We start from the raw sequence: 144,179 nt of genomic DNA on the forward strand, positions 1-144,179 counted from the left end.
TGTCTGTATATAGATCCTCTTTTCTACATTGCCCCTGCCGTTGAAGCAGAGAGCTATGCGTTGAAAGTGAAGTATCAGACTTTCTCCCCTGCCGTGGAAGCAGAGAACTATGCTGCCTATGCATTGAAAGTGAAGTATCAGACTTTCTCCCCTGCCATTCCTGTGGTTTTGGAAGGGTTGTTCCTCTGGTTAAAGCCCCATGTAAATTTTAATTGTACAAGCTCACCCAGCGGCCATCTGGAAATCCTAGTGGAGGGGGCCCCAAATTTATAGTAAAAGTCCTAATTTAATTCATCTTCTCCTCGGATACCCAACCTGACCTGATCCCATACTTGTGGAGATCCGGATGAGGTATCCTGATCTTGTTCTTCCATCCTTATTTGTTGTTTCTGGGGGGAATTCTCATGGGGAAAAGTCAAGTGGGATCAGGCTAGTTCTTAGCACCGCAATCCCAGTGGGGAAAGAGGATCCAAAAATCTCACCACGCTGCTGAAGTCCAAAAATACTTCAAAAGTTAAACTGGATACATCTTCAGCTCTCAATGTCTCTCGCAGCAGGATCCCTCACTGGTACTTGCCCACCTAGGGTTTAGAGTAGGCTCACAGGGCTTTGGTCCCCTGAAGAAAGCCCTTTTGCCCCAAAGGGTTTTCATGCTTAAAAATATGTCTGTAAATTACTAGGAGAAGGACCCTCTAGCAGGGAGCGCATGATGAGGTATCACTTCTAAATGAAACACCATTTGGATGAAGCTGGGAGGCCTCACCAGAGTGTAAAACATAAACATTCTTACTCTTCAAAGGCTTCCTCAAACTGATCCAAAAGTGTCCTAAAATGGCTGGGCTAAATAGTGTTCAGGTTTCCAATCCAGACCCTCCAGGTGGGAGGGACAGAGGGGTATGGATGGCTTCTTAGTAGATCAGTGACATCTGGTGACCAAACCGGGGGGGGGGGGGGGGGGGGGGGGGGGATTGCCACATAACGTATATGTATGTATGAATCACTCTAATGTACCATGAAAAAATAACCTTAGGGCTGGAGGAAAATGTCACAAATCATTATTTTCCAGGTAGACAAGGCAAAGCCATTGCCATCCCTGGGAGTGAGTAACAAGAAATAAATCTACTTGTTGGAATATGCCAGGTGCTTGTGACCCATAGTGGTCACTGTTGGAGAAAGGATGCTGGGCTCAGTGGATCTTGGTCTAACCCAGCATGGCATTTCTTATGTTCTAGAGCACAGAAAATTATATAAAAAGGGGGCTTTACATATTTGCCATAGAAGGTTTATTTGAAAGTAATACTGATGTAAGATGTTTCTGTACCATTCATAGAAGAAGACATGGAGAAAAATACCAGAATCTGCTACTACTGCTCTTTATCATTTCTTAAGTACTACTACACAAATGCAGTGCTGTACAGATTCACATAAGAAGCAGTCCTTGATCCATGGAGCTTACAGTCTAGTCAAGACAAACACATATGACAGACAAGAGTGTATAGGAAGAGTATATATGTTGTAGAGAAGTGGTTATTTGAAAGCTGCTTCAAAAAGGTGAGCTTTTAGATTGAATTTGAATACATCCAGAGAGGCAGCATAATGTACCCGCTCAGGAAGTCTATTCCACACTTGCAGCACAGAACAGTGTAAAGCATGGCGTCAAGAGTTGGCAGTGGAGGAGAAGGGCACATATAAGAATGAGTTGCCTGACGAATGGCATTCACGAGAAAGGGCGTACAGAGAGAGAAGATAGGTAACGAAGACCTATAGAGTCAATGCATTTGTAGCAGAGAGCCAATGTAGTGATCTGAGAAGAGGGGCTACATGGTCATAGTGAAGATGAAAGAAAGTCATGCAACTAAAGGTTTTATAGATTGCAATGGAGAAAGATGGTTCAATGGCAGGCCCACAGAGACCAAGTTGCAGTAGTCTAGGCGGGGGATGATAAGATAGTAAATAAGTGTTTTGGAAGTATGCTCAGAAAGGAAGGAATGGAATTTAGTGATGATATAGACAAAGAATCAACATGCTTTAGCAATGTTTTGGGGTGTGTGTGTGTGTGTGTGTGTGAGGTGTGTAGAGAAGGAGAGCGAGGCATCTAAGATGATCCCAACTGGGAGGATGAGAGTGTCATCCTCAGATACAGAAAAAGAGGGAATAGGGAAAGTGGATTTGGGTTGTAGGAAACAAGAAGTTCTATCTTGGCCATGTTAAGTTTAAAGTAACCATAGAACATCCAGGCGACAATGTCAGATAAGCAGGCTGAAATTTACGATTGGATTCTTGGTTAAATTTCTGGTGTAGAGAAACCATGGGAGGATGTTAGAGTTCTGAGAGAAGAAGCATAGAGAGAGAGAGAAGAGGACCCAGGACAGAGCCTTGAGGACCACCAACCAATATTGGAATAGCAGTGGAGGAAGACCTACCGGAGTATACAGTAAAAGTATGAATCACGAATGAGCATTCTTGTGCTTGCCCTCATTCCCCCATGTCCTTGGCCTTCAGTCTGAACTGTGAGGCTAGAACAGTGCTCAGGTTTGTATTAAGAGGAAGAAGAGTAGTAGAAATCCATCCATCACACAAATGATACAGTAACATTTGGGAGCTGGTAATCCTTTATCTTGTTCTGAGTGAAATATGGATGAGTATCTCCTGCTAGTTTATGTTTTTTTGTCATGTACCTTTACTATAGATTCTTGTAAATCAATAACTATAGTCCCTGTGCCTTTCCATGACATTTATAAGCATATTTCTGCATGATGTATCTCCATTCCTGAAACCCAATAAAGAAACTGAACTGAAAAAAAGATAGTTTTGAAAATTAATACATTTGTAGCTCTTCTTTGACAATATTCCAAACATCCCCTGAGCACTACTAGTCCATTACAGATGCTAGCTATCAAACTTGACTTATTTGCTAGAAATAAATAAAAACAGTTTTATAGGTTCTGACTGAGGTTAGCATGGGTCTGGCACTACACAGCACATCTGCATAAATAGGTTACATTTAATTTAAAGATTTTTTTTTCAGCCACAGTTCTGATATATTAAATTATATCACCTGCTGAGATCCAGAGACACACAGTATAGTATTAAAAAAATATATTGGTTACTTTAGTTAAAAATAAAGCTGTATAAGCATTTGCAATAGACTTGCCATAGCTATGTAAAAATTCAGGAATTTAACTTGAAGACATTTTTAATAGGCCTCCTCTACCCTGACTAGTTGTCAGTTCGTTAAGAGCAGTAAACATAGCTTGCATAGGCAAATCCACGAGCAAAGTCAATTGCAGCTTTACTCTGAATGTCATTGTTCCTTGTTTTGACTTTAAAAGCGGCGTGTGGGCACACATGTGAGCGCATTCGTCATTCCACGCCCAGGGTCACAGCCACTTTATAACATACACGCATGTATGCACGCATGTTATTAAATAGCCTGACCGCGTGCACTTGTGCGCTCAGTTTTAGGTGGACACACACGTGCATGCAAACGCCACTTCTGCTATATAAGTGGGGGGATTTAAAAGGCACACGTGCCAGTTTTCCCAGTTCGTTCCCACTTTGACAAGTTAAGAGATAAACTAGGGGGGGTTGAGAAGTCTTATTAGTCTCCCTTTCCCCATTAGTTCCAACCTTTAAAACCCCACTGATCTGCCTAGATTTTTCAGTTTTATATGTCATCTACAGCAGAAGTAACGTTTCACGGCACGGGACCCTGGGGCATGCCAGGATGCAGAAGTACACGCAAATTTCATGTTAAAATCCCGAAACACCCATGCCCTGCCCAGACCACACCCATTCCCTGCTTCTTTTTGGAAACTTCATTTGTGCATGCAGCGGCAAGTACACGCATATCCAGGTGGCTTTTAAGATCCGCTCGGAGCGTGCCGGACTAACGTATTCAAGCATCCCGTAATTTCAGCACGTGTTGGGCTTTTAAAAGTCACCTTTTAGGCATTAAAAAGAGCAAAAACAATTTCTTAATTTTAGATGACCTGCTTATTGCTTCCACAAACTCACCCCTAGATTCATCTGTTGTGCCCGTCGGTCGCAGGCGGCTGCGACCTTTGCTGCTCACCTCTTTTTGCCCTGCAGCTCCAATTCTGGCAAAGATGGCCACCACTGCCTCTGCAGGCCGACCTCCCTCACGTTCCCGGGGCGGCGTGGGCGATCCCGTTAGCCATCTTGAATCTGGTATGACTTAGGGGAACGTGCAAGCGCCTGCCGTCTTATCCACGTCATGGCGGAAACCTCGGGGGAGTCCCCTCCGCATGACGTCACCTGCATACGTGTATTTAAGCCTACCAGACCTTCCTACCTATAAGTTAGCAAGGATTCTGTCTTGCTTAATTCTGCTACTCAGAGACGCTTTGCCTCGCTGTTCCTGCATTCCAGACTGAGTGACTCAGGTACCTGCTCCTCGGGGGCCTTGCTCCGAGAGCTTTATCTGCCTGTCTCACCTTCTCCAGCCTAAGTGAGCACCTCTCGCTGCTACTACGGACGGACCTTCCAGTGTTCCCGTACATCGGGTCTCCACTGCGACTACGACGGTAGCTCTTCTGCTACACTTCGGAGTGAGTACAAGATCTGCTCTACTCTCCTTTCTTCACGCTGTGTGGATCCTCGGGTTATCCTGCTCTGCAGACCACTACCGGATCCACGCTGTCTTGTGCCTACTCCCAATACCAGCCTCCAGCCCACCCTGCAGACTACTACCGGAGATACCTCGCACAAGAACTACCAGGAGGAAGTATTCCTCGGGTTACCCCGCTCTGCGGACCACTACCGTAGAATCCATCTAAAGGTCTTTCTACTCTGGACTGTGTTTACAAACCCGCTGCTCGGGTTACTTTCTGCTGTATAATAAAACCTCTTGTCTCTTTTGTCCATCACTGCTGTGACCCCGCCTGTCGTGGTGAGTCCCCTCCCTGTGGGTGGAGTCAGCCCTCACCACGACCCAAGGGCCCACAATCAAGCTCAAGTATAACATCATCAAATTGCTTTAAATATAGTAGGAATAGCAATTATGATAATAAAAAGGGTGTGATTAGGCAAATTGTACAGTTATCACAGAATATATATTATTATAGATTATAATGTATGAGAGACAGAGCACCTCTGTATAGAGTCAATATGACAGGGGCACTTTAAATTCAGGGAGGGTTTGGGGAGGGAGGTTTTACATACACAGTCAGAGAAATTAACTGCAAATTTGACATGACTGATGAATTTCTGTCATTTGAATCAATGAAAGGTACCAACAAGAGTAGTTGATTTGTACAATGCAGTCTCTAGCTAGCTTCAAACCACATTCTATGCAAGCAGACCCTCATATCCATTAACTCCTCCCACTTACATACTAAATGTAAACTTTGCATACTAAGGGCTCTAATGCATTTTGATGAATGACCCAGTTTGACACTTAGAAAAAAAGTAATTTGGAACAATAGAAAAGCAGCCTTTATGGATAAAAGAATCTTTATGTTCTTTTAAATTTAAATCTTTATTTACATTTGTTTTTTATTTAGTTATGTAAACCGTTTTGATTAAACACTGTTTGTAAAGACGGTATACAAACACTTTTAAATAAAAATAAATAAATAAAGTATGATCTTCATTGGGCCATCAGAAAATCCATTGGTTTTCACATTGGTTCATGAGATCTATTTTTTAAGAAATGGGGGTAATGTGGTTGCCGTGTTAGTCCACTTTGATATGTGGAAATACAGATTAATAAATATGAGTGTAAACTTCCTTTTTTTTCATTTCTTTTTTTATTTTTCATCTCTCCCGTTTTAGGAAAACTTTAAAGACATTTATTTTTACAGGCATACTCCGCTTTTAACTACTGATGTGTTACTGTTTTTGGGCTTTATGATTTGACCCACCTAGGGTACTTAATTTTATATTTGTTATTCAGACTTTATTTGACTGGGGAGAGTGGAAAGATGTTTTATTTCTGTTGTTTTTTCTGAAATGGTGAGGTCTTTTGTGTTTTTTGTTAGTAAATTAACAATACAAATCAAAGAAATGCAATATCAACCCACATACACACTCTTTACTTAAGAAAACGGTGGGAAATATCCATAGAAAGTTAAAATTGTCATGTGGAGTGCCATAAATCCACCATCTTAGACAGTGTTTTAGACAATGCCTATGTCGTTAAAACGAAAGTCTGTCAGCCTTGCCCTTTCTGGCAACTCCTTGATGGCAATCTTTAGATAACAAATAGAAACCTTATTTATCACTGCCAATTTTCCTCCGTCAAAAAATTGCCTTTCTGGGCCCCACAAAATTCATCTTCCTGCATCAGCACCTAAAATGTAAGCAAATCATCACATACACATATAACACGTTTGTCCTCAAGAAAGACTTTCAAACTCTTCTTAATCTGCCCCTTCATACCACCAGTCTACCATGATTCAATAGATTTTGTAAAACATACTCTTGGGACAGAGAAATCAGAACCAATGTATTGTAAGCTATGTGCTGCTCCCTAATCTCAGACTAACCCTGTTCACAAGAACTAAACAGATTTAAAAAAAAAAAAAATTGCAATGTGCAATATTTCCAAGTTTCTTCGCTCAAGTTCAACTTAACCCTTGAAAATTAAATAAATAAATAAAACAGAAAATAAAAGGAGCTGTCGGGAGGCCCACTTTCCCATCCCCTTCCCAACCATACACAAATAGTAATCTACGGATCTTATCAAAAGGGCCAGATCATCTCCACTGAGGAAAATTCATTCTAGGAGTTATGAGAAGGAACGCTGCATTATTGCTGCCTATCTCTAATGCTGAAAGAACATTGCCTGTGTGAGAGAGATTACCTACCTGGAAATCAGCTGGGATTTAACATTAAACTGTTACACAGTGAAGATATGTCAGAAAAGATTGTATGAGAACTCAAGAAGGTTAAAAGTGAGGTTGCCAGCCGACACCTCTACACCCTTGTGACATTATTCAGACAAATAAAAGCCCTTGGTTCTTTCAGGCAAAAGAAGGAATTGTATGCGATACCTTTAGTGACTGTGCACTCTAGAAAAAGGGAGTTTCTACAGACCCTGACTTTCCAGTTACAATAGAAGATAACAAAAAAAAAAAAAACCCAACTAAACTGTTAGGAAAAAATTGTGAAATATGAAAAAGTGAATTGTCTACTTGTAGAGCCATTGTTTTCAACTCTGTTCCCTGAGACTCATAAACTGATCTGTTTTTCAAGATTATCAAATATGCTGATCATCCTGGCTCTTAGAATTAAGTATGTAGGTTAGTGATTTCCATGCCTAATTTTTTGTTTCAGTTTTGTATGCCTTCTTGCTTTGTTATCCTGGAGAGTAGATTCATTTTATTTAGATTTTTTGTGATACTGATGCCACTAAATGTGCACTAGTCCTGAATTTTTATGGGGCTACATATTTACACAGATTTATTCTGTACAGTGAAAGTTTAAAAGTGCAAAAGTGCAGGGTTATCAGTTGTGGTCTGGGCAAGCCTGGGCAAAGGATGCTGGTGGGAGCACACTTTGGGATAGCCCTTCCTCTAAGGGGATGTTCAGAGTGTTTTGGGTTTTTTTGTTTTTTTTTTAATAAAGGTTAAAAATGTATCCTATTTCCTAAATTAGGAAAATTCCAGATAGAGTTCTAGGACAGCTCCATTAACTGTGTGCATTGTGTGTGAGTGGCAAGCATGAAGTCGGACCAATGATTCAAGCTTTGTGACTGGTGTAAATCTGTGTGTGTGGCCTGCGAAAGGGGCCGGTCACTCAGGCCTGGCACAACAAAGGGTGTATACCGTGCAATTCGACGGGGCAGCATTCCTGGGGGGGGACGGTGGGCCGGCGGCAGCAGGAGAGGCTAACCCGCCAGCGGCTGAAGAAGGAGAGAGGCTGCAGGCTGCTGGCGCTCAACCTGCCAGCGGTCAGGAAAGGAGAAGCCCATCTTCCGTTTATGTGCGTGCTTGCGTGTGCTCGCGCATGGCTTCCACTCCACCCTCCTAGCAGGAAGATTGGTTGACCATGGTAGAGCCCATCCCACTATGGCCCAAAGACAGCAGGAGGCCCGCATGGCCACGGTGGAGCCACTGCCATTAGCAATGGTTACATGGAATAGACTTAGTTTTTGGGTACTTGCCAGGTTCTTATGGCCTGGATTGGCCATTGTTGGAAACAGGATGCTGGGCTTGATGGACCCTTGGTCTGACCCAGTATGGCATTTTCTTATGTTCTTATGGCCCGAAGACAACAGGAGACCATGTGTGTATGTGTGTGAGCTTGTCTGAGTGTGTGAGTGAAGGCATATGTGTGCATGTATCTGTGTGAGAGCCTATATGTGTGTATGTGTCTGAGTGAGGGCCTATGTGTGTGTTTGTTTGTGTGAGAGCCTGTGTGTCTGTGAATGTGTCTGTGTGAGAGCTAATGTGTTTGTGTATGTTTGTGTGCCTGTGAGAGAGCCTACGAGTCACATATAGGTTCTCACAGGCATGCGCACACACATACACAAAATGTATCTGTGAGGGTGAGGGAGAGGGAGCCTGTGTATGAGGGAGTGTGTGAGAGAATGAAGGTGTTTATTTATTTATTTATTTATGAACTTTTCTTAACCGACATTCGTGAACACATCATGCCGGTGTACAATAAACAGAAAGGAGGAAAATTACAATCAACAGGGGAGGGGGAGGTGGGGCAGGCAAGAAATTGCAGGGGAGGAGAGGGGGTTTGGAAAAAGGAAGGAGATGGAAGGCAGTATAGATTGAAAATATAGGAACTGCATACAACTATATACAAAGGAGTTATATACATCTACATACATCTTATGTGGTACTATATATATCTGTAAGCATAATCTCAGTCAAGGTTGGTAACACCAGTGTAATTATTTCGGGAGTGGAAAGCAGGGGAAGGTGGACATGGGAGGAGCTCAAGATGAGCGAAGGCATAAGGGGTGGAAAAAGTGGGATAGGGGAGGGGCTCGAGGTGAGCGAGAGAGGCAAAAGGGGTGGAAAAAGGAAGGCCGAAAAAAGGGTGATCGGAATAAGAGAGGCAGTCTATGTTTGGTTCACATCAGGGTAGGCCTGCTTGAAGAGCCATGTCTTGACTCCTTTCTTAAAGTTGTGTAGGGATGGCTCTAGACTGAGGAAGGTAGGGAGTGAATTCCAGAGGGTGGATTCCAGAGGTGTTGTTATGCACGTACGTGAGAAAGAAGATAACATTTGTGCAGCCCTTTATTCCCCAATCCATGACAATCTCAGGATGACTGGAAATCCATGACAATCCCAGGGTGACTGGAAATCAGATCCCAGGTATGGAGAGCAGGAGATTTTTTAATCCTTATTAGTTTTAATTATTGGGTGTAATTTGATGATTCTGTTCTTTTGAAATATTTACTTTTTGGGGGGGGGAGAATAGAACATTTTTTAATTATTGGATTTTTTATTCATCAGATGTTTTGGAATATTTTATTGGTGTTTGGGAAATTTTCAATATTCTATTCTTTAACTGGTTTGAAAACTATTATGATTGTTTTATATTTCTTGATTTTATTTAATGTTTTATGAAGAATGGTAATACTTCTGTTTTTCCATTGTTGCTCTGCATGTAGAGGTTGGCTTGTTGTAAGCTCCAGTTCAGTTCTTCTCAGCACGTTTCTGTTTATACTTTCTGATCTCTTCATTCTGTATTTGGTCAGGATCCCTCTGTGTTCTGCATATGTGACCGAAGTGAGGTATTTTGCTGGCATGTAATTTCTGTGTAGGGATCTATACCAGCCTGGTTTCCTAAGTAGAGCTTTTATTGGTGTTCTAGGGCCTGGTGTAATATGTGCAATGCTGCCTTTTCATAGATAACGTTGGTAGGGTTGTTTTGGTGTGGGAGGTGTACGATATTGTAATGGTAATTTTGTTTATTCATGGCTTTCTGAGGGCCACGCTCACACCCAGCATGCACTACAGAAAGTCTAATTCCATAGGAGCTCCAAGTGTCTTTTTTGCAGAATTTCCAGGTTGGTACCATAGCAGTGCATGTAAATATAATGTGCATGCTGTAAGTGATATTATTGCCTCAGAAGACTGTACTTTTGAATGTTCTTTTTCATGTAAATTTGTTATAATTGCATAATTTAATTTTGAGTTTCTGTAAAAGGTGTGTGTGTGTGGGGGGGGGGGGGGGGGGGGGGGGGTGGCATGTGTGCAAGGCTGTAAGGTTTGCCTAGGGTACTTTATATCGTTTCCTATCCATGGGTTCAGGGGGGCGCAGTTTTTAGAAATATAGGGCCAGATTTTAAAAAGGTTACGTGAGTAAATTCGGAGGATTGTATACAAGTCTCTTGTGTTCCAAAAATAAGTAACTTTATTGCAGAGGTTACTCCCAACGCACACAAGGCCCGGCTCACCTGAGTTTGCTCACTTTTTCCCCACAGAAGGCCCATGCAAATCCACTCCACACTCCTTACTTCTTTTCTCAGTCTCTTTCTTTCTCACTTATGAACCCAAGGGGGCCTGGATAGTTGTCTTTTTCTGACACAGAAATCTCAAATTGTTACTCGCTCTTCAGCGGCTGTTAGGATTTCAGACACTTCCCTTCTGGAGCACCCATGAAGACAGTGCACCCCACTCCCTACCCCCCCGGTCCTTTGGAGCAGGTGCAGCCTTTCCCCTAGGCCCAGCCAACTCCTCGCCCCCCCCCCCCCAATAAGTTGAATTTTTTATAAATGTGTCTTCATGTAGTTTGGCCTTGCAACAACCCTGAAATATACACAGTAGGTGAATTTCATTCTGTAGCTCTTTTCTTTTCTTGGCTGATGATGAACACAGAGTCAGAACATCAGTGGTTTCATTTCCTTCCATCAGATCACTGTAAAAACTGCATGTTCTCCACTGACATCAGCCCAACATTTTTTGTAGTCCCTGTAACCCTTTTCAAAGTATAATTTCACCATAGTTTTATACATTTATGCACTAATAAGATCTTGTTTTAGTCTTCACCTAAGGAAAATAATGCCACCAGTGTAATGCAACAGTCTAATTCCTGCTAACTGGGTGGTAGATGTTTTGTAGAGTATCTTAGCCACAGGTGGTATATGCTGTTGAAGTGATTCATTAATTAACTCTTCTTGTTCTAGAATAGTTAATAAGAATTGAATTGCTTAGCAATATAGGGAGATGTTTAACTGCTGTGGACAAACTGCACAGTTAGGCTCTGTTACCCATGAGACTTGCATCGCGTGTCAATGGAATATTATTGAATGTCACTAACAATGCCCAAACCAGGGCTTTGAGAAGCTTTCCAAAGAAGATTGATTATATGTTTCAGATTAAAGGAAACCGGGGAGGGGGGGCAATCATTCACCAAGAACAGTTGATGGGCTTTCTTCTTCCTGAGCTGGTATGATTGTAGAAAAAGGTATTGACAACACTGTGCTCCAACAAGCCAAACGCAAATCTTGCCGACCAGCTGCTTTTAATGAACACTTGGGGATTTTGTCAGAAATTAAACCTTCTTGCACCTTCTGATGAGTCAATGCATACTAAACTCGCATGTTTTCATATCCCACTGCATCTGTTAGCTCTGGTAATAAGCCAAGGTCAGCAGTCTAAGATGGAGATCTTGACATTACTTCATTAAATTTCACATTAGACTGAAATTTGGTGCACATTTTCCAACAGTTGTGTAAAATAAATATACTCTGGAGGCGCATTGAGACAGAGAGAGGGAAGTGAATAAACAGAGTAGACCATTACAACTAACCTGCAAATTTGTTTAGGCATCTGCTGCTGCTGACAGCCACAGGGAATTCCATCACTTTGCAGCTCCGGTCACTGTGAGCCACCAAAAGGATTGGTTTTTGGATAAACTATGCAATCTAATCCAGTTAACAGAACAAATCCTCATGTCATGGATATTCACTGCACCCAAAACCATATCTGTTGATTGTTCATGAGGACAATGGCCAGGGAACCAGAATCCCTACTGTACAGCACATGAAGCTGCCTATAGATATCCTACAGATTTCTGTGGAGATCTGTGCATTTATAACGGTCTTCACTGTAGCTTTGACAGGTTCAACAGGAGGATATAACATCTGGTGTAGGGGGATTGCAGCTCTGGTTACTGAGGGTCTCAAACAGGCCTGAAAATGTTCCTATCCAGACAAGTTTCACTAAATGGCTAAATGTAGCCACTCAAATTGTGAATGAGGCCAGGGTGGGGTTAAGTCAGGTGGAGAAAGTTAGGTGGCTAGCACTTATTCACAGCATTGGCTTCCTAACTTGGCAGGCCAAATCTAGGTGCTGCAATTACAGGACTACATCTGATTGGTCAACCTCCCCCTAAGGGTGAGACCGCACCTTGAATACTGTGTACAATTCTGGTCGCCGCATCTCAAAAAAGATATAATTGCGATGGAGAAGGTACAGAGAAGGGCTACCAAAATGATAAGGGGAATGGAACAACTCCCCTATGAGGAAAGACTAAAGAGGTTAGGACTTTTCAGCTTGGAGAAGAGACGACTGAGGGGGGATATGATAGAGGTGTTTAAAATCATGAGAGGTCTAGAACGGGTAGATGTGAATCGGTTATTTACTCTTTCGGATAGTAGAAGGACTAGGGGACACTCCATGAAGTTAGCATGGGGCACATTTAAAACTAATCGGAGAAAGTTCTTTTTTACTCAACGCACAATTAGACTCTGGAATTTGTTGCCAGAGAATGTGGTTCGTGCAGTTAGTATAGCTGTGTTTAAAAAAGGATTGGATAAGTTCTTGGAGGAGAAGTCCATTACCTGCTATTAAGTTCACTTAGAGAATAGCCACTGCCATTAGCAATGGTTACATGGAATAGACTTAGTTTTTGGGTACTTGCCAGGTTCTTATGGCCTGGATTGGCCACTGTTGGAAACAGGATGCTGGGCTTGATGGACCCTTGGTCTGACCCAGTATGGCATTTTCTTATGTTCTTATGTTCTTAAGGTATTTAAAAAAAATATACTACCAAATGGTGGTTCCCCCATTCCTCAAGCCTGCCTTCCCAATTTTATAAAATCAGTGTCAGCTGACAGATCTCTCAAGCTCATCTGCCTGATCTGAAATACAAATGCCCAGCATGCATGCCCCCTCCCTCATCTGTGAAACTTACTTTAAATAGCTGTGCTAAATCTAATATGTTACATTTTGACCAGCAAGATTTAACTAGCTATAAACCTAGTTGGTTATGTTCACCTGAAAAATGTCTTACAGATAACTAAAATTCCATATTTTGTTTATCCTGAAACCAAAACTGTTTTGTGTCCCTTGAGGACCAGAGTTGGCCATCACTGGCCTCAAATGGCAAAGAAGCTGGTGACACCTTATAGTCTACTGATTTACTGAAACATGAGTTTTTGAGGATAAGATTCTACTTTATCAGATGCAAAAAGGAGAAAGGGGCTTTGTCTGACATAATTCACCAATATGTGGCATTATCATATTCACAGGGCCTCTTCCTAAGGGGCAGGATATGAAATAGTGAGTGAGCACCGCTTCCCAGTCCCCAGCCCTCCTCATTACTATTCCTCTTCCCATCACCCATCACCCATCACCCCTCACCTTCACCATAACCTAACAAAGGTTCTTCCAGTATATGCCAAGTCTCAAATTACTTGTAGGGGTGTACAGCACCATATTTTGGTGCTACAGACTGGTATGTGCTTTTTTTTTGTTTTAGCACACGCTGAATCCACTTAGTGCATGTTAAATTTATTTATTTATTTTGACTTTTTATATACCGATATTCCTATAAAGAATATAGATCACACCGGTTTACAATGGAACAGAACTTTTGCTGGGAGGCGATACATTAAACAATGAACATTAGCGAATTGTAACATTCAAAAACATTTGGAAACAAGGAACCATAACAAACCATAACAAACCGAGAGCAAAATATAAAACTGTGGATAAATAAAATAAAATAAATAAAATGAAATAAATAAAAATACTTGATTTAAAACTAGGATGGGTCCTGGGGGGGGCTGTGAAGAGATAAATGATTTTAGAACACACTAAATTGTCTTGTGATTAGAATAGTGGTCTTGTGATTACTAGAATGAGCATGTAAAGAAATGTGAAAAAAATTGCCCAAGAAATTAGCTTACGTTTATTTTACCATTCACTTTCCATGTGACCTTGGGCAAAATAAGTTATTTCCTTGTATCTCTAATTATTGAGGTCTAGGGTACTAATAATAACAGTTTGAACATTTATTCCTTTGACTCTTTTCTCTATGAGAAAATGTATCTAGTTCACAAACCAAAAATGTACTTCCAAACAAGACTGCATGCTTCTCAAAAGGTTTGGCTGCTAAGTATATTGGGGCAGATTTTAAAAGCCCTGCACGCGTAAATCCAGTCAGATTTACGCGTGCAGGGGACTTGCGCGCCGGCACGCCTATGAGGCATAGGCCGCCGGTGTGCGCAAAGCCCCGGGATGCGCGTAAGTCCTGTGGCTTTGCTTGGGGGGGCGTGTCGGGGGCGTTCAGGGGACGGGGCTGTGGGTGTGGTGCCAGCCCGGGGGCATTCCGGGGCGTGGCCAAGGCCTCCGAACCAGCCCCTGGTCCGGGGAAGGGTGCGCCAGCAGCCGGCCGGCACGCGCAAGTTACATCTGCCTCAGGCAGGCGTAACTTTCTGAACAAAGGTAGGGGGGGATTTAGTTAGGGGCTGGGGGCTGGGTTAGATAGGGGAAGGTGGGGGGGCCGGAAAAAAGTTCCCTCCGAGGCCGCTTCGATTTCGGAGCGGCTTCAGAGGGAACAGAGGCAGGCTGCTCGGCACGCGAGGGTTGCACAATTGTGCACCCCCCTGCGTGCGGCAGCGTGCACATGTCATTAAATCGGGCGTAGATTTGTTTGCGCCGGGTTGCGCGAACAAATCTACGCCCGCGCATAACTTTAAAAATCTACCCCATTATTTGCAGGAAAAGTACTGCATAGATCTAAAATAATCTTATATTAAAAATTATCAAACATAAGGATTTACTAATGTGACTAATACATCACACAATAAAAGGTAGATTTTAAAAGCACTGGGGTAGATTTTCAAAGGGTTACGCGCGTTTAAAAACCCTCCTGCGCAAGCGCCGAGCCTATTCTCCATAGGCTCGGTGGTGCTCGCAAGCCCGGGATGCGCATATGTCCCGAGGCTTTGAAAAAGGGGCGGGAAGAGGGCAGGGGCGTGGGTGGGGTGCAGGTCCAGGGGCGGTCCGGGGGCGGGACCGAGGTCTCCGAGCCTCGGAGGGAACGGGGAAAGCCATTGGGGCTCGCCTAGGGCTCGGCACGCACAAGGTGCACAAGTGTGCACCCCCTTGCGCGTGCCAACTCCGGATTTTATAACATGCGCGCGGTAGTGCGGGCATGTTATAAAATCGGGTGTACATTTATGCGCGCCGGGTAGCGCTCACAAATGCACCCCGTGCTTGCTGGTTTAAAAATCTGCCCCTCTGTGTGTATCTTGCCGGGTGCAAAGTACTCTCCATGTGTACAAGCCTGGAGCTGTATGCACATACATATGTGTGCCACTCCTTGATGGGCCAAGAGAACATGAGAAAGAGAGACTTTTTATAGGGTGTAGCCTGATACTCTATATATGGACCATTGTAAAGTGGCACTGATTCGGGGTGAATTTTCAGGAGGTGGGTTGGGGTTAGGGGGTTGTTGTTACAGATACATTCAGAGGTATCCATTGTAAAATTGACCTCATTAAAGAATTTTTGACCTTCTAAGTGATGAAAAGGAGTTGATTTGTTCACTTGGTCTCTGCTAGCTGCATTGTACAATTTTACAGTGCTCGCATGAACTAGACTGCTGCACCAACCCGACAGCAGTCCAAGGGCTCACTGTCTAGAAGCATGACAGTGCAACACCATATTTTGGTGCTATGAACTTGGGATGTGCTTTCATTTCTTTCAATTTCATTCTTTTAGTGCATTCTAAAGTCATTTTAATATGTGTTAAAAGTTTTAGCATGCACTAAATTGTTAATGCATGTATAATGGCCTTCTGGGTACATTATCATTAAGGCCTGGGTGGATTTCTTTCAGCTAGTGTAGAAAAAGTTGGTAAATGGGGGGAGGCACCATTCTTAGACAGCCCCTCCCTTTGAATTAGGTAAGGGTCTGGGTAAGGGAGTAAAAGCTGCTTTCTCCTGAGAGCTCTGGGTTCAGTGAAACTTTGGTTTGGAGTTTTGGCCTTCATTGGATTTTGGGCCTATCCATGACTCCGATACCACCTGCCTGTAGTTTTTGGGCAAGGTCGGGTGCTGGGTGGTTTTCTGTGTTGTTTTGGGCTTTTGGCTGATTTTTACTTTGTAAAAAGCCTGCAAGACCCATGGGTGTTGCCTAGGTAGAGGGCACGGGAACTCTGCTATCTCAGTGAGGATAGAGGAATGGTGGTGACCTGTTGCAGAAACCTTCTGGTGATTTTTGGATTGTTTGGGAAAATATTTTCGGTTAACAGTTCTGGGAGGAAGCATTTTGCTGCCCCTGCCCTGGAAAAAGCAACATTAAGAGCTTTGTCTTCCAATGGGGATCTCTTCCATCTTGGAATTTGTGAAAGAGAGAGTGGACAGTGGAGAGAAGAACCATGAGTAATACCAACTTGACAACTGTTGAGGCACCCAACTTGGAGTCTTCAGTCTCTGGGGAGAAAGGAATTTAAACTCCATCTCACCCTACTCCATCTCACCCCCTATTACATAAACCCCCATGTGAATTGTTAGATTGATATCCTGGTATGAACGCCTTTATGTCTGCTGATTCTGTACTGTGCACTTTCATGTATATAGTTCTAGTTATAATTATTATAATCAGCATCTACCCATTGATGCTTGTTATATCTAAGGGCTCCTCCCAAAGATTATTTATATGTTACTGAGTTCACCATGTTTATCTGTTATTTGTAAGGGCAATGCCCAAAGTTTTGTGTTCACTGTGAACCGATACGATGTGCGAACGGATATCGGTATATAAGAAATGTTAAATAAAATAATAAATAAAATAAAACCCTTTGTGCAGAGATGGTGTTTTATCCTTTTTACCAGTGTTGGAGGGGTTTTCCTGCCCAAACAAGGATACTCTGCACACCTGGGGCCCTTATTTAATCCAAGCTCTGGAAGGTGAGAATCTCAGTCTTGGTAGTAGAGATCCATACATAGAGTTACCTGAAATTTACTGTGGTGCTGAGTACTGTGTTAACTGTGCAATTATTGCAACTTATTTAAGTATTTTATTCTGGACACTAAACCAAGTCCTCCAGCATTTTATTGGCACTAATAGCACCCACAGTGAGGAAAGAAAACATACCTCCCAAGGAAGAGTAATCTAAAGGCTGTATCTCACAGACTAGTTCCATCCACCGACAAAGGACTCAGGCCCTGGGGAAAGAGACAGGACAAGAACTAGCCTGTGAGATCCAGCCCCTAAGAGACAACAAATTATTTTATGGCCCTATTGATGTGCAGCCAGGAGCCAGGGATGGAGTTACAATGCAAACAAATATTTGCCACATGCTAAATGAAATGAAAAAAAGCAAAACAAAACAAAACAGAAAAATTAAAACAAAACAAAACTAAATGAAATAGTTTTTCCCTACTAAAGATCCCCTCGGTAGCATTTCAATCAAAGAGGGCAATGTACTAAGGTTCACTTAGTTTCACGGAAAAGTTGGGATGTGGGGACTTTTCGCATGTATCTTTTCTACTGTGATTCATATGCAAATGAGCCCATACATTTCTTATGGGCAACTCTGCAAATAACTTCATTTCCTTGCACAAACTGGCCAATGAAGGCCTTTTCACATGCATTTTAGTGCTACAACCATAATTAACTAGCCTCTTTGCATGATTTTGCATTGCAGCAACTCAAGAATTTTGAATTTCTATACGATTTCACAAGAGTGAGCTTACATGTGTGAGTTTACTACATTCAAGGGTCCATTTTGTAATGTTTTCACAAAGAGATCCTACACGCACAAATATATGCAAAAAGCCTGAAACACTAGCATTTCTTTGTATTTCATGGAATTTTGTGCCTATTTACGTGCATAGCTCCCTGTCTGTGAATGCATTTGTACCTTAGTACATTGGCTCAAAGTGACTTCTTCAGCCAGATTTGGTCATTGTATCTCATTAATCATAAGTACAGTTTAATTAGATAAATAATAAATCTACAGAAGAGACATGGATTCTGTAGCTTATCCTTATGGCTTAAAGTTTTGTTGATCTACAGAAGGAGGTGATGCTTTAACGGAATGTCTCTCTATATCTCAGTTTTCAGTATTTGCAAGAGCATGTTGACTCGAAGCCTAGGGTTTTTTTCTTTAATCAAGATAAATAATAAATCTCTTTTAATTGGTGGACTTCATAAGCTGTTATCAGCTGCTACATAATTATTTAGAGAAATTACTTCTCAATTTTGGCTCAGTCTGTTCTCCAGGGGAAATTATTTTAATGGGAGATCTTAACATCAATTAAAGGTGAGCTATGAAAATAAAATTAAATGGAGGGTGTATTATCCCTTTCCAGTTAGATAATGTAGATCACTTCTTTTGACCTTATTTAAAAGAAATGTGATGTTACGGATGGACAAATAAAAGCAAATATTGTACCTAATGATCTCGTATGTAATAGAATTCATTAATACTGTATATCCTCAAAGTATATTTGAGTTAGATACCTGTAAATTTAATGTAACCCCATCCCCGGGTGCAGATTGCACTCCAATTGGGCCATTAAAGGATTTATAAGTTCTTTGGGGCAGGAACACAGGCTAGCTGTTCAACCTCCCTTCCTTCCCAGGAGGTAGACTCTTTCGACTGGGGGATGAAAGAGGTCACCTTGGTTCCCGGTATGGGGTGACTAACTCTCCCTGTGGGTTAGGGAAACTCTGATACTCTGTGTGCTATGCGCTGAATGCCAAAATAACCAAAGGAGCCACTGTGTTAGTGTCCAAATAAATCTCTACTGTTGCAAATGGTTGTAAGATGGTACAATACTGATCCACAGCACCACTAAATATGCATTTTACAAGAGTTTTCTCAATATGTGCAGGAAAGTGTGTTGCCAATATTCGGGGAACTACTACCCTGTAAAGTTTTGGACAAATAGAGTCCCAGGTGGGCAGGGTGTCTTTTGGATGGGCAGAACACCCCTTCCAGATGGGCAGAATACTAAGCTGCTGCACAGAGTTAAAGTTCTCTCTGCCCCCAGGGCTGAAGAATCATCAGATGGGTGGCCTTTGAATGGTAGCTTTACCGTCACTCACTGTTAGATGATGCAAACCTTCTTTGCTCTTATGCAGTCCTTGTTCTTTCCTTTGAATCCCTGATGGGAGGGATCCCTTGGAGCCGGATTCTCAGGGTTCCTAATGGGAAGGAAGGGCAGTCAGAGCTTCCAACCTGGATCTTGAAATTAGGCTTACAAAAGTGAAGATAACTCTGGGGTGGCTCACAACAGGACACTGGCAGCCCCTTCCTCACTAAGGCAATGGGGGGCAGGGTCTTCCCTAACCTTCCCAGGCCCAGGGTTCCCCCATGCCCTGAGCCCAGGAGCTGAGCAGGCTCCAGCAATGCCCCTACACTCAAAAAGGTAAAGGTCCAACAGAGGGATCTCCCATCGGACAGGTTGTATACTGGCTGGGCAGAAACCCTCCCAGCCCTGGCCAGGAACACCAAACAGGGCTTGCTTGGTCGAAACTGGCTGGGGCTGTAAAACAACAAAAAGCTTAACACTCTTTACCTCTGAACTCTGTTCCAACTCCAAGGACTGCCTCCTCAGCTGTAGATGGAGAGCTGTTATATACTGTTATAAGAGTGATGGCGATTCCAGACTTTGCAGAAGGAGGGACTGTATTTGAATGGATCCTTCCCACTAAACAACCTGCACTAGCTAGCAAACACCTGACACCCAGGCCTTAATGGTAACAGAACAAAGGGTCTAACTCTCCCCCCAGTTATTCAAATCTGGACAAGGGCGGAGACTCTTGCACAGATTTTCACAAGTGTGCACAACTAAACAAACTTTATTGCATTGTAATCACCTTAATAAAATACACACCATTTTCCCCCCAAAACCCCCTGTATTCCCAAAACAGGAGACAGGAAACAGATCAGGAGAGCAAGGCAGCAGTTCTGACTGGGTGGAGCCCCAAACCCTAACAGGCCCTACACCTGCACTGCCCACACCAAGGGTATGCAGCCACCTGTTTGGATGACATTGTGATCTACAGCCATGACTGGAAGACACAGTCATCTTCAGGCTGTACTAACCAGTCTGAAGAAAGCAGGGCTGAAGGTTGAGCCTAAGAAGTGCTTGCTGGGTGGGCAAGAGGTCCAGTATCTTAGCCACACCCTGGGGAAAGGAAAAGTCCATCCACAGACCATGAAGATCGAGGTGATCAGTCAGGTGCCACATTCACAAACAAAGGTGAAAGTGAGAGAGTTCTTGGGCTTTACAGGATATTACAGAAGATTAATTCCTAACTATTCAGAAAAGACAGTCTCTCACAAGGCCATTGGTAAAAAAAGCACCAGAGAAGGTCCAGTGGTCAGAGGAAGCAGAGAAGATCTTCAAGGCCCTGAAGGAAGTAATATGCTCTGAACAGGTCCTGCTAAGTCTGGACATCACCAAACTCTTCTTTGTGCAAACCATTGCCTCAGAGGTCAGCTTGGGAGCCATCTTAGCCCAGAAGAAGAATGGGCAAGAATATCCTGCGGCATACATAAGAACATAAGAACAAAAGAAATTGCCATGCTGGGTCAGACCAAGGGTACATCAAGCCCAGCATCCTGTTTCCAACAGAGGCCAAACCAGGCCACAAGAACCTGGCAATTACCCAAACACCAAGAAGATCCCATGCTACTGATGCAATTAATAGCAGTGGCTACTCCCTAAGTAAACTGGATTAATAGCAGTTAATGGACTTCTCCTCCAAGAACAAATCCAAACCTTTTTTCAACCCAGCTACACTAACTGCACTAACCACATTCTCTGGCAACAAATTCCAGAGCTTAATTTTGCGTTGAGTGAAAACGAATTTTCTCTGATTGATCTTAAATGTGCTACTTGCTAACTTCATGGAATGCCCCCTAGTCCTTCTATTATCCAAAAGTGTAAATAACCGATTCACATCTACTCGTTCAAGACCTCTCATGATCTTAAAGACCTCTATCATATCCCCCCTCAGCCGTCTCTTCTCCAAGCTGAACAGCCCTAACCTCTTCAGCCTTTCCACATAAGGGAGCTGTTCCATCCCCTTTATCATTTTGGTTGCCCTTCTCTGTACCTTCTCCATTGCAACTATATCTTTTTTGAGATGCGGCGACGAGAATTGTACACAGTATTCAAGGTGCGGTCTCATCATGGAGGGATACAGAGGCATTATGACATTTTCCATTTTATTAACCATTCCCTTCCCAATAATTTCTAACATTCTGTTTGATTTTTTGACTGCTGCAGCACACTGATTCGATGATTTCAAAGTATTATCCACTATGATGCCTAGATCTTTTTCCTGGGTGGTAGTTCCTAATATGGAACCTAACATCTTGTAACTACAGCAATGGTTATTTTTCCGTATATGCAACACCTTGCACTTGTCCACATTAAATCTAATTTGCCATTTGGATGCCCAATCTTCCAGTCTTGCAAGGTCCTCCTGTAATGTATCACTATCAGCTTGTGATTTAACTACTTTGAATAATTTTGTATCGTCCGCAAATTTGCTAACCTCACTCGTCGTATTCCTTTCCGGATCATTTATATATATAATGAAAAGCACCGGTCCAATTACAGATCCCTGAGGCACTCCACTAAATATGGCAAACAATAACTAGTTATATAAAGTAATATTTGCTGCAGAAAGTAATTGAAAATGTATTTTACTAATAAAATATTATATACTTTATTAAATCTGTGACTTTAATAATTGCTGACGTTATCTACAATTAAATTTTTATATAATAGAGAGAAGACCTCAGTAGTGCAAGAGATCTGAATTTTCAGAAGCTTCTTATTGGCCAATTGTTTCAATTACTGGTCTTATTCTCTCTAATTTTTGAATTTTAATAAAATATCTTAAATGCTTTACTTGACTAATTCTGCACTCTAAACCTTAGTAGGCTGCTTCTACACTCTAATTTTTAATTATTAATTTTTTTATTTTTTATTTTTAATTTAATTTAATTTTAATAAAATGCCTAGAACATAATGTGTACCCGGTTCACAGTGATTTGGTTCAGTTCATCTGACACCCTTGAAAACCATCTCCGGAACTGGTATCTCCCCAACATCCTCATTAGTAAACATGGAAGCAAAGAATTCATTTAATCTTTCTGCAATGGCCTTATCTTCCCTAAGAGCCCCCTTAACCCTTCGGTCATCTAATGGCCCAACCAACTCCTTCACAGGTTTCTTGCTTTGGATATATTTAAAAACGTTTTTATTATGAGTTTTTGCCTCTATGGTCAACTTCATTTCAAATTCTCTCCTCGCCTTTCTTAGCAATGTTTTACACTTAACTTGACAATGCTTATGTTTTATCCTATTTTCTTCAGATGGATCTTTCTTCCAATTTTTGAAGGATGTTTTTTGGCTAAAATAGCCTCTTTTACCTCACCTTTCAACCATGATGTTAATCATTTTGCCTTCCTTCCACCTTTCTTAATGCGTGGAATACAGCTGGACTGCTCCTCTAGGATTGTATTTTTAAACAATGTCCATGCCTGTTGAACAATTTTAACCTTTGCAGCTGCACCTTTCAGTTTTTTTCTAACTATTTTCCTCATTTTATCAAAGTTTCCCTTTTGAAAGTTTAGTGTTAGAGCTGTAGATTTGCTTATTGTCCCCCTTCCAGTTATTGCCACGTGGCTCCATCACTGTTACCTCTCTCACCAAATCCTGCGTTCCACTAAGAATTAAATCTAAAATAGCTCCCTCTTGTTGGTTCCTGAACCAATTGCTCCATGAAGCAGTCATTTATTACATCCAGGAACTTTATGTCTCTAGCAGGTCCTGATGTTACATTTACCCAGTCAATATTGGGATAATCGGAATCTACAAAGTCAAAAGTGCAAGTAGAAGAATAAGGTTCCATTCAAGAATATAAGATACTTTATTAATCCAAAGTTCATAAATCTCTTACTTAATACGGCAACTCCATACAGTTAGCAGCAAGAAGAAGTAGGAAGTCCCCCGACACGGTCCCGTGTTTCGCGGAGGCTGCATCGGGGGGGACCAACAAAACGTTTATTCACGTCTGAAATATAATATAAAGTAATAAAGAACGGAACACAAAACTGCCATATAGTGTATATAAACAAGTGTATACATACCTCTTAAGGTTTCACAGGAGCGCAATCGCCCTCAATGTTACAGACATTTAAATGATCAAAAAAGGCGCGAAAGGAAACTATCGCGAGATGCTGTGATTGGTGGGCTGACACCTGGAGGACAAGCCTCCGATCAGAATGTTAATAAAACTGATACCACTCGATATCTTTATTTAAACCAGAAGGGGCAACTGTTTGAAGGGTGTATATCCATCGTTGCTCCTTCCGACCCAGCATGCTAGCAAAATCCCCTCCCCGCAAGGGGGGAGAGATCACCTCCAATACCGAGAAGGAAAGAGCATCGATGGAATGTGCCATATCAAGCCAGTGAGACACCAGAGGCTCATCAACTCTGGATAATCTTATATTGGAGCAATGTTCTATGATACGTGTTTTAACCATCCGGGTAGTCTTGCCCACGTATAATAATGAACAGGGGCACCAAATGACATAGATAACCCCCTTGGTACAGCAATTCGATTGGAAATTGAGTTTAAAAATCTGTCCAGTCAATGGGTGTATGAATGTGGATCGGGGCGATGTGTGTTTACACATCGTGCAGTGGCCGCAGGGCTGGTGATGTCCATCCAGCCGAGGTGGTGACTGCACGGGCAAGGCAGTGTGCACCAGTCGGTCTCGTAGGTTCGCAGCCCGTTTAAAAGTGAACCGTGGGGGGCCATGCATTAGGGTGTTCAAAGACAGGGCTGACCAATGACGTTTAATCATGGAAGCTACAGCCCTTCCCACCGTAGAGAATGGAAGGATACAATTGTGCGAAATGTCATCCGAACGGGTGGGCAGTGTAAAAAGCCACTCCCTATGTGTGTACAATGCTCGCTTAAAAGCTTTCTTGATGACCCGCATAGGGTAACCCCTTTCAAAAAACCGGTTAATCATACCCTGTGATTGGGACAAAAATTCTTGTCTAGTGGAACACAGACGTCGGAGCCTTAAAAATTGCCCCGTGGGGATATTATCCCGAAGTGTCCTAGGGTGAAAACTATTATAAGCAAGCAGGGTGTTCCGGTCAGTTGATTTGCGAAAGAGTGACGTCTCGAAATGATCCTCCACCCATCTGACAGAGATGTCAAGAAAGGATATACAAGTGGGATGGATACAATGATTGAATTGGATGTGGGGATTAATCATATTTACCCAGTCCAAAAACATGAAGAACTGTATGTCAGTCCCTGTCCAGACAATAAAAATGTCATCAATATAGCGTAGCCATACATGGATGAATTGAGACCATTCAGAAAAATAGATATTTGATGTTTCATAGTCATCCATGTATAGGCACGCTAGGCTCGGGGCCATAGTGGCACCCATTGCGGTCCCCTTGATCTGCTGGTATATTGTATCCTGAAATTGAAAAAAGTTTTTAGTAAGGGCTAGTTCAGCCAATTGAATCAAAAATGATGTAGAGACTCTCTGAGGGGGGGGGGCGAGTATTCAAATATTTTTCAGTTACTACTAGAGCATCATGCTGGGGAATATTTGAATACAGGGACACCACATCCAATGTGATAAGAGAGATCGTGGACTGTGGGGTTGGCAAACCTGAAAGAATGGTCATGAAGTGAGAAGAATCCCTAACAAAGGATTTAATAGATGGAACCAATGGGCGTAGGAATATGTCCACAAACTGTGATAAGGGCTCTAATAAAGAGCCGATACCAGAGACAATCGGTCGTCCCGGGGGTTTGTTTAGGGATTTATGTATTTTTGGAAGTACATAAAATAAGGGCATCACCGGATGGGTAGAAATCAAAAATTTAGCTTCTTTACCCGTAATTATATGAGCCTCTAATGCTGACTGGACAATGAAATTAATCTCTCGACTCAACGCCTCTGTGGGGTCTGATGGGAGGGGGACATAGAATGTGGTGTCTTGAAGTTGTCTTAAAACTTCTACTTCATAGTCGGCTCTGTCCAACACCACAGTCCCTCCCCCTTTGTCCGCGGGCTTAATAACTATAGAGCGGTCTCGAGCCAAAACATTAAGGGCATTACTCTCATCCTTAGTCAAATTGTATCTTATATACTGGCGTTGTGAACAGATCGAGGTTACATCATGGCATACTAATCGTTCAAACGCTCCCAAGGAGACATCTCCAACCCCCGGGGGAGTCCATTTAGACTTAATCTGCACCACAGATAAATCAGAGGATGGAGGAAAGTCCTCAAAAAATAATTTCAATTTGAGTGTCCGAAAAAATCTATGTAGATGCACCAGTATGTCAAATACATCGCTCTTCTGGGTAGGAACAAATGAGAGGCCATGGTGTAACACAGATAGCTCACAAGGCGAAAGTTCACGTGTAGAAAGGTTGAATACAGTATCTTGCTCTATTGCCAGGGATCCGCCTGAGTCCGAGGGGGGCGGGATGACCGTGGCTGTTGAATGTGTTGTGGCAGAGGGGCCGTTCGCTGTCGAAGTTGACGTGTATCCTGCTTGGGCTGAGGCTGGCCCGAGTCTAAAAAAGATGCAGCTATTGAGGAGTATCTGGAGGAGGCAGAGGACGGCTGCGGCGGAACCAGGTTGCCTGGAGTAATTATAGAAGCTGATGCGGGCCGTGCGGTATCTCCAGCCAAGGCCCCTCGGGCGCGACGGTTCTGTCCCCGAGTGCGAGGCGCACGAAGTTCTTCCCCTGCAGAGTCTCCCGAGGAAGAGCTGTCGGCAAACGCAACTTTCTTGGATGGCTTTTGTGCCATCCATTTGTATACGTATCCGGTTTGGTAATCGCCCGCGTCTCTTTGGAATTTGCTATATTTAACCGCTTTAAGGTCAGATCGGAATTTCTGTAAATTCTCCTGGAACTCTCCAAATTGTAAATCAAACTGTTCTACCGAACAGGATTTTTTGATAGAGTCCAGATTGACTGAAAATTCTTCTTGAAGGAGAGTGTGAACTTCTTTATTAGTTTCTATGATCAAAACCATAAGGTCCAGAGAGCACTTGTTTAAGATCTGGTTCCAGCGGTTGACAAAAGCTGGGTTATCCGCATGCAGTCTCGGTTCTTTCTGAATCCGAAGCCCTCTTGGGATTCGGCGGACACGGCAATACTCAATCAAAGTGGCAGAGTGCAACTCTGCCCGAGTGAGACGTTTTTGAATGTTAATAACTTCTGACCATGATATGGGAGGCACAGGGTCTGAGCCCTCGTCTGAGAAAAACAAAGTGTCAGTGAGTACCGCATTCACAGCATCTTCAGTATAACTAAAGGTATACTCCTCTGAGGCAGCCATTAAAGCTTCAATCGTGCGGCACAATCCGGAGATAAACAGAAGCAACCTTGCACATAAACAAGTCCACAAAGTCAAAAGTGCAAGTAGAAGAATAAGGTTCCATTCAAGAATATAAGATACTTTATTAATCCAAAGTTCATAAATCTCTTACTTAATACGGCAACTCCATACAGTTAGCAGCAAGAAGAAGTAGGAAGTCCCCCGACACGGTCCCGTGTTTCGCGGAGGCTGCATCGGGAGGGACCAACAAAACGTTTATTCACGTCTGAAATATAATATAAAGTAATAAAGAACGGAACACAAAACTGCCATATAGTGTATATAAACAAGTGTATACATACCTCTTAAGGTTTCACAGGAGCGCAATCGCCCTCAATGTTACAGACATTTAAATGATCAATCGGAATCTCCCATTATTATTGCACTGCCAAATTGGTTAGCTGCCCTGATTTCTCTTAGCATTTCATCATCTGTCTGACCATTTTGTCCAGGTGGACAGTAGGATACTCCTATCACTATACTCTTATTTATTTATTTATTTTTAATTTTTCTATACCGAAGTTCCTGTACGAATACAGATTACACCGCTTTACATGATAACAACAAAATTCGCTTAGGAGCGTTACATATAACAAATAACATATAAAATATAACAGAGAGCAACATAACTAAGGAGGCATACAAATATGAAAAGAATTTTAAACTTAATATATAAAGCAGAACATATCTTAATATAAACATGATATATAGTATAAACTTAATTTATAGTAAGCAGAACATATATCGTATCAATTAACTTCTCGTAAATATGTATCGGTGGAAAGCTATGGAAGGGTGGGTGGGAAACAAAGTGTGAGCCAATTACGGTGGGAAGAGAGGGGGAATAAACAGTCGGAGGTATCCAGAACTAAGAGACTATAAAGGCTGGAATCTGGATTATGAGAAGAATAGCATTAGGAGTCCGGGAAGGCTAAGCTAAATAGCCATGTTTTAAGTCTTTTTTTGAAGGAAGATGGACATTGTTCTTGCCTGAGGTCTGGTGGCAATGTGTTCCATTGATGAGGTCCTGCTGTCGAGAGGGCCCTCTTTCTTAGGGTTGATTTTGCTTGTGGGGCAAACAGGGTGTCTTTATAGGCGCTTCTAATGGGTCTGGATGAGGTGTGAGGTGTGAATTGAATGGTGGTGTCGATGGATGTGAGGTTGTGTTTAGCTTTATGGATAATCGTGAGGACTTTGAAGAGGATTCTGAACTTGACGGGAAGCCAGTGGAGGTGCTGAAGAACGGGGGTGATATGATCTCTTTTTTTGGTGTTGGTGAGGATCCTGGCGGCTGAATTTTGGACCATTTGAAGAGGTTTTATGGTGTTAGCTGGGAGTCCGAGCAGGAGGGAGTTGCAATAGTCCAGTTTTGAGAGGATGATGGATTGCAATACCAGTCTAAAATCTTGGAGGTGAAGAAGAGGTTTTAAATTTCTGAGAACTTGTAATTTGAAGAAACAATCTTTCGCTGTGGTGTACACGAAGTTCTTTAGGTTAAACTGATTATCTAGGATCACGCCTAGATCTCTGACGAAAGGAGATGGTTTGATCATTGAGTTGACCGAATGAGTTGGGGATGGTGATGTTGGGGGTTTGTTGAGGATTTCCTTTGAGATGATCAGAATCTCGGTTTTGTCACTATTTAGGACCAGGTTGAGTGTAGCAAGTAGTTGGTTAATTTCTTGGAGGCAAGTGGTCCAGTGGCTCAATGTTTTTTGAAGAGAGTTATTGATCGGGATGAGGATTTGGACATCATCCGCGTAGAGGTAGTGGGAAAGTTTTAGTCTAGTGAGTAGGTGGCAGAGTGGTATAAGGTATATGTTGAAGAGTGTTGGAGAAAGGGAAGATCCTTGAGGGACACCTTGGTTGGAGCGAACAGGGGGAGATTCTTTATTGTTGATCCTGACTTTGTAGTATCTATTGCATAGGAAGGATCTGAACCAGTCATGGGCAGGGCCTTTGACGCCTATGTTAGTTAGTTGTTCCAACAGGATGTTATGGTTCACGGTGTTAAAGGTGGCGGACAGATCAAGGAGAGCGAGAAGATATGTTTGTCCTTTTTCCAAATTTAGTAGTATAGTGTCTGCTAGTGAAATGAGTAGGGTTTCAGTACTGCGTGTATTACGAAATCCGTGTTGCGAGGGGGAGAGAATGTTATGCTCCTCAAGATAATCTGATAGCTGTTGACTATTTTTTCCATGATTTTTGCTATCATGGGAAGGTTGGCTATTGGACGGAAACTCGACGGTTCTGTAGGAGGTAGGTTTGGTTTTTTTAAAATAGATTTGAGAATAGCGAGCTTAAGAGGGTATGGTACTGATCCTTGGGATAGGGAGAGGTTAATGATGTCTGAGACTGGCTTGGAGATGGTATTTGGGATGTTGAAGAGCAGGTTAGGTGGTATCGGGTCCAAAGGATGTGAAGATGGTTTCAGTTTTTTGAGGATATTTTCTACTTCCAGTGATGAAGTTGGTTCGAACGCATCGATCATGGAGTTCAGTTTTGGTAAAGGGCATGATTAGGCATTCCATGGTGGGTGTGCAACGTGGCGGTTAGGTTGATGATTTTTTCCTCGAAGAATTGTGCAAGTTCCGTGGCTTTGTTGAGTGCAAGGTCATCTGGGATGGTAGGGGGAACTGGCTTAGAGAGTGCCGAGACATATGCGAAGAGAGCTTTAGTGTCGTAGATGAAATGGTGGATCTTCTTTGCAAAGAAGTCTTTCTTCATTTTGAGGATGGAGATTCTGTAAGCGTTAAGAAGGGATTTGTAGGCAGCTAGTGTGGAGGAGGATGGATTTTTTCGCCAAGTGTTTTCTTTTCTCCTTAGGTCTTGTTTGAGGGCCTTTAGGTCTGGGGTGTACCATGGTTTTCTGTTCTGGGAGGCAGGGGAAATGACTTTGGTAGAGGTAGGGCAGACTTGATCAGCTACTTTGCTGGTGATGTTGGTCCATGAAGTGATGGCTGTGTCAGCATCTGAGAGGTTGAGGGTAGTTAATTCCTTTAAAAGATGGTGGTTGAGGTGGTCGGAGGAGCAGGGTTTTCTAAATTGTATAGTAGTTTTGGGGAAGGATACGTGAGGGTGTTCTTTGATCTTCATAGATGTAGAGATGATTCAGTGGTCCGACCATGGGACTGGAGTGCTGTTAGGCGTGGATGAGATTGAGAGGCCGTCATTGATGAATATAAGGTCAAGAGTGTGGCCTGCTGAGTGTGTAGGACCGGTAACTATTTGTGAGAAGCCTAGGTAACTAAGTGAAGATAGTAGTGTTTCGCAGTTGTTAGACTGTGGGGAGGCATCTACATGTAGATTAAAATCTCCTAGAATGATAGCTGGTTTGTTTGCGTTGATGTGGTTCGAAATAAGTTCGATAATGGGAGAGGGGTTAGATTCTAGGATTCCTGGCGGAGCGTAGATAAGGCAGATTTGGAGGTGAGGTGATTTGAAAAGAGCCGCTTCAATTTTGTTGGTGGAGTTAGAAAGATGCAAGGTGAGGCCTAATCCTTTCTTGGCCGCAAATAAAAGACCACCACCTCTTTTCTTTAGTCTGGGTATGGAGAAGATGTCGTAAAGATTAGTGGGAAGTTCGTTTGTGATGACTATGTCCGTGGGTTTTAGCCATGTTTCTGTGATGGCACAGATGTCTGGACTGACTTCAACGAGGTAGTCATTGAGGATGTGTGATTTTTTGGTGAGAGATTGGGCATTGAAAAGAGATAGTGTGAAGAGTGAGAGACCCAAAAGCTGTGTGACTGGCGAAATCAAAATTGGTATAAGTCTCTGTTGTCGGGTGGAGGGAGTGTCGAATATTGTGGCCTGGTTTTTCCTGTTTTTCAGGTGGTATTTGATAGTTGGGATGATGGAGGTTCGCATTTTTTTTAAGATGAGGGGAATCTCCAGTTGAGACGTGGAGTAGATGATGGGTAGGTGATGAGAAGGGGTGATGGTAGCTTCCAGATAGGAGTCAGTCTACAGTTGAACCCGAGGTAGGTGGGGAGATTGCGCTGTTAGAGCACTGTGTGAGAAGAGTGGATAGGGGCTGCACGAAGGGGCTGGCCCCTTTGTCGCGCTCCTTCGGCGCGCGACGCCGAGGGGAGCGGTTGGGATTTAAATCCCCCGCTTACCTCGTCTGCTGACGTGATTTCAAGCCTATCCCTGATAGGCTGCTTCGTTGGGGGAGGAGCACCGGGACGAGCTGCGTGGCCGGAGCTGGAGCCCCGGAGGTGAGTGCTGTTGAATTTAATTAGGCCTTGCCCCGACGGGCTTCAGCGCCGGCTGCGCAGGCCTGCAGCTGGGGTCCGGGTCCGGGTCGGGTGGCGCAGTTGCGGCGGTCGCGGCGTGAATGGTGGACGGAGGAGTGGCTGGGATTTAGATCCCCCGCGTACCTCGTCTGCTGACGTGATTTCAAGCCTATCCCTGATAGGCTGCTTCGTTGGGGGAGGAGCGCCGGGACGAGCCGCGTGGCCGGAGCTGGAGCCCCGGAGGTGAGTGCTGTTGAATTTAATTAGGCCAAGGATTTCTACCCATGTAGATTCTACTGAGCATTTAGTCTCTTGTATGATCTTTATCCTGTTGGACTCTATACCCTCCCAGACATAAAGTGCCACACCCCCACCAAGTTGATCCTCCCTATCATTGCAATATAATTTCTACCCTGATATAGCACTGTCCAATTGGTTATCCTCCTTCCACCAAGTTTCTGTGATGCCAATTATGTCAATCTCATAATTTACTGCTATACACTCTAACTCTCCCATCTTACTTCTTAGACTTCTGGTGTTGGCATACAAAGTGTGTTTTTTGTTTGTATTAACAACCTGATTTTCAGTTGTTAGGGATAATTTGGAAATCATTAGCTTTGGTGATTTTTTATATATAGGCATGGACTACGTTTGCTTTTACTGGAACCTCTCTGTTGGGATGCCCTAACTCTCCTGTTTCATTAGTATCCTTCAAGGATACAGTTTTCGAACCATGCACTGCTGAGTGACTCCCGGCTTTCTCCCTTGTTCTAGTTTAAAAGCTGCTCTATCTCCTTTTGAAAGTTAGTTAAGGTGGAGCCCATCCTTTTGGAAAAGTCTCCCCCTTCCCCAAACATTTCCCCAGTTCCTTACAAAACTGAATCCCTCTTCCCTGCACCATCGTCTCATCCACGCATTGAAACTCTGGAGCTCTGCCTGCCTCTGGTGACCTGCACGTGGAACAGGAAGCATTTCAGAGAATGCCACCCTGGAGGTTCTGGATTTCAGCTTTCTACCTAAAATCCTTAATTTGGCTTCCAAAACCTCTCTCCCACATTTTTCTATGTCATTGGTGCCCACATGTACTACGACAGCCGGCTCCTCTCCAGCACTGTCTATAATCCTATCTATAAGCCGGAAGCTGATGCCATGCGAGACTTTAGAGACCTTAGAGGCCTTATGGTACTACCTGATGGGGCAAATGTTCACGCTCATAATGGACCATCAACCACGCCTATGGATCAATAGGAATAAGGAGTCCAATGCAAGAGTGATGAGATGGTTCCTGGCCCTGCAGCCTTTCAACTATAAAATCTGATACAGGGCAGGAAAAGAAAATGTGAATGCAGATTTCCCGTCAAAAGAGGTGTCCCTTGTATAGGCAGGCACTCATCCCGGCAAGGCTGAGCTGAGGGGGAGGGTATGCGAGGGAGTATGGAAAACTCCCTCAGACTACCTTAAAGGACTGGGCACAGCAATCTTGCCCGATCCTCCTTAAGCTTGAGACCCAGAGGGAATCCAGGGTATAAGATCTGAGCACCTAGAAGGGTTAGAGGGACCCCAGGAAGCTGACGGAGTTCCTGCATATGCAAAGACCTGCTATGGTTGGATAAGAGTATTTGCTTAAAGAAATCTTTACAGACTTTAAAGACTGTGCGTTATGTCTCCCCTCCAGCAGATGGAGTCAGAGAGAAAACTGAAAGCACCTCCCAGATATACTGGTGCGCCACCTGCCGTCCTTCAGTATAATGGATAACCAAGCAGAAGAAGAAGAGAACTCCTCCGCACACTTAGCCAAATAACCATGGCAACTGTCTAGATCAAGTAGTAAGGTAGGTAAAAAACAGTAACCTCGTGCAGAAAAGGCAAAGCGCAAACAATGCAAACACCAATAGAACGCAATGCGCAAAACGAAGAGAACAATAAATCTGCAGCCCCTAAGGCATTCCTTCCCCAAACGAGAAAGAAGGAAAAATTTCACTTACCTTGTGCAAAGCAGAATTGTGATAGAAATGGGAGTCGAGCGGATTCTCCTACACACAATATAGGGCGGGCGTCTGGACTGATCCTTGGTACTACAGGAACGAAAATTATCAGGTAAGAAACATAATTTTCCTTTCCCTGTACGTACCAGGATCGGTCCAGACTGCTGGGATGTACCCAAGCCGCTTTAAATGGGATGGGACCCCGAGAGTCTCGCTCGAATTACACTACTGCCAAAAGAATCAGCCGACGGCCCACGAACATCCACCCGATAATGACGAGCAAAAGTATGTAATGACTTCCAAGTGGCTGCCCTGCAGATCTCCTGGCTAGAAACCAGAGGATTCTCTGCCCAGGAAGACGCCTGAGAACGCAGAGAGTGGGCCTTAAGGCCGTCCGGAACGGGCTTACCACAACCAATGTACGTGGACGCGATCGAGCTCTTCAGCCAACGGGCAATAGTGGTCTTGGAGGCCTGTAGTCCCTTTTTTGTGGCCCCTGCCACAAGACAAACAGGTGATCCGACCGTCTGAAGGCATTGGTGACCTCCAAATAGTGCAAGAGCATGCGACGAACATCCAAACGCTTCAACTCGGACCCGTGAGAAGACTTCAGCTCCGCCTCCGAGAAGGATGGTAAATCTACAGACTGATTAACGTGAAAAGCCGACACAACTTTAGGCAAGAACGAAGGAACCGTACGTAACGACACCCCGGAGTCAGAAATGCGCAAGAACGGCTCTCTACACGAGAGCGGCTGCAGTTCCGATAAGCGACGGGCAGAAGCGATGGCCACTAAGAACAATGTCTTGAGGGTGAGATCCTTTAAGGAGGCTCGCCTCAGCGGCTCAAAGGGCGCGACGGTGAGGCCCTTGAGTACCAAATTCAAGCTCCAGGAAGGACAAAGGGCTCTGAGAGGAGGACGTAAGTTTCGAACACCGCGCAAGAATCTGGCCACGTCCGGATGACATGCGAGAGAGGATCCTTCAATCTTTCCTCTCAAACAACCCAGAGCCGCCACCTGGACTCTCAGAGAACTGTAAGCTAAACCCTTCTTTAGACCATCCGGTAGAAAAGTAAGGATATCCGCTATCACTGCACGACGAGGCTCAACGTGGGCGGTCGCGCACCAGGAGTCAAATACTTTCCACACCCCGGCATAAGCAAGTGTGGTAGAAGGTCTCCGCGCACGAAGCAAGGTAGAAATAACCGGTTCCGAATAACCTTTCTTTCTCAACCGCCTCCGTTCATAAGCCAAGCCGCCAGACAAAAGCGATCCGCCAGATCGAAAAATACTGGTCCTTGACAAAGAAGGTTCGGAAGGTGGCACAACCGTAAGGGCCCGTCCCTGGCGAGATTGACTAGGTCCGCAAACCATGGTCTTCTTGGCCACTCGGGAGCCACTAGAATCACTGGACCTTGATGGGATTCTAGACGTCTTAACACCTTGCCGACTAAGGGCCAGGGGGGAAACACATAGAGTAGGGTGTGACAAGGCCATGGAATCGCTAGCGCGTCCGCCCCCTCCGATCCGTGTTCTCGCCTCCGGCTGAAGAAACGCGCTGCCTTGGCGTTTAGCCGGGTTGCCATCAGGTCTAGTCGCGGCACTCCCCATCGCCGGGTGATGAGACTCATTGCCTGGTCCGAGAGCTCCCACTCCCCGGGATCCAAGTACTGACGACTGAGATAATCCGCTTGGACGTTGTCTACGCCTGCGATGCGAGTAGCCGCGATGCGAGCCAGGTAGCGTTCCGCCCAGGTCATTAACAAGGACGCTTCGACCGCCACCTGCTGACTTTTCGTGCCGCCCTGGCGATTGATATACGCTACCGTGGTTGCGTTGTCTGTCAGGACTCGAACTGCCCGACCCCGTACCATCGGCAGAAGCTGACGCAAGGCTAGGCGTACCGCCCTGGTTTCCAGACGATTGATGGACCAAGAAGCTTGACGAGGGGTCCACGACCCTTGCACCGCTCGCGATTGACAGACTGCTCCCCAGCCGGTCAGACTGGCATCCGTCGTCACTATGACCCAAGGGGGGGGCTCGAGGTCCACTCCTTGTAAAAGATTGTCCGGGACCAACCACCACGCTAAGCTGGACCGCGCTCGGATTTCTGGTCCCAGCGAGAAAGAAGAGCCCTTTGCAACGGCCGCATGTGAGCAAAAGCCCAGGGCACCATCTCCAGAGTAGACACCATATGTCCAATGACTTGCAAATAATCCCAGGCCGTGGGCAACATGAGATCCAGAAGTCTCTGTACCTGAAACATCAGATGCTCCATTCCCTGCCGAGTCAGGAATACCTTGCCTACCAAGGTATCGAAACATGCTCCCAAGAATTCCAACCGTTGACTCGGGAGCAGCTGGCTCTTTGCAAAGTTGACCACCCAGCCTAGCGACTGCAGTTGCTGTATCACCAGCTGGACTGCCCGGTTGCACTCGCTCTCCGATTTCACCCGGATGAGCCAATCGTCCAGGTAGGGATGCACCAATATTCCTTGACGTCGCAGGAAGGCCGCGACTACCACAAGCACTTTGGTAAACACCCTCGGAGCCGTTGCTAGGCTGAATGGAAGGGCGCAAAACTGGTAGTGTTCGCCCAACACCATGAATCTCAGAAATCTCTGATGACGTTCCCGGATTCCGATGTGGAGATATGCCTCGGCTAAATCCAAAGAAGCCCAAAAATTCTCCCTTGTGGACGGCCGCAATAACAGACCTTAGAGTTTCCATGCGAAACCGGGGAACGCGCAAGGCCTTGTTTACTCGCCTCAAATCCAGGATAGGACGGAACGTACCTTCCTTCTTTGGGACTAGGAAGTAAATGGAATAGCGGCCCGTCCTTACCTCGTCCGAGGAAACGGGCAGCACTGCTCCTAGGGCCCGTAAGTGATTTACCGTTTGGGCTATAACCAGTTGCTTTTCTCGAGGCCCGCAAGGAGATATCATAAAAAAGTCCCGGAGGGGCCGAGCAAAGTCCAACTCGTAACCGTAACGCACCCCGTCGAGGACCCCTTGATCTGACGTGATTTTGACCCACTCCTCCCAAAACAGGGACAAACGACCTCCGATTCGGGGGAAGGAGGAATGGGCCAGCGCGCCTTCATTGGGGAGGTTTCCCGGCGGACGGTTGCTGGGAGGCTCCCAATCGCTGCGGCCGCCTGCCGCGAAAGGACGAAGACCAAGGAGACCACGACTGCGACCTCGGGCCCTGCTGTTTCTGCGAAAAAGAACCACCCCTTCCGGAGCGAAATCTGCGCTGCCCCCGGAACCGGGATCGCGCATTCCCAAAAGGACGAAACTGACGGGGCTTGTCCTCCGGCAATTTATATACCCTATTATCCCCCAGGTCTTTGATGAGTTGGTCCAATTCCTCACCAAACAATAACTTCCCCTTGAAGGGGAAGGCGGCTAGACGCGACTTAGACGAGGCATCCGCCGACCAACGTCGAAGCCAAAGTAATCGGCGAGCAGCGACCGCTGAGGACATAGTACGGGCAGAGGTTCGTAACAAATCATACAAGGCGTCCGCTGTGTAAGCGACCGCCGCCTCCACGCAGTTGGCCTGCTCCGCCTCGGCAGGCGGGAGCTCCTGTGTGGTAAGCAACTGCTGAACCCAGCGGAGAGTGGCTCTCTGCACCATACTGCTGCAAGCTGCTGCTCGGACTCCCAGGGCCGCTACTTCAAACATGCGCTTCAGGAGAACCTCTAACTTTCTGTCCTGAAGATCCTTCAACGCTACGCCTCCCGTGACCGGAATGGTAGTATGCTTTACCACAGCGGTGACCGCCGAATCTACGGCAGGAACCTTAAAAATTTCCAAAGACTGTGAGGGCAGAGGGTACAACTTATGCATTGCCCTGCTAACACGCAGGGATGCCTCTGGAACCTCCCATTCTTTAGATACCAGCTGTACAACTTTAGGATGTAAAGGAAAAGTTTGCGGGGGGGGGGCCCTCAAACCTGCCATTGCTACGTCCCCCGTAGAAGTATCTGTGTCTTGCTGCGGGGCGGGAATCTCTAACTCCTTTAACACATGCTGGATGAGAAAATTAAGCTCATCCTTGCCAAACAGACGTAAAATTTCGGGGTCATCTCCCTCGAGAGCCTCCTGTGGGTCCGAGACCCCTGTCCCCGCAGCCTCCGGGGATCCCTGGTCGACATCAAGTCCTCCCGGATCACTCGTACCCCCTAAAGATATATTGCCGGCTCCTACTGAAGCCCCCGCCTTTCCAGGAACGGCTCCTAATGAAGCCCCCGCTTTTCCAGGAACCCCCGCTATGCCTGCGCTAGGGGACACCCTAGGAACCTTAGCGGGAGGGGGCTCCTCCGGCTCCCAGCCTGCCTCCGCCTCCAAAAATGCCTGATGCATTAAAAGAACAAATTTGGAGGAAAAAGGAACCCTTCGTTTAGAGGAACCCGAAGGGGGAGGGGCTGGAGGACCATTCAGGTCCGATCCACAACGCGGGCTTAAAGCAGGCGGCGAGAGAGGAGAGGAACCCTCATCCTCCGAGTCCAAGTCAGCCGGCTGCCGCGTGTCCAAAATGGCCGCCGGCTCCCTAGCACAGGGAGGCGGAGCCGACGACCACGTGGCAGCCAGTCTCCCCTGCCGTGCCGAAGAAGACGCCACAGTACCGCTGCGGGCAGCGCTCGGCCCCCGGGAGGGTCCCTCGCCCCCGGGGATACAACGGGAGCAGAGACCCTCCCTGGAGAGTCGCGCCCCCGCCCAGCCACAGGCCGTGCAGGCCGAAGACCGCGGCATTTGAAAGCAGGAAGAAAAAAACCCCAAAGGTAAGGACTCCTAAGAAGTAATAAAAGCGCGCCAAATCGCCGGGTGAACAACAAGCCACCCCCTCCGGAGTCCCTGGTATGCGCGGCAGGCTAGGGCTTTCAATTAGAGCACTGCCTGCCGCCAGCAGGACTTACGTGTCTTTTTTTTTTTTTTTTTTAAAGGAGCCCTCTTCAGTTAATGAAAAACTGGCAGAAACACCCCAGAAACGGGAGGGGGGGGGGGGGGGTGACCGGCCCACCGGTAAACTCCCCCCCAGGACCAAGGGACCCTAATCCGGGTAAAAGAGGGAGAGCTGGGCCCTCCACGCCTGCCTTAACTCAATAGCCAAAGAATTAAACTTGCCACAGAAAATTCAGACACTAAATATTTTTTTTTTTTTTTTAAACTAGAGAGAATCAAAAATCCCCAGCATTGATCTAGACAGTGCAGACAACCTAGTCAGACAAAAAGAAGAATACACCTGATATTAAATTTAGTCAGGACAGGACCGCAGGTTATGCCTCTCGATCTGCTGGAGTCAGAGGAAATACTGAGGGCTAGCAGGTGGCACACCAGTATATCTGGGGGGTGCGTTCAGTTTTCTCTCTGACTCCATCTGCTGGAGGGGAGGCATAACCCAGCAGTCTGGACTGATCCTGGTACGTACAGGGAATAAGAAACCTATCTGGTTCTTAAAGAAGGTAGCTGATAAAATAAAAGCAAAGGAACAGCGTTCAAGAAACATAAAGGATCCCAAAAAGAGGAACACATGGAAGAATATATGATGAAACTGAGGAAGACTAACAGGTCGATACAGTAAGGCCGCGGTAGAAACAGTGCGGCAGTGTCAGGCGCACCCTTCCTCCCCGCACGCACAGTTCTCTTCATTAAGTCCCCGATACTCTCTTCTAATCGCATGCAAATGCATGCCGCGGCTGTGAAGCGATAGGGAAGGGTTATGCCCGCGCAACCCATTTTACTGTATAGGCGCTTAATACAGCGCCTGTACAGTAACCTGGGTGCGCTGGTACCTGTCATTTCAAATGACATTTGGAATGACAGGCACCAGGAGGAGGGAAGCGGCGAAGCGACTTACTTCTTGCTGTGTCTCTCCTTCTCCCGGAGCAGGGCGCGAAAGCAGCCTTGCTCCGGGAGGAGGTGGGACACAGCGGCGAAGCAAAAAAAAAACCCAAAGGCGCGTGTTCGATCGGGCAGGTGGGCGCGTGTTCGATCGGACGGGTAGGCGGCAGCAGCGGTGGCAGAGAAGAAAAAAAAAACCAAAAGCAATTTTGTTTTTTTTTTTCAAAAAGCGACAATTTTGTTTTTTTCCAAAAGCGACTTACTTTTGGGATCTGTCAAGATCCCAAAAGTAAGTCGCAAAAGTAACTTACTTTTCTGAAGCCAACAGGAACAAGATCGTAGCTCCTCCCGATGAAGACGAAGATGGCCGCCTGCACGGGAAAGCGTGCAATTGGCCGCTGAAGACGTGACGTCACGACGTTTGGCGTCTTCAGCGGCCAATTGCACGCTTTCCCCCGTGCAGGCGGCCATCTTCGTCTTCGTCGGGGGGAGCTACGATCCTGCTGATGGCTTCAGATCCCGGGGGGCGGGTGGGCGCGTGTCCGGTTCCCGCCGCTGCTTGGATGGGTGGGCGCATGTCCGGCTGGATGAATGCCCGTGCGATTTTGGCGCTCATGGCATGAGCGCCAAAATCGCACGGGCATTCATTCCGGCGGGGGCCGGGCGTTCATCCAGGCAGAGGGAGCCGGAGGTTGTTCGCCGTCGGCTCCCTCTGCCTGGATGAATGCCCGTGCGATTTTGGCGCTCATGGCATGAGCGCCAAATCGCACGGGCATCCATTCCGGCGGGGGCCGTGCATTCATCCAGGCAGAGGGAACCGTGGGCCGTTTTCGCCACCGGTTCCCTCTGCCTGGATGAATGGCCGTGCGATTTTGGCGCTCATGGCATGAGCGCCAAAATTGCACGGGCATCAATTCCGCTGCTGCCCCCGGATCCCGGACGCCGCTTTTTTTGCTTCTTTGCTGCCCCCCCCCCTGCTGCCGCTGCTGCCCCCGGATCCCACTGCCCCCCCGCTGCCGCTGCTGCCCCCAGATCCCGCTGCCCCCCCCCCCCCCCGCTGCCGCTGCCGCTTACCCGCGAAATTGGGAGGAAGGGAGAAGGGACTACCGTAGCAGGCCCGAGCCTTGTTACTTTTTCGGTTTTTTTTGTTTTTTTTTTTTGCTTCGGGAGGAGGGGACCGGACGGGGCTGCAGGAGACCGGACGGGGCTGCAGGAGACCGGACTGGGGCTACACCGGACGGCTGGACCGGGGACCAGGGCAGGTAAGCAATGTTTTTTACACTACACTACACTAACTCCTACTAGGGGAGGCGGTAAACTAGCACGTTAAGGCCGCGGCAGAACAGCGGGTTACTGAGGAGATAATATCAGCGCCCGTTACAGTATCGGAGGGGAATAGCTAATTCCTTCATTATACAGCTTTTTCGTTCATTTACATGCTGGGTGCGGAAAGGGTTATGTGTTTATTTTAGGAAGCGCTAAGGACGCGTGAAACTGGAGACTGTATTGCTGGACCGCCTTACTCGTCTGTATTGTGCGCTCCCAGCACGTTACAGACGGGGAATCTTTAACTGAACGTTACTGTATCGACCTGTAAGAAAGTAATCAGGAAAGCAAGAAGTCAGGCAGAAGAAAGGATTGCCAAAGAGGTAAAGTGAGGTGACAAAGCATTTTTCAGATACATCAGAGAAAGAAGAAAGGGCTGAAGAGGTATAGTGAAATTGAAAGGTGAAAAGGATCAATGTGTGGAGAGAGAGATGAAGAAATGGCAGAAATATTAAACAAATACTTCAGTTCGGTGTTCACTAAAGAAGACCCTGGAGAAGGACCGTCTCTAGTCAACAAGAAAGTGGATGGGGTAGAGTAGATGAAAAAAGTTTACAGAAGAGAATGTATGGGAAGAGCTTAGAAAACTGAAAGTGGACAAATCCATGGGGCCTGATGAAGTTCTTCCCAGGATACTGAGGGAAGAGATGTGCTGGCGGGTCCACTGCATGACCTGTTCAATAGATCCCTGGAAACAGGAATGGTGCCGAATAACTGGAGAAGAGCAATGGTCATCCTGCTTCACAAGAGTGGGAGCAGAGAGGAGGCCAGAAATTACAGGCCGGTTAGCCTCACCTTGGAGGTGGGAAAATTAATGGAGTCTCTGCTGAAGGAAAGAATAGTGAACTATCTACCGTCTGGAGGATTGCCAGTCCCGAGGCAGCATGGACTCACCAGGGAAAGGTCCTGTCAGATAAATCTGATTGATTTTTTTTCATTGGTGATTAAAGAATTTGGTGGGGTGGAGGGGAATTAGGGCTGGAGGGTACTGGAAGCCAATAGTAACAGGTGGGAGAGAGAAAAAGGGAAAAAAATGGATAAAGTATGTAGCTTGCTGGGCAGACTGGATGGGCCGTTTGGTCTTCTTCTGCAGTCATTTCTATGTTTCTATGTAAGAATTGGATCGAGGAAGAGATCGATGTCATCTACTTAGATTTCAGCAAAACCTTTGATACGGTCCCGCATAGCAGACTTGTGAATAAAATGAGAAGCTTGGGAGTGAGTGCCAAGGTGATGGCATGGAGTACAAACTGGTTGATTAATAGAGGACAGCACGTGATGGTAAATGGAACCTACTCTGGTTTTAAGCGAAGTGCCACAAGGATAGGTGTTTTTGATCGGTCCTGTTCAATATCTTTGTGAGCAACAATGCGGAAGGGATAGAAGGTAAATTTTGTCTTTATGCGAATGATACTAAGATCTGCAACAGAGTGGACACGCCGGAAGGAGTAGAGAGAATGAGATGTGATTTAAGGAAGCTTGAACAGTGGTCAAAGATATGGCAGCTGGGATTCAATGCCAAGAAATGCATAATCATGTATTTGGGGTGTGGTAATCCAAAGGAGTTGTATGTGATGGGCTGTTGTGCACGGAGCAAGAGAGGGACCTTAGGGTGATAGTTTCTAGTGATCTAAAGACGGCAAAGCAATGTTACAAGGCAATAGCTAAAGCCAAAAGAATGCTGGGCTGCTTAGAAAGAGGAATAACCAGTAAGAAAAAGGAAGTGATAATCTCCTTGCACAGGTCCTTGGTGAGGCCTCACCTGGAGTATTGTGTTCAGTTCTAGAGACCATATCTCAAAAGGGACAGACTGAATGGAGGTGGTCCAGAGAAGGGTGACAAAAATGGTGGAGGGTTTCCATCAAATGACATTTATTTATTTATTTAAATGTTTTTTTTTTTATACCGGTATTCATAGGTATATCATATCGGTTTACAATAGAACATGGGGGAAGAACAAGGGAGAACAGGGGAACAAGGGGAGGGGAAAAGGAGCCTGGGAAAGGGGGGGACAATAAATACAGTGTGATGAGGGAAAGTAACTGTTAAGCAAGAGGGTAACTTATATATACGAGGTGTAAGGTACATGATTAACACAAAAGGTGAATCAATATAACTGGGAGGCGGTATCTTAATATACACAGGGGATAGGGTAGAGGACTGAATCAAAGTAAAAGGGAGGCCTGGGAAAAAAAATATACACAAGGAATATGGAGCAAAGGTAGGTGGAATGGCAGTGTGGATATGTGTCATAAGATTAGTGAGGAGGAGAATATTGGGATACATGAGGTGTCAAGTACAGGAATAAACTAAGAACAGGGAGAGGGAGAAGGGGGGAGGGGGAGAAGAGCTCTATTCTTGGTAGAGCTCTTATGAGTTGCCTTATACTTGTGATGCAACTCTAACATTGCTCTCTGCTTCAACAGCAAGAGGAAACGGGGAACTAGACTCAGACAGAAACCAATAAGGGCCCTAACTTTGACAGTTTGGGAAACTAAGTATGGGGGTGACTTGTATGGCGTGGCAGATGCTACCATTATGGGGGAGACCTGTATGGTGCAGCTGTTGCTACCATAAGCTTGCTGGGCAGACTGGATGGACCGTTTGGTCCTTTTCTGCAGTCATTTCTATGTTTCTATGTTTGAATAATCCCAGCATTTATGCAGCTAAATTTTAGCCAAATAAGTCCTTATCAAACAAAAATTTTTTTAGTCAGATAAAGTCAGGGCATTTGGGAGAGCTCCAGAGTGGAGCTGAGACAGCCGAATAACTTATTCATCTGACTCCAATATTTGAAGTTAGCCCAATAAGTTATTCATCTATATCAAGAGATGGGCCCAAGAAGGTGTAAAGTTAGGCAGAAATCACAGAAAAGAAAAGAAAGCTCCCGAGCAAACTTCATGCCTCAATCGCCAATTCCACTGAAAAGAATGCTAGTTCTGCCAGCCAATCCCCAAGCTCCCCAAAATAAGTATTTCAAGTTGCGAAGCTTTAGGCCTGAAAAGCCTTTAGCTCCCATCTTCTCCTCGTTCTCCCAAACATCCAAAAAACAATTAATGTCAGGCCCACAACAATTTGTTGCCCTCCCACCACCCCTGCCAAGTCAACACTGCACCCCCCTTCCATCCTACCGCATACCTCCAACCCTTTATTAGCTGTAGGGAGCTTGGAACTTTCATACAGTTCCCAGTGTGTCGAACATTGCTCTGACAGCAACACAGAAGTGGAACTCCAATGCAGGTATTCTGCTTTCAAAGAATATGCATATGATCATTCTTATCAAAAGTTCCCGAATGAATTCAACCAATCCTAGGACTTCTTACAGGTTCAATGAACTAATTTGAAAATTTTGAGGTTTTTTTGTATTCCATCTTTAAGAACATAAGAACATAAGAAAATGCCATACTGGGTCAGACCAAGGGTCCATCAAGCCCAGCATCCTGTTTCCAACAGTGGCCAATCCAGGCCATGAGAACCTGGCAATTACCCAAAAACTAAGTCTATTCCATGTTACCATTGCTAATGGCAGTGGCTATTCTCTAAGTGAACTTAATAGCAGGTAATGGACTTTTCCTCCAAGAACTTATCCAATCCTTTTTTAAAACACAGCTATACTAACTGCACTAACCACATCTTCTGGCAACAAATTCCAGAGTTTAATTGTGCATTGAGTAAAAAAGAACTTTCTCCGATTAGTTTTAAATGTGCCCCATGCTAACTTCATGGAGTGCCCCCTAGTCTTTCTACTATCCGAAAGAGTAAAGAACCGATTCACATCTACCCGTTCTAGACCTCTCATGATTTTAAACACCTCTATCATAACCCCCCTCAGTCGTCTCTTCTCCAAGCTGAAAACTCCTAACCTCTTTAGTCTTTCCTCATAGGGGAGCTGTTCCATTCCCCTTATCATTTTGGTAGCCCTTCGCTGTACCTTCTCCATCGCAATTATATCTTTTTTGAGATGCGGCGATCAGAATTATACACAGTATTCAAGGCGCGGTCTCACAATGGAGCGATACAGAGGCATTATGACATTTTCCGTTTTATTCACCATTCCCTTTCTAATAATTCCCAACATTCTGTTTGCTTTTTTGACTGCCGCAGCACACTGTACCGACGATTTCAATGTGTTATCCACTATGACACCTAGATCTCTTTCTTGGGTTGTAGCACCTAATATGGAACCCAACATTATGTAATTATAGCATGGGTTATTTTTCCCTATATGCATCACCTTGCACTTATCCACATTAAATTTCATCTGCAATTTGGATGCCCAATTTTCCAGTCTCACAAGGTCTTCCTGCAATTTATCACAATATGCTTGTGATTTAACTACTCTGAACAATTTTGTGTCATCTGCAAATTTGATTATCTCACTCGTCGTATCTCTTTCCAGATCATTTATAAATATATTGAAAAGTAAGGGTCCCAATACAGATCCCTGAGGCACTCCACTGTCCACTCCCTTCCACTGAGAAAATTGCCCATTTAATCCTACTCTCTGTTTCCTGTCTTTTAGCCAGTTTGCAATCCACGAAAGGACATCGCCACCTATCCCATGACTTTTTACTTTTCCTAGAAGTCTCTCATGAGGAACTTTGTCAAACGCCTTCTATAAATCCAAGTACACTACATCTACCGGTTCACCTTTATCCACATGCCTATTAACTCCTTCAAAAAAGTGAAGCAGATTTGTGAGGCAAGACTTGCCTTGGGTAAAGCCATGCTGACTTTGTTCCATTAAACCATGTCTTTCTATATGTTCTGTGATTTTGATGTTTAGAACACTTTCCACTATTTTTCCTGGCACTGGTCAGGCTAACCGGTCTATAGTTTCCCGGATCGCCCCTGGAGCCCTTTTTAAATATTGGGGTTACATTTGCTATCCTCCAGTCTTTCAGACATTTCAAAGTAGATTACTTTTTGCTATCCTCCAGTCTTTCAGACATTTCAAAGTAGATTACTTTCAGGCACTGTAGGGATTCCGTATTTCTAGAGGGCTTACAATCAGGTGAATTTTCAAAAGGTTACTCGTGCAAAAAAGACCATTTGCGTATGTATACTGGCAAAACACATGCAATGGTAATTTTAAAATGGAGGCATATAAACATGTACATAGTCATAAAAGCATACTTTTAAGCACGTAAAAAATTAGCATGCTGTGTCGAGGGCGTGACAAAAGGAATATGCTTAGTGACGTATTTTAAAAGCGCCTAATGCACATACGTACGTGCACTTATGCATGTGTATTTATTTCAGCTCATCTTCGCGTACCCTTGAATACTTGCCGTTCAGTTCTCTTTCGGCAATCGGTCGCATGGCTCCTCTGGGTGAGTGGACACTAGTGTAGGCCTCAGAGTGTGAGGGAGTGTCTCAGGGCCAGACAAGGACCATTGGGAAAGTGTTAGTTATAGGGGGTGCATCAAGGATAGACTGTGTGTGTGTGGGGGGGGGGGATTACACAATGTTCATTGGATAGATAAGGCCTTGCTGCTTGCTTGGATTTGAGGAACAGATAGAGGGAAAACAGAGGCTTAAAGTTTTATAAAGAAGAGTATCAATGTTAGTTCCAGCAACATATAAGGATTAGCTAGGTTGTACTGGAAACTCCCTTTTCAAGATGACTTTACTGACCCTGAGGAGGGAGAGAGAGAGAGCAGAGGAGGAGGTACCCCTTACTCAGGATATAAAGGACTCGGATACATTTTATGGGTCTCTCAGAGGAGCAAATAATGTGCAGGTTCGGGTTCAACAAAGAAACTATACATTACCTATGCCAGCAGTTAGAGGGGTGATCTGGAACCAAACACTCGAAGGGGCCATGCTTTGCCAGTACATATCACAGTCACAACAGCCCTTGAATTTTTTGCCACTGGCACCTTCCAAACATGTCTAGTGTCACGGCTGTCATCAACCAATCTGCCACCTCTATGTGGATAGAGCAGGTCCTGGATGCTTTGCTCAAGAGAACACATAAATATATATCTTTCCCTAAGAGAATGCTTCAACAATAAGATACAAAGCATGATTTCTATCAAATAGCACATTTTCCCTCTATCTTGGGAGCTATCGATTGCACTCATGTCCCTATGAGGGCACCAGGGGAAGATGAGGCCACCTACCACAACCACAAGGGCTTTCACTCCCTCAATATGCAGGTGGTGTGCGACACCAAGGGCATCTTCCTGTATGTAGTACCCCAGTTTCCAGGATCCACTCATGACCACTCATGATCCACTCATGACCCTTGTTTTATGTAACTGCTTTTCTGCACTTTTGTTAAATGGTAAAGTTTCACCCCTGTTTCTTGTGAACCAGCATGATGGGACCACCGTCTTGAATGTTGGTATATAAAAAACTTAAATAAATAAATAAATAAAATAAATGATGCCTACATCATCTCACAGTCAGGAATACATGACTACTTCCAGAAACAACATATCACCGGAGGCTGGCTTCTAGATAGGTTTGTACATGTCACTACCAGCATCCTGCTACTAACTTCCCATCTTTTGAACCTTGTCCAGTGAGTTGCGCACTGGCCAATCACAATGCATGTATATAACTCTGGTCTTCTCTATTTTCTTCCCTAAAGGTGACAGAGGCTATCCACTTAAAATCTGGCTCATGATCCCTATGGCAACACCATTGAGTGCAGCAGAAACTCAATAAATAGAGCCCACAGGAAGATCAGGGCAGTCATAGAGAGAACCTCTGGCCTACTCAAAACACATTTCCGCTATCTAGACAGATCAGGGGGATGCCTTTTCTACAACCCACCTAAAGTGAGATATTTCTAGCCTGCTGTATGCTACATAACCTGACCAAAAGAAGCCAGTTACCTCCTCAAGACAGACTGGAGCAGAATGTGAATGAAGAGGAGGAGGAAGAGGAGCTAACTCAGGAACAATTACAGGAGTCAAAACAGGATATACATGAAAGGTGAGGTGAAAGAGGCTATTTTAGCAACAAAAACATCCTTCAAAAATTGGAAGAAGGATCCATCTGAAGAAAATTGGATAAAACATAAGCATTGTCAACTTAAGTGTAAAACATTGATAAGACAGGCGAAGAAAGAATTTGAAATGAAAACATTTTTAAATATATCCAAAGCAAGAAACCTGTGAGGGAGTCAGTTGGACCATTAGATGACTGAGGGGTTAAAGGGGCTCTTAGGGAAGATAAGGCCATTGCAGAAAGACTAAATGAATTCTTTGCTTCAGTGTTTACTAATGAAGATGTTGGGGAGATACCAGTTCCGGAGATGGTTTTCAGGGGTGATGAGTCAGATGAACTGAACGAAATCACTGTGAACCTGGAAGATGTAGTAGGCTAGATTGATAAACTAAAGAGTAGCAATCACCTGGACCAGATGATATGCATCCTAGGGTACTGAAGGAACTCAAAAATGAAATTTCTGATCTATTAGTTAAAATTTGTAACCTATCATTAAAATCATCCATTGTACCTGAAGACTGGAGGGTGGCCAATGTAACCCCAATATTTAAAAAAGGCTCCAGGGGCGATCTGGGTAACTATAGACCAGTGAGCCTGACTTCAGTGCCGGGAAAAATAGTGGAAACTATTCTCAAGATCAAAATCGTAGAGCATATAGAAAGACATATAGGATGCATATCATCTGGTCCAGGTGATTTGCTACTCTTTAGTTTATCAATCTAGCCTACTACATCTTCCAGGTTCACAGTGATTTCGTTCAGTTCATCTGACTCATCACCCCTGAAAACCATCTCCGGAACTGGTATCTCCCCAACATCTTCATTAGTAAACACTGAAGCAAAGAATTCATTTAGTCTTTCTGCAATGGCCTTATCTTCCCTAAGAGCCCCTTTAACCCCTCAGTCATCTAATGGTCCAACTGACTCCCTCACAGGTTTCTTGCTTTGGATATATTTAAAAATGTTTTCATTTCAAATTGTTGAAGCACTCAATGGTGCACAGTCAACATGGATTTACCCAAGGGAAGTCTCGCCTAACAAACCAGCTTCATTTTTTTGAAGGAGTTAATAAACGTGGATAAAGGTGAACCGGTAGATGTAGTGTATTTGGATTTTCAGAAGGCGTTTGACAAAGTCCCTCATGAGAGGCTTCTATGAAAACTAAAAAGCCATGGGATAGGAGGCGATGTCCTTTCATTGATAACAAACCGGTTAAAAGACAGGAAACAGAGAGTAGGATTAAATGGTCAATTTTCTCAGTGGAAAAGAGTAAACAGTGGAGTGCCTCAGGGATCTGTACTTGGATCGGTGCTTTTCAATATATATATATAAATGATCTGGAATACGACGAGTGAGGTTATCAAATTTGCGGATGATACAAAATTATTCAGAGTAGTTAAATCACAAGCAGACTGTGAAACCATTACAGGAGGACCTTGCAGGACTGGAAGATTGGGCATCCAAATGGCAGATGAAATTGAATATGGACAAGTGCAAGGTGTTGCATATAGAGAAAAATAACCCTTGCTGTAGTTACACGATGTTAGGTTCCTTATTAGGAGCTACCACTCAGGAAAAAGATTTAGGCATCATAGTGGATAATACTTTAAAATCGTCGGCTCAGTGTGCTGCCTCTATATCGCTCCATGGTGAGACCGCACCTTGAATACTGTGTACAATTCTGGTCGACGAATCTCAAAAAAGATATAGTTGCGATGGAGAAGGTACAGAGAAGGGCAACCAAAATGATAAGGGGGATGGAAAAGCTCCCCTATGAGGAAAGGCTGAAGAGGTTAGAGGTCTTTAAGATCATGAGAGGTCTTGAATGAGTAGATGTGACTCGGTTATATACACTTTCGAATAATAGAAGAACTAGGGGGCATTCCATGAAGTTAGCAAGTAGCACATTTAAGACTAATTGGAGAAAATTCTTTTTCACTCAACGTACAATAAAGCTCTGGAATTTGTTGCCAGAGGATGTGGTTAGTGCAATTAGTGTAGCTGGGTTCAAAAAAGGTTTGGATAAGTGTTATAGACCTGGTCCCTAGAGGGGAGGAGTTAGCAATATGTTATAGATCTGCTCCCCCAGAGGGGAGGAGTTAGTAATCTTTTATGAATCTGGCTGCTGGATACTCCTGTAGAAGGAGGAGTTAACAATCTGTTAGCGATCACCCCGCCTGGGAAGCGGAGTTAGCACTCTTTTACGGATCTTGCTAAGGAGTAGCAATCTGTTAGTGCTCTGCTCTTCCAGAGGGAAGGAGTAGCAGCTGTTATGCTTTGTTCCTGTAGAAAGATGAACCAGCAACCTGTATGATTCCCACGGGGAGATAGCTATCTGATATGGATCAGCTTCCACAGAGAGAGGAGTAATGGTCTGATGTGGGTTGGCTCCCACAGAGTGGTAGATGAATAATACCGCTCTATTAGTCTAGGAAGTAACAGTAGAAATAGTGAATCCCTGGGCCGATGGCAGATGACAGCACCATCAAGTGGAGATCTTGAGAGGGACCAACGGCTTGGCTAGAGTATTGAGACAAACACAGATAGTTCTTTATTAGACTAGAAGTAGAACCACCAGAGGTGGCAGCAGTGAGTTGATATGAGAGGTCTAGAACGAATAGATGTGAATCGGTTATTTACTCTTTCGGATAGTAGAAAGACTAGGGGGCACTCCATGAAGTTAGCATGGGGCACATTTAAAACTAATCGGAGAAAGTTCTTTTTTACTCAACGCACAATTAAACTCTGGAATTTGTTGCCAGAGAATGTGGTTAGTGCAGTTAGTATAGCGGTGTTTAAAAAAGGATTGGATAAGTTCTTGGAGGAGAAGTGCATTACCTGCTTTAAGTTCACTTAGAGAATAGCCACTCCAGTAGCAATGGTAACATGGAATAGACAGTTTTTGGGTACTTGCCAGGTTCTTATGGCCTGGATTGGCCACTGTTGGAAACAGGATGCTGGGTTTGATGGACCCTTGGTCTAACCCAGTATGGCATGTTCTTATGCTCAGCAGGGCTGAAGTCCCTCTGATACTGGAACTACGAACTCTGGGTTGCTGAGCTGTAAGGAGAGACTATAGGTAGTGATTAAACAGGGTATGCTGGGCATAACCAGTGGTAGATGGTACATTCACAATTGTAGATCTCTGTAGTGTCTTCTTTATGCAACAGAGAGTCTTCAGTATACAGAACAGGAGCCGCAGGCGAGTACTGGTTTCTATAGGCAGTCTGAAATAGAACTCACAATAACTGTGTATGGGGTGGCTTCTGGAATACAAGAGAGGCTAGGAGAGATTTAGGAACATAGGCCCTCGTGGAGCGAGTACCAGTTCCTATCTGTTAATCTGTAATAGTAATCCCTAAGATATAGGTATGCGATATCTTCTGAGGAAGAAGAGAGTATGAGAAAGAAATTAGGAACATAGGCCCTCGTGAGCGAGTACCGATTCCTATCTTAAATCTGCAATGGTAACTCATGATCTCCGTACCTGCGATAATGTCTTAGACTGAAGGGAGCCTGAGATTAGGAACAATGGCCCTCATGAAGCGAATACTGGTTCCTTTCTGTAATAGGACTCACTGTGTTCACGTCTGTGATCTCCTCCAGGCAATAGGAGTCTTCTGAGTCTTCGGGAACGTAGGCCCTCGAGGAGCGAGTACCGGATCCCATCCAACAATCTGAAATTAAGAAATAGAGAGAACAGAGCCCCCGAGGAGCGGGTACTCCTAGTAAGTTTGAAAAGGCCGAGCAGTGGAGAAGAATTCCCCTTGCTGACTCGGAACGTAGTTGCAAGAAGCGTGGACTGCCGAAGCAAGTCCCGTTGGAGTTCCTTGCTAACTCGCTTGTAGTTAGCAAACAAAGACCTTTTAAATTGAAAATGGATGACGTCATTACGGGGCGACGCCCCTGGGTTCCTGCCCTTGCTGGTACAAAGTCTTGAGCACACTCACGCGCGCGCCCTTACGTCATCAGGAACATGGCAGATCCGTAGCGTCAGGCCAGCCCGGGGATATCAGGACCAAGAGGCGGGGAGAAGCCGTGGCTGCATCTGTCCATCTGAGCCGAAGGGAGTCGCCACAAAGGTAGAGAGGGTGGAGCAAGGGCAGGAATAGGCACGAACGCAACAATTAGTTCTTGGAGGAGAAGTCCATTAACTGCTATTAATAGGGATGTGCAGAGGGACACCATACGTTGCATTCGGAATTCGTATTCGTTGGGGGACAGATACATTGCATTCGGCAAGGGGGGCCTCAATACGTTAATGCGTTCATTCTTATTTGTTTCCCAGCTAAAATTGAATTAACTACAACCCCCCACCCTCCTGACCCCCCCTCCAAGACTTACCAAAACTCCCTGGTGGTCCAGCGGGGAGTCCGGGAGCCATCTCCTACACTTCGTCCTCGGCTACCGGAGCCATCCATTGCTCCTACCATGTGACAGGGGCCGACCAATGGCACCGGTAGCCCCTGTGACATAGTAAGGACAAAGGCTATCAGCGCCATTTTGAATACCGGCAGCTGAGTGCAGGAGTGCAGGAGATGGCTCCTGGACCCCCCGCTGGACCAACCACTGGACCACCAGGGAGTTTTGGTAAGTCTTGGGGGAGTCAGGAGGGGGGGGGGGTGTTTAAATTCGCTCCTTTAGATGGCTGAATAATTCGGCGAAGATTTGTTGTATTCGTGGGGAATCGCGATGCGTTTCGCTTCCCCTCGAATACAACGAATATGGCCCTATACGTTGCAGATTACCAATACGTTATAAACGAATGCACACCCCTAGCTATTAATCAAGTTGACTTAGGGAATAGCCACTTCTATTAATTGCATCAGTAGCATGGGATCTTCTTAGTGTTTGGGTAATTGCAGGTTCTTGTGGCCTAGTTTGGCTTCTGTTGGAAACAGGATGCTGGGCTTGATGGACCCTTGGTCTGACCCAGCATGGCAATTTCTTATGTTCTTAAGGGCCGGGCCTGGAGGCGTGTTCTGGGCGGGGACGCATTGATCACTGTCCTGGAGCCTCACGTGCGCCGGCCGTCTGTCAGCGCGTGCAACTTACTTCAGGTTGGGCCCAGCATGGCAATTTCTTATGTTCTTAAAGGAACACTCTTATACTCAGACATTTTAGATGCTGATTGTGCAATTATTTACATTAACTGCAAGATGTGAAGAACATTAAAGGGGGGGCACTAAGCAATATTAAAATTAGGGGGGGTCATGTTAGCCGATAAACTCGGAGTTAGTTTTTACCGGCGAACGGTAGTCACGAAAATCAGTGCCGGGTTTATTGGTTTTCCTGGCTGTCCACCGAGTTTATCGGCATCGGTTTTCGTGATGGATCCAACTGTCAATTTTTTTTTTTACTTTTATTTCTTTTATTTTTCATCTTTTTTTTGATGCGCACAGCTATTAACGCATGCTCCTGGCAGGCGTTAATAGATGACAGTTAAATGTGCGTCTGACACGCACATTTTTTTTTTGCATCGGGAGTGAATGCCTAATAGCCTCATTCACATGCATTTGCATGTGATGAGCGCTATTACATTCACTCCGCGTTGGACGCGTGTTGAATATGTGCTAATCCCCTTATTGCATTAGGGGGTGGATTACTGCCTATTCTACCTGTGTCCGACTGCAGGTTAACAGTGCGCTTGGCTCAGCACACCGTATTGCATTGGCCCCAATGTGGCTAAAAGTAGGTGAGTTGTTCCAATATGCAAACACTTTTAGCAGCATTGAGCTTGGTTTAGAAAAGTTTTGGACAAGTTCTTGGAAGAAACCATTATTAAGGTAGACTTGGGGAAATCCACTGCTTATCCCTGAGATAAGCAGCATGGAATCTATCGACCTTTTAGGATCCTGTCAGGTTCTTGTGACCTGGCTTGGTCACTGTTGGAAACAGAATAGTGGATTTGATGGATCTCTGGTCTGACCCAGTATGGCAAATCTTATGTTCTTGAGGCTATTTTCAAACACTTTTTACCCATGTAAATGAATGAAAATTGCAGTCAGGGAGGATCATTTTCAAAGGGGTATCTGCAAGTAAAGTATTGCTTCTCCCACAAAAATGAACATTTAGAAAACTGTGCAAACAACATGTATGTAAGATTGCATGCATGTATGTATACATGCTGTTCCACGTATTTTTACATGCATGGGGAGAAGTATTTCAAGGGGTGGAATCTGGACAGGATTGCGACTTACATGCATTCTTTTTCATTTAAATGGATATGCACATAAATTCTCTCAGAAAAAACTACGTGCACCAAAGAGCAAGTATAATCGTGTGTGTATAGTTTGCTGGATCATTTACAAAGCAATCTTAAAAATTAGTGTAATGTATTTGTATTTTTGTTGGCGAACTCATGCATGATGTTACAAAAGTGCCCCTAAATTGTCATTTGCCATGAAGTGTAGCATAAAATTCCAAATGGGTGGTTATTCATATAATCCTTTCAAATATATGTGCAGTTAAACCCACTTAGACCAGGATAATGATAAAACAAAAGAATTTATATAGAATCCCTCCACATCATCTATGCACCACAACTTGATAAAGCTGTGTGAAGCTGGGGAAGAGTATCAAGATTATTAATTGCAATAAACCAAGGAACATCCATCATAAGTACTTGAATGTGTATAACTGCTCAGCCAGCAATGCATATTGAGTATGTGCAGAATCACAGGTAACTTAGTAACTAATGTGTCAGATCAAGTTATGGGTATTTTAACATGATTTAAGAAGTCAATAGTGGAACCACAGCCTTTCAGGAAAATGCATGTTGAGTATCCCTTGGCAAGATACAGCAGGCATTGCCCTAAACTGTTAAGGAGAAAGCTACTGAATGGTATTTCCAAAGCACAATTTCAGTTCCACTTTTTATCCTCATATTTCATTTTATCAAATGCCTTTCTTTATATCATGGCTAAAGTGAATTTGTAATCATTCAATTATCTTCATGCTAAATTAATATATTAAAATGTTCAAACAATCGTTCCAGTAATTAAGCAGACAGATATTAGAGAAAATGAAGGCATTTTAGTTCTGCTATCTGGAATCTGCTCACCTTTAACCTTTTCTCGCTGCTACTCAGCCGGTTGTAAAGATGATTGGGTAATTGGATGTTTCATGTTCTCATAGAATCATCAAAGCAAGAGAAGAACAAGTTGGCCAAAAGTTAGTAATGAACCGTGATGTGCGGCTTTGCTAATTAGATGTCTTTTTCTCCCTTCCCCTTTGTTAAAATTTAAAAATCATTGCCTACAGAAATCTTCAGGGTCATTCCATAGCCCTAGCAGATTCTTGAAGCATGTGTATTTGTGTGTATGTAGTACTGTGCTTAATTATAGCACAAAGAATTTTGAAAAACCTTTGATATATGATGTGATCTGGCAATGGATATGAATTTTACTGTGCTGTGCCTGAGAAATGATGCACTCTTGTAGTGATCACTGGCTGGCTGTAGTGAAAATGATCAGCAATGGGGGGAAATATATCATAGATAGATTATATCATAGATACTAAGGGTAATTTTAAAAGAAGTACATGTATAAATGTAACATACTATCATAGCAGTTTTAAAAAGCCATTTACCTGCTTAAGGTGCACGTACATGAGTAAATCCTATGGACAATTCAATGGCATATATTGTAGCAATTTTCAAAAGCCCACTTACACAGGTAAAGTGCATCTACACGTGCAAAGCCCAATTTTAAGTGTGTAAATGTTTTTTTAAACTCAGGCTCTTATTGGGTAAATTCACTAAATTACTTGCTAAGAAAATGTTAATGTGCATGCAAATTTTTTAGCGTGCATGGTAAAATTGCAGTTAACTTGCTATTCACAAAGATAATGATACATATAGCATAAGATCTCTTAAGAAAAGGGTCAAAAATGTTCAACTGAGAAGTCGTATCAACTGCATGGCATGCTATTTGCTATCTGTGCTATTTTGTACATAAGAACATAAGAAAATGCCATACTGGGTCAGACCAAGGGTCCATCACGCCCAGTATCCTGTTTCCAACAGTGGCCAATCCACGCCATAAGAACCTGGCAAGTACCCAAAAACTAAGTCTATTCCATGTTACCATTGCTAATGGCAGTGGCTATTCTCTAAGTGAACTTAATAGCAGGTAATGGACTTCTCCTCCAAGATCTTATCCAATCCTTTTTTAAACACCGCTATACTAACTGCACTAAACACATCCTCTGGCAACAAATTCCAGAGTTTAATTGTGCACTGAGTAAAAAAGAACTTTCTCCGATTAGTTTTAAATGTGCCCCATGCTAACTTCATGGAGTGCCCCCTAGTCTTCCTACTATCCGAAAGAGTAAATAACTGATTCACATCTACCCATTCTAGACCTCTTATAATTTTAAACATCTCTCATATCCCCCCTCAGCCGTCTCTTCTCCAAGCTGAAAAGTCCTAACCTCTTTAGTCTTTCCTCATAGGGAAGTTGTTCCATTCCCCTTATCATTTTGGTAGCCCTTCTCTGTACCTTCTCCATCGCAATTATATCTTTTTTGAGATGCGGTGACCAGAATTGTACACAGTCTTCAAGGTGCAGTCTCACCATGGAGCGATACACAGGCATTATGACATTTTCCGTTTTATTCACCATTCCCTTTCTAATAATTCCCAACATTCTGTTTGCTTTTTTGACTGCTGCAGCACACTGAACCGACGATTTCAATGTGTTATCCACTATGACACCTAGATCTCTTTCTTGGGTTGTAGCACCTAATATGGAACCCAACATTGTGTAATTATAGCATGGGTTATTTTTCCCTATATTCATCACCTTGCACTTATCCACATTAAATTTCATCTGTCATTTGGATGCCCAATTTTCCAGTCTCACAAGGTCTTCCTGCAATTTATCACAATCTGCTTGTGATTTAACATGTGCAATGTTGCTTTTCTCTGTTCCTCTCTCTCCCTTCAAATATATTTAAAAAGAGGGCTAGCACCTATTGTCCTGTTAGGCAACCAGTAGTTTATGGACAACACATAATAATTTAGATTTTTAGCCAGCTTTTCTAAAAAATACTCAAGGTGGCTTACATCATTATTAGTAATTCAGATAATAAAAATTCCCCATTTCCAAGAGCTTACAATCTAAGGGGTAGATTTTATAATGTGCGTGCACTTACCAGCACGCACACATGGACACGCCGATTTTATAACATGCGCACACTGGTGTGCGCATGTTATAAAATCTGTGGGCCGTGCGCACATGTGTGCCAGATTTTATACTCCGCGCTCGTATGTGCGGGCGGCGCACACAAGGGGGGGGACTTTCGTACTTTCCGTGCAGCAATGCATTCCGGTCTTCTCTAGTTCCCTCCCAGTCTGCTTCTATTAAGGAGCAGACTGGGAGGGAACTTCCCTACCCCCCCCCCCCCACCTATACTCCCTCCCTCTTCCCCTCTCCTCCCCATCCTGTAAACCTTTCCTATTTTTTTTTTATTTTATAACTTAATTCAGCTCCTAAGTTGTGCATGCTGGCTGGCTGCCGGCGTGCGAGTCTTTGGAATAGCGATCAATGGCGCTGTCCCAGCCCGCCCCCACCCAGCACACCCCCCCCCCCCCCCCCCGGCCTGCCCTTTTGAAAAGGCCTGACATTTATGCGCGTAGCCTGGCCCCTTTGAAAATTCGCCCGGCACGCGCAAAGCCTGGCCACGTACGTAAATCCCGGGATTTACTCGTGTGGGCCTTTTAAATTCTACCCTTAAGATGATAACTTTCAAACAACTCCACACTGTCCCATACGCTGTATATATGGCCACTACTACAACAATGTATAACCTGTGGGGTAGATTTTCAAACCAGCGCACGGGCATACATGTGTGCACGCTACCCGGTGCGCACACATATACGCTCGATTTTATAACTTGCGAAATCGGAGCGGCCTGGAAGGGGACTTCCCTTCCCCGTAACCTAACCTTCCCACCCCTTCCCCTAACTTTCCCTCCCCCCCAAAAATTGATGGCAGGCAAATGTCCGCTGTGTCAGAGGCCTCTGGCCCCGCCCCCAGACCGCCCCCTTTTTGCAAGCCCCGGGACTTACACGTGTCCCGGGGCTTTATGCGCGTCGCCGTGCCTTTGAAAATAGGCCCGGCGCACATAACCTTTTGAAAATCTGTATTAGGTACACACATTATAAAATATGCATATTTCTGCCTCCAACATACGCACAAATACCTGCAATGCATTGAAAGTTCTGACTTTTCCTACCTATTTTACGCACGTATATTTTACATGTGAAAAAATGTACCTTGCTCACGTAAGACCTTGAGTTGCATGCGGAAGTTGGTATATTTTAAAACATGCATGAGTAATTGAAATCACCAGTTTATCAATATCTCTCCCAGTTCATCCAGTCCTCCAGATCACCAAGATCCTCCTAATTCTTCATCCTGAACTCCCCTCCCCAGTTCAGCCAGACCTCCCACTTAACCAATAGCAGACAACAGACAAGTCTGATATCAAGTGTGCAAGACAATTAGTTCTAAAATTGCGCAAATATATTGCCAAATGTACTCGCGCAAGTCTCTTAGAAAATATAAACTTATACATTTAATTCTTAGCCTTGCCTCAGAATGCTTCCAGTCTCCGTGTATAAATATGCAATCAAAGCTGAAAATACACATGTATTTTTGATGTAATTAAATCAGGATGCACATCAGTACAAGCTACTTGTGTGCATATATGCTAATTTTACACATGTAACTCCTTTGAAAATTCACCTTCAAGTGGGTCCTTGAGGCAACAAGAGATACTTGCCCAAGGTCACAAGGGGAATTGGCTTCCCTGGTTCTCAGCCCATTGCCCTACTAGATCACTCCTTCTCAGTCTGCAAAGTCTTTCCAAAATGAGATGTGTTTTGCAAACCCATCAATTGTTCATGGACAATGCAAGAAAAAATTTGTGAACAAGCAATAACCCATTTGGGATTTTAATGATTGTGCAAAGATATACTGTTAAAGATACATATTGTATGATAATTGGGGGGAGGAAATATATATATATATATATATATATATTTTTTTTTTATTTTTTTTTTTAATTTTTTTTTTTTTGTAAATCACTATGAACTTACCAGAAATGTGATAAATAATATTAAATATAATAGAGCATGTGGGGGCTTCATGATGTTTAACTGCTGAAGGATTGTGTCTTTTGCACCTTCTGCCTGTCGGTGACTGGCAAGGCTCACCAAAGCCATGTTTTCCTTGAAGACTGATAGCTAATATTTTATGTTGCCTTTTACACACATTTGTTTCTCTGTTTCTTTTCTGCTGGCTATAAATTCTGCAGCAGTGTTGCTATGCTTTCTCACATACAAGTGTTTTGTTTTCAAAAAAATAATGTATTTGTTTTTATTGAGAGGCTTGGGTATTTATTTATTTATTTGGGAACTTTATATACCGTGGTTCCAAAAGAAGATCACAACAGTTTACAAAGTCAGCATTCATATTCTAGGTCCCTGCTTACACATAGGGACCTTCATTTTCGGCTTTTATTGCTCCTTTTTTTCACAGGAATTTATCAGGGTTTAATATGACAAGAGCAAAAACAGGAGAAAATCAGTTGACAAAAATGACTCCTGATTTTTCTGGGTAAATACAGAAGCCAGGACACTAGAACATCATTAAGCAGATTCTCCTGCTCACCCACTCAGCAGCATCCTCCTCCCCTGCCTAGCAGGCACCCACTCCCACACTGCAACATTTACTGGTGGTGGCTCCAGCTTTTTCTCTCTCTCTGCTTCAGCAGCAGCTTCCTGAGGATCCCCAGGTCTGCAGCACTGCACGTCTGCTTTTGTGCAGGGCCAAGGAGCCTGCCGAAAAGTGCTTCTGGTGGGCAGGGCCTGCTTGAAATGCATTCATGGCACCAGGCACTTTGGCTGCTTGGGGGGTGAGGAGGTGGGAGTTGAAACCCGGCATGGGCGGCACTGGAGGGCGAGCGCTTTCACTGGTGGGGAAGGCGGGGCTTGGAAAGCAACACGCGCTTTCACCTGCACTGGCTTCCCGCAGTGACTGGTGCATCTGCAGTTCTGTAGCAGCTTTTTGGTTGGCCTAAAATTAGGGTGAATATCGGTTTGAACCACTATCTCCTTTGGAAATATCCAGGAATTTATGAGTAAAAATTGGTTTCAACTGAAAAAGAAGGACCCTACTTACACATCACCCCTTCCCTCAGAGGTGATTGAGGGTAGGGAGGAGAGGGATGTGAATGGACGTTTTCTTCCCTCTCATTACTTTCACATCTCTCTCATACTGTCCTCAGGGGTTCAGGAACCCGTCACCTGCTGTGTAGGGCTGTGCACAGAAAAATGATTTCATTTTGGGATTTTTTTATTTTGCGTTTCTTTTTTTTTTGTTGTTGTTTGTTTATTCCATTTTGTTTTCATTTACCCAAAGCAAAATAAACGAAAAAGCAGAACTGAATAAATGTACCCCCCTCACCCTCCCACTGCCACCATGAGTCTTCCAGAGGCCAGAGGATTTCCAAATTGCCCTGCCCACTGTTCCAGATTCTGCTGAACAAGATCAGGGTAGCAGCCTTGGGTTGATCAGTGGCCATTGTGGAAACGCAGAGCATTGGGGCAGGAATGACTGGGGAACGCTCCTGTCACCGGAAGATTTGCAGACCCCTGATGAGGTAAGAGCTGGAATGGGGGGACATCTGGGGGGTCCTGGAGGCTGGAAGGAGACCATTACTAAAGTGGATTTGGTGGGGCGGGGGAGGGGCTGGGACTCAGAGCCAGAGTTTTGAGGGTTTTGGCAGTGAACATTCAAAATGAAGCAAAGAAAAAACAAATTAAATTTCATTTATTTTTCTTTTGTTCCATATTGAAAATGAAACAAAACAAAATAGGAAATATCATTATTTCCTATTTTGTTTCAAACAATAGCACTGATGTGTGCTGGGCTACCGTACTCCAAGCCCTACGCCACATGCTCTCTCCTCTCTCCATCCTCCCAAGCTAGTAATGTCAGACCTGGCCGTCCACCAATCAAGGAGGACGGCCAGGACTGACATTCAAGAGGGATATGGGTTGCACTGCTGCCAGAAACAAGTCAGAAAAGCTATGGATGCAGCTGCCTTATTGCTCTCCCTTTCTGTCTCTCTCTCTCTCTCTCACACTTATTTTGGCCTCCTCCTCTCTCCTTCCCTTCTGTTTTTCTCCTACATCTCTCCTCTCTTCCCATGTCTTCTTCCAGCATGCCGCAACATTTCCTACTGCACCAGCCAAAGCTCTTTTTTCCCCAACAAACTGCCTTGGGCCAGCAGGTGGCTATAGCGTATGCACTGACTTCCTAATGTGTGCTCCAGAGGGGGTGATATATTTTTGGCCATAGTGCATAGCTGCTATTTAACATGTGTCGTAGTGAAGTGAGTAATAATTTGTGTGGGCTTGTTATGCCTTCATTTGCATCTCATTATTCTCATCATTTGCATCTAATTATTTTACACCAATATGGTTTACCCTCCGCTCAGCAAATAATTAGAGGGCAAATAATGCACATGTTAAGACTTTACTGGTTGATTTTAAAAACCCCTACCCATGCCAAAGCCAGGAGATATGCGCGTGACTCGGCCCGGCACACACAGCGCAGATTTTAAAACCTGCGCAGGAACGTGCATATCTCCCGCTACGTGCACAAATCGCAAACAGCAAACAAGGGGTGGGGCATGGGTGGGGAATGGGCAGGGTCTGGACAGGCCGAATTTGGGGCATGAAGTCTGCATGTCATTATTTATGTACACAAGCGCACGCCAGGGTCCCCTACTGCGTAACTTTACTTCTGCTATGGACGGTGTCTATGTAATAAAATTACAAAAACTAGGCTAGTCGGCGGGGTTTTAAAGTTCAGGGTTAATAGGATAAAAGGAAGGCAAGTTAGCTGAGGAAATAGTAATTGCGACAGCGCGCGTATCTACTGAAGTTCCCCCGACTTACGCGCTCGAGTCTACATTTGCACGAAATTAATATAAAGTTGTGCACACATGTACGCACATATAGATGATTTTATAACACATGCGCATATATGCGTGTGTTATAAAATCGCTGCGTCCTTGTGCACGTGCACCTGTACGTAGATCTTAAAATGTACCTCTTAGTGAATAGCATGTTATTTTTCATGTACGCTAAACCAGTTGTGAGATTTTGTGAACATTGATAAGGATTCTTTGTTTTCTTTTGACTCCGTAGTTTCCACCTGCTCTTTTGGGCCTCTAGCTCAATCAGAGCCAGGGCTGGGATTCTGGTGGCATAAGCCCTCATTCAGAACATTCTGGAAATATATTCCCCTATTTCCTCTCCATCCCAATTCTATCTAATCTGGTCACTGCACCATGACTCCTTCCAGAACCTTGCAATCATGGACTCTGAATCCAACCACTAGGTGTCACCCTTGAGCAATGACAACACTATGTTCTACCTTTCCCCTGCACCTTGGGGAGCTGTGAATGCCATCTCCACAGCATCCTCAACCCCAACCAACCAGGGAGTGGAAGATCTGACTCCACTGCACTGCCCTAAGTCAATGGGCCAGCCTGATAAGGATTCATATCTGAGAAGTCAAGTAAGCACTCACCACAACCCTAAAGCATCAGAACAGTGTCAAACATGGGACAGAACCACATTTTTCTACTGACAAGGTTCATTGGGTTTGCTTAATTGAGGCTTTAGAGATCTGAGCCTGCATGAAGACAGATTATAGACTGTGCTCTGTTATTTAGAACAAATTGTATACATATTTGATGTCCTCTCTAGAGCTTATAATGATTAACTCTTTGGAATAAATTTTCAGTAGTGCATGTAGCTGCTGCGTTATGTATGTCTTTTCAAGCATGCAGAAAGTCCCCGTGATTTTCTACCACAAAATAAACACACACTTTAAAAATCGGGTTGTTATGCATGTAAAATATATATCTATATATTCGCACTCTTTTCAAAATGTGGTGAAAATGTATGTGCATAAAAAGTAGAAGTGTACATTCATGTTCAAATGAAAGGAAACATAATGAAAAAAACTTGTGCTTTGTTTCATTTGAAAACAAAACAAAAAACTGCTGAAATTCATTTTTTTTCATTGATATTTATTTTGGAAAATCAGCAGACAAGACACCTAAGCGCCAGCATACTTTGTTTAAGCCTCCCCTCCAATGGTCTTTCCCCCCTCCCTGCAGGCAGTAGCTTACCCCCATCTGAGGAGCTCTAGCAGTCCAAATGGGGCAGGAAGGAGCCCCAGGCACTCCTACTGCATGGGGTCCCAGTTGCAAACCAAATGGCACTGACCTCAAGCCCAGCCGACTGGCAAACGGCACCTGAGGCAGGAGCCATGGGGGTCTGCTCCTTTCTCATTTGGACGACTGTAACCCCAAGGATAGGACAAGCTACGAACTCTGGGGAGTGGGGCGGGGGGGGCGCGGATAAGGCCCAGTTATTTTCTTTTATTGCGGCAGCACTGGGGGGGGGGGGGGGCATGGGAGGTTTTGACTGGAACAGTTGCCTTTGTTTAGTTTGGGGTTTTTTTTCAATTTTTTTGTCTTTCAGTTTCATGTTTATTGCCTTTCAACTACATGAAACTAAATTAAATCAACTTAAAATAAAATTAAAAAACAAAGCAAACAAAAAGCTCTATTAAATGGCGCTATTTAAAGTGGCATCAGCTTGCCTTCCTGTGACTCTTGCTGGGATCAGGTGGCCACCCCAGACCAGATTTATGTCTTTCCTATGCACCGTTGACAGAGGATCTAGTAATCAAACTGGTGTTTATTTTTAGAATTTATTTCCAAAATCTAACATTGCAAGTTCTAAATATTTTAGTGTATTTATGGCTTGGCTCTTCCTCCTGCTCCTTTGAGTTTCAAGCTCAACTGGACAACCCTTCACCGTGACCCAGTTATTGACGTGACCATCCTTGACCAGGGGTCACAGGCCACAGCATACACCTTAAATGCAGTCAGTAGGGGGTCACTATCCTCAGCTCTGGCTGACCCAGAGAAGGACTGACCTGATAAATCAAACCCAGCTCCTCCACACTGCAGTGCACAGAGCTTGCTACTGACCCATCCAGCTTGCCCTCAAGGTCTAACTGTAACAGAAAAAGGATTAAATGAACCTCACACAGCTCTCCATGAAGAACAAGAAAAAGATTTTCATTCATTTCATTTTTGTGGAGAACAAATTTCAGATTATAATTTTCTCATCAAATAATTAAATATGATGCAATGTTGTACAGTATGTTGAAGCGTTAATTGGAAATGTTTAAAATGTAAATTAGATACTATAGCTTCAACTGAACTAAATATACCATGCAGTACTGTACTTAAAACTGACAGACAAAACTCCACAATTCTGGCAGCATCTATTATATTGGAATTTCAAGATCATGGTATGCTTATTGCTTTCCAGCACTGACACAATGTAGTTTTCTAATGTTGATAAGTATCAATTGAACTACTAACTTCTAACTTATTATATATATTAATGTTAACTTATCTTTCTTAAAACACTGAAGGTTGTTTCTTTTAACTTTAATCCAATTACAGATAATTGTAAAAATTATGCAGACATTTCTACTGCTTCCTATGATTGAATGTTGAAATGATTGAGTCATGACCCTTGATCTGATCTCACCCTCCCATAGTGTTAAAAGTATCATAGCTACAGATAGCATCTATTGGATGGAAGAGAGAAATTCTTCCCTGGCTCACAGCCTGCTGCTCTGAACACTAGGCTACTCCTCCACGCCTCTTAATATTATGATGACCCCTTGTTATTGCAAAACTCATTTTAATGAAGAGACGTCAGGTGCCTTAAAGCTCTTTCAGTTATTTCTTCCACCAGTCAAATTCTGCTACACCACAATTAATCTTTTCATGGCTCTTTTTGAAAATAAAAATGGATCACTAATAATTCTGAATTTAGATTGTACCTTACATAGAGCTAGGAAACATTATTATTGCATTGTCTGCAGGTTGCAATAATTTGTGTCAAATCAAGAATTCTCCCTGCAGATGCAGGGCTCATAGTGCCTAGGTGGAGAGAGTTTCAGCTAATTCACAACAGTGGCATCTAATCTAGTGGTCAGGCTCAAGGTGCATTTAGACCAGGTTGTGGGTCCTGATCAAGCACTGTCTCTATGATAGCTGACTAAGATGGGAAGGTAGGTATAAACGAAAGCTTGTGGCACTGTAGCCCAGGAGAGGCCATTTCTAATTGAGGGGTCAGCAAAATGTATTAACTCCTTGAATCATCATTGTAATGATACTGGCATCCTGAGTCTGTGCCTGCTGCTTGGTGCAATGAGTCAGCTCTACAACAAGGTCTTCAAGATTGTCCTGATCTGCAGCTCCCAATTTCTTTGCAAGCCTTATGGGCTTGGCAGGTCATTAGACTTGGGCACAAGTTTTCATTCACGGGATGCTCTAACTGAAGCAGAAGTGGTAGCCACCTTTATGGGCTTGCACTGGCATTACCCCTGGATGATCTCTTTTAGGTGGCAGAGAATTGCCATATATATATATATATTTTTTTTTAGGGGGATGAATAGGGAAGATGTAGTCAAATAGCTGATGGAGCTCTGCGGACCCTGAAACTCCTATTGTGTTGATTCTTCTCTTTTATTGAACAATCATTGAGCTCCCGGGATATTGAGGCTCCCTCTTTTTCTCTAGTATGTTTTTAACACCCAGTGGAGCCATGAAATACCCAAAGCAAAGAGTTATCGTACTGCCCACTGTGGTCTGCTAGTTCTTTTTCCCACAAGTTTTGAAGGAGATCACCTTTGACCTTGTTCTCTTTTTATTCTTAGTGAATAGCATAGCTAATATGGCAACACTATATTAACAAAGTACAAAAGGAAGGAAACGAAATCAAAACATTAAATCAACTTGGTCAGCAGCTGATTCAGACTGAAACTGAATGAAAGGTGTCAGCTGCTGTCCCAAGTTGATTTAATTTTTTTATTTCGTTTCCCTGCTTTTGTACTTTGAGAGTTATTTTGGGTCACTTGTGGCTCTTTGGTTTGAACACTACACTAACAACATGGGGCGGGGGTGGGGGGCAAGACGCTACTGCCAGGACACTTCAGTAATATTCATCTCTAAGAAAAGTGATTGACACAGAAAAAAGGACAAAATTGTGGACACAAAGAACAGAACTGAGGAAAAGAGGACATTTGTACATTGCACAAACATCCCATGGTCTATGGAGCATCTGATGTTACTGATTTCATTATTTTTACTTATTTATTTTTTAAAATGTGCCTGCTGCATTATCCAAGGTCCCAAGTGGCTTACAGCAACTCCTTCCCAATCAAGACAGTGCTCCATCCATTCTTTTACTTAAAGAGATTATCCCTACAGTTTAATCATAGCTCAAATGAAATGCCTGTATAAACAAAAAAACATTTTAAATGCTTTTTTTTTTTAAGCTTTGAAGCAAGCTTCCTTATTGAGGCTATCAGGGAGATGGTTCCCCAAGTTTGGGCCAGTTATGGTCAGCAATCTCTCACATGACTCAAGTAATCTCCCACATCGAGCAGAAGGTACATCCAGCAAACATCCCCCTGAAGATTGCAAACTTCTTGCTGGCAAATATAATTTTAACAATAAGTAGACACATTTTGGGGCCTCATTTCTTAAAGCTTTATGAATCATTACTAATATTTTAGGATGAACCCTCCTTTCCAGTGACAACCAATGTTACGCATACAGGATCAGTGAGAAATGTTCAAATCAAGATGATCCTGTCATAATATGAGCTGCAGGATTTTGAATTATTTGTAGTGAACTTAACGATGACTGAGGAGGGCCAAGATAGATAGAAATGCAATTGTCTAGTCCAGATATTACTAATGATTGTAACACTGTTCGAAAATCATCTGCCTCCAAGTAAGGTTTATGCTTTCTCAGCATCCGTAACTTAAAAAAAGGACTTTTGCATGACTGATCTAATTTCAGCTTTGAGTGAAAGCTGCGAGTCAAACATGACTCCCAAATCCCTGACTTCATCAACAACGGAAATTGAAATTCTTTCAAACAAAAAAGTTAATGGACAAGAAATAGAAGAAAATCTACCAAGTCTAATATTCTTGATCTCAGATAGATTAAGTAATAAATTATTACTCATTAATCACTTTTTAATGGGACTCAAATTGATATTAAGAAAGCCAAATGTGGTTTTTGGATCAGCTGTGATCAGAAAAAAAGAATTGGATATCATCTGAGAGTGGTAACTTGGTCATCTCAGCAGACTGAGAAAACATTAAATAGCATCTTTCCTGCTGCAGCTGGATCTCCCTCCATTGACAAGTGATTCATGCGTTAGGTAGCAGTTATAGCTCGGAGGAAAATGGAAATATAGCTGCAAGATTTGGGTACATACGCTCATTTAATTCCAGCCATCACAGTAACAGAGCCCCTCCTCATCATTAAGGGTGGAGAATGAACTGCATGAGTCAAGGAGAAAGTAAGATGGCACTTACAGTCAGCTACAGCCAGTCAGTAAATTACTGACTCTATCTGCCTCAGGCACTGATGCTGTTAAGGAAGAAGATTATTAGTATAGTCCCAGTATCTCAAACTCTATGTAAAAGTACCAGAAACACCAATTTTGAAACAAATAATAACACTGTATATTTAGAGGTGAGTGCCAAGATGTCTGCTTGTTTATCAGGATTGTCACCTCCAGGATCTGTAAGGAGATAAACCAATTAATTTTCCTGCACATTCTATTAGTAAGAACTGGTGAGGTGACACTCTCAATGAGCTAAGTAATACTGGTAGAGAAATTTATATTTCTAGATTGTTAAATAACACATGATATTAGTTTTGACATCAGAAGCATTTCTGGCAGTAAAGCTGTTGATAAGCTAAATGTCTTGTAATGGAGACTGGAAGACCCCAGATAAGGTTTATATGAAAGGGTTTCCGAGTCTGAAAGTACAAATAATTGACCAGTTGATTACAATCCCTATTTCGTTAGTACAATAATTGATCACAGTTTTATATAAAACTGATAAAGTATTTCTACTTTTAAAGATCTTCCTAATTATATCCTTTTGGAGTATTGAGGCATCTAAAGTATTCTTTAATGTGTTGCACTCTCTCTCTTTCCAGCAATTACTATGCTACCTTTTCATAGTGCTCAGACATTCTATATAAAATAAGTTACCCTGAGCGCTGTTGACACTAAGGTTTTTTCAGTTCAATTAGAGAACTGAATTCCAGGGAATTAAGCAGAAAAGAACCCCAGCAGCATTAGTGCAGTATCCTGGGAGTGGAACTCGTTTGTACAATTAATATCAGAATCATTGTTTTTGTGTAGACCCCTTCCCATGTCCTCACTCTAAAATGAAGCTACAGGTGTAGATCTGTTCCTGAAGAGGGGTAAAGATTACCCTCTAGGCCCTTGGGGTTTATAAACTTGGACTCTGACAAAATAGTAGAGATCTGCATTCATTTGAAACAAATGGGTAAAGCATGAGAAATGTGTCCATATTTATTTCATTTCTGGTCCCTTGAAATGAATGGAAAGTCCCACAAATGAAACAAAAAATATTTGGTTCATATGTTTGTTTCCCATTCAAGTCTATGGCCCATTGAAATGTATAGCTGTGTAGTGCTGAGCAAAAAAGCAACTGGTAACTAAAACAACCAACTCTTGTATGTGTGACCTCCAGCCTTGTCAGAGCCTTGTCAGAACCAGGGCAGCACAAGTTGGCAAGGAAACCACACAGAGTACAAATCATAGTGAAGCATCTTTCTAAACTCACTTATAGCTGCTATCTGGATCAAGTGATGCTGACATCCTCCATTGTAAAGTCTGAGCATGTGCAAGGAACAGTCTGAATTTCCTCCCTAGCTCTCGGCAGAGAAGAACATGCTGATAGAATCTTTCAGAGTTTTAAAAATGCTTAGAAATTTTTGGATTTGGCACTGGCTACTTCTTTTCTTCTCTGAGTTACAGTGGTCTCACTCACTGTGCCAGAAAAAGAGGCAGTTCACTGCTGTTGATTTTTATTTTTCTCTTCACTGGGGGAGAATCAGTCAGGGTTAGAGACAGAGACAGTGTATAGACTGCAGTTGCTGCAGTACTAGGGCTTTTTTTGTCTGTCTGTGTAGATACCAGTGAGGTGAGCAGTGCAAGAGGGGGGCCTCCCAGTCTTTTGCATCGAGTGACACATGTATTATTTTTTATCCGCCGGTGAGAAGTTGTACATGTGCATCCGATGCAAAGAGCTCCTGTCTCTCAGAGAACAGGTCCGATCTCTGGAGGCTAGGATGGCAGGCCTGGAGGAGCTGAGGCAGACAGAGAGGTATATAGATGAGACCTTCAGGAACATAGTAGCCAAGTCCCACTTCAGACTGGCAAACCCTGGTGCTGCCTTGGAGGAAGAAGGTCTCATGATCAGAGAGCATCAACCTGATGCTGCAGGAAAGGATCCTGTAGCAAGGACCTGCTCTCCAGGTGGTGCATTGTCCTTTCGCACCAAGGATGTGTCTCCAAGGGCTACTGCCCAGGAGGGAAAGGTTAGGTCGGCCATCATAGTTGGTGATTTGATTATTAGGAACATAGATACCCAGGTGGCTGGTGGGCATGAGGATTGCCTGGTAACATGCCTACCGGGTGCGAAGGTGGCAGACCTCACGCATCACCTAGATAGGATTTTAGACAGTGCTGGGGAGGAGCCAGCTGTTGTGGTAGATGTGGGCACCAACGATATAGGAAAATGTGGAAGGGAGGTTCTGGAAGCCAAATTTAGGCTCTTAGGTAGAAAGCTTAAATCCAGAACCTCCAGGGTAGCATTTTCTGAAATGCCCTCTGTTCCACACACAGGTCCTCAGAGGCAGGGAGAGTTCCAGAGTCTCAATGCGTGAATGAGATGATGGTACAAGGAAGAGGGATTCAGTTCTAACTCTTGCTGTAGTTATATGATGTTAGGTTCGGTATTAGGAGCTACCACCCAAGAAAAAGATCTAGGCATCATAGTGGATAATTCATTGAAATCATCGGCTCAGTGTGCTGCAGTAGTCAAAAAAGCAAACAGAATATTAGGAATTATTAGGAAGGGAATGGTTAACAAAACAGAAAATGTCATAAAGCCTCTGTATCGCTCCATGGTCAGACCATAGCTTAAATACTGTCTACAATTCTGGTTGCCACATCTCAAAAAAGATATAGTTACAATTGAGAAGGTACAGAGAAGGACAACCAAAATGATAAAGGGGAGGGAACAACTCCCCTAAGAGGAAAGGCTGAAGAGGTTAGGGCTATTCAGCTTGGAGAAGCAATGGCTGAGGGGGGATATGATAGAGGTCTTTAAAATCATGAGAGGTCTTGAACGAGTAGATGTGAATTGGTTATTTCATATTAGGAGCTACCACTCAGGAAAAAGATCTAGGAATCATAGTGGATAATACTTTAAAATCGTCGGATCAGTGTGCTGCAGCAGTCAAAAAAAGTAAACAGAATGTTAGGAATTATTAGGAAGGGAATGGTTAATAAAACGGAAAATGTCATAATGCCTCTGTATCGCTCCATGGTGAGACCACACCTGGAATGCTGTGTACAATTCTGGTCACTGCATCACAAAAAAGATATAGTTGCGATGGAGAAGGTACAAAGAAGGGCAACCAAAATGATAAGGGGAATGGACCAGCTCCCCTATGAGGAAAGGCTGAAGAGGTTAGGGCTATTCAGCTTGGAGAACAGACGGCTGAGGGGGATATGATAGAGGTCTTTAATATCATGAGAGGTCTTGAACGAGTACATGTGAATCGGTTATTTACACTTTCGGATAATAGAAAGACTAGGGGGCACTCCATGAAGTTAGCATGGGGCACATTTAAGACTAATCGGAGAAAATTCTTTTTCACTCAACGCACAATAAAGCTCTGGAATTTGTTGCCAGAGGATGTGATACAGTAGTGTAGCTGGGTTGAAAAAAAGTTTGGATACGTTCTTGGAGGAGAAGTCCATTAACGGCTATTAATCAAATTTACTTAGGGAATAGCCACTGCTATTAATTGCATCAGTGGCATGGGATCTTCTTAGTGTTTGGGTAATTGTCAGGTTCTTGTGGCCTGGTTTGGCCTCTGTTGGAAACAGGATGCTGGGCTTGATGGACCCTTGGTCTGATCCAGCACGGCAATTTCTTATGTTCTTATGTTCTTATTTACTCTTTCGAATAATAGAAGTCCATTACCTGCTATTAATTTTTTTTTTAAGTTCTGTGTGTTGGGTTCTAGTCTTAAATCTGAAGGCATAGAGTTCCAGATGGTGGGGCCGGCAAGTGAGAAGGTTTGTTCTCTGGTGGAGTGCTAGTGTGTTAGTTTGGGAGATGGTGTGGGAATGACAGGAAGGGGACAGTAAACAAATCCATAGTTCTAGTGCTAAACTTTCAAAAGGGAAACTTTGATAAACTGAGAAAAATAGAAAAAAATTGAAAGGAGCAGCTGCAAATGTAGTGTGCAAGAGGTATGGACATTGTTAAAAAATACCATCCTAGAAGCAAAGTCCAGATGTATTCCACACATTAAGAAAGGTGGAAGGAAGGGAAAACGATTACCAGGATGGTTAAAAGCTTAGGTGAAAGAGGCTATTTTAGCTAAAAGATCTTCATTCAAAAATTGGAAGAAGGATCCAACAGAAGAAAATAGATTATAGCATAAGTTTTGGCAAGTTAAATGTAAGACATTGATCAGACAGCCTAAGAGAGAATTGGAAAAGAAGTTGGCCGTCGAGGCAAAAACTCACAGTAAAAACTTTTTAAAATGTATCCGAAGCAGAAAGCCTGTGAGGGAGTCAGTTGGACCGTTAGATGATCGAGGGGTTAAAGGGGCACTTAGAGAAGATAAGGCTATTGTGGAAAGATTAAATGTTTTCTTTGCTTTGGTGTTTACTGAAGAGGATGTTGGGGAGTTACCCGTACTGGAGAAGGTTTTCATGGGCAATGATTCAGATGGACTGAATCAAATCCCAGTGAACCTAGAAGATGTGGTAGACCTGATTGACAAATTGAAGAGTAGTAAATCACCTGGACCGGATGGTATACACTCCAGAGTTCTGAAGGAACTAAAAAATGAAATTTCAGACCTATTAGTAAAAATGTGTAAACTATCATTAAAATCATCCATTGTACCTGAAGACTGGAGGGTGGCTAATGTAACCCCAATTTTAAAAAGGGTTCCAGGGGCGATCCGGGAAACTACAGACCAGTTAGCCTGACTTCAATACCAGGAAAAATAGTGGAAAGTGTTCTCATGATCAAAATCACAGAACATATAGAAAGACATGGTTTAATGGAACAAAATCAGCATGGCTTTACCCAAGGCAAGTCTTGCCTCACAAATCTGCTTCATTTTTTTGAAGGAGTTAATAAACATGTGGATAAAGGTGAAACGGTAGATGTAGTGTATTTGGATTTTCAGAAGGCAAAGTTCCTCATGAGAGGCTTTTAGGAAAAGTAAAAAGTCATGCGATAGGTGGCAATGTCCTTTCGTGGATTACAAACTGACTAAAAGACAGGAAACAGAGAGTAGGATTAAATGGTCAATTTTTTTCAGTGGAGGGGGTGGGCAGTGGAGTGCCTTGGGGATCTGTACTGGGACCCATGCTTTTCAATAAATTTATAAATGATCTGGAAAGGAATATTACGAGTGAGGTAATCAAATTTGCAGATAATACAAAATTATTCAGAGCAGTTAAATCACAAGCGGATTGTGATAAATTGCAGGAAGACCTTGTAAGACTGGAAAATTGGACATCCAAATGGCAGATGAAATTTAATCTGGATAAGTGCAAGGTGTTGCATATAGGGAAAAACAACCCATGCTATAGTTATATAATGTTAGGTTTTATTTGAGAATGGATTCCCTTTTTTTCCCCAGATTTCTCTAGGCATCATAGTGGATAACACATTGAAATCTTCGGTTCAGTGTGCTGCAACAGTCAAAAAAGCAAATAGAATGTTGGGAATTATTAAAAAGGAAATGGTGAATAAAATGGAAAATGTCATAATGCCTCTGTATCACTCCATGGTGAGACCGCACCTTGAATGCTGTCTACAATTCTGGTCGCCGCATCTCAAAAAAGATATAGTTGCGATGGAGAAGGTACAGAGAAGGGCGACCAAAATGATAAAGTGGATGTAACACCTCCCCTATTAGGAAAGACTAAAGAGGTTAGGCTGTTCAGCTTGTAGAAGAGACGACTGAGGGAGGGATATGATAGAGGTGTTTAAAATCATGAGAGGTCTAGAATAGGTAAACGTGAATCAGTTATTTACTCTTTCAAATAATAGAAGAACTAGGGGGCACTCCATGAAGTTAGCATATGACACATTTAAAACTAATCAGAGAAAGTTCTTTTCAGTCAATGCACAATTAAACTTGGAATTTGTTGCCAGGGGATGTGGTTAACGCAGTTAGTGTAGCTGGGTTCAAAAAAGGTTTGGATAAATTCTTGGAGGAAAAGTCCATTTCCTGCTATTAATTAAGTTGACTTAGAAAATAGCCACTGCTATTACTAGCAACATTAGCATGGGATAAACTAAGTTTTTGGAAGTTTTGCCAGGTTCTTATGGCCTGGATTGGCCACTGTTGGAAACAGGATGCTGGGCTTGATGGACCCTTGGTCTGACCCAGTATGGCATGTTCTTATGTTCACTCAGAGACTGAAGAGTCTTATTAGGCTGCCAGTCTTTTTGATTCTGTTAGTGTTTAACTGTTCTTTTGTGTATGGAGTCAGTCAGCATTAGTGCACACAGCACAGTACAAATACACTGTATATGTGTATGTGTGTGACAAACAGTTCTCCATACAGTTAATGGTACTGTGAGTAGGGTTACAGTATCATAAATATATTCATTTGTAATATACAAACTCTCAGTAGGCAGTACACTTCAACAAATTACACCATGTCAGGAAAAGAGAGAAGAGGAAATGTTGGCAGAGGAATTGGCGGTAGAAGAATCGGTGCCCAGCATATCAGTAATAAAAAACAAAAGGCAGTCCAACCCCGAAATTAAAAACTATTTTAGCCACAGAGTGGCAGGAGAGAAAGTCAGCTCAAGGCAGAAGAAACTGAAATTTGGAGAGTATGTACCACCGCCACCAGTTCCTTTCCCTCTAATTTTGGAGTAGTAGAGTCATCCAAGACTGGCAGTTGCAGGGCAAGGGCAGGAACAGAGGCAGGAAAAGTACTACTGCCAAAACCAGCAGCATATTTCTCTATGGTTCTTGCTTCTGAGGCAATGAAGGCACTATTTTTACCAACTAATACAGAGGAAGAATCTTGTCTGGGATTCTCTCAATCAGAAGATATTGAAGAGCTAATAGCCAAAGAGAATTTGGGAAGTTTAGCCAATAGCATCTTTGCCTCCAGTGAGGTGATGGGAGAGAGAGAGATCTACTGATGATTTTGAGATAACATCCCAGGAAGAACAAGCAGCTCATGTACAGATTATGAGCAATGCTCCTGGCATTTTTCCTCAGGGTCCAAAGGCTCCACCCTTGACATCAACTCCAGTTCCAGCCACATTCCCTATGAGATAGAGAAGAGATCGCAAAAGACATCCCTGATCTAGATGCCTTTTAAAGTGAAGGAGCTGCATGTCACTCAGTGTATTATTCAGGAAGGATATCAGACAAGGAAAGCAAGAGGAGCATCTAATAAATGATTGTATGCAGCATCACCTATAGAAGAAGCACCCATTGGTATCAGGGAATGGTGACAGCAGTAGTCTGGGCCTTGTTTAGCAACTCAGAGTAAAAGCCAGAGGAAAGGCATTGCAAAGGGGAAGACTTTTCCCTAAGCTGATCCCATGGTCCCTTCCACCTGTAAGGTGAAAATACAACAGTCCCCAGCCATGGGTCCATAGCACTTGTCATGGTTTTGCCTGTTGTTCAGCCTCCATGCCAAGGTTCATGCCAAGGTTCAGCCTGCTGTGCAGTCTCCCCTCCCCCAGGGGTCCTTAGCAGGCCCTGCTTGCTGCTTTGCCTGTTATCTCCTCTCTGATCACCTGATGTCTCAGCCCCAGCCCTATTTAACCCAGTCTGTCCAATACCCTAGTGCCTCTTCATTGAGTCACCTTGGCTCTCTGCCTTAGACAGCCTTTCCTGCTACCTGTCCTTGCCTTGTGGCCTACTCAGGACTTATCTTACCATGCAGTCTCTGCCTTACCTTGCCTTGTGGCCTCTAGGCCTTCTGCCTTACTTCACCTTGTGGCCCCCAAGCCATCTGTCTTGCCTAACGTGTCTGGGCCCTGCCTTGTGGTCTTTGGGTCTGTGTTTTTTGTTTTGTCCTGTCCTTGTATTGTCCAGTCCTTGTTCTGCTTTTTTCCTTCCCAGCCCAGTTCCTTCCTTGTCTGTTTCCCTAACTGTGCCCCTTTCCTCAGTTCAGCCAATCTTCCACCAGTTCCAGTCTAGCCTGTCCCAAACCAGTTCCAGTCCAGCCTTTATGGCACAAGTCCTAATCCAGCCTGTTCTACACCAGTTCCAGTCTAGCCTGTCTTGCACCAGTTCCAATTCAGCCTGTCTTGCAGCAGTTCCAGTCCAGCCTGTCCTGTGCCAGCTCCATTCCAACTTGCATCTGTTGCAATCCCAGCGTGCCTCTATTCTTGCCTGGTCCCTGACTCCTGCCAGAATTATGATGTTCAGCAGGAGACAAGTGCTACTGGCCCCCAGAACCCAAGGTCTCAACCTGTGGTGAAGGGGATTGGCGAAGCAGAAGACTAGCATCAGACCACCCCTGCAGTCCTGCACTGCTTCTGCAGGAATGCACACAGATGCCAGTCTGTAGCCCCATGAAAGCACTGTCCCAGGGCAAGAAGAAGGCAGCATCTAAAGCAGTAATGGGATGCATCAGGGATATCATTGCCCTTGATGACAAGCCACTGCAGATAGTGGAGAACATGGGCTTTAACCTCTGCTGCATGTATTAGCCTCAAATAACAAAGTCCCCTCTAGGACTACATTTAGTAGGATGGTCATCTCCATCCTATACTAATGCTATAGTCATATGTAGGTGCAGAGGGCTATAGCCAAGGGGGTGTAGAATGCATTTCATCAAAGATAGCTGACCATTACAAATTATACATATGCTTACCTGTCCATGACTGCACATTGGTGGAATCTGGTGGAGGCAAGGGCTGGCAGTAACTCTAGTGGAAATGGAGCATCAGAATGCAGATGGGCTTTACTGCAAGCCTCTGGGGCATCATGATTGGGTAGTGATTAGGCAGCTGATACAAATCCTGAAGCTCTTCAAGGATGCCACAGAGGATCTGATTTCCAGAAGCATCACACTGGGTAGGGTCATCTCTATAGTAAACATTCTGGAAGAAACATTAGAGGGCTTCCATAAGCAAGAGGGAATGAAGCACAGGTACTGCAATTTCTAGACTCCTGTAGATGCAAGAAAGACTGAAACCTCTCACAGAAAACAATACATACATACATGCTTGCTACGCTTTGTGATCCATGGGTGAAACAGAGTCTTGCCTTCTAGTCTCAGAACCCCATATTCATGAAGGAGATCTCATAGCTAGAGTGTGTGAACAGGAACACCAGAGGTAAAGGCATAGTGGGGCTGTAGCACAGGAAAGAGTGGCCACATTAGATAATAGTGCAAGTAGGAGAAGAACCCTGACAGCTACCATTTCTTCTCTCACATCAATAATCCAAAGCCATGTTACTTGCAAAGAACCATCTCTCCTGAGATAGGCCATAGCTAAAGCAACTGGCAAGAGAGAACCTCAGTCCATCCCAGCAAAGGAGACCACAGCAGAAATCTCTGTGAAATGTTATCTTGCAGAGCCCAACGAGATATGGGCATACTTAGGCAGTCTGTTTAGACCTAGTCAAGGTGGCTTAGCAATATCTTTTCTATCCACCATCCAGTGTGCCCAGTATGTCTTCCCAATGGCAGGGGATACTGTGAGCCCTCATAGCTCAAGGCTGGCACCAGAACTGAAAGAAAAGCTGGTGTTTCAGAAAATCAATCTGCCTTTGCTTGAATTTCCAGAATTTCCATGTGAGTAGCAAGATAACTGAAAGCACCTCAAAGGCCTTGCTGCCACATGCTTACATGCTATGTCTCAGATGTACCACCTTAGTTACCTACTCAAATGTACCACTTAGGTATCTTGCTGATATTATGTCTACCAAGACCCTTAGATTGGTATATCATGGGCATGCCTACTTGTCTTGCCCATGATATTCCAACCTAAGGGTCTTGCTGCTATGCCTACCTACCATGCCTCAGATGAGCTATCTTGTAGGTCATGCTGTTAATATGCCTACCTGCCATGCCTATTATGAACCACAAGAGGAGTTTTGATGCCTCAGTGGTTTTGTCCTTTGGATTTCAGCCTAGTTCTCTCACACTATTTTTTTTGTTCTACTGAGGCATTTTGTTCCCAGAATAAAAAATGTGAAATAAGAAAAATGCAAGTTCTACCCCACTTCTTTTATGGTTTTCCATCTTGCTGTCAAGGCTTGTCTATCTTGCTGTTCCTGCACTGTCTATATTGGTGATTTAGAAACCATTGTGCTGTTTGCGATTCTCTGCACTCTACACCTTGGGGGTTTTGCTGCCACTCTGCCTATGTGCTATGCCCCTAATGCTAAACCAAGGGGGGGGGGGGGGCGCTTTCTGCCAATCTCCCTGCCATATACTAGCTTCTACACCTTTGTGTTCTTTCTTCAACGCAGCCTAGCTGCCACACCCAGACTTTATCTTTGGGGGGTTCTTGCTGCCATACCCCAGACTCTTCACCTTGGAATTTTTTCCCATTTTGGATGACTGCTTTGCACCTCTTATGGTGTCTTGGAGTCTTCAGTGCATGAGTTTGATTTCTGCCACATTTGCTGCTTTGTTCCATCTTCATGGTGCCCTGGGGTGTTCAAGACACTCTTGGAGACACTTTGCCCTTCTTGTGCTGCTTTTGGGAGTTCATACCACTGTTACTGGTTTCCTCTTTTGAAGCCATAGGATGTTCTTGACACTCCTGCTACTGCTGCTTTGCTTGGAGGAGAAGACCATTACCTGCCATTAATCAAGTTGACTTAGATAATAACCACTGCTATTACTAGCAACGGTAACATGGAATAGACTTCGTTTTTGGGTACTTGCCAGGTTCTTATGGCCTGGATTGGCCACTGTTGGAAACAGGATGCTGGGCTTGATGGACCCTTGGTCTGACCCAGTATGGTGTGTTCTTATGTTCTGAAGCTCTTCTGATGGTGCCTTGGAGAACTCATGCCACTGCTGGTACCTTTTTGCTCTTTTACAGTGCCTTAGGTTATTCATGACACTTTCGGTGCCACTTTACCACAGTCTTGGTGACTTGGATTTCTCTTCCCCTTCTGATGATTGGAAAAGTCCAATTTTAAAGCTCAAAATAGGCTGCACTGCTTCCCTCTTTGACTTTAATGGGAAACAAAAAAACAAATGAAACAAAAAAATATTTATTTTTGTTTGAAACTAATGAAACAAATAAAGGTGACCTGCAAAGAATAAATGAACCAACAAAGGTAGGGGGGGGATTTAGGTAGGGCCGGGGGGTGGGTTAGGTAGGGGAAGGGAGGGGAAGGTGGGGGATGCAGAAGGAAAGTTCCCTCCGAGGCCGCTCCGATTCCCTCCGAGGCCGCTCCGATTCCCTCAGAGGGAACGGAGGCAGGCTGCGCGGCTCGGCGCGCGCGCAGGCTGCCGATTTTGCGCAGCCTTGCTCGCGCCGACCCCGGATTTTATAAGATACGCGCGTATCTTATAAAATCTGGCATACTTTTGTTTGCGCGGGTTGCGCGTACTTTTTAAAGATCTACCTCATAATACTTTACGATCATAAAACAATATGCTGCCAACCAGCAAAATTTTTTAACTAGTTGGGCAGGAATGATTGGGTCTCACTTCTGCCCCTTTCAGGACTATGGGAAGGGTAAGAGGGTGGCAGAGGGTGGCTTAACTGAAAAAACCTAACCATTTGTGGGGTTTTTTGGAGCAGTTAGGGATTTGGCTCATTTGAAATTAATTGAACTCAAAATGGCCATTTTTGGTTTGTTTCCAAATTTGTTTCAAACAAATATATATCCCTAGCACATTTACTTGGAGATGAATTTGCTTCTTCGATCTGCACATTCATTGTCCTCACATACAGGATCCTCTTGCTTCTCTAGTGCAGGATATCCTAATGGGCAAGATCTGGGAGTTTCTTCAGCTCAGAGGACACCCCTAGTTTCCCTCTGAAAATAAGCTTGCTGGCCTAGGGAGATAATGTCTCCAGTGGCCTGTAAACACTGCCACCAGGCTGAAAATTTGTTGTGTTTAGCCAGCCTCAGGTCCGTCCCATGACCAGCCACTCTTACCTCCGGGTTAAGGGGGGGTCCATTAACATGCCAGCCTGCGGAGACGCGACAGACCACTGCACAGGTCCAAGCGGCATGCGAGGAACATTGCTCAGCTGAATGGGCATCCTTAAGTACGCGCTTGTGCAGCTCGGCCCTTTTTGAGGGGCCCATGGCGGGAATAACCCCAAGGCGCCTCTGGACAACATCATAGGCCTGCTACTATTTAAGGCGTGCTCTGCCCTGCCTCCAATGCCCCGGCAATAGGTCCCATTTCTTGGAGTAGTTATTTGCAACGTTGTTCCTGGCTCCTGATTCTGCTTGCATTCCTGTTTCCTGTCTTCGGTTCGGGTTCCTGTTCCTGCTTCCTCGATGGTCCTGTGTCTTTGTCTGGTGGTCCTTCATCTGTCTTCATTCCTCTCGCTGTTCCACCTAGCCTTCCTCCCTCCAGATTGACTGCTCAACGACCTCAGTTTAGACCCCGGTTTCGTCTTCGTTTGGATTCCTGGCTTGACTTCAGACCTCCTTTGACATTGTTGGACTGCCATCCACCTGTACCTCAGTTTGTTCCCATCACTGCTGTCTTCTGCCTACCCTAACCTTAGCCTGGACTGACCTTGTTTTCTTCTTGCTTCTGCAGTGGATCTCCGAGGGACTACATTCTTATTTAGATAAAGCAAGGTGATGACTATTATGAGTATTTGGTAATGCCCTTTGGCCTTTGTAATGCCCCTGCGATATTCCAAAACATGATGAATGAAATCTTCATGGATCTTCTGTATGCCTGTGTCATGGTTTACCTCAACGAAATTCTCATCTTCTCAAAGAACCTCCTGTCTCATTGTCAAGACTTTCATCAAGTTCCCCAGCAACTACGGGCCAATAAATTATATGCTAAACTGAGAAGTGCATCTTTGAGGACAGCCTACTCTTCCTGCAATATATAATTTCCAGCAGCAGCTTCCATATGGATTTGAAGAAGGTCAAGAATATCCAAGATTGGGCACATCCTTCAGGCCTCTGCGCATTGCAGAGGTTTTTGTGCTTCGCAAACTACTAGTGGCACTTAATTCCCAATTACTCCCAGATTGTGGCTCCACACAATACTCACCAGAAAGGAAGCCAATACCAAGATTTGGCCTCCTGAAGCAGTCACTGCCTTTCTCGAAATGAAACAGGCCTTTCTCCAGGACCTGTGCCTCTACCATCCGGATCCCACATGTCCATTCATCTTAGAAGTCAACACCTCCAGTACGGGAGCCATGCTGAACCAACACTCAAGTACGGAAGCTCTCTGCCTCTGTTCCTTCTTCTCCTGAAAGTCTCTTCTGCCGAGAGAATATTGGAATTGGAGACAGAGAGTTGCTAGCCATCAAGATGGCGCTCAAGGAGTGGTGACAGTGGTTGGAAGGTGCCCAACAGTGAATTGCAATATATACTGACCACAAGAACTTGGAACATCTCCACCATGCCCAACGTCTGAACACGCACCAAGCCCGATGGTCCCTGTTCGTCAAGTGTTTTGACTTCGAGGTGAGGTATCAGCCTGCTACCAAGAACGCTTGGAGAGATGCCCTCTCTCGATCCTTTCAGGCAGAAGACACACCTGATCCCCACAGGCACATTATCAATCTGGCCCAGATTCTCTTGGCCTCTTCTAAGACCACCCCCCCAGGAAAGACGGTCGTTCCATGCCGACCCCAACAGAAGGTATTGGAATGATCCCATGATTCCCGTGTCACAGGTCACCCTGGGTGGGCCCGGACTCTCACACTGCTCCAGCAGTATTACTGGTGGCCTCAGATGCAAAGAGATGTCAGGGCCTATATGGACTTGTCCTACCTGTGGAACAGCAAAAACCGTTGGTGAGATGACCTTGGGGGCTGTTACAGCCATTGCCAGCCCCCAGGGAACCCTGGACCCATCTGTCCACCAACTTTGTGGTGGATCTCCCCCTCTCTAATGGTTGCAGCACTATTTGGGTTGTTATTGATCGATTCTCAACAATGCCTCACTTTGTTCCTCTCCCGGGTCTTTCCTCAGCACCTGAACTGGCCTGGCTGTTTACCACCCATATTTTTTGCCTGCATCGCTTGCCCAAGAATATCGTTTTGGATCTAGGGACCCATTTTACTGCCAAATACTGGTGTTCTCTTTGTCAGAAATTCAACATCACTGAATTCTACTACTGCCTGGCACCCTCAAGCAATGGCCAGGTGGAGTGAACAAATCAAACTTTGAAAACCTTTCTGAAGGCTTATGCCAATGAATGCCATGATAATTAGGCGACCCTCCTTTTGTGGGCGGAATTCTCACACAATTCCCACATTTGCTCCTTTAAGGGATCTTCCCCATTTCAGATAGTGTACGGGAAACAGCCTTTCCCTCCACTGCCAGTTCCATTGGCCATCCCTTCACCACCAGCACGAATAACTGCATAAGAATGGAGATGCTTCAGAAAGCTGAACAGAGAGCCAAAAAGGTGATGGAAATGCACTGGTGACAGGCACTGCAATTCAAACCTGGAGACAAGGTTTGGTTAAGCATGTGCCACATCTGGCTCAGAATGCCTTTCATGAGGCTCACCCCTCACCACATCAGGCCTTTCCCCGTTTCTCGTCAGGTGGGGCCCATGTTCTACCAACTGCAGCTACCCATCTCTCTGGGGATCCATGAAGTGTTCCATGTCTCCCTTCTTAAGCCCCTAATCCTCACATGCCCATCCTGAAAGGTGCCCAAACCCCATGAAGTATCCACCGAAGAGGACCAGGTCTATCAAGTACACAAGTATCTGATTTCCTGGAAGTGGTTTGTCCGGAGGAAATCACAAGGGAACCTGCCTGGAATATCTTGGACCTCCTAAGGGCATTCCACGCTTCTCACCCCAAGAAATCCAAGCTCCTTGGGGGGTTTACAGGAGGGGATACTGTTGCATTTGGCCAGCCATGGGTTCGTCCTGCAACCAGCCGCTCTTACCTCCAGGACAAGGGGGTCCACTGATATACCAGCCAATAGAGATGCAACCGACTGCTGCTCAGGTCTAATGCAGCAAGCAAGGGTTGCCGCTCAGCTGAGCGGGCATTCCTAGGCATGCACGTGCATAGCTCAGCCCTTTTAAAGGGCCCAAAGTGGGAATAACTCCATGGCACCTCTGGATGACATCACAGGCCTGCTACTATTTAAGGCCTGTTCTGTTCTGCTTCAGATGCTCGGCAATAGGTCCCACTCCTTGGAGTAGCTATTTGCCACATTGTTCCTGGTTCCTGTTCCTGCTTGCTTTCCTGTTTCCTGTCTTTGGTTTCTGTTTTCTGTTCCTGCTTCCTCAGTGGTCCTGTGTCTTTGTCTGGTGGTCCCTCGTCTGTCTTCATTCCTCTCACTATTTCTCCTAGCCTTCTTCCCTCCAGATTGACTCCTCGGCTTGACCTAGGCTTAGACCCCGGTTTCGTCTTCGTTTGGATTCCTGACTTGACTTTGTTGAATTGCTGCCTGCCCTGTCCTCAGTTTGGTCCCATCTCTGCTGTCTGATGCCTGCCCTGAACTCAGCCTGGACTGACCTTGTCTTCTTTTTGCTGCCCTACTACTTCTGTAATGGATCCATCTCTGCACAGAGGCCCATGCCTAAGTCCAGCCGGCCTCAGCACCCAAGGGCTCAACCTAAGGGGGGCGAGGGCTGGTACTGATGAAATTCCATTGGACCTCTGCTCTAGCCAGCTCCGCCTGCCATCAGTGAGGATCTGCAGGGCTCCTCCCTGTGGGTAGTATCAACCTCACCTCGGTCCAAGGGTCCACACCCACAACAAAATTGCTCCATTAATGGATCAAATTGCCTCTTGACTGTTGTGGAAGGTTAGCAAATCATAATGTTTCCTTTAGGAAAATCTTGTCATTCCACTGTAAACATGATGAATAGAAATGGTTATTGCATGTGGAGCACATAGGACAACATTCATTGCCAAATGATTTTTTACTTAACTTTTTAAACATGCCATCAGTCTGCCCACACACAGATGCAAAAGAGCAGTGGATCCTATAGATGTCCTCACTTTGGATTAAATACTACTCATGTAAACATAGGAGATTTATACAGATATCTTCTCTGAATACTGATGCCCAAACAGCAGTACTGGGCTTTTGAACATTCTGTTAGCAACTACATTAGGGACTGATGCAGCCAGTAACAATGGAGACTAATTAGACTCAAACAACAGTTGGATCGATTAAGATCTGTGAAAGAATTAACAGGGAGTTCTACATGCTGGCAAAGTAAGGCAAACCTGCTAATGCAGTGTATTAAATGGTCTATACAAAAGGCTTCTGTGTAGTACAACTTGCTAAATAATTATTCCTGAATTTAGATCATGCGACATCCAAACTGTCTGCAGCTCTTATGATTCTGTCATTATACATAGTTCATGTGTAGAATTCTGGAAGGACTATGAGATTGAAAAGGCTTCTAAGCATAGAAAAAAGAAGTTCATTATTATTCTGTACATATATAGGGGCCTATGCAATAAACTTTAATATCCCTGGACTGAGGAGTCCAGGGGCCACTCTCAATTCCAAGGTCTTAAGATTTCCAAACTTCCTATATTGTCCTTAAGTCCCTCTGATTTCCAGGTTTCTCTGGGAGAGGGTAGACAAACTTCTTCCAAAACAAAGTCCAAAAAGGAAGTAAAACAGTTTTTCAAAAGAGAAGATTAGTTACCGGTTCTTCTTTCCAACCTAGACCTTCATCTTAAGGGTCCTAGAAATCTCCCTTCTAAATAAAAGGAACAAAATCAGGATAAGGAAAACTCTAATCTACCTCCTCAAAGGTTAACTCAAAAATCCACTGTTTCTAGAAGTTTCTTCTTTTTATAGTAGTAAGGGGTAACAATGCACAAGCCCATATGGGGGAGCTGTACACCTACTAAAGATACTTCTACCTACTCAGTTGATTTATTCTTACTGGTAGACTCCCAGTAGAGTTCTCTACACTTTCCCCTCTAATTAAATGTGGAACACAATTACAAATTTACTTACAATATATGACTCAGTACATCAAAGTTAAAGTCATACATAACATTTTAGAGGAACAATCAAAACACATTACTGTAATAGCCATGCACTTAACCAAAACAGGATATTCACCTAGTACAGACATTATAAATATTGGGTCTTGCTCCATCCTACAGACTGAAAATTAAGATAAGTGACATAATACCACATTGTATATTATACATGTAAAAATATTCAAAATAGAAATCATTTTAAAACTATTTCAATGAGATCCTTTCCTGCTCTCACAAAGGCCTTACGACCATTATTCATACATATTATCTGTGAGTATGTATACCTCACACCTTCATTTTTTGTGCCAATCACCTCCCATGTGGGACAACAACCAAATGAACCATGGATTAGCAAAGCAACTCTGTCATTGCTACCGCCAAGATCTGTAAATGGAATGATATAGAAGATACTTAACCATATACATAAATGGCTTATAATATATGCTCACTGCAAAGTTATGTAAAAACTCTCTCACTGCTCAATGATGTAGGACTCTTTCACCATTTCCTATAAACAATGAAAACCAGTGAATTCATTTTTCACATTTACAAAAATATTACATGCTCTTGTTCTACGAAGAAAATGATATTAAAAATGGCTGCTCCCAAGACATCACATCCTAGAATAGAAATGATTTTAAATACATGATCTTGAAGCATCATCTCTGTTGCTTATTTACTAGTATTATTCCCCTAACAAAAAATACTGATTCCATTGAAATTTGTCATCACCAAACATTTTTCCCAATAAAGGAGGAAAGAATACAATTGAAATAGAATGAATAGCTCCCTGTCATATCAATAATAAGAAACAATTCATAACTACCTTCTTCCATCCTAGCTATATACTAAAATGAAAAACACCAAAATTAATGCTTTAGTATCACATATATTTAATTTCTTCATCTATGTTAAGATATGACAAAATAGATAGAAACTACTTTCCAAATGTTGCTCCCGAGAAGTCCACTTCCTCTCAAATGTTTTGACACTCAAGTGTCCTTCCCAAGTCTTAACACACTACATGTTGTTCTCAAAACTCCACATCCGCTCTAGGTGTTTCCTCTTAAGAACATAAGAACATAAGAAAATGCCATACTGGGTCAGACCGAGGGTCCATCAAGCCCAACATCCTGTTTCCAACAGTGGCCAATCCAGGCCATAAGAACCTGGCAAGTACACAAAAACTAAGTCTATTTCATGTTACCATTGCTAATGGCAGTGGCTATTCTCTAAGTGAACTTAATAGCAGGTAATGCACTTCTCCTCCAAGAACTTATCCAATCCTTTTTTAAACACAGCTATACTAACTGCACTAACCACATCCTCTGGCAACAAATTCCAGAGTTTAATTGTGCACTGAGTAAAAAAGAACTTTCTCCGATTAGTTTTAAATGTGCCCCATGCTAACTTCATGGAGTGCCCCCTAGTCTTTCTATTGTCCGAAAGAGTAAATAACCGATTCACATCTACCCGTTCTAGACCTCTCATAATTTTAAACATCTCTATCATATCCCCCCTCAGCCGTCTCTTCTCCAAGCTGAAAAGTCCTAACCTCTTTAGTCTTTCCTCATAGGGGAGCTGTTCCATTCCCCTTATCATTTTGGTAGCCCTTCTCTGTACCTTCTCCATCGCAATTATATCTTTTTTGAGATGCGGTGACCAGAATTGAACACAGTATTCAAGGTGCGGTCTCACCATGGAGCGATACAGAGGCATTATGACATTTTCCGTTTTATTCACCATTCTCTTTCTAATAATTCCCAACATTCTGTTTGCTTTTTTGACTGCCGCAGCACACTGAACCGATGATTTCAATGTGTTATCCACTATGACGCCTAGATCTCTTTCTTGGGTTGTAGCATCTAATATGGAACCCAACATTATGTAATTATAGCATGGGTTATTTTTCCCTATATGCATCACCTTGCACTTATCCATTTTAAATTTCATCTGCCATTTGGATGCCCAATTTTCCAGTCTCACAAGGTCTTCCTGCAATTTATCACAATCTGCTTGTGATTTAACTACTCTGAACAATTTTGTGTCATCTGCAAATTTTATCTCACTCGTCGTACTTCTTTCCAGATCATTTATAAAAATATTGAAAAGTAAGGGTCCCAATACAGATCCCTGAGGCACTCCACTGTCCACTCCCTTCCACTGAGAAAATTGTCCATTTAATCCTACTCTCTGTTTCCTGTCTTTTAGCCAGTTTGCAATCCACGAAAGGACATCGCCACCTATCCCATGACTTTTTACTTTTCCTAGAAGCCTCTCATGAAGAACTTTGTCAAACGCCTTCTGAAAATCCAAGTACACTACATCTACCGTTTCACCTTTATCCACATGTTTATTAACTCCTTCAAAAAAATGAAGCAGATTTGTGAGGCAAGACTTGCCTTGGGTAAAGCCATGCTTTGTTCCATTAAACCATGTCTTTCTATATGTTCTGTGATTTTGATGTTTAGAACACATTCCACTATTTTTCCTGGCACTGAAGTCAGGCTAACCGGTCTGTAGTTTCCTGGATCGCCCCTGGAGCCCTTTTTAAATATTGGGTTACATTTGCTATCCTCCAGTCTTCAGGTACAATGGATGATTTTAATGATAGGTTACAAATTTTTACTAATAGGTCTTTTATTGTAGTAAGCAATACTCAACACAGCTCTTTTTATAGTAGTAAGCAATAACCAACACAGCAGCCCAATTTGGGAAGCTTTATATACCAACCAAAGATACTTATATATTCCTACTAGTTGAAACCCAGTAGGTAGGCTTTTCTACATATATAAATGAGAGTTTGTCATCTGTATGGGAAATAGCATGGTATGTTCTCCCTACATTCCATTTACTGAGTGCTCTGAAAAACCTCAAAATTTTACATTGTCCGAGACCAAGTGTGAATTTGCTACTATTCATGTTATTAAAAGAGCTCCACTAACCACAAGCAGGGTGGCTTCTTGATGAGGGGCTGAATGTATATTACCACATTGCTTTTTGTAAACCATAAAGATTGACAGAAAACACTTTTTGGGGTGATTCATAGACACATTCACCTGTATTCATATAATACACCTTCTCAAAAAAAGGCTAGCACAACCCAGAGGATGTTGAAACATGGAAGGACACCTCACAATATACAAGGCAAGGGGCTTTAATTATATATAATGCAATATAACAGAATGATGAGAGTGGAGAAGCATGTTGAGAAGCAAGGAGGCCAGAATTCAAATCCTTGTGACATTCTGATATCATCATCCATATATCTTGTGAAAAGTTGGATTTTCGCTACAAAATTAGAGGCAAGAGAGTGATCCTCACCAGAGGATGTGGTAAAAGCTGTTAGTGTAGCTGGGTTTAAAAAAGGTTTGGACACATTCCTGGAAGAAAAGTCCAAAAAACCATTATTAAGGCAGACATGGAATCTATTGACTTTTTGAATCTTGCCAGGTACTTGTGACCTGGCTTGGTCACTATTGAAAACAGGATATTGGACATGATGGACCTTTGGTCTGACCCAGTATAGCAAATCTTACATACATAGAGTAACATAGTAATGAAAGCAGATAAAGACCAAATGGTCCATCCAATCTGCCCAGCAAGTTGCCACTGTGTGCTGGTTACCCCAATGCCTTCTGTTAAGGGTAGTAACTACCACACTGTGCAGATTATCCCCATGCACCCTTTCCTTCATGTCCAACCTCTAGTCTCTAGGGATTTGCATTATCTCATGCCTTTTTAAATTCAATAAAGGGCAGATTTTAAATGCCTGGCGCACGTAATCCCAGCCTTTACACCGTGGCCAGGCCTTACGCTCATCGGGCGAATCTTCCAAGAATCCCGGCCATGCACGTAAAGGCTGGGACACGCTCAAGTGCTGGGCCTCTTGGAAGGGGCGGGCCAGAGGGTGTGTTTTTGGGTGGGGAGGGGCGGGGTGGGCCAGGACAGCACTATTGTTCGCTGTCCTGGAGCCTCGCGGGCCCTGAAGTAACTTGAAAAATAAAAGGTAAAAACATTTAAAATTGTTTTTTAGAGGGAGGGAAGGGGAAGGGAAGTTAGGATAGGGGGTAGGAAAGTTCCCTCCCAGTCAGCTCCTAAATTAACACAAATCAACTCCTCTAGTAATACTTTTCATCCACCCTCCTCAAAAACAATCCCGATTCAAAGAGTCCCTCTACAGTGGTAGATATACATAGTGTCAGACTGTCTCTATACAGAGGCTCTCTCTCTCCCCTTCCTCATTGCTCTATCACATTGGGCACTACCAGCCCTCATTACCATAAACTCCTCCAACTGAAATGCTCAATGTTGAATTTACATTATTTATCGCACGCATAAAGACCCTAATGCAAATTGGTACTTGAAAGGTTTTAATGATCCAAAGTCAACGACAAATCTTTTCCGTTGGAAAAAAATCAGCAGAACCAGGGGTCACGATTTAAAACTCTAGGGAGGAAGACTCAGAACCAATGTCAGGAAGTATTTCTTCACGGAGAGGGTGGTGGATGCCTGGAACGCCCTTCCGGAGGAAGTGGTGAAGACTAAAACTGTGAAGGATTTCAAAGGGGTGTGGGATAAACACTGTGAATCCATAAAGCCTGGAGGATGGGAATGAAGAGAAGAGGTATGGGGGTGCTTGCGGGAATGACAGCTACTACCTGATGATTAATACCCTTATTCAATAAACGTTCACACGGTTAATGCGACTCCAACATTGCTCGATGCTTCAACAGCAAGAGGAAATATGGAAAAGAGGATTTGCATTCAGGCAACAACCAACAAGGCAGCACAGTCTGTGTAAACAAATAAGCATGGGAGTAGCTTGCTTGTTGCAGCGGTTACTACCCCAAACCAATTAAGACTCATACTTCACTTTCAATGCATATCCAGCATAAATCTCTGCTTCAACTTTATCTCTGCTTCAACGGCTGGGGGGAATGAAGATAAGAGGATTTACATTCAGACAACAACCAACAAGGACTGAATTGCACAATCTGGGTAAACAAATAAGTGAGGGAGTAGCTTGTTTGTTGCGGAGGTTACTACCCTGAACCAAATAAGCCTGTTACTTCACTTGGAAAGTATATCCAGCACAGCTCACTGCTTCAAAGGCAAGGGGAATGAAGAAAAGAGGATTTATATCCAGACAACAACCAACAAGGACTGAATTGCACAGTCTGGGTAAACAAATAAGCATGGGAGTGGCTTGCTTATTGCGGCGTTTACTACCCCTAACAAATTAAGCCTGATACTTCACTTTGAATGCATATCCAGCGCAGCTCACTGCTTCATCGGTGGGGGGGAATGAAGAAATAGGATTTACATCCAGCCAACATCTAACAAGGCATTGATCTGAGCAGTATGAGTATACAAACATCGGGGTAACTTGCTCGATATGACGGATACTACCCTCAAACATTGCCTTATACTTCACTTTGATACAGCTCCAACACTGCTCTCTGCATCAATGGCGGGGTGGAAGAAAATTAGAATCAAAAAGCTACCAATAAGGGCCCTGAACTCAGCAGTCGGAGTAACAGATAAGTATGAGAAAAATAAGTGTGAAAGCTAGCTGGGCAGACTGGATGAGCCTATTGGTCTTCTTCTGCCATCATTTCTATGTTTCTATGACCCAGTAAGATTTTTAACTCTGATCCTATTTTCTAATTGCTTTAATTTAGAGTGTAAGAAAAAACTATCCTTAATCACAGACCTTAATTGCGGGTGAGATATAGCACCATAAAATTGAACCTTCGACTCAATATTTTCAAGTCTTTGGACTATTTCCATTAATTTAGAGGAGGCTCATGTCGAAAAAGTACATAACTGAAAGACAGTCTGTGTTAAGGAAGCTTCCATTCGGGTCATAACTTTCCAAATGTCTTTGAAAGAAACATCATCCAGCTTCAAGGATCCATTATCCTATGTAGCTCCAATTGTTCCATAATTTAAGGAAACAGATTGAGAAATTGGGAGCTTACAAACTCTCAGTTTCCTGGGGAATAGGCACCATAAATGTATGATCCAAATTATTTAAATTTATTTAAAAACGTTTCTATACCGTTCCTAAGTTAAATACCATCGCAACGGTTTACATGTAGGCACATATTTAATGTAGGTAAAAGTGTATAGTACATTCTAACAGGTGCCGTCAAAGGTTCGGTTACAATATATCATTAAACATAGACATTTAGGGGCGGATTTTCAGAGCCCTGCTCGCCTAAATCCGCCCAAAACCGGGCGGATTTAGGCGAGCAGGGCCCTGCGCGCCGGTAAGCCTATTTTACATAGGCCTACCGGCGCGCGCAGAGCCCCGGGAATCACGTAAGTCCCGGGGTTTTCGGGGGGGGCGTGTCGGGGGCGGGCCCGAACCGCGCGGCGTTTTCGGGGCGTGTCAGGAGCGTTCCGGGGGCGGGCCCGGGGGCGTGGCTATGGCCCGGGGCGGCCCGGGGGCATGGCCGCGCCCTCCGGACCCGCCCCCAGGTCGCGTCCCGTCGCGCAGGAGGCCCGCTGACGCACAGGGATTTACGCCTCCCAGAGGGAGGCGTAAATCCCCCGACAAAGGTAAGGGGGGGGCTTAGACAGGGCCGGGTGGGTGGGTTAGGTAGGGGAAGGGAGGGGAAGGTGAGGGGAGGGCAAAAGGAAGTTCCCTCCGAGGCCGCTCCGATTTCGGAGCGGCCTTGGAGGGAACGGGGGTAGGCTGCGCGGCTCGGTGCGCGCTGGCTATACAGAATTGATAGCCTTTCGCACGCCGATCCAGGTTTTTAGTGGATACGCGCGGCTCCGTGCGTATCTACTAAAATCCAGCGTACTTTTGCTTGCGCCTGATGCGCCAGCAAAAGTAGGCCTATTCGCATAGTTTGAAAATCTACCCCTTAGTGAAATAGTTCATGACCAATTGTACCAAGTTACTTACACCAGTAGTTTTGTCACATATAGTATTATCGTTATGCTTTATTGTGGTGTGGAGTTCGTAGACTAATCTACTGTACAGTCCTCGGACTGTGTGTCAGTGCCTTTCTGTCTTATCCTGAATAATTTCTCTCTATTTTCCTGTCTATAAAATGCTTGTTTAAAAAGCCATGTTTTTAAACTTTAACAATCACAGGAGAGAATCAGCAGAGAATTATTTGAAGAAGCTGGTAACTCTTCAATAGCACCAAGAAGCATGGGACCTTGATACTATCCTCAACTTCCACTGGTGACTGGGGCTGGGACAAAATAGGTGAGGAACGGACCTCCGGACTTAACATCCCCAGATCCATCAGAAGCAATTACCTGAGAAACAGTAGTAGTGGTGCGATGTATATGATCATCTGTAGGTCCTCTAACGGGGGTCGACATCATCAGGGAAGCATGAGTCTTCCCCTTTCTTTTCCTTCCCATGTTCAGAAAAACAGAGATAAGGGCCACATAGCTTTGGCGTTCCACACGCCAGCTGGTTTTACGGGTTCTGCTCAGGTGCTTGTGATGACTTCAATGTGATGGAAAGGCTCAGTCTCCCTGCCTACAGGCAGAACTTTGGAAGGCTGCGGGTAGGGTAAGAGCAGTAATCCTCTGCGAAATGCCACACACCAGTTGGTTTTAAGGGCTCTGCTCAGGCACTTGAGATGATGTCAGTGCAATGCAAAGGCCCAGTCTCCCTGCCTCCCATAGAACTTTGGAAGGCCACAGACAGGGTAAGAGCAGGAATCCTCCAACCTGAAAGGTTTTAATGATGCATGAACTTCAAACTTTTTCTGTTGGAAAGGAAATTATAGAACTAGGAGTCATGATATGAAACTCCAGGGGGGATGACTCACAAGCAACATCAGGAAATTTCTTCATAAAGAGGGTGGTGGATGTCTGGAATACCCTCCCTTGAAGAAGTAGTGAGGATGAAAACAGTAAGGGGTAGATCCATGTGCATGCGCTACCCGGCACACACACATGGACGTGTGATTTTGTAACATGCGTGCACCAGTGAACGCATGTTACAAAATTGGGGGCAGCACGTGCAAGGGGGGGGGTACATTTTTACGATTTTCATGTGGCGACACATCGAGGCCTTCCCCAGTGTTAAAATCAACTCCTCTAGTTATACTTTTCATCCATTATAATGATTATAAATCTTTAGTGATGTCAATTTTACTATGAATACCTCAGAATGTTTCTGTAACACCAACCCCTCTAAACCCCCCCACCTTCAGAAACCCACCCCGGTTGTGTCAATCTACAGGGGTACATATATAGAGAGTGTCAGACTGACTCTATACAGAGGTTGTCTCTCTCTCTTTCTCTCTCTCTCTCTCTCTCTCACTCATTCGCTCATGTTTATCACGCCTTGTGGAAATTGCCTATATGGGAGCAGGGTTAGCCTAATCATGCCCTTTTTTATTGCCAGCGCTATTTCTGCTATATTTATAGCATTTTGATAAATCTAGGCCTTCGATTTCTAAATTTTCCTAAAAGCAGACTTCTGTCAGGTATTGAATTGCTTAAACAATATCTAACTGAAATATTGCAGTTTCCTCAGAAAAAGTTTCTTTTTTTCTAATTGATATTATGTTCCTGATATTAAAAAAAAACCCTTAAGTGACAGAAATGTTTCATACAATGTGTTTTAGCCTATTGTAAGCTCTGATTTGTCATCTTTTCTTTACAGAGATCTCAGGACATTATACCTACCCAAGCTACTTTTATTGTTTCATTTATGTCAGAAATGGATAAAATTCAAATTTATGGATGCTTTATTTTGTGGGTCTAAAATTCAAATATTTCCTGATATCTCTAGGGAAACCCAAGAAAGGAGGAAGCTTTTTCTTAATTTGAAACAATGTGTTTCTGCTACTGGTGCTTCCTTTTTTCTTAAGTCTCCCTCTAAATGTGAGGTACTTTACCAGAAGAATAAGTTTATCTTTTTTGACCCTAACCAATTAGAGTCCTTTCATAATGACAAAGCACAGGGATAGGTCAGCTATGGGCTGGGCTGATGGGAATGCTTGGGCAGCATTGTATACCATGGTTGTTTTGGGATTTCCTATACATTTTTCTTTATTATCCTCCTAAGAAGGCATCTTGCGAAATTGTTTTCTAGAATCCTTATTGGTAATTGTTCCAGTATTTTCCTCTATATAATTTTTTGCTTACAAATTGTATTTCAATGTATTTTGAATTAAAAATGAAATACAAAGAAAATTAAAAAAAACTTCCAGTTATGTGAAGGTCTGTATCATATCTCTCCTGCACCTCCTTTCTCCCAGCATATACATATTCAGATCCTCCAACCTCTCCTCATAAGTCTTCCAATGAAGACCCCACACCATTTTGGTCGCCTTCTCTGGCTGCCTCCATCCTGTTTCTGTCCTTTTTGAGATACAGACTCCAAAACGGAACACAGCACTCCAGGTGAGGCCTCACCTAGTACCTGTACAAGGGCATTATCACCTCCTTTTTCTTACTGGTTGTTCCTCTCTCTATGCAGCCTGGCATCTTTCTGCCTTTAACTAACATCTTGTCACATTATGTTCTTATGTTTTATTCTTAATGGCTATCCTTGGAAAGAGACTCATTCGTCCCCTTTGTTACATTCCAGGATGGTTCCTGCAAAAATTATTAAGGAAAATGAACTGCAAGAGCATTTCAGACATTAGGAGATTCATAGAAAACGACAAGAAAAAGCATTACCAAAATGGTCATCTGGTACAACCCAATGTTTAGGCTGTTTCAGAAGTTCACAAATCAATGACTAGTTGCTTTATTCACAAGGCTCCAAACAGACAGAAGTTCAAACAAGATTCAGTCCCCTGACAGGGGACCATGTTTCGCCAGGGCTGTGTTGGGAGTGACAAAATAGGTAACAACCTTATGTCAGGTTTGTTTGCTGAGCACAGAAACATGAAAGTGAATTATTCTTTTCATTACATATCATTGATGAGAAAGACAAAGTAAATGACACAGCTTAATTCATTAACACGATCACCCTAGGTCTGAACAGAGACAATGGCCTCATGATTCACTACAACTATCTATGAACTTGACTGTTATCAGATCATTCCGTCCTTTCATACTTACCTCAGATGTCAGTAGACTATCTTATAATGCTAGTAACACTCTCTCCACACCATGCCCTGCCCAATTCAATGCCTTCTCTTTGTTCTGTATATATTTTACCCATCTCCTGCCATCACTTCATGCATCTGACCAAGAGAACTGTTTCCTTGAAAGCTCATGTTTCAATAAATTGGTTAATCTATAAGTGGTTCTCAAACTTTTTCTGGCCGGGACACACCTGACAGATGGTTCTCACATGCGTGACACACTGAACATGTGACAGCCATGGGGCTAAATGTAAACATGCACTCTGCATCCTCAGGAACCCCACTCAACCCCCAACAATGGGTACAGAGCAGAGCTCACCATACAAAAAGATATTCTGGTTCTGATGGCATCTTAGTAAAAGCAAAATAAACTCCCTCTGCTACCAGGCGCAATACCCCTCCTTATGAAAATTCAGTAATTTACCACTAATGCATGTCTTAGTGAGAAAACACAACAAATAAGATTGATACAAATGCCTTCCTGCTAGTAAAATACCTCACCTCTGTCACACAGCCAGAACTGACCTTCACCAAGTACAGAAAACCACAAATTATAAATATGGAGACAGAAACTGGAATGGAAAACCAAAACAGCCAATCTGCATTCAGTGCAAAACTGGAGAAATGGAAAGAGAAATTTAGCACCTAATATAGTCCCAGGATCTGCAATAATGCACACAAACTAACCTGCACAAAGTTACATCTGTATTATTGAACCCAAACAATAACAATATTATCTATGAAAAGGCAACACTACAAATATTTAACCAGGCCCTAAACACTAATACACCTCCTATTAGGAAAACAGAACAAGGCCAGCTGCTATAGATCCCCTCACAGAAATAATTGTAAAACTATACTAATAAATGTTACAAAACAGCTGCTGAACAGAATAACATCCAACAATTAAAAATTCATAAAAATAATTAAAAATTGTCCAAATATCAATAAATATTTCAAAACAGCAGACATCACATAATACCCAATAATTAAAATGGCAGTCAATCAAGTAAAGTAAACTTAAAAAGCCACCTTTACTTACCCTCTCCAGAAACTCTCCTACTCCTTTCCACTGCAGGCCAATAGCACTCACCAGAAGCAGCAGTGGCTGCTGAAGCTCTGTCCTCACAGTCCTCTTCCTTAGAGCTCACAACCAGTCACTCACACACAGTTTTTGTCTCACACAGACCAGTAACCTCCCTAACCAGTATCTCTTCCTCACACACACACACACAAGTCACCTCCCTGACCAGTCTCTCTTCCTCACACACACACACACCAGTCACCTCCCTGTCCAGTCTCTCTCTCATACACACACACACACATACCAGTCACCTCCCTGACCAGTCTCTCTTCCTCACACACACACACACCAGTCACCTCCCTGTCCAGTCTCTCTCTCATACACACACACACACACACAACAGTCACCTCCCTGACCAGTCTGTTTCTCCCACACACACACACAACAGTCACCTCCCTGTCCAGTCTCTTTCTCACCAGTCTGTCTCTCACACATACTAGTCAACTCCCTGACCAGTCACCTCCAGTCACCAGTCACCTCCCTGACCAGTCTCTCTCACACACACACGTCACCTCCCTGACCAGCCTCTGTCTCTCCCACATGCACACGTCATCTCCCTGACTAGTCTGTTTCTCCCACACACACCAGTCACCTCCCTGACCAGTCTGTCTCTCACACACACACACACACCAGTCACCTCCCTGACCAGTCTCTGTCTCTCACACACTCACACATACACCAGTCACCTCCCTGACCAGTCTGTCTCTCACACACACACACTGGTCACCTCGCTGACCAGTCTCTGTCTCACACAGACATCAGTCACCTCGCTGACCAGTCTCTGTCTCTCTCAGACACCAGTCACCTTGCTGTCTATTCTCTGTCTGTCACACACACCAGTCATCTCCCTGACAAGTCTCTGTCTCTCCCCCCACACACACACCAGTCTGTCTCTCACAGAAACCCATCACCTCTGACCAGTCTCTCTCTCAATCACACACATGCTCTCTCACTTACATACAAGCTCTCAATCTCACACAAATGCTCTTGCTCCCATTCTACAACACACACAAAGCTTCCACTCATGCACCCATTGTACCACACACACACACACACACACTCATGCACCCAGGCACCCATTCTACCACAGGCACACACACAAAGCTGCCACTCATACACACACAAGCTCACATGGAGTCTCTTCTCATTGGCTGAATAACCCTGGCCTCCGCTTATCAGCCGCTGCTGGCCTGGCCTCTGGTGGTGTGCAACATCTCTCCAGTTGCCGGCGCATAGGGACTCTCCAACTCTTCAGTCTCCGCTGGCCTGGCCTCCGGTGGCAGTGCGCAGCATCTCTCCGATCTTCAGCCCCACCGGCCTGGCCTCCAGTGGCGGTGCACAGGATCTCTCCAACTCTTCAATCTCTGCTGGCTTGGCCTCTGGCAATGGCGCCGCACAGCATCTCTCCAATCTTTGGCCCTGCCAGCTTGGCCTCCAGCTGCAGAGCACAGAGTCTCGCCAACTCTTATTTATTTATTTATTTATTTATTTAAAATTCTTATATACCGACATTCCTGTATGGCATACAGATCACACCGGTTTACAATGCAACAGAACAGTCGCATGGGAGCGATACAAGGAACATTTGAACATTTGAGATGTTAGCAACTTATTAAAAACAGATACAAGTAACAAGTAACATTAACAACCAGGAGAGTAGGTAACTTCGATACAAAGCAAATTTAAAAAAAATCGACAGAGTATAGGATGACAACACAGAATGGAGGTAGATTAGGGTAGGGATACATTCCAGTAATGGGAACTGATCAGGGGCTGGGGAGTAACTGGGCAGAGGACACGCGCCAGAGGGCGCTGGTTGGGGAAAATTATGGCTTCTGTTCAGAAAGTGAAGAGATTACTGGTTGCATTCTATGAGTAGGTGGGGAGTTGTGAGTGCGGTGGACTCTTGTCTGGGGAGTCACTGTCCAAGTCCAAGGAGAGGCTTCATTGAATGCTTAAGTCTCTGGAAAAGCTTGACTGAAGAGCCAAGTTTTAAGTTTTTTCTTGAAAGTCTGCGGGCAGAGTTCTGCCGGAGATCTGGGGGAAGCGTGTTCCAGAGGGTGGGACCTGCTGTCGATAAGGCTTGCTTTCTTAAGGAAGTTTTAGCAGGAGGCGCATAAAGTGAGCCTTTGTATGCTCTTCTGACAGGTCTTTCAGAAGAGTGTGGGTGAAGATGGGTGCTTAGCTTGAGGGGGGAGATGTTGTGGATGTCCTTGTGGATCATCATGAGAACTTTGAAAGAGATCCTGAATTTGATGGGTAACCAATGAAGTGAGTAGAGTATGGGAGTGATATGATCTCTTTTGTTTGAGTTGGTGAGAATCCTTGCGGCGGCATTCTGAACCATCTGCAGCGGTTTGATGGTGATCGCAGGGAGACCAAGAAGGAGGGAGTTGCAATAATCAATTTTGGATAGGATGATGGATTGCAACACGAGGCAAAAGTCTTGGAAGTGAAGAAGTGGTTTCAGTTTTTTCAGAACTTGCAATTTGAAGAAGCATTCTTTAGTGATGTTTTGCACAAATATTTTGAGATTAAACTGATTGTCTAGCAGAACCCCTAAATCTCTGACTGAATGTGAGTGATTAATTGATGTTTTAGAGAATTGAGTAGAGCCTGGGGAGTTGAGGAGGACATTGTTTTCGTCCGGTGTTATGAGAAGAATCTCCGTCTTATTGGTATTGAGGACCAGGTTTAATCTGGTGAGAAGGTCGTTGATTGCTTGCAAATATTCCAGTGGGACCATGTTATTTGGAGCGATTCTGTGATTGGGAGAAGAATCTGAAATCGTCTGCGTAGAGGTAGTGTGTTAGTTTTAAGTTGGTAAGTAAATGGCAGCGTGGGAGAAGGTAGATGTTGAAGAGGGTGGGTGAGAGTGCGGATCCCTGGGGAACTCCGAAGTTGGATCTGATTGGGTTTGATTCCTTATTGTTTATCCTAACCTTGAAGAATCTATTGTCAAGGAAAGATTTGAACCAGCTGATTGCAACTCCCTTGATGCCTATGTCTGACAGCTGCTCTAAAGGGATGGTATGGTTGACAGTATCAAAAGTCGCAGATAGATCTAGGAGCACTAGTAGATAAGGTTGTTTTTTTTCAAGGTTTAGAAGGATAGTGTCCGAGAGTGAGGTTAGAAGGGATTCGGTGTTTAGAGTTTTGCGGAATCCAAACTGGAATGGGAAGAGAATCTTGTTGTCCTCCAGGTATTTGGAGAGTTGTTTACTATTTTTTCCATTATTTTGGCAATCAGAGGCAAGTTCGCTATGGGACAGAAATTCGCTGGGTCTGTGGGAGAAAGGTTGGATTTTTTTAGTAGGGGTTTAAGAATTGCGAGTTTTAGTTGGTCTGGAACCTGTCCTTGTGTTAGGGAGCAGTTAATGATATCTGCAATAGGCTTTGAGATGATGTTTGGAATGGATAACTGGCCTGACCTCCGGCAGCGGCGTGCCGATCTTTGGACCCACCCCTGGGGAGAAAGGAAGCACAAGTGGGGCAGTGGAACACCGGGAGCCGCAACACACCTGCTGGTGCTTGGCGACACACCGGTTGAAAATTGCTGGTCTATAAGATGCCATACAACTCCTGTCATTTCAACATTAAATTGTAACATGAAAACAAAGTAACAGACTCTTGTCAAATCACAAAAATCTCTCACTGCTAATGGCACAAGCCATAATGCAAAATTTCAGATAAATGCATCATTTCAGAAAAACAAAAACTCCAAAAATAATTATAATAGCTGTTGCTAAAGAGGTATCCACCAGATTTCCTATAGTCTCCTGAAGGATAAGAACTTGCCATAAGAACTTGCCATGCTGGGTCAGAACAAGGGTCCATCAAGCCCAGCATCCTGTTTCCAACAGAGGCCAAACCAGGCCACAAGAACACCAAGAAGATCCCATGCTACCGATGCAATTAACAGCAGTGGCTATTCCCTAAGTAAACTTGATTAATAACCATTAATGGACTTCTCCTCCAAGAACTTATCCAAGCCTTTTTTGAACCCAGCTACACTAACTGCACTAACCACATCCTCTGGCAACAAATTGCAGAGCTTTATTATGCGTTGAATAAAAAAGAATTTTCTCCGATTAGTCTTAAATGTGCTACTTGCTAACTTCATGGAATGCCCCCTAGTCCTTCTATTATTTGAAAGTGTAAATAACCGAGTCACATCTACTCATTCAAGACCTCTCATGATCTTAAAGACCTCTATGATATCCCCCCTCAGCCGTCTCTTCTCCAAGCTGAACAGCCCTAACCTCTTCAGCCTTTCCTCATAGGGGAGCTGTTCCATCCCCTTTATCATTTTGGTTGCCCTTCTCTGTACCTTCTCCATCGCAACTATATCTTTTTTGAGATGCGGCGACCAGAATTGTAGACAGTATTCAAGGTGCAGTCTCACCATGGAGCGATACAGAGGCATTATTACATTTTCCGTTCTATGAACCATTCCCTTCCTAATAATTCCCAACATTCTGTTTGCTTTTTTGACTGCTGCAGCACACTGAGCCGACGATTTTAACACAAGCTAAGCCTTAAAAAATGTTGTCTAATATAAATAAAATAGCCTGGCTGGTCAATTGCTAATAGGTTATCACATTTGGCACAACTCAAACAAATAAGTTTGTTTTTTTTTGTTTTGTAAATTTTATTGAGGTTTTCATCATGTATAACAACAGAAGAAATCATTAACAAGAAACATTGAGAAACATCATTGTACAAAATAACATAAACTAGCATGTAGCGGGAGACCTTCCCTCCCCTCATCCAACCTCCCCTTAATATTGTCCCTCTGAGAAAGGAAAGAACAGGGGATGGCAGGAAGTGCAGAATTAAATAAAGAATCAATGGACCATCTGGCTCACAGGGAAACATGGGAGTTTACAATGACTCATGGGTCTTCAAATCTATCTTAAAAGCTTAAAACTACATTATTAGTCACCGAGGAGACAGCATCTAGAAAAGGGAGCTAGAGTTTTGTAAAAGGTTTCTGGTTTTTTCCCAGAGTAAGCTTTAACAGATAATTGTTCAAAAGTAAATAACTTTAACATCCTGCCCCTCTCCCCCAGGAAGGTAAAGAAGGGGGGTGGGGGGGAGAAGGGTCCTGCCTATCCATTGGGCTAGGATTACCTTTTTAGCTATGATTCCAGCCCTGTCCAGGAACAGAATCTGAGGTTTAGTAAAGTTCGAAGAAGAATGGTCATATAAACCAAATAACCAGAAATGCAAATCCATTGGTAAAAGACTACCCAGTGTAGTAGAACAACTAGTGACAAGTGCAGACCAGAAACCTTTTGTTTGAGAACTATTCCAGAAGCTATGCATATAATCATTACTTCCGGCTTCACATTTCTCACAGATTGGGGACTGACACTTTAAAATGAAATGCCTGTATTTGTGAGATATAAATTTGCCATAGGAATTTGAATTGTGTATGAAGCAAAATAAAATTTTCTGAGATTTCTGGTATATGAGTAAAACAATAGTGAAGGTCTGCATTTGTCAGTTTTACTTCAGGCCAACGGGACCACCTTACTATAACTTCCTGATAGTCCCTAGAATCTGCCAAAAAAACCAGGGCTTTTGAAAATTTGGTACAGGAGGATTTCATCCCCCAACTCACCTTGAATAATAGCATCCAATGGCCTATAGAAACCTAACCTAGGATTCTGAGAAGAAGGGATGAAATATAGTGGCAAATTTGCAGAAAAGCAAAGAAGTCCCTATGAGGTAATTGAAAAGAGCATTGTAACTCCTGAAAACTACAAAGGACCCCTGTGCTAACATTAAACAATTGATGAATACTGGTAAGACCTTTGTATTTTCAGAGCCTAAACACCCCTGATTCCAACCCCACAAATGTCCAAATGGCAGAGAGACTTCTTGATTGGCCAATCAGAGTACATAAAGAATGCCACGCTCGTCTATAGAAAGTAACCCAACCATGCCCACAAATGGTCATTTGGTGAAAAACAAGAGGAACCAAGAAGCCGGTCTCAGAGAATTCAAAGCATGCAGGCCAAGTTATAATGTTATAAATTTGGTAAATTTAGCCTGCCCTGAAGCAGTGTCAACTATAGGAATTTTAAGGTAATCTAGCCTTCCAGCCCTGCCATTAAAAAGTTTGAGAAATCCTTCAATCTCCCTAATATCTTTACATGAGAGCTAAATGGGAACATTTGCAACAAGTAGAGCCATTTGGGGATCTCAGTCATTTTCAATAAGTGAACCCGACCCGTAAGTGAGAGTGGTAAATTCACCCATTGATGTAAATTAGCTTGCATAGATCATAAGAGGGGCTGGACATTAACCCTATATAAGGTTTGCATATCTACAGGGATCCAAACTCCCTATAGATATGCAGGGAATTTCAGAATTGACCCACCTTAAAGGAAAGGCCCCCCTCCCAATTTTGACGTAAGTTCCCCGATACATCTAAAGCCTCCAACTTATCCTGGTTAATTTTAAGCCCAGCAAAAGCGCCAAACTGGTCTTGATAATCCAAAACTTGAAGTGGCGATGTTTTAGGGTGGGTAAGAAAAATTAAATCATCATCATCAGCACATGCTGCAATTTTAAAGGAAGTGCCTCCTACTTCCAGGCCCGATATGGATTTGTCTTCAGCAATCCTCCTTAGCAGGGGATCAATGGAGAGTAAATACAAAAGCGGAGAGAGAAGACACCCCTGCCTCACTCCTCTATGGAACAAATACATTTTTTAAATTCTTTTAAAGGTATTGGAACAGTTCATGAGGCACAATTGCTCTGGCAATGTATTCCAGTAAAGGGAGTTGGCAACAGAAAAGGCTCTCACCCGTATCTCCATTAGGTGGACAGAGTGGGGAGAAGGTATTTCCAATATGCCACACTGTGTAGACCTAAGGGCACGCATAGTTTTATAAATTTCTAACTTTATACTAAATCATGATGGTATACTAAGAGATGCAATTTTATAGTTAACCCGTCATTGAACAGGTAGTCAATGGAGTAAGAAAAGGACAGACTTAATGTGGTCTTGCATCTTTGTATTTGCCAACATTCATGCTAAAGAATTCTGTACCAACTGGAGAGCATGAAGAGATGACAAAGGGAGGCCAGCAGAAACAGAATTTAAATAATCTAATGATTAGAGCCTGAAGCAAAAATCCCCTGGGATCAGCAGCAGTTTTAATCTGTGAAGCATCCGCAGTCTGAAAAAAGTGGCTTTAACGTCAGTCCTGATGTTAGGACACATTGTTAGCTGGGTATCTAAAATAACACTAAGGTTGTGTACCCATGAAAAGGAAATGGAACTGTAAGGCCTTCACAATTAATGCTGGATGGAATATCATGAGATGGGCAACTCAAAATAATTTACTTGGTCTTACTTACATCTAAAGTTGGCTTGCATGTAGCCAACATTTAATAGCTGACATACAGATTGAGATGAAAGGAGAAAAAGTTAACCAAGAGGACACAGGTATAAAAAAAAATTGGATGTCATTGGCATATACCTTGTAATTAATGCCAAGACCAGCCAGCAGTGTTCAAAGTGAGGACATATAAATGTAAAATAGTGCAGCCGAAAGTGCTGACCCCTGAGGAACATCAGAGGTGATACAGTAATAGGACAAAAACCAAGGAACCAGTTCTCACTTTCTGTACTTGTCCAGTCAAATATGAATTAAACTAGCTCAATGCAGCATCAGCGATATCAATTCCATTTAAATGGGACAGCAGTATGTGATGATTCAGCATGTTGACTGTGGCAGATATATCAAGGAGAACCATTATAAACCTGATACCACAATCAAACCCTTGTTGAATGGTATGTAAAGTAGAAAGCAACAAGTTTCCATACCTATGAAGGCTAAACTGATGATGGCCCAAAATCACATATTCATCAAGGAAATCATTCAGCTGGTTTAAGACAATTATCTCAAGGATTTAAGCCAAAAATGGCAGTGATAAAATAGTGTGATGATCCAATGAAGGGGTTTTTTTTAGCACAGGTCTTGTTTTAGTGTTGATGGCAATATCCCATATTCAAGTGATAAATTCACAATTTTAGCAAGGAATATACTAATGTCATTGCACAAGATCTTAAGAAAAGCTGTCGGACATGCATTAAGAGGGAAAAAAATGAGTTATTCATTTTAGCTAGCGATACTTCATCAGCAGTGGAGGAAGAAATGATCCATTTTGGCTCTTCAGTTTTAAATGATATAGCCACCTCAGCAGATATGGGGAAGGATTAAGGATATACAATACTTAATATGAGCTTTCCTTTCAAATTTTATTTGGAAATCGATTGCACTCATGGAAGATATTTCTGCCTGCAATAAGGTTGATTAAAATGTTATTCTCCTTGGCTTGAAACACAGCCTTAACATCTGGTAAGATAATTCCTTCCTATATACTTAGCAGAATATAGTAAATTTAATGTTCAAATATAAAACTATTACAACTGGAAAATAAAATAGACAAAATATTTCAGGACACTGGAACGTTGTAGATTATATATTCCAGGTGCTATAATTGCAACCTTTGTTGTATTTTTTGATAAATTATGTTGTAGAATATACTAATAGTATTTTTCCAGTCCAGTTGTTATGTTGACTAAATGGAAATTGCATATTAAACTTCTTGTGAATTCAAGAGAAATATATGAGCACACAAAACAATGATGAAGAACTATCTCTAACACCTGTGGAAATTAGAAACTGGGGAAAAAACCTGGAGTTCATTTTCCTGTGCTGAGCACATAGATATACAGTAAATGGCATAGCAAGTTATACTCTAGGGACGATGGCAAAGTGTTCAGTCATTGGTGAAGAATGGTAATAACTCCCTGGATACAAGTTACTCCCTTAATATGTTCAACAAATGTTTTGTGATACGATGGGAGTACAATATTAGATGATCTGTTGTGCTTTTCTTTCCCAGCACTCTAACATAGGGCTTAGGTATCACCTGATGGTACTAGGGTTTTGAAGATTGTGATACCTTTTAAAGGACCAATTAAAAATATGGGGGTGGATTTTAATAGGTGCACGCGCGCATGTTATAAAATTGGTAGGCCAGGTGCACATGTGCGTCGGATTTTGTAATCCACGCGCACAACGGTGGGTAGATTTTCACTAGTTTCGCGCAGTGACACATCATAGCCTTCCCCAGTTCCCTACCCTCTACCCTAGCCTCTCTTCCCCTTCTCCTCTCCTCCCCAACCCCTGTCCTGCCTTTTTGGGGGGTTTTTTCGTTTTTTTTCCCCAACTTACTTCAGGGTCCAACCTGAAGTAAGTTGTGCGAGCTGACAATTGGCTGGCACGCATGAAGCTCCAGGACAGCGATCAATGTGGCCCCGCCCGCCCCGCCCAGAACACGCCTCCAGGCCCGGAACCTAAGAACATAAGAACATATTGCCGGGAGGTTTCGGTGAGACGTACCTCTCTGGAGAGAGGAAGGCAAAAGGACAGCGAAGGGAACCCTGATTGAGACCAGGGGGCCTAGGGAGCTGAGAAACACCTAACCTCTTGCCAACCCTGCTGACGTAATCTAGCAGCGACGGGACTCCCGATAAAACTGGAAGGGCAGCGGCGCGCAGCCGCCGGCGCGCTGCCGAAGCCGCGCGCCAAAGGGATGCGCCCCTTCTATAGTTTTTTTCTTGTCTTAAGCCTACCCTAATTTATGGGCAGGAAAAGAAAGACAAAGTTTACAACTTCTTCACCAGGAGTAGTATCAACAAGAGGTCCCATGGACTCCCATGTGTTAAGGCGACTAGGTCAGTTTGAGAGACATTCTATACCAGAGATTTCCTTCTCATCAGGTTCACCAGAGAGTCCTGCCACGCTACAATCACCCCAGGTGTCGGAGATATCGAGACCTAATCAGCAATGTACGGTACAGGGGACTGGGGGGACAGTTAATACTGTTTTGCCCGGGACTTTAGAAAATGTTGATACACAAGTCGGGCAGGGTCTATTACCAGCTCAGGAAATTATGTCAAAGGACGATATGAATATGGAGTTACTAGATCCACAAAATGTAACCTTAAGTGATATTTGGAAGGTACTTATTGATGTTAAGAAAACCTTAAGTAATTCTACATCGCAATTTAAGGAAGATATTGTAAAAATGAATAGTAAGTTAGAACAGCACACGAGTAGATTAAATACTTTAGAAGAAAACGTTAAGGTTATAAATAGTCAGTAACTTTTCAAGCAGCTAGTAATTCTTTTATTAAAGATAGTTTAGTAATTCATCGGCAGTTAGAAATGTTAGAGAATGAAAATCGCTCTAGAAACTTAAGATTTCTTAATTTCCCGATGACCAGACTGTTATCTGCATTTGAATTGCTTAGGAAATATTTAACTGAAATTTTGTCTATTTCAAATTTTGATGAAAAAGGTATCTCAAAGTTGTATTATATTCCTAAATCAAAAATTCAACCTCAAGCTGGAGTAGAAGATCTAGATATTATGCAACAGGAATCCCCAAATCTTACTTCCTTTTTAGAGGCATCGATAGATGACATTTCCTGCAGAGCTACCTTAGTAGTATCTTTTTGTAGAGAACAGGACAAGAGCTTAATACTTCAAAATTTTTTTAGAAATAAAGATATTTGCTTTTGTGGACAAAAAGTCCAGGTGTTTCCTGACGTTGCCCGTAACACACAGTTACGTCGCAAACAATTTTTGGTATTAAAAGCAAGGGTCCTGGCCTTAGGAGCATCTTTTTATTTAAAATTCCCATGCAAATGTCTAGTTGTTCTTCAAAAAAATAAATTTATCTTTTTGGAACCTACCCACCTTGAGGTATTTTTGAATGATAAAGAGCAGGGGTGAGAATTGTAGGAAAAGAAAGGAAGTCTCTGAATGAATATTAATATATTATTTCCTGTTATTAACTTGGTTAATATTCTTGTATATCCTCCCATTGTTGGGGACTTTATTGCTGAGGTACAGATAGCATTGTTAAGATTTTCCTTTTTTTTCTTTTTCAATGTACTAAAGTCATTTTCTTGATTTTTTGCAAATGTAAAACATTTGTTGAAAATCTCAAAGTATAAATAAAAAAAAAAAGAACATATTGCCATGCTGCATCAGACCAAGGGTCCATCAAGCCCAGCATCCTGTTTCCAACAGAGGCCAAACCAGGCCGCAAGAACCTGGCAATTTCCCAAACACCAAAAGATCCCATGCTACTGATGCAATTAATAGCAGTGGCTATTCTCTAAGTAAACTTGATTAATAGCAGTTAATGGACTTCTCCTCCAAGAACTTATCCAAACCTTTTTTCAACCCAGCTACACTAACTGCACTAACCACATCCTCTGGCAACAAATTCCAGAGCTTTATTGTGCATAGAGTGAAAAAGAATTTTATCCGATTAGTCTTAAATGTGCTACTTGCTAACTTCATGGAATGCCCCTCAGTCCTTCTATTACTTGAAAGTGTAAATAACCAATTCACATCTACTCATTCAAGACCTCTCATGAAGGCCAGCACGTATGCATGTACCAGGCCTTTACGCGCTTGGCCTTGCCTTTTTGAAAATAGGCTCGGAGCATGCAACGCCTGGCCAGGTGCGTAAAGACCGGATTTTACGCATGGGGGGGATTTAAAATCCGGCCAATGTTGTAGTACATAAGCTTTCAACACTTTAAGAGGTGGATAGAAATAGTGCTAATACTTCTATAAAAATAGTATCAGTGTATCCTGGTGCTGAGTCATTTTGTCAACCATTTTCTCAAATGACAGGGAAATATAATAAAGCATAGGCACAATAAATCATTAAAAATGAAAAATCTCACACTACAATACCAGATCATAATCTACTACAGATAGGCTTGTATTCTCTGAGGAAAGATTAAGTTATTTTGTTAGGTTTTAGGCATTAGCGCTGATGGGATTTTGTATGAGACCTCCACATTATCCAATGTTGTTAAGTATTGTGAAAATTATCACATGACCTCCATGTGGGGTATTTTTTGTAATTACAGTAAGTTTAAGTTAGTTCTCTGGAGTACGTAACCATAGAAACAATTCTTTCTATTGCTATAGAGAGTTCAGGAAAGAATGCTGTGAATGAGACAAAGAGAAACCAACTTTTACAATGCTCTATTATTTTCTTTTAGCTATAGATATGATAGCATGCCTTTCAATTCATCATCATTTCAAGGACAATGCACAAACTAGAAAGTAATACCTTTATCTTTGTACTCTTAGATATGATAGAGGTGTTTAAAATCATGAGAGGTCTAAAATGGGTAAATGTGAATCGTTTATTTACTCTTTAGGATAATAGGACTAGGGGGCACTCCATGAAGTTAGCATGTGGCACATTTAAAACTAATCAGAGAAAATTCTTTTTCACTCAACACACAATTAAACTTTGGAATTTGTTGCCAGAGGATGTGGTTAGTGCAGTTAGTGTAGCTGGGTTTAAAAAAGGTTTGGATAAGTTCTTGGAGAAGTCCATTACCTGCTATTAATTAAGATGACTTAGAAATAGGGAAGAGGAATAGCCTAGTGGTTAGAGCAGTGGACTATGAACCAGGAGACCAAGGTTCAAGCCCTGCTGATGCTCCTTGTGACCTTGGGCAAGTCACTTTACCCTACAGTGCCTCAGGTACAAAAACTTAGATTGTAAGCTCTCTGGGGATAGTGAAATACCTGCAGTACCTGAATGTAAACCAGTGTGATATCTTAATTGAGATCAAATGTCAGTATATAAAAACAATAAATAAAAATAGCCACTGCTATCAGTAGCATGGGATAGACTTAGTTTTTGGGTACTTGCCAGGTTCTTATGACCTGGATTTGCCACTGTTGGAAATAGGATGCTGGGCTTGATGGACCCTTGGTCTGACCTAGTATGGCATTTTCTTCTTATCTTCTTATCAGAATTTACCCCATCCCACCAGACTGGTGGCTATAAGGAAACAGGTCTGTAAGTTTGTCGCTCCTCATTTGTGGAACACTTAACTGTTGAGACAAGAGTGATGCCAGATTACATTCCTTTCAAAAATTTAGTGAAGATGTCCCTTTAGCAGGAAGCATTCAATGGCACTTTTTCAGAAGAATTTTCAAAGGAGTTTCACATGCAAATGTAACATATTACCATAGCAATCTTCAAAACCCATTTACCCATGTTAAGTGCACTTAACATAGGAAAAATCTATTGACAATTCAATGGCATATACTGTAGCGATTTTCAAAAGCCCATTTGCATGGATAAATTGCATTTACATGTGTAAAATAGGAAAATTAGTTCTTACCTGTTAATTTTCGTTCCTGTAGTACCACGGATCAGTCCAGACCATGGGTTGAGCCTCCTTTCCAGCAGGTGGAGACAGACCAAAACTGAAAGGGTATCCTATATGAGGACAGAGCCTACCCTGTAGCCCTTCAGTATAACCATTGTCAAAGCAGAGAAGATAAACACCATGGAACAAGCAAGTAACAGAAGAACTCGAGCAAACCACAAGAGAACTCTGAAAATATTGAACAAGGAACAACAGGGAATAAATGAATGAATGAACTCCGTGCATGGACACTCTTGCATGAATGCCCACCATCATCACATGGATGCTTCTGGTGCCTCCAATGAGGAAATACATAGCATAAGGATCTTCGAGCGGACAGGATGATAGAAAGGGAAGGGCGTCTGGACTGATCCGTGGAACTACAGGAACAAAAATTAACAGGTAAGAACTAATTTTCCTTTCCCTGTATGTACCCAGATCAGTCCAGGCCATGGGATGTACCAAAGCTTCCCTAGACAGGGTGGGACCTTGACAGGCCCGCTTGAAGTACCTGCTGCCTAAAAGAACCAAACATTGGCATGGGAACATCAAGGCGGTAATGTCGAGCAAACGTATGCAAAGACTTCCAGGTAGCTGCCCTGCATATCTCCTGTGGGGAGACCGACTGACTTTCCGCCCAGGAGGCCGCCAGAGAACGCTAGGAATGGGCCTTGAGGCCCTCCGGGACCGGGCGTCCCTGACAGATATAAGCCGACGATATTGCTTCCTTCAGCCAGTGAGATATCGTAGTCTTAGAGGCCTGGTTGCCCCGGTTGGGGCCACTCCATAAGACAAAGAGACGATCCGACACTCCGAAGTCATTAGTTACCTCCAGGTAATGCATGAGAATGCGTTTCACATCCAGACGGCATAGGTCATCCCCACCAGGACTTGCAATGTCCACAGAAGAGAACGTGGGGAGCTCGACCGACTGATTTGCATGAAAAGAAGACACGACCTTCGGTAAGAATGATGGAACCATCTTGACAGAGACCCCGGAATCCAAAAAACGTAAGAAAGGCTCGCGGCAAGACAACGCTTGGATCTCAGACACCCATCTGGCGGAGAAAATAGAAACCAGAAATACCGTCTTGAGCATCAAATCCTTGAGAGTGGAATGGCGAAGGGGCTCAAAGGGAGCCCGACAGAGCGCCCGAAGGACCAAGTTCCAACTCCATGAGGGACAAGTAGGAAGCAATGGTGGCTTCAAGTGTTTGACCCCTTTGAGGAAACGGACAATATCCGGGTGTGACGCAACCGCGTGGCCGTCGAGGCTTCCCAAAAGAGAACTGAGGGCAGACACCTGAACACGGAGTGAGTCAAAGGAGAGACCCTTTGAGAGACCTCGCTGGAGGAACAAGAGGACGAGCGAGACTGGGGCCGAATGCGTCGTAACGCCCGCTTCCACGTGGGCCAGCTCGAAAACCTTCCAGAACCGGACATAGGCAAGGGAAGTAGAAGTTTTGCGGGCCCGCAAAATAGTGGAGATGACGTCCTCAGCATATCCCTGCTGCCTTAGCCTTCGACGTTCAAAAGCCAAGCCGCAAGACAGAAGCGATCCGCCTGGTTGAAAAATACAGGACCTTGACTGAGAAGGTGATGAAGATGGCCTAGGTGAAGAGGACCGTCCGACGTCAGGTTGACTAGATCCACGAACCACGGTCTGCGGGGCCACTCGAGAGCTACGAGAATGACCGGGCCTCTGTGAAGCTCTATGCATCTGAGCACTTTCCCTATGAGGAGCCACAGAGGGAACACGTACAGCAGGACTTCGCTCGGCCATGGAAGGGCCAGGGCATCCACCCCTTCCAAGCAGTGTTCCTGCCAGCGGCTGAAGAACCAGGGAGCATTGGAGATGTTCAGAGTTGCCATCAAGTCCAGGTGCAGGGAACCCCACCTGTCTATAATGAGGGACATGGCGTCGTCGGACAGCTACCACTCACCTGAGTCCAAGTGCTGACGACTTAAGAAGTTGGCTTGAATGTTCTCGTTGCCCGCAATGTGGAAGGCCGCGAGGCAGTCCAGGTGCCGTTCCGCCCACGTGAGAAGGCGACTTGCTTCGAGGGCCATCAGTCGACTTCTGGTGCCCCCTTGGCGATTGATGTACGCTACGGTGGTAGAATTGTCTGAGAGCACCCGGACCGCCCGTCGCCGAAGTAGAGGGAGAAAGTCCTTGAGTGCTAGACGAACCGTCTGGGTCTCCAGACGGTTGATGTGCCAAAGAGACTGGGCTGGGGATCAGTGCCCCTGCATAGTCCGAGACTGGCAAACCGCTCCAAGGAGGAGGTGCTTGAGAGAAAGCCAGCATTATAATTCGCTGATGGTAGAGTCTGAAAGCGGGAGCTGCATCTGAAACTGCTCCGATACCAGCTGCCAACGAGCCAGCAAGGCTCTCTGAAACGGTCGCATATGTGCAAACGCCCAGGGGACCAGGTCCGTGGAAGCCATGGTCCCCAGGATCTGCAGATAATCCCATGCCGTGGCGAGAGGCATGGAGAGGAAGCCCTGGAGCTGATCCATCAACTTGGAAGCTCTCGAGTCCGGGAGAGAGACCTTGCCAACGCGGATATCAAAGCGAGCCACCAGGAACTCCAAGACCTGAGACGGATGGAGATTGCTCTTGGAGAAGTTGACTATCCAACCTAGGGACGAGAAGAGAGCAAGTATGCGGTCCACCGCCTAGCGACATAGGGTCTCCGACTTGGCCTGGATTAACCAATCATCCAAATACGGGTGGACCAGGAGACCATCCTTCCGGAGGGCTGCCATCACCACCATCACCTTGGTAAACGTGCGTGGTGCCGTGGCAAGACCGAAGGGCAGGGCCCTGAACTGGAAGTGCTGACCCAAGATATGGAATCGGAGGAACCTCTGATGTTCGGGCGGATTGGTATATGCAGGTAGGCCTCTGTCAGATTGAGTGAGGCCAAGAACTCTCTGGGATGTACCGCCGCTATCACCGCCCGAAGGGTTTCCATCCAGAAATGTGGCACTTTGAGGGCCCGGTTGTCCCTCTTGAGATCCTGCACCCTGAGGAGATCATAGAGAGCATCAGCCCCATAAGCAATCGCGCCTTCCAGCCTTTCTGCCTGTTCCGCCTCTGCAGACAGGAGGTCCCAGGTGCTGAGTAATTGTTGAAGCCACCTGAGGCATGCCCGCTGCATGAGACTGCTACAGACTGTGGAGACCGAACCCTCCAAAGAAGCCTGTTTCCCTTGCTCCTCATCCATGCCCCGCCCCCTGTGGGAGGGGGAGGAGAGGCTCCTGCACCTGCAGCCACACTGCCCGGTATGTCCGGAGCGGCAGACCCTTCTGAAACCACAGTGCCTTTTAACTTTGCAACCCTTAGAGACGCGGGGACATCGGCACGCTTGGCTACCTTGGGGGGCAGTCCCTGCGTAGGTCTGACTGGCAATGCACCACCTTGCAGAGACCTGGGAGCCAAGAAGGCTTTATGCATAAGGAGGACAAAATCTAAAGAAAAGGAAACTGAATCAACATCCTGATCTGGAAAAAAAGGGTCCTCCTGTAAAAAAACCTGATCCTGAGCTGCATTCTCATCAGGAGTTGCAGGGACTGGATGCAATGTTGGAGGAAGCTCCCCCTCCCCCACAGCCCTTGCCTGAGCTGCATGACATGTGCTCAAGACATGTGATTGCTTAAGATGGCTGCCGTCCCTGCACTGAGAGAGAAAGGATCAGCTCTGAGCTCCTGCTGAGCCCGACATGTTTGAGGCCCACGAGGCTTGGCTGTTGCTGCAGACCCTGAAAAAAAAGCTGCCCATGCCCCCACCCCACGGAAGGCACCTTGAGCAAATTCCTGATTATTTACACGCACATCTCAGGTTCACACCCCCAAACCCCATGCCCCGCCCAGACCACGCCCACACCCCACCCCTTTCTGAAAACTTCCAAGATGTGTGTGCTTCGGGAGATATGCGTGCATCTTGGCGCCTATTAAAATACACTTTGTGCACGTGCTCCTGACATATTCATGCATCCCCTAATTAATGCAGGCATCGGGCTTTTAAAATCCACCTTAAAATGCGTAACATTTTTCAGCATTTGAATAAGATCAGTGTGTGTTTGTGCCTATTCCTTGTGTTTCCCATTTTTTAAGGTAACCCCTGATCTAACAGCTAGTAGGGCTTAGAGATACCTTTGGAAGTGCTAAGGCAATGTTTTGACTTATGGTCCCGGATTCTTTACTGAGTACAGTGAGTAGTGCAGTTGATATCAGACCTGTCTGGTTATGTTTATGTTTATTTAGTATTTATGATTTACTTGTACTGAAGTCCTAGGCAGCATACAAGATAAAACAATCATAATCATAGACAATGAAATAAAATATATGCAAAATCAAAACACACGTAATAAATTAAAACATACAAAATAAAAACATAAAAAGCACATGTAATGCTAATAGTTAATTTCAAAGAATAAATCTGTTGTCTGCTATTGTTGCGTGAGAGTTCTGGATAAACGAGTGATTTCAATCATGTTTACAAATTTATCTATGTCTGCGTATAAATCAGTGAGGTTCATGAACAAGTTCTATTTTTTCCGTATGTTAAATATATAAATAGGTAGAAAACGTATGCGCTTTCAATGCATTGCTGACATTCATGCATAAAAAATCATATGCGCATATGTTGGGGGTGGACATATGCATATATTTTAATCTGCATGAATCAGATATGCACAGGTTCTAAAATACTATAATAGATCTCTCCGCACCCATCTATGCACACGCACGGGGCCAGTTATTCTCTCAGTGAGTGCCACCTGCCCCAGAATTGCCTCATTATGTAAAATTCTTGCATGCTGCCAGCCCTTGCACAGCCTGGAGCAGTCCCTTCCATTTCCGATTCCCACCCCTTCTTGGCACCCACACTGTCCAGGACATTCACTGGTATCATAAGAACATAAGAACATAAGAAACATAAGAACATAAGAACTTATCCAAACCTTTTTTGAACCCAGCTACACTAACTGCACTAACCACATCCTCTGGCAACAAATTCCAGAACTTTATTGTGCGTTGAGTGAAAAAGAATTTTCTCCGATTAGTCTTAAATGTGCTACTTGCTAACTTCATGGAATGCTCCCTAGTCCTTCTATTATTCGAAAGTGAAAATAACCGAGTCACATCTACTCGTTCAAGACCTCTCATGATCTTAAAGACCTATCATAGCTGGATGGCCACTCCTGTGCCTCACACATGCAGACAGACCCTCACCAAATAAGAACAAACAAAAGACCATAAAGTAGAAATTGAAACGTTCAAAAACGAAACTATAAACTGCAACAAATTAAAACTAATAAGGATTAACAAAATCTCCCACTCTCCATACCTGGAATCTTTTGATTTCCAGTCACCCTAAAATTGTCACGGATTTGGGAGAGGGGAGGCATATAAACCTTATCCTCTCTTTCTCTCTCTCACACACAAACACATACACATATTCATTCTCTCACACATTCCTCACATCCTTTCATACACACATACACAGGCTCTCTTCCTCTCACACACACACTCTCCTGCTCTCACACACACGTACACACTCTTCCTCACTTGCAGGCTCTCTCATACATATATGCAGGATCTCACGCATGCACACGTAGGCACTCACACACACATGCAGGCACACGTACATATACAAACACACATATATGCATGCACATACACAGGCGCATGCACACAGACAAAAATACCCTCTTACACACACAGGGACTGCCAATCACATAGGCACTGGCAATCTCACACATACACAGAGGCACTCACACACACAGGCACTGGAACTGGTACTCACTCACACACATAGGCATTCACATTCCAACACACACAGGTACAGGCACTGGTACTCACACACACACACAGACTCTCTCTCTCACATACACATGTAGACACTCACATGCATACACAGGCTCATGCACACACACACACACACATGCACATACAGGCACAGGAACTCTCTCACACACATAGGAAGTGACACACAAAGGCACTCACACACACAAAGATGCAGGCCTTCACACACACATACACACACACACCTACACACAGGAACTTTCTCACACATACATACACACCCACACACACGCAATCTCTCACACACAATACTGTCTCTCACATACATACACAGGCATTCTGTCATTCACACACACACACACACACTCTCTTCTGTGCCTTGTCTTCAGCTGCTACAAGATGGGCTCTGTAATGGCCCCACCAGGCCTCATCTTAGGCCACCACAGTATGGTCTCCATGGCGGCCTGGGATTCTTCTTCATTCATTGCAGAATGGGTTCTGCAAACGCCTGGGCTTCTTTAGCTGCCACAGGATAAATTCTGCAGTGGCCTGCTGGACCAACTGTCTCCGTGGGATGGGATGGGATCCACTGGCAGTTATTGCTTGGGGGGGATACAGATGTGAAGATAGGCAGCTCCCGCATGCTACAATTTTCTCCCTTCTCAATAGCTGATTACGGGGAAAGCTGGCTGCTGAGAAAGGAGAGGATCACAGCGTGCAGTAGGCAGGGGAGATGGTGGTGGAAGGCCCACATCTCTCTTGTGAGCCACACTTTGTACTCCAAAGAGCCTCATGCTGTTCACAAGACACTGGTTGGCTACCCCAAATCTAAGCTCTAGCAGCTTTGTAAGTGACACTTGCTTCTTTCTTTAATGGCATGGTCAGATATAATCATTTCAGCAGTGGATTGATCTATGTATTATGTAACAAAAACTACATTTTTCTCTAATTCATGTATGGCTTAGAGATAAATTATTTTTCCTTTTTGCTTAGATGTCCAAATTGGGGAGCAGGGCACAGTTGTCTGCAAGAAGGAATATTCCATTACTAAAAAGTAAATTGTTGAAATTCCAAAGTTAGAGAACTGTCTTTCCCTTTAATTCCCCCCCCCCCCCCCAAATATTTTATTCTCTGTTTCATGCCTGATAACTGACTGATCTACCCCTTGCATGGTATTTCTTTTTTCCACGTAACTTTAACAGCATGTAATAATTAATATGTTAACTTAGGGTAGTGAAGAGATATCCACTAGGAAAGCAAACAAATATTTCTTCACTGAATATTTTGAATGTTAAGAGGGATACATTAATTATAGAAAATAGAATTATTGTATCCTGCTTGACACTGAAAATAATCAGTGAAGAAATTTCTGTTTGGTTTCCTATGGAATAATTAATGCCAGGAGGATTATTACGTACTTGTACTAGGAAAACCTTTGAAGTAATAAGTCACCAAAAGCCATCATTAAACATTCTGATTGGTGATATTTATTGCATGTTGACTATTCTCAAGGTAAGTGACTGGTGCAGACCATCAGCCACAAAAACAAAAGGTTCTTGGCTGTCACTGATTCTCTGTCATTTTCCTTCTCTATGATAAGTTTTGCTCCTTGTCACCCTACTCCATTTTGGAAACGTTCATGGAGTTTCAGTATTTGAAATGCACTGTTGAACCATCAGCCCTACCTGTGGCTTTATGGTTATGATGGCAAAGATTATAAAGTATCTAGGGATTCTGTTTGGATGAGATGTTATAGAAATTCAAATTGCTGTTTTGAAATAACCTCACATCCACTTGTTTACTACATTATCTTTTGTGCATATTCAAGGAGCAGAATGTGAAATAGAAGTAAGTGATAATTGAATGAACAAAAGGCATTTTGAGTAGCCAGAATTCTGTAAGTCTCATTAGTGATTGAAAATCCCAAACTTTGATCATTGAGACCTTATTCAGAAAGATAGACTGTAGATAAATTGCAGTGTTCTACAGAGGTGATAGATGGTAATTTAAACTTTCCGTCTTTTCTTAATCCATGTTGCATTATGTGCCCTGTCTAAGGGCTGGAGACAAAGTGAGATGGATGTGCTGAGCACACAAGATGCCCAGGGACTGGTTTCCTTAGCAATGTTAACTGCAAAGAAGCTCCCTGGAAATCTTCCCCCATCCAGACATGTGGACAGTAGGATTAGATACAAAGCACCGAATTCAAATTTACTCTGGCAGAAAGTAATGGGAGCAAATGTAAGCACAATATCTGACCATATTGCGCCCATCAAATATAGATTGTTTTTCTTTATATTGCATGGATGTTGTTTGAAAGTATGTTAGAGGATGAAGTGTGAAAGATGATTGGATAATCTGAATGTTCTTATTTACAGTAAAAAAATAAATGAGTAATGAGTCATTCCTTACTAAGAGTGCTCCCATTCTAAACTGTTCATATTGCACGTGTGGCAATGTCATTTAACATTTGTGCAAATGATTGTCCAAGTGATGGCATTCAGCTTGGGTCATTATATTTCAATGGGTACCTGTGGTGCCAAGTTAGTTGTTAAATAACAGTGGCTCGGTTAATTAAGATCAGACTTATTTGCACCTAATTGCACGAAAGGTTCATCATCTCAGCTTTGACTCAAAAGCTCTATTCGCCTTCGTTTCCAGCCTCACTAAACCTATCACTCCAGATATACCACCCGAACAAGCCCAGACTAAAGCAGACGAATTGGCTCTTCATTTTAACAAAAAAATATTGGATCTCCTTAATCAGCTGATTCCAAACACTACGTCTCCAGATAACACATATCTTCCCCAAAATAAAGACATCCAGCTTAATGCCTTTGAACCCATCACAATCACAGAGATACAAAATGTATTAAAAAGAATAAAACCGTCATCACACCCATTTGATCAAATCCCTACCAAAATGCTTCTTCTTATCCCGGACACAATAGCAAAAACCCTAGCAGATATTATAAACTGCTCCTTATCACATGGCATCTACCCAGATGACCTAAAAACTGCCTCAATCAAGCCACTGCTAAAAAAACCAAATCTAAATGCATGTGATCCCAACAACTTCCGCCCTATTTCCAACCTACCATTTATAGCTAAAATCATGGAAAAACTGGTAAACACCCAACTATCCAACTACCTAGAGGACCACAGTATTCTGTCCCCAAACCAATATGGTTTTCGCAAAGCCGCAAGCACCGAAACGCTACTAATTTCACTCATGGACTACCTACTCTCTGGTATTGATAAAGGCCAAGCATATTTTCTAATCCTCCTTGACTTCTCGGCGGCCTTTGACACCGTCAACCACGCCCTTCTTCTAAAACAGCTGGCAAACATTGGTTTAACAGGTGCCACACTAAACTGGTTCAAAACATTTCTAGAAAACAGAGGATACAGAGTCAAAATTCATAATAAAGAATCCCAATACCACCCTTCTAATAGAGGAGTGCCGCAAGGATCATCACTTTCACCCACCCTTTTCAATGTCTACCTGCTACCACTCTGCCAACTACTAACAAAATTAAGCCTGAAACATTTCCTTTTTGCAGACGACGTACAGATCGTAATCCCTATAAAAGAATCAATCTCAAAAACAATGGAATACTGGGACAGTTGCCTATTAGAAATTAAACTTCTCCTCAACAGTCTAAACCTTGTACTCAATGCTTCGAAAACAGAATTCCTGCTCATATCACCGGAAAACAATAACACACTTCCTAAACCACCCACACTCCTTCAAACAACCCACGTAAGAGACTTAGGAGCCATCCTAGACAATCGTCTCAACCTCAAAACATTCATTAACCAAACCACCAAAGATTGCTTCTACAAATTACATATCCTGAAAAGAATAAAACCGCTGTTTCACACTCAGGACTTCAGAACAATCTTGCAAGCAATAATCTTTTCCAAACTAGATTATTGCAACTCATTACTATTAGGCCTCCCAGCTTCTTACACCAAACCTTTACAAATGGTTCAGAACTCTGCAGCCAGAGTCCTTACAAATTCCAGGAAAATTGACCACATTTCACCTATTCTCAAAAACCTCCATTGGCTTCCGATCCACTATAGAATCATGTACAAAACCATTAACATCATATACAAAACTATCAACCAACACACGCAACTTGACCTACAAATACCACTTAAAAAATTCACCTCCGCCAGGCCTATCAGGGAACACTACAAAGAGTCACTCCAAATTCCAAAGGCCAAAACCTACCAACATAAATCCTTGAGTCTCAGAGCCTTCTCATCAGCAGGTCCAGCTCTCTGGAACTCGATCCCACCTGATTTGAGACAAGAGCCATGCTCTTTAACATTTAGGAAAAGACTAAAAACTTGGCTTTTCAAAAAAGCATTTCCAAGCCTTGAATAAAACCTCCTCTCACTAGCACTAACTCGTATGCAATAATGGAATGTAAACACGAATCAACCAACCTCAAACCCTCTCTCACTAATTCCTGCTGAATATTTATCATACTATTACCATTCACAACTGTCATATTTATTCATTTGATTACCTATGTACCGTTTCATTTTTCACTTGCTATTCTAATGTATCAATAGGCTGAAATGTAAATATTGTGCTGTTCAATTTCTCCCCTTCCATCCCAAGTTTATTTTCCTTGTTTTTTGTAACTTTCCCTCTCCCTTTTTCTGATTCACTGTATTTAAAGTTCAAGGTTCTTATTGAAAATATTGTTTTTTACGTTACGTTATGCTTTACACTCCTTGTTATTTGTAAACCGGGTTGATGTGATGCCTATCATGAAACTCGGTATAACAAAAACAATAAATAAATAAATAAATAAATGGCAGTAACCTGGTTAACAATAAGCTTGCTGCCATCATCTTTTTGACCCGGTTGGTCAATCTAGCGGCCTCAGGGACAGGGTATTAGGTGCCCTAGGAGAACCTTGAGCCGTGTGCACTGCCTCTCCACCCCCATTAACTTTCAGGGCCAATGTCCCCCTCCCTCCCCCAGCTGAGAGTTTGATAATTCAACTCAACAATTATGATAACTCCACTACCATCCCCCCCAAAAACAATTATGTAAAAAAACATAATTGGACACAGGGAAAACAATTTTCAAAAGTCATTTATGAAGGTAAATACCAATTTAGCTAGGTAAAAGGCTTTTTGAAAATTACCCTTCTTAAAAACACCTAAAAGTACTCATCATTCAAAGGAAAAATATGTTCATATTAGTTAAAAATGCCCATATAATGCCTATCTATGACTATCTCTACTGGGCCCTTTCTCGTGTCCTTATCCTAGATGAGGCAAGCTGACAGAAAATACAGCACCTTTACAGAAAAGGGAAGCATTCCAAATGTTTAGTGGGGTCAAGATTGATCCATTTGTTGTTAGTCCTCCTCTGAGCAGCAAACGTCAATCCAATTTCTCCCTCTACAAAGGCACATCTGTCACACCATGTCAATGGCTTCCTTAGGAGAAAATAGTATCACTAATGTACTCCAGACATCACTATTTTGATAGTTAGCAAGGACCCTCAGGTTTCAATTCAATGGAGAAGAAGTGGGAAGAGAGAGAGAGAGCTCAGTTTCACGATAGTAATAAAAATTTGAAACTAAATATTTATCACCAGTGGTGATCTTCCAGCCGATCCCTAAAGAGACCCGAAAATCCTTGCTATCAATTAACAGCCTTTTACTAGAGATTCCAGCTGTTAAGGCAGCTCATCTGCAGGACACACGGAAACAAGTGCTCTCAATCATTCGGCCTACTTTGTGGAACAGTATCCCTTTAGAAATCTGAAGTAATCTCGGAGGAGCAGCTAACTTTACCCTTTTGGAATTTGCTGGACGACCGGACGAGCTCTGAGTGGAGCAGAAAGGGAGAGGATTTCCCGCCCCTGGACTCCCGCGGTTAGGCGTGCTGACGTCATCATAAGGGGACCGGCGTTCAATATAAAATCTGGACACCCTCGGCGTCTCGCTGGAGGAGCAGCTAACTTTACCCTTTTGGAATTTGCTGGACGACCGGACGAGCTCTGAGTGGAGCAGAAAGGGAGAGGATTTCCCGCCCCTGGACTCCCGCGGTTAGGCGTGCTGACGTCATCATAAGGGGACCGGCGTTCAATATAAAATCTGGACACCCTCGGCGTCTCGCTGGAGGAGCAGCTAACTTTACCCTTTTGGAATTTGCTGGACGACCGGACGAGCTCTGAGTGGAGCAGAAAGGGAGAGGATTTCCCGCCCCTGGACTCCCGCGGTTAGGCGTGCTGACTTCATCATAAGGGGACCGGCGTTCAATATAAAATCTGGACACCCTCGGCGTCTCGCTGGAGGAGCAGCTAACTTTACCCTTTTGGAATTTGCTGGACGACCGGACGAGCTCTGAGTGGAGCAGAAAGGGAGAGGATTTCCCGCCCCTGGACTCCCGCGGTTAGGCGTGCTGACGTCATCATAAGGGGACCGGCGTTCAATATAAAATCTGGACACCCTCGGCGCTTGTCGCCGTCCCGGCGCGTGTCGCAAAAGAAATTTTTAAATAGATGAATCCATACTTGAAAGTTTCTTCTAATTGTGAGTAAATAATTTATTTAAGGTTAGCTGCTCCCAACCCCTCCAGGATAGGAGTTAATAAACAGAGTAGACAACTGTAGGGAGAATACTCGATATCAATTAAACATTTACCTAAGTTAATAATGCCTCATACTAAAAGAAAGGCGAAGGTAAGAGAGGCAATTACATCCTCTCCTCTACCCGAACCAATTCAAACACAGATACCGACGTTTTTCCCAACAGTTCCTAGTCATCAACCGGGAGCAGAGGCCATTGGAGATACAGATACAGAGCAAATATCTGTTCTCCCGGCCGAAATATCTCTTAGCCCCGGTGCCCCGTCTACCCCTTCTCCTCCAAAATATCCTATGGAACAGTCATTTGTACTAACTCCAGAAAAAGAGGAAGGTGGAGATAACCTTGCTAATAAAGGGATAGTAGAAATGGACAAGGAAGTTAAAATATTGCCAACTAAACCAAATGAGATCACTATGGAATCATTATGGTCTGCAATAACATCTCTCGAAACTGCCATAGTTAATTTAATGAAACAAACATCGGAATCTACCCTGCAATCAAAAAGTTTAGAATCATCAATATTAAAGATTGAAAAAACAAAAGGAGAAATGGAGAAGAGAATAACTACGTTGGAAACATGTCATCAGAGGTTTACAAAAACTGAAATTTTGCATAATAAACGACTGGAAATGATAGAAAATCATCAAAAATATCTAAACTTAAGAATGTTGAACTTTCCTAAGTTAAATTTAACATCACCATTAGATATGTTTAAGGAGTATCTTTCTGGTATATTAAAGTGGCCTGATAATGTTATGCCTACTATTGCAAAAATTTACTATGTAGAAACTAAGGGTAAGGCTCTAGAAAGTAACAAAGCAGCAGAACAAATATTAAATTATCTGAAATATTAGAGACCACTTTGGAAACTAAGATAGAGGTTAAAACAACATTGCATGTCAGTTTTGTATTTATAAGTGACAGAGACGCAGTCTTTAAATTATTTATGAGGCACAGGTTAGAAGAATTTCATGGAGGCAGGATTTGGGTATATCCTGACCTTTCCAGAATGACCCAAATAAGAAGGAAAAAGTTCCTAGAGCTTAGAGCTGAAGTGGAAAGTAAGGGAGGGAAGATGACCATAAAATACCCATGTAGATGCGAAATTTGGAAAAGCGGGCAGAAGTATGTGTATTTTGAAGTTAATCAATTACGTACTTTCCTTGATTCATATTCTCATTCCCCTTGAGTATTAGCAAGGACGAGGCAGAAAGTAACGTAAATACTAGGAATATTGTCTCTCTTTTCAATTGTATAAGTTTATTATACTGTTTTCCTAAATATTTGCTCAAAGTACTTTATCCTTACCTGGAGTATCCTTATTTCTTTAGTCCTGTCACAATAGGTAATGGACAGTATAAACTTTCAACATGTAATGAGTATTGTTAAATTAATTAATTGTATACTGTCTAAATTATTTCCTTTTTGTAAAATCAAAAAGCAGTATAAATAAAAAATTTAAAAAAAAAAAAAAAAAGAAATCTGAAGTAATCTCAGATATAAAATTATTTAGAAAGAAATCAAAACTTATTTCAAGAGGCTTTTATGTAACAGGTTTTTATCATGGCATAGTTTTTATGATTGAGATTATATGAATATTTGTTTATTGTTTGTATAATATGTTATCTGTTTTTTATTGATGTTTTTATTTTTTTTATTGTACCCCGCTTACCTTAACAATATTATTATAAGCGAGTTTCATTTTTTCCTACTGTCTTAGGAATATTGCCTTTCTTATTGCATTTAAGGGCAGATGCAATAAATGAGTGCGGAAAGCGGGCGCTTAGCGCTGGGTGCCCATTTTCCTAATGCACGCCCAGCCACCTCTCCTGGGTGCGTGATGCAATATTTAAATGAGAGTCACGCTGCCAAGGAGGCACTAGGGACAAATGTGCAGGAGAGGTGGCTGTCAGCGGCTTAGGAAAATGGACGCTCGTTAATTGAGCATCCATTTTCCTAACCCTACTGCCGGCACTTTTTTTCTGCACAGCCCAACTTTTTGGGCTGCGCAGATGTTAATTTCTGAACGTGCAGGTCAAGCGCACATTTTTTTTTTAGATCGGAGGTGAATAACTAATAGTTTCATCAACATGCATTTGCATGTGATGCGCGCAATTATTTTCATCGGGGGGGGGGGGGGGGGGGGTTGGACGTGCGTTTTGGATGCACTAATCCCCTTATAGCACAAGAGGCTGTGGACGTGTGTCCAAATCACGCATCCAACTACGGGATAAACAGTGCACTTGACTGAGCGCACTGTTTTGCATTGGCCCTAGAGTGTAAGCTTTTGAGGGCATTTGCTGCATTTGGTGATCATGCTGAACACTCCCAGTGATGTCACATACGCGAGTCAATATCTGGGAGATTACCTACTTGTGCTGTCCCCACCCACCACAAGAGATAAAAAGTGAGCTCAAGGCCACTGAAAGAGTGAGGGAACCAGGGCAGTGCTGGGAGATCTTCTACCCTCGCCATACCAAGAGAAGAAAAGCAAGCGTAGATTCAGGGTTCCTTTCCTCAGGCCGTAACTGGAGTTACAGATCCAGCACAGGGCCAGAAGAAAAGCAAGAAGGAAGACAATTTAAAAAACAAAAACAATGTAACCAGAGGGTTAAAAATAAAAAAATGAACATTAAATTAAAAGTTACCTGGCTGCTGGACTATGAAAGCAGTGGCTCAGGCTGTGAAAGCTGTGCTGCAGAAAGCAGTGGCAGCTAAAGGCAGCATGCTGGGTTTTTTTTGTATGTTTTCCATGCCCTCAGCTGAACTGTTTGTAGAACCAGTGCACTTAGAGAGAAATCAGCTGTGTGTAAGAGGCAGAAAGATTGAGGGTCAATGCCTTGTTTACTTTCATTTTTGGCAGCAGCAGCCCTGTGAACTGGAGCTGCATACAGGAGGCTAGATCCAGCATCTGGTTCAAGAAAATCCCCTGCTGCAGAGAGGAAGTGCAGGCCACATGCCGCAAGGGAAGGAAAGAGGGCTGATGATGTCACTTCCTTTCCTGGAGGGGACGGTGGGTGGGCTTTTTCATGATTAAAAATAAAGTTAAATACAGATGAAAAACACAAAAATAAGTAAAGTAAACCTCCAAATTTAGGTGGGGGGACCCTTAGGAGACCACCACATAATTTTTAAAGCTCCAAATTCAAGATGGTGGCCGCAATATTAAAAGTGTATAGCCCAAAATCAGCTGAAATAAATGTATTCATGCGTTGGGATGTTGTTTATCTGTATACCACTTTTGGATGGAGGTTCTGAGTGGCTTGAAGGGGCTAAAAGCACCCCCTAGTTCCTTTAAAGTGCATTATAAGTGTTTAAAAACAGAAAAACTACTTAAAGGAGGCACAGGGACCATTAAAATAAAGTGTTGGATGTTAAAGTTTACATTTTTGGAAATTCTGACTCCAATCTGCTGGATGGCAAGAATCCAGTTCAGGATTTCACTGTGACTTCCCTGCTTGGCAGCTTGCCAAGTAATTAGAAATCCCAGGAGGTGTTCTCTATGTGAAAAAAGGCAGTAAAGGAGCCAGTGGAACACACCAATTCCTACAGTACTTTGACTTAATTAGCATTTAAAGTTATTTCAATGGTCTAGACAGTGCCAAAAATTACCATTGCTTCTGACTAATAGCCAGTGGCTATGGTAAGCAGGGACCCCTGGGCACTATTTTCTCTGACATCATCAGCAGAGGATGGGTACTCTAGGTTAGATAAAGGGGTCTGGCTACACGTGCTTTGTGCAGAAGCACAGCAGCAGCTAAAGAAAGCAGGCTGAAGAAGAGTAGCTGAAAAAGAAAGTAGCAAAACAGAGAAAAGAGAGAAAGAAAGCAGAGAGAGAAAAACAGGAAAGAGGCATAAGCATTGTTCCTGCTATTCCACAGGACCTGCTTAGGTGCCTAAAGAAGAAGATACTCTAAAAGAATAAGTATATTTGGTTTATTGAATATGCTGAGTATGTGAGAAAAAGTCATTTATTCAAACTCAGCTTATTAAGAACAAGCCTGTACAATTTCTATTGCTGAAAGAATTTGAAAGTGAACATTATTTGATACCACTTATTCTGTTGAATGATCCAAAGTTTATCTGCGGGAGTCCCTTAAAGAAAGCACTCGCTATTGTTGTTCCTCAGGAATAATTTAAGAGTTTATTTCTGAGACTGTATGAGATTGAGCTTTACCACAGCCAGTTGGTGGTAAAGGCTGCAGCAACCTGGTATATCAGAGAATTAGCAAAGCTACACTTGCCTTACAATTGTTGTGCCAGGGAGGGAAGCTGCTGCAGATACAGAGAGTGGGAGAATGCAACAGCGTGACTGACTGTAGGTGCAATTGCTGCAAAAGACACTAAGCATCTTCTTATTCTCTCCGCATACTGAGAATAGGGGAAAAAATTGCTTATTCTTTTTTTTTAGCCTATGCAGGACCAAGCTACAAAGACTTTGAGCTAAATATATTTGCACCGCAGCCTACAGTCTAGGTAGAGCAACTCCCAGGAAAAAACAAGGTTCAAACAACAAAAAGTACACACTTAGACAAAGAAAGAACCTACAAGACATCCCCGAGTAAAAGAAAAACAGGTTGTTTAATAAAGCAAATAAGAATAATAAGACACTTACAACTTTAGTTTTAAGTTAAATATACTTACGTTTTTGGTTACTGCCTGTCAGCAGGAACTGGAAGGCTTGGGAAAGCACAGTGAGTACAAAGCATGACATTTGTGAACCTACTGTTCACATTTTGGGTTCACACTTAACACCTTAAACAATTCATACTTACAGAATATTAATCCTGAACAGAAAGTCTTGATTGAGGACAGTGAACATGCTGCCATCTCAGGAGTAGTTACAACTTTAGTGCATATTAAAACATCTTGTGTATAAAAGAAATTTTCAGTATTGTGTGATCATTTGCATTTATTACTGTTTTTTCTAATAACTCTTGTTTTCTATACAGCAGAAGAAATCCAGTCATTCAGTGCCCCTCCCCCTTTCCCTCATTTACCCCTGCTCTCCCTCCCTACCTGTGGGAGATGATATTAGATGGGGGTGCAGTCCCCTTACTTGCAGTACTTAATTGGTGAGAGGGCTTCTGAGAGTGTCCCCTGCCAGCTCCATCGTAAGTCTCTGCCTTTCATGCCCTCGGCCCACACAGACATCGTAGCGGAAGAGGCTTCCCCTGGCAGGGCAGTTTACAACAATAAACTTGTGTGTGATTTATTGTAGGTTCCCATATATTAATGTGAACTTTCTCTATTTCTGGTTGAGATGTATGTAGGGTGATAAGATTCTTTAGACAGAATAAAAAGTGCAATTGCAAAATGAGATTTTCTAAGAGAAAATTACTCTTAAAAAAAAAAAAAGTACTTTAGGAAGCTGTTAAAATGGCCCCTGCATGGTGCAGGCAGATTTGTCTGTCACACGGACAGTGCGGTGCAGAGAATGTCCTCCCCAGAGTCCCAGAAGCAGAGAGATGGGGAGTGAAGGGCCAGAGAATTCATTCCCTGGGACCTAGTAAGAGAGAAAAAAGTGAGTGCAAGCTTTTGAAATCACCTCCCTGAGCCCGAAAGCTGAATGTGAGTTAGCGTGGGAGAAATTTTACAAAAAAATATTTCTGTGATTTTTTTTTTCCTCTGGTTCCTAATTGTCCTAACCCCTTAGTTTTCCTGCTGGCTATGCTGGGTATACTTAAGTACTCCTACTAGGGTAAGGGAGCTCTTCCGATTCTTAACAAACAGTAGCAGAAAGATAAAAACACTTGATTCAAATTGATTCATACATCTGCCGTGTGCAAAGCTGCAGGACATGGTTCTTCAGTCTGCTAATCACTTCATCTGGAAGATAACCAAGCTGCAGAAATCTGCAGTGGCAAATCGCACTGGGGCTGCTTCTAGAGAAACTAATGAATGTTTCATTCCAGTCTTCCTACTTTCTTATCTGGCAAGCTCAAAATTTCTAGCTTAGCACTGAATTCCTATTCCTTCAAATCCAGCCAGTCGTTAGTAAGGTAGATCCTGTTATCCAAAAGTGTACCAGCTTGGAAAAGAACAGCTATTTAAGCCTTGCCACCCAAAAATCCTGCCCTTATCAACACTTAAATAAAAAAGCAACCTGCCATTTGAGTAGTTTCCAGAAAACAAATTTAACCTGAAAAAAAATGCATCCAATTACATTCAAAAGATTACCTCCATTTCAGTGTAAAATGCGTAGCCCCTTCCCCCTGTCCTGGTGCTATGGCCTGCTGGGAGGAACATTCAGTACCAGGACTTAGTCCTGTAAACCCTAGCATGGATCTCTGAAAAGGAGGAGAGATTTAACTGACAAGGCCCAAAGTGTTGGTGGATGGTGAATATGCAAGAAAACACTTGATACAGGTTTGGTGTTCTAAAATTACAGTCTATACAGAAAAATAAAGCAAGTTTACAAAAGTGGCAATTTGCAGTCTTTTGCATGAGAAATTTAAAAAACAGGAGGGGAACTCCCCAGGCTCACCTACCGCTGCCTTAACTGATCTGGGATCTCCCTTGGCCCTTCTGTTTCCCCATACATCCTGCAAAAAGGCCCGGGCCTGTCTTGGCCCCTCTATCCGTCCCTATGCCACAAATATGCTGAGGCTGGGGCAGGGGCCTTCCCAGTCACACTGCCCCTTTCCATGGGGTCTACAATGAATAAATGGGCAGAAGCAATCTCCAGGTACTCCTGCCTGCTGGCTTCCTTTGAAAAATGGCACCGGCCACAGGGCCAGATGATATCATATTGCTTTGAGGCCATAAAGTAATACAGCAATAAGGCCACAAAAGAAGTTATGGTTAGTGTGTATGTGGACCCTTGGGCCGAGGTGCGAGTTCAGCCTATGGGGAGGAGCCCCACAGGTCCACACCATCATGAGGCGAGGTTTTGGAGTGTGGGGAAGCTCTGTGCACAGTCGAGGGGAGAGCCCCAGAGACCAGGAGATGACCCCCGTAGGGTAGCAGTCTGTAGATGGCACTCACAGAGACTGAAGTGAGAGGGCGCCAGGCAGATCATGGGATGATGGGCGCCCAAACAGCCAAGCAGGATATTCTCCAGTGGTGCAGCCCGAGGGGCGGAGCCACAGCACAGTGGGCGTAGAGGGAGAGTGTAGGCGAACCTCCAGGGGAAGAGAGCCCAAGCCCAAGTCCAGTAGCTCACGTAGACAGGTACCTGGAGATCGGAGGGTAGTTGGCTGAGTAATGGAGAAACAGGCCCATGGAGTGAGACAGCTGTCAATTGTAGAATCACAAGGAGCAAGCCCCAAGGAGCGGGTAAGCTCAGGGTGGTCTTGGAGTAGGTGAGCGCGGCCCGAGGAGCAGGAAGGCGCGAACAGTCTTTGAAGGATACGGCGCAACCCCGAGGAGTGAGGAAGGCCGGCTGAGAACTCAGAAGTAGCTGCAGTAGTTCCCAAGGAGAGCCGAGGTAGAGCAGGAAGCCAGATGGAACCCAAGAGGCGCGGGGCCAGCCCGAGGAGCGGGGTAGGCTAGGGAACAGGTCCCCATAGAGCGCACACTGACCCCCGAGGAGCGGGTGCCAGACAGGGTCCACGATACAAGCAGGAGCAGCAGGTGTAGGACTCATACGGAACTTGTTGACAAGTCGGCTTGCTGGGGGCGAAGCAGGAGCTTAAATACTGGAATCCAATTACATCATCAACAGGGGATGCCCCCGAGGTTCCCGCTGAAGTGGCTTCAAAGGCAGGATTTGTGACGTAATGGCGTCCATGCCTCCGCGAGGAGGCCCGCGGAACGCGGCGATGCAGAGAGGCCCGGGCAGCGAGGAGGCCCGAGAAGGGTAGGAAAGCAGAACAAGCTGTGAGTACTCGCGGTCGCAGCCGTCTGCGACTGACAGGCATAACAAAGTTTTACAGCCATAAAGCTTCTTTTACATCTGTATTGCTTTATGGCCATAAAACAATATGGTGGCCAGAAGGGGGTAAGTGAGGCTACAGGGCCCCAGTCCCAGCTTATTTGTGGTGGGGAGGTAAAAGGGACCTAAGAGGCCCCAGCTTTTTGTGGGGGAAAAGGGGGAAATAGGGAGGCTTGGGAAGAAATAGCTTAGTGAAGCAGTGTTAACTACCAACAACCAAACCTCAGTTCCCACCTTAAAAGATCATCAACTACTAACCATATATATAGGGAACTCCCTAATGTGTAGTTATGTGCGGTAGCAATATATATGAAATAACCACTCTGGATTATACCTTTTTATGGCCGCTGTCTTTATTCTCAAAATGATTTTTCTATGTTTCTTTTTTTTTACTTTTCTTTTTTTCAAATATTTCATTTATTTCATTTATTTTAGTTAAGGCAGTGACAGGAGGGTCTAGAGAGTCAAAAAAGGTTTTTTTTGGGGGGGGGGGCATTTTTGGGAGGCATTAATTTAATTTTTATTTCTGTTCTGCAAACAAATTGAACTGAAATAAACATTAAAGGAACCAAAATCTGAATTTAAAAAAATCCAAAACAAAATGGTTTTTTTGTGTGGACATCTCTATTACAGCGTGGACAGTTTTTGTGGACATTCAAAGGGAAAACTGCCTTGCAAGGAAAAGATTCTTAGTTACTGAGGAGTGAGGAAAGTATACAATTGATTTATGTTATGGGCATCAGCCATTGATTTCCAGCAGAGACTGCAGTCTGTTTAGTATCCCAGGAATGTTTAGTGTTAACATCAGGCTCTGCAAGCTTCTCCCAGTAATCCCCTTTAACCTCCAGGCTCGGTCTCCTGCAGCGCCTCCTAATGGTGACCCCCCTATATAGTACAATATCCCATTTCAAATTAATGGGAGCCTCCATTTCACAGCTTTCTGTTATGAACACAAAGAATAAAGCTACATATATAGGCGAAGATAATCAAACTATCTGAAGGTAGTTTAGCTTTGATTATTGCCTAGGGAAAAGTTCCAACACAAAGTTGCACCTGCTCTCTTTGTGGGTATTTTTTGTTAGGCGAAACAATGGGGTAGATTTTAAAAGAAGCGCGATCAGCCTACTTTTGCTTGCGCATCAGACTCAAGCAAAAGTACGCTGGATTTTAGTAGATACGCGCGGAGCCGCGCGTATCCACTAAAATCCCTGGATCGGCGCGCGCAAGGCTATTGATTTTGTATAGCCGGCGCGCGCCAAGCCGCGCTGCCTAACCCGTTCCCTCCAAGGCCGCTCCAAAATCGGAGCGGCCTCGGAGGGAACTTTCCTTTGCCCTCCCCTCACCTTCCCCTCCCTTCCCCTACCTAACCCACCCGCCCGGCCCTGTCTAAACCCCCCCTTACCTTTGTCGGGGGATTTACGCCTCCCGGAGGGAGACGTAAATCCCCGCGCGCCAGCGGGCCTCCTGCGCGCCGGGCCGCGACCTGGGGGCGGGTACGGAGGGCGCGGCCACGCCCCTGGACCGCCCCGGGCCGTAGCCACGCCTCCGTACCCGCCCCCAAAATGCTCCCGACACGCCCCCGAAACGCCGCGACGACCGGGCCCGCCCCCCGACACGCCCCCGACACGCCCCCCTCCGAAAACCCCGGGACGTACGCGAGTCCCGGGGTCTGCGCGCGCCGGTAGGCCTATGTAAAATAGGCTTACCGGCGCGCAGGGCCCTGCTCGCGTAAATCCGGGCGGATTTACGCGAGCAGGGCTCTTAAAATCCGCCCCAATGTGTGTAGTTGTGCATATCCACATATGCATTTCCTTTTATCTGTGGAGAAGATGAGCAATAACCAAATTGCCCAGTTTCACAGTTAAAAAAGCATTTTACCCATGGCAATGGCTTTCATTATTGCCCTCTCTATAATGTGTGTAGGGAACTTTGTTTTCAGTTTTTATTTTATTTTGGCTGGGAATTTCAATGTTATAATAAAATGTTAGTGGAAAAATGACTTTGATATAACACACAGGAAAAAAAAATTGGTAGGAAAGTCATTTTTCCACTGATTTCTTTTCAGTTCTAACATTGAAATTCGCAAGCAAAATAAAATAAAAATTGAAAACGAAGGTCCCTAAATGTATGTAACCCACCTTAATCTAGGGTACAGGGTAGTGAGGGTGGTGTGAAGGATGAAATGGACCCTTGACAATGGGGAACCCTGACTATAAATGCGTATGCACTCCAGAAACTAGGTTGGTGCTTCCCAAAGCTTACCTTTATTTTCCGATGTAAGAAGTGGAACTTTTTTTATGAAAGCAATAACATTTTACAGTCTATTTAAATATCAAGCCTATTAGTACTGAACAGGCATTTTCACCTCCCTGCAGCTCTTCCAACAAGTTGTGGGTAGTGGGGAACAGGGGACATCTTTTTGCTTTCACAGAAACGTCTGAAATAGAATAGAACAGAAAAGATTCCATTGATGCACTGCTCATCGGATTACATCTAGCAGTGTCTAGTAGTCACCAAGTCAAAACACAGAGGGGCAGATTTTGAAAGGGTTACGCGCATAACCCTGAAAACTTGTCCCTGCGCGTGCCGAGCCTATTTTGCATAGGCTAAGCGACGCGCGAATGTCCCGGGGCTTTGAAAAAGGGGTGGGGCAGGGGCAGGGTCATAGGTGGGGTGCCGGTCTGGGGGCGGGAAGGGGGCATGGGCATGGGTGGAGCACTGGTCCGGGGGCGGGAACGAGGCCTCTGGCACAGCGGCCATGCCGGAGGTTCACACAAGTTACACCTGCTCAGAGGCAGGCATAAATTCGAAAACAAAGGTAGGGGGGTATTTAGGTAGGGCTGGGGGGCGGGTTAGATAGGGGAAGGTGGGGGGAGCAGATTTCCCCGTTCCCTCGGAGGGAACGGGGAAAGCCATCGGGGCTCCCCTAGGGCTCGGCGCATGCAACGTGCACAAGTGTGCAACCCCTTGTGTGCGCCAACCCCGGGTTTTATAACATACGTGTGGCTGCGCATGCATGTTAGAAAATCGAGCGTAGATTTGTGCGTGCCGGGTTGCGCGCACAAATCTACACCCATGCGTAGGTTTGAATATCTGGCCCAGAGTTTGTTACTCCTCTTCCACTGGAGAATGAATAAAAGCTGATCAGGGATGCCATTCCCCAAATGGAGTCTACTCATAGATCCCATGGAAGTGTGGCTCGAGGTACTGATAAGACTGTTTTACTGGAATACAGGCAGCCTCTTCTGGTGCCAGCCTTGTGGCTTAGGGTTGCAGCTGCCAGCTAGTAAGAGGGTCCTTCCATAAGAAGGGAGCGATGTGATGATGTTGAATCTCCACAGTGCCTCCAGGTTTTAGCTCTGTCTCTCAGTCGTCTGGAGAAGTCTTTGTAATTAGGGAACCTTGCATATCATCTACTGGAAGAGAAGACAGGTCATGAAACCAGAGGGGTGCATTGGATTATACCATTTGCTGTGTGAGGGTGTGGATTTCTTAAGTTAGGCAAAAGAGCCTTATAAGTAGAAAAGATTTATTTTCTATCATGCCTACGCCGATTCCCATCTGTTGGAGTGGCACTGTGCCTCTCATGAGTTAATGTCCTGTTTCACAAGCACATAGATGCCAAAATCTGATGGATATAGATGAGCAATCTGTGGAGCTTTGCAGATGGTATTTGCTCTGCAATAAGTCCTTCCTCCCACCATCCCTACAAAAGTGCTGTAGTGTTAAAGTGTCATCGCTTTAATGTTGATGAACATATTAACATTTATTTTCCAACAAGAATAGTTAAATAGAAAAATAATGTAATTTTTCTTGTGCTTTTCATGATAAGTGCAATGGATTTCTTCTCCTAATGCATGTTTCCCGCTCATCTGCGGGGGGCTGTGGTCCAAGCCACCCTTCACAATGCTATCCAGCCAGGTGTAATTCTCTTGCTTGTGTCATCATTATCCTTATGAACAGGATGAACATGTCATCTTAGGTCTTTCTCTGGGCCTTTTCCCCTCCACATATATTTCTAGTACCTTCCCATAACATAACTTTCAGCTTCAATTCTTCTTTCCCTCATCTTTTCTACAATCTCTGTGACTTTCAACATTTTCCTAACATTTTTATTTTTTATTTTTTTTTTTGTAATTTAAGTTTTTTATTGGCAATAACAGAAATACCAACAGCCAACACGAAACATTATCAAACATTGTCGATCAAGAACATAACAATAATACCATACAAAATAGGGATGTGCAGAGCAAAATTTTATGTTCATATTTTTTATGTCCGAAAGGGGGTCCCACTTGCGGCCAATATGGACATAAAAAAAATCCAATGAGTTGGGTATATGTACATATGTGCCAATAAAAATTTTAAACCCCCTCACCCTCCTTAATCCCCCCCCCAGACTTACCACAACTCCCTGGTGATCGAGCGAGGAGTGAGGACGTCATTTCTGCAATCCTTGGCGAGAAGCATGTGACGTCGGTGGCACGTCGAGTGACGCGGCGTCACGTGATTCCCGGCTCGTTCGCGCCAGACGGCTCGTTCGGCCCAAAAAGAACTTTTGGCCAGCTTGGGGGGCCTCCTGACCCCCCCCCAAGCTGGAGGGTGAGGGGGTTTATATTTTTATTTTGGCTCAACAATCGCGATTTCCCACATATCGAACATATCTATGTTCGATATGTGGGAAATCCGATCGTTTATGTCGAATCAATTTTTTAAGTAAAAAAAAAATATGAGTTGCGTTTTACTAATGCGGTCAATCCGAATGCACACCCCTAATACAAAAGTGTTTCCTCTTTAGTTCTCTATACCCGTTAACCCCCCATACCCTCCCCTCCCCCCCCTTCCCATCCCGCTGATGTATTGGGGCAATAGCATACTATACATTAGGCATATGACATAGGGCAGTGCTACTGTGGTCCCATCCTAAGCACTTCTAAGAAAACATCAATAGTGTGAATACCACCTCAAGAATGGCTCCCATATTTTCATATGAGCAGCCACCCTATCCATCTGAAGGGCTCTCCTGTAATACCAATAGTGCACGGTCCAAAGTCTCCTTATCACCACTTGTGCAGTGGGTGGATGTTCCTTACGCCAATGTGCTGCCACAGCCTGACGGGCAGTGCAAATTAGTTGATGAATTAAATTTCTGCTCGCCGAGTTCCACGCTGTCGGATATGCGGACAATAAGTATATGTGGGGCTGAAAGGGAACTGCAACATCCAGGATTTGAAGCACCACGTCAGCTATCCATTTCCAGTAAGGTATTACCCTAGGGCATTCCCACCAAATGTGTAGAAAAGATCCATCTTGATTACAGTTCCGCCAACATTTAGGGTCTTGCTCTGGATATAATTTGTGTAGCTTTAACGGAGTGAGATACCATCGAGTCATTATCTTATAATTGGTTTCTACAATGTTAGCAGAAATAGAGCACTTGGTGAGATTAACGTAACATCTCGACCATTGTGGCTTCGTCCAATTGATTCCCAGATCCTGTGTCCAGGCCTCCTGGTGGCGCGGAGTAACCGTAGAGGTGCAGTTCAACCAGACATAAATATTGGATATAGTCCCTCTAGAATTAGTGGTGGAAGAACACATAGTTTCAAAATCAGTCTTCGCCCGCACAATATTAGGCTGGAATGCTGCGTCCCGTACACAGTGCTGCAGCTGAATATAGTGATAGTATTCACTGTCCGGCAAGCCATATTTGCGTTGCAAATCCCCAAAGGAGCAAATTTTTGAGTCCTGTATCAATTGTCCATAACACCACAATCCCCATTTGCGCCATCGAGAAAATAACCCACTCATTTGCTCAACAAAGCCTCTAGCTTGGTATATCCCTATAGGCAACAATGGGGATATAGATTCATGCCCCGTTAACATATGTCGACACTTTTTCCATATTCGCAGGGTAACCTCAGTGAAGGGATTGCCGACTACTTTCTCCCTGCCCTTCAGGGGTAGTCCCCATACGCTGTGATACAAGGAGACACCTCCCCCTGTCTCCTGTTCAATAGCCGCCCATTGTTTTAGGGACTTATCTGCAGCCCATTCCGGTATCACGCGCAGTTGGGCAGCCTGATAATACTTTAAGAAATTAGGTAATGCCAACCCTCCCTCAATTTTGGTGCGATAAAGAACAAGTCGGGCGATCCGTGGAGGCCGTCTGCGCCAAACATAACTAAAGACCTTAGTATGGAGGATTTTCAAAAATTTAGGCGGTAGGTCTATAGGGAGCGTCTGAAATAAATATAACCATCGTGGCAAGATGGTCATCTTTATAGCAGCCACCCTTCCCAGCCAGGAAAGTGTGTAAGGGCTCCAGATATCCAACTCCCTAGATGTTTGCGCCATCAACGGTACATAATTTAAATTAAATAACTGGCGCCAATCCGCCCCTAAATTGTTACCCAAGTATTTGATACTCTGAGAGGCCCACTTAAAGGGAAAATGTGCTCGGATCCCTTCCAACTGCTCGGTTGTAAGGGAAACATTTAATATTTCAGTCTTAGTCATATTAACTTTAAAGCCTAATACAGTACTAAATTTGTCCATTTCGCGGACCAGGATGGCCAGTGTGTGGCGAGGATGCGCAATAGTAAAAAGAATATCGTCGGCAAACAACAAAATTTTATATTGGGCATCCCCTATCCTAATCCCCTGTACATCTCCACACTGCCGGATGGTAGCTGCAAAGGGCTCCATAAAGAGAGCGAACAGTAGTGGGGACAGGGGGCACCCCTGAAGCGTACCTCTGCCCAAGTCAAAAGAGTGAGAATAAGAGCCATTAACCTTTATGCAAGCTTTAGGGGAAGCATACATGGCCGTTAACCATGTCAAGAAATTAGCTCCCAGGCCTACCTTTCGAAGCACATGAAACAAAAACCCCCAATGTACCCTATCGAACGCCTTCTCCGTGTCTACTGCCATTACCACCATTGGAATCTGTTGTTGTCTAGCAGCCCACATCAAGTTAATAACTTTGCATATATTATCCCCAGCTTGTCTACCAGGTATAAACCCAGATTGATCAAGATGTATTAACATCGGCAATACTCGTGTAAGCCTACTAGCTAGTATTTTCGCCAAAATCTTTAAATCTAAATTGAGGAGGGATATGGGTCTATACGAACCGCACAGTGTTTTATCCTTACCCGGCTTGGGAAGAATAGTAATACCAGCTATATCCATCGATGTGGGCAGCTTAGAGGTAAGTAACAGGTCATTGTAAACCTTCTGCAAGCGTGGAATTTTTTATAGAAAAGGCCCGTGAACCCATCCAATCCTGGTGCCTTATGAGGTTTGAGGGTATGGATGGCTTGAAATATCTCTCCTGCAGTAATAGGTCCGTCCAACACTGCAGATTGTTCAGCAGTGAGGGAGGGCAACTGCACTCCCTGCAAATAAAGTCCAATATCGTCATTCGATATGAGATGGTCATCAGTATATAATTCTCTATAAAATTACACAAAAAACTCTCTAATTAGCTTATTATCCACTATATACTGGCCCGATATATCTTTTATTTTTAGTATAGTACTCTGCGATATCTGCTGGCGTAACTGTCTCGCCAGAAGCTTACCCGGTTTATTTCCCTCCACAAAATGCGTGCCCCTAGTTTTATCAAGCTTATCCAAAATATCATGATCAAGAATAGTTCGGAGCTCATTTCGTTTCTTATCAAGCTCCTTAAGGAGTCTCCCAGCTCCCGTCTGTTGATGTTGCTCCTCTAGCCTACTAATCTCCCTATTTAGTTCTGATCTAGTTAAATTTGTCTCTTTTTTCAGTGCCGATGCCCGAGCAATCAGTTTCCCCCGTATGACTGCTTTAAAACAGTCCCAGAGCACATGCGATGTAACAGACCCATTATCATTGATGTCAAAATATTCCTTAATTTCAGCCCGAATGGAATCACATATCTGTGAGTCAGCTAATAACGTATTATTCAAGCGCCAGTATTTGACACCATGCTCCGCCGCTCTGAGCCCAAAAGAACCACACAGAGGGGCATGGTCCGACCACGTAATGGGGCCAAACCACGAGTCCCCACAACCCTCGTACCATTCCTTGCTCCCCAGCCACATATCAATACTAAAAACATGGTTATTCAGCCAAACTTTTAGAGATGGCGTGGGTTAAGAAATCCACCCCCTTTCGAACCATTACACATTGACGCTCCCATTCCTTCGACGATCCCCTCTATTAAACACTATCGCCCTCGTTCCTCATGCAACCTTATCAAGTCTATACCTGAAACCACCTAACATACCCCGAGCTCCTTCCCAGACCCATTTCATACATTATCCCTCCCCTGCTCAGATTGCTATTTGTTCCACATAATAGCTAATGAATATCATATATTATATCTTCGTATAGATTATCTCCTGTATATAATTTTCCCATTTAATATGTTAAATAAGGTTCTACTCTTTGAATGTTAAAGATAGTTATAAGATATTTGTATGTATTACGTTGTTATCCTGTAAACCGGAGTGAAGGCAAAACGCTATACTTCGGTATATAAAAAACCCCAAAAAAATAAAATAAATAAATAAATACGGGAGTATATGTCATGCACCCTGGAATAAAATGAAAAGCCCCTGCTTCTAGGATGTTTGAGACGCCAAATGTCATGCAGGCCCCAATTATCCATCAGAAGTTTCAAACGTTCCCGGTGGCCTTTTCCGCCCCCACCAGACTGAGTACTATGATCCAATTGAGGATTCAGCAGGGTATTGAAGTCCCCGCCCATTAAGAGAGGTCCCTGTATAAAATCACTAAGAGACTGTTCCAGCTGGGTGAAATACTCTCCCTGGTTGCTATTAGGCGCATAAATATTGAGTAATGTGACCAGAACCCCCTCTATCTTTACCACCAAGGCTATGAAGCGGCCCCTGCTGTCCGTCCTACTCTCAAGTACCTCCACCCTTAGGTCCTTAGCAAACATGATGCCCACCCCACTTTTTTCTTCTCTTCGCGATTAGAAGCAAAGTAAATCTACGGGTAAGCCCGATTTCGAACTAGCTTTTCATCTTTCTTTAACAAGTGTGTTTCCTGTATAAAGTAAATTGATGCCTTCTGGGCCTTAGCATCATTGAACATCAATTGGCGTTTCCGAGGATGGTTAAGCCCTTTAACATTCAAAGATACAATTTGCAGGTCAGCCATTTAGAATAAAGGTACGCCCGTCCGCCATTAAGCAATCCCACCATGCCACACACCCATATGCCCAAGTACAAAAACACCCCATCCATCCAGTCACCCACATCCCCAACACACAAACATCCCCTCCCTCCTCCCCCCGTCCCCAATATTATGCAGTGAGGTACCCATCCTCACCCTGGTACCAACGGAGGAATGTCATCATCCCATGTAGCCTGCGATAGTTAAATCATCAAGGAATTTTCTTAAATCTCGCATATTTCTATGTTCCCCCCCAGTGCCAACATTACTTCAACAGAAAAGCTAAATCTACCCCTACAACATGCAAGGCTCATGCCCTATTCACATAGGTTCTCCTCCCACCAGACCATCCAGAGAATGTGATGATAGTCCAGTGAAAGTCATATTAAAAGGCTTCTGCCCAAATCGTGCAACAGGCCAAGTGGACCCTCTGATGGAGACCCCTTCATGCTACGGCTGAGTCTGCTGGCGAGATTCGGTCCTCTTGCCTCCTGAGTCGCTTACCACCCTTTCCAATTCTCTGCCACCTGGGCGCTGCCACGCTTCCTCCAGAAGGGCCCTGCTCCGGCTGTGATTTAACCGCTATTCTGTGCTGCAGCAGGAACTTTTCAGCCTCCGCCGACGTTTTGGCTGAGCAAGAGTGGCCACTGATGTTAAATAAAATTCCAAAGGGGTACAGCCATCTATACCGCACATTTTCTGAGCGCAAGGAGTCAGTGATATGTTTCATGGCCTTGCGCTTCTGCAGAGTTACTGCCGATAAATCATTGAAAAGTTGAAGCGCTGATCCTTTCCACATGAGAGTTCCCATAGCCCTCGCTTTGTTCATCACCTGCTCTTTCACCGGGAAGCTGTGTAGGCAGGCAATAATATCCCGCGGCCGATTGTTGATAGGCCTCCCCAGCGCCCTGTGCGCCCGATCCACGACAATAGTTTGAGAGTAGGGCTGTGGGGCCTCGGAGCTTAGGATAGCCTTGCATATGGCCTGAACCACACTAGCATAGTCTGTGGACCCCTCCTCCTCAGGGACCCCTCGGATCCGGATATTGTTTCGTCTATTTCGATTTTCTATATCTTCCATTTTATTAGCTAAATCGGCATTAGCTTGTTTCAAGGCTTCTATCTCTTTGCCATGCCGTATCAGTGCCGCGGCATGCTCATCTGTGGTTTGCTCTACCACGTGCACTCGTTTGCCGATCTCTGCCAGTTCAGCCCGAATAGTACCCACTGCATTCTGCAGTTCGGCGGTAAATGCTTTAATGATTTCTTGCTTCAAATCGTGTAACCACTGTTTTAACTCCGGTTGCGACGGCATATCGCCTCCCACATTATCCCGCTGATCCTCGCACATCGCCTCCGGCACGGACGCCATGACACCCGCCTCCCCGGAGGCCTGCATCGTCGGATTTGCAGCACCCCGCCATAAGAGAATTCGCTGAGATCGATCGGTTTGCGCCGGGTGGCCATCCGCTTCCCTAAGCGATACCTGTGCACTGTACGTGGTTTGGGGGTATTTGCACACAAAATATTCCGGTTGCTAGCCTCAGCTACACGGAGCTAAGCGTTCAGGCAGCCATTCCCAAGGGATGACGTCACTTCCTCCAACATTTTTATTTTTTACTTTATCCCTTTGCCTCATCTCAAGCATCTAGTATAGCATCCTCATTTCTGACACACATATTGTAAGTACAGGTACCTGGTGGTCCAGTGGGGGTCCCTGGAGCGATCTACCGCTCTTGGGCCGTCGGCTGCCACTAATCAAAATGGCGCCGATGGCCATTTGCCCTTACCATGTGACAGGGTATCCGTGCCATTGGCCGGACCCTGTCACATGGTAGGAGCACTGGATGACCGGTGCCATCTTGTGCTCCTACCATGTGACAGGGGCTGACCAATGGCACCGGTAGCTCCTGTGACATAGTAAGGGCAAAGGCTATCGGCACCATTTTGAATACTGGCAGCCGACGGTCCGAGTGCAGGAGGTCGTTCCCGGACCCCCGCTGGACTTTTGGCAAGTCTTGTGGGGGTCAGGAGGGTCCCCCAAGACTTGCCAAAAGCCCCTGGTGGTCCAGCAGGGGTCTGGGAGCGATCTCCTGCACTCGGGCCATTGGCTGCCAGTAATCAAAATGGCGCCGATAGCCTTTGCCCTTACTATGTCACAGGGGCTATCGGTGCCATTGGTCAGCCCCTGTCACATGGTAGGAGCACAAGATGGTGTGGGCCATCCAGTGCTCCTACCATGTGACAGGGTCCAGCCAATGGCACAGATACCCTGTCACATGGTCAGGGCAAAGGGCCATCAGTGCCATTTTGATTAGTGGCAGCCGACGGCCCGAGAGTGGTAGATCGCTCCCGGACCCCCGCTGGACCACCAGGTACCTGTAAAAAGTTTTTTGGAGGGGTGGGGGAAGCTAAGGTATTAGTTTTAAAGGGTCGGGTGGGTTTCTTGTTTATCGGCTCGGGTGCAGCCGATAAACAAAACCGCAATCGGGCCCCCCAGGAGCGGCCTGGGAGGGAACAGAAGAAGGCAGCGCGGCTCTGCACATGCAAGGTGCACAATTGTGCAGCCCCTTGTGCGCGCTGACCCTGGATTTTATAGCATGCACGCGCCTCAGCGCGTATGTTATAAAATCAGGCGTCCATATGCACGCGCCGGGTAGTGCGCGCACATGTAGGCTGCGCGTGCATGTTATAAAATCTACCCCCTATGAATCATAAAATGCATCAGATGTAGAAATACATTAACTATACAATGCATTGTAATAGCTAGGGGAAGTTGCCAATGTTGCCTTCCCTCCCTTCCCCAGCATCTGGTGGTCTCTCTCTGTCTTCCTCTTGCTTTCTTTTACCATCCCACTGACCACTAGTTGAGTAGAGGCACCCACATGTAGAATGAAACATGATAAATAGGATAAAATGACATAAAGAAAGGCCAAGTCATTTCCTCAGCTCTCAGTTAAACATGAACCCACAATTTATTTAAGAATAAAACTGTTTTAGAAACAGTTTCCCTTTAAGGATAATCAGTACAAAAGTAGTATATTGTTATTGGGTTGTCTTTGTAACTGCTGACCTTGGAAAGGACCCCCAAGAGAGGGAAACTTGGGTTTCATTAGTATTTGTGGCCAAGACTGAGGCCCTGTGCAAAATCTGAAATTGGCATCCTCTCCCTTTCAATGGTGGCAGCTCTGGCATAAAGCTCCCTCCTGTGGTAATCATGGTGTCGTTAGCACAGCATCCCCCTTTCTCTCTCTCTCTTTCCCTACCCAGCACCTTGACCCCCTTCTCTCTTTCTCCCTGCCCACATGATGTGGAAGGGATTTGGAGAGGAGCGCTGAGGTGCTAGCATCCCCCTTGTGCCCAGGTAACACCTCAAACCCCGGCCATGCCCTTCCTCCCCTCCAGTCCTGCCCTCATTACCACGGCCTCCATCCCCCAATCTTCCATGACTTCCTTTTCACTTTATCTTCCCCCTTATTCCCCCACCCCAGGTTCTGTCTTATCTGACCCTCGCCCTCTTCCTGGCTCCAGCCCTGTGTCGCCCCCCGCCCCGGGTCCTGCTCGCACTGTGTTCCCCCTCCCCTCTCCTCTGCTCATAGTGCCTTCTGCAGTTGCACAGGTCACATACACCAGAAGCTGGCCATGCGTGTGACTGATTTTTTTTCATGTGCAAGGACTGACTCTTTTACATTTTCCATAGACAGGTCAACCAGTCATTTTTGCCTTCTGAGTTTAGCCACATGTAGCATTGTGGTCTAGCTGGCACAATTTGACTTCCTGAGAGTTTCCACTCCAACTCTTTGCTTAAAAGAAAAACAATTATGTATCCATTCAATTTCCTTACAAATTGCATTCCATTTTTAAGTTATGCAAAACGTAAGACACCTCTGTGTCCTAACATCTACTGACATCCTTCATCTATTTAACTTCACCAATTGGAAAATAGTATTTCTTTATCAACTAGATAGATACTGTATCCTTTTTATTCCTTTTATTTCTATAACCACATTGTTGGATTGAATTAAGCGTAATTATGGTTTGTCAGGTATAATTCCAGTTTACTAATAGAGTGGCACAAATAGGTGACTAACCACACTTCTTTTTATAAGTATTAAGTTTAAACCTGCCCAGCAAATCACTTGATATTCATCTTGTTTCTCAAGGCCGATGGATCATCTAAGAGGCTTTATTTTATAGCAGCTGAACCTCCTCTAGTGTCACAAGTTCATGGTTCCTTCAATTCTCCCATTACCCATATTCAGGAGTGTCCAGGCATTATAAAGCATATGCATAGGACAGTCTCATGGAGATGCAGAATTTGACCAGTCACTATTGAGGTGGAGAGAGTTAATCATCCCATCTTTGTCAAGCTTAAACAGGACTTGAGAAGGTCAGATTGTACATGTTACACTGAGGGTTAACATCCTAAATCTAGAAAAGTGTTATAATTTTGAAACTGGCAGAATAGAAGCAGCTTATCTGAAAGAATCTCCAGCTGCATACGAGTGCTGCTACCTATTGAGCCACGAGCACCATTTCTTTTATTCCCAGATGTTTCTTGAAAGAAAGATCTCCAGACCTACTACTAGCAAAGTCTGCATTTGATTCATTAGTGAGATCTCATAGGATCCATGCTGCCGGTGGCACAGCTGCAACCTTGTTATTGAAATCATTAATCGCAAGGTATCAGGAACATTAAAACCCCCTCATCTATAAACTACAGCAGGGGTGGGAAATTCCAGTCCTTGAGGGCGCCTACTTGGTCTGATTTTCAAGATACCTCTAATGAATATGCATTAGTGAGATTTGCATGGACATTGCCTCAATGCTAAACAAATCTTCTACATGCATATTCATAAGGGTTATCAGTTAGGGACAAGTTAGGAGCCCTTAAGAACCAGAGTTGTCAATTCCTGAAAAACTGTAGTCTTGGATGATGATCCCTACCCTAAATGCAAGGATTTTCTCACAGGCAGAACCTATCAGACTACAATCCTAGATTGCAATAATAAGTGAAAGCGAAAATGGCAGTCTCCTAATCAGTCAGAAGCATTGTCCTTTACTCTTCCTGATTTTATGGGGTTGTATTATTCTAATCTAGAATGGCAGTCAGATGCACCAAGTTCATTGCAAAACCCTTGTGTTTTGGGGTCAGGTCTATGCTCACAATCAAGATCATGAGGGGTTCTGTTTTTATCTACCTCCAATGGAAGACAGGAAACTTAGCTTCCAGATTCATTAAAAGTTGTAATCTACTCTAGTCTGCAAAATGATCCAGCAGCTGCCACTCTGTGCTTGGATATATGGCAGTCAAGGTAAGTCATTTATTGCAGGAAATACCCATCCATTTACACTGGAAATAAAAGGCACTTTGCTGACAGATTCAGAAAAAAAAAAAAACCACCTTGCAGCTGTTAAATGTAGTGATTGATCCAGACCTAGGGTTTTCCACTTCATTTCACATAATCACAATTTTCATGTCTTCTCATCCCTTCCTCTACATTCTCCAGCCACACGTTTTTTCTACCCGCGTGCCTCTTTCCTGAGTAGAGCTTGACCCTTTTACCACCTAATCAACCACATTTACCCATTCATCTCATCTCAATCTCTCCCTCTCTCCCTCTTTTTCTCCACCTTTCATCTTCACTTTAATGGCCTTTCACTTTGTGGGCTCTCCAAGTGACCTTGATCTTTATTTTAATTTCACCTCTTAAGTATATTTTGTGTTTGTAATATGCACTTGTATGTTGCAACATTATATTGCTTGTCAGTGAATTGCAATTGAAATAAGAGCTGGGAGTTGAAATCTTGTTGAGATCTTGTTTTTATATGAATTGACCGAATTCATGCAGAATCTGACATTGCTGCAGCTGGAAATATATTTTCTCTGGACACGCAATTTATGAATACACACAGCAGAGGAAGTATCAATGTCTAGCACAACCATAAGTGCTGCTAAGGAAAATTCTGAATGAAACACAGTCCTAAAAACTACTAGGGATATGCATTCACTTGAAACGATATAGACAATATCAATAACATTGTCTATCTCATTTCATTTCTTTTTTTAAAATGAAACGATATATATATATTTTTTTGCACACTACTTGCAAATAGTGAGCACAGGTACTGAAAATAAACAGCACAACCTGGGGTCTCCAGAAACCCCCTGTCCCAGCCTCAATCCCCACCCCTAGAGGTAGCCATTTCCCAAGAAAAAAATAATATTTGGTAAAATAAACCCCCGGTCACAGGCCGCCACCCACTAGTGCTTCCCCTTTGATTAAAAAAAAAAAAAAACCACCTCCCCCAGGAGCTGGACCCTACAGCACACCTGGACTCAACAAATTCTTCCTGAGGATCTAGTAGGGACCTGGGAATGACCGCTCCACTCCCGGACCCAGTAGCTGCCATTTTTCAAAATGGCACCGGCCACCTTTTGCTTCTATCATGTGACAGAGGCTATCAGTGCTATTGATGGGCAAAGGGTGGCTGGTGCCATTTTTTAAAATGGCAGCTGCTGGATCTGAGAGTAGAGGATTCACTCCCAGGCCCCCACTAGACCTACAGAGAGAACTGGTGAGTTCTGTGGGTGAGGGGGAGTCGGGAGGGTGAGCCATGCGGGTGCCATCTCCAAGGGGATATTTTTTAACAAAGGGAAGGCTGGGGGGGTGTGGTGGCCTGTGATTGAGGATTATTTTTATAACTTTTGGGGGAAGTGGCCACTTCCAGGGATGGCTGGGGGGAGAGGGGGCTACAGTGGGTCTTCTTTTTTGTTTCATTAAATAGTGTGCACAATTTGCAAACATCATGCAATATT

The sequence above is a fragment of the Rhinatrema bivittatum genome, chromosome 11, assembly GCF_901001135.1.
Source record: "Rhinatrema bivittatum chromosome 11, aRhiBiv1.1, whole genome shotgun sequence".
NCBI lineage: Eukaryota > Metazoa > Chordata > Amphibia > Gymnophiona > Rhinatrematidae > Rhinatrema > Rhinatrema bivittatum.